This window comes from Perissodus microlepis, chromosome 11 (genome assembly GCF_051167445.1).
Source record: "Perissodus microlepis isolate ML-2025 ecotype Zambia chromosome 11, ASM5116744v1, whole genome shotgun sequence".
In the NCBI taxonomy this organism is placed as follows: Eukaryota; Metazoa; Chordata; class Actinopteri; order Cichliformes; family Cichlidae; genus Perissodus; species Perissodus microlepis.
The window spans coordinates 31,314,082-31,458,260 of NC_140471.1; the positions used below are offsets into that span (position 1 = coordinate 31,314,082).

At 38.6% G+C, this 144,179-nt stretch overlaps 4 protein-coding genes and 1 pseudogene across 5 annotated transcripts; 4 read left to right on the forward strand and 1 right to left on the reverse strand.

Moving 5' to 3' along the window:
• The first annotated feature begins 5,161 nt into the window (after window positions 1-5,161).
• LOC146378218 (fucolectin-1-like) lies at window positions 5,162-13,295 on the forward strand. Its single transcript, XM_084944111.1, has 6 exons — window positions 5,162-5,218; window positions 5,855-5,919; window positions 8,676-8,964; window positions 9,346-9,497; window positions 11,060-11,339; window positions 12,539-13,295. The coding sequence occupies exons 2-6, from the start codon at window positions 5,856-5,858 to the stop codon at window positions 12,687-12,689; spliced, it is 936 nt and encodes a 311-aa protein (XP_084800237.1). The 5' UTR covers window positions 5,162-5,218; window position 5,855; the 3' UTR covers window positions 12,690-13,295.
• Window positions 13,296-14,424: 1,129 nt separating this feature from the next.
• Window positions 14,425-18,938, forward strand: LOC146378219 (uncharacterized). The gene is made up of 6 exons (XM_084944112.1): window positions 14,425-14,735; window positions 15,190-15,254; window positions 16,208-16,493; window positions 16,847-17,001; window positions 17,214-17,493; window positions 17,977-18,938. The coding sequence occupies exons 2-6, from the start codon at window positions 15,191-15,193 to the stop codon at window positions 18,125-18,127; spliced, it is 936 nt and encodes a 311-aa protein (XP_084800238.1). The 5' UTR covers window positions 14,425-14,735; window position 15,190; the 3' UTR covers window positions 18,128-18,938.
• Window positions 18,939-20,000: 1,062 nt separating this feature from the next.
• On the forward strand, window positions 20,001-26,842 carry LOC146378220 (uncharacterized). Its single transcript, XM_084944114.1, has 6 exons — window positions 20,001-20,444; window positions 20,877-20,961; window positions 22,049-22,334; window positions 23,631-23,785; window positions 25,657-25,936; window positions 26,310-26,842. The coding sequence occupies exons 2-6, from the start codon at window positions 20,901-20,903 to the stop codon at window positions 26,458-26,460; spliced, it is 933 nt and encodes a 310-aa protein (XP_084800240.1). The 5' UTR covers window positions 20,001-20,444; window positions 20,877-20,900; the 3' UTR covers window positions 26,461-26,842.
• Window positions 26,843-30,013: 3,171 nt separating this feature from the next.
• On the forward strand, window positions 30,014-34,334 carry LOC146378221 (uncharacterized; annotated as a pseudogene). The gene is made up of 5 exons (XR_014801589.1): window positions 30,014-30,071; window positions 30,551-30,848; window positions 30,946-31,098; window positions 33,242-33,521; window positions 33,751-34,334. The product of XR_014801589.1 is annotated as an uncharacterized LOC146378221 (transcript).
• Window positions 34,335-34,401: 67 nt separating this feature from the next.
• Window positions 34,402-63,999, reverse strand: dpy19l1l (dpy-19-like 1, like (H. sapiens)). The gene is made up of 22 exons (XM_084944108.1): window positions 63,627-63,999; window positions 63,165-63,189; window positions 62,978-63,065; window positions 60,589-60,726; window positions 58,357-58,477; window positions 55,462-55,555; window positions 55,173-55,230; window positions 53,500-53,591; window positions 51,279-51,378; window positions 49,068-49,145; window positions 46,793-46,879; window positions 46,512-46,571; window positions 46,024-46,104; window positions 45,601-45,702; window positions 44,670-44,741; window positions 42,884-42,963; window positions 42,669-42,693; window positions 40,451-40,570; window positions 40,164-40,338; window positions 39,840-39,939; window positions 39,404-39,529; window positions 34,402-37,621 (listed from the first exon to the last, which is right to left on the reverse strand). Exons 1-22 carry the CDS (start codon window positions 63,847-63,849, stop codon window positions 37,450-37,452), a joined length of 2,217 nt encoding a protein of 738 aa, XP_084800234.1. The 5' UTR covers window positions 63,850-63,999; the 3' UTR covers window positions 34,402-37,449.
• Window positions 64,000-144,179: the final 80,180 nt, after the last annotated feature.

Consider the following 144,179-nt stretch of genomic DNA (forward strand, 5'->3'; position numbering starts at 1 on the left):
GCACTCCAGTGATGTTGCAGCTCTGAAATATGGCCAAACTGGTGGCAAGTGGCATCTTGGCAGCTGCACGCTTGACTTTTCTCAGTTCATGGGCAGTTATTTTGCGCCTTGGTTTTTCCACACGCTTCTTGCGACCCTGTTGACTATTTTGAATGAAACGCTTGATTGTTCGATGATCACGCTTCAGAAGCTTTGCAATTTTGAGACTGCTGCATCCCTCTGCAAGATATCTCACTATTTTTGACTTTTCTGAGCCTGTCAAGTCCTTCTTTTGACCCATTTTGCCAAAGGAAAGGAAGTTGCCTAATAATTATGCACACCTGATATAGGGTGTTGATGTCATTAGACCACACCCCTTCTCATTACAGCATTCACACCAGGAGAGTCTGGTCAGGTTTAGGAAACCAGTTATGCCCTAGGACAGCGGTCCCCAACCCCCGGGCCTCGGACCGGTACCGGTCCGTGAGTCGTTTGGTACCGGGCCGCGAGAGTTGAGGCTCAGGTGTGAAATGTATGGTTTTCAGGGTTTTTATCGGTTTTCAGCGTTATTTTGTTATCGTTTTTATCGTTAACTCGGTTTTCCTGGGTCTTTTCATGTGTGTTATGAATAAATCTTCTTTTTTCGGTACCGGTACTAGTTTTATTTTGTTGTATTTATCCGCGACACCTAAAAGGCCGGTCCGTGAAAATATTGTCGGGCATAAACTGGTCCGTGGTGCAAAAAAGGTTGGGGACCGCTGCCCTAGGATGAAGGAGAGGTGTGATGTGATCTCTCATTTGAGAGATCAAAAGGGGGATTGTTGAGAATAGATTCCTTAATATAGATCAGAGTTAAAGAGAATATAGTTTGTGATTGCTTGCAACATTATTATATTGCGGTTAATGAGTGTAAGAATACAAAATAGAAATTGGGCCTGGAATGGCAACAAAGAACTGGGGTGCAAGGCAGGAGGACAATCAACCCCCACCCCTAGGGGAGTTACTGAGAGTGAGGGGCAGACAAAGGGCAAACGGACACTACCTTAAAAGGAGGTGGGGGTCAGGGTGTCAGCACCCTTGGCCACTGTACTAGTGTATTTCCATTGTGGGGGTGTTTACTGTAGGGGGGAGGAGACCAGAGGTTATAACTGTAACTGTTGTGTGGAGTTCTTTAGATCAGCCTTTAGCATAGGACTGCATAGGATGCAGTGTGCTGATCTCCAGATGCATTTGTAAGAATAATGGGTAATAAAAGGATTGTGTAAAACATGGAAACATCTCAGCGTGATCTCTACCAGGACCAAAAGAATTGCAGAGACCGACGTTGTCTCAACAGTGTCCTTGTCATCAAATCAAGGGTGTTGCATAATTGAAATCTTGGGGCATTGACTCTTTGATTACTCGCACCAGAAATCTTTCTGACCAGCAATCCACAATGGCACCAACGGGACACATGATTGCTCTTACAAACAGAATTGAAATGAATGTCATCAGTTCATGAACTGACAAATTCCAGTCCGGCTCTGTTGTGCGGGCTTGATGGACCATACACTCCCTGATGGTCTGCAGCATTCCCAGGTCTAACAGGCAAAGGAAGCTTTGGAGCACACTTGTAATCTTACGCTGTCGGAAGATAAACAAATAAAGAATGGTAAATTTACATGAACCTCACTCTAAATGGGTTTATATAAATATCATATCTACTATGGCAGTGACAAACCTTAGCAGACTCTGTGGGTCCAGCTTGCGCAGTGAAGCACGAACGATTTGCTACTGCACTGGGCATTCCAATGTCCTCCTCTACCCACACAGTGCCGTCTTTTGCCGTCTGGCTCAGACAGGGCTTTCCAGTGCCACAGTGCCACTTCCGTGGAGGCATGTTGGGTTCTTGTTCCGTCTCCTTTTCAGATTCTTCTGAGGAAGTATCAGTGGCCTGCTGGACAAATGAAACCTCTCTTCCATCAGAGTCTGCTTCGTCCATTTCCTGAAGCAAGGCCAAAGCCTGTTGCGTGGAGAGGTTCTTCCTGCGTGGCAGTGATACGGAGGCCATCCTGATGTGCGTTCTCAGAAATGCGAACAAGAATGATTCTCCCGCCTGGGTTGGTCTGCTTTTATGCACAGCACTGTGCTGTAGTCAAGCAATGCCACTCCTACACATACACAGTGACAATGGAACAATGGAAGATCTGTGCTGAGAGTCAAGGAAGGTGTGAATGTGTGTCTTTCATGTTTGCAGGTCAGTCAATGTGTGGGATATTTTGTATAGATACGGCAGGCATTTCTGAAAGTTGTAACACAGAGGTTTGGTCTGGCTTGGATCTGAGCAACTCTGAGTGAGCAAATGCAAATGTGCCAGGCCTCAAGGATAATGGGTGGTTTGCACGACAAAAGCAGAAGGAGAATCGAGCTAACGACCTGTGAAAATCTCAGCAGGGGTGATTAACACCTCAGGACTTGCACCAGAAAATAAAAAAGCCAGCAATTCTAGGGGGTGTTGGGTTGAGGGAAGTTACGCAAATTTGCGCAGGTTTAGTAAATCTGGTGTTAAAGGGCCAGAGACCAATTAAACGCTCCATGCGCACGGCAGAAAACGGCCATTGCCATGTAAATGTGTGGTTAATTCTTCAAAAATATAAAAAAAAATAATAATAATTTTTAGGCCTGTTAATAAAATTAATTAATTTCTGCTCTTTAATACCTAAAAAATTCAACTGGCATGGTGTCCAATTGCGTGCCAAAATTGGACATTTTTGTACAACGTCTGGATATTCATGTATTGACAGTGCTGTAATTTTTCACTGTTTCACTTTAGAAACATAAATCTTTGCACAGATGATGTTTATATGTTGGTAACTGAATTTCTAGAATGAAATGTAAACTGAGGTATATTTTTAAAAGGGTTATATATATTATATATTATAATTAAAAAAAAAATAGGCGAGGATAAAATCTACTTACATTTTCTGTGTTCCAGTCTCAGTAACTTTGGCACTGTATCTGCTTCAATATTTACACCTCTGGTAGAATCTCACAGATGTTAGCTTTATTTTGATACCAAGATTGTAAGGACAGAGTTTGTAATTGCAGAGAAATAATCACTTAAATTTGGGCATTACATTTTCGAGCAGGAAGCTCAGAAACCCCCTTGGGACTTAAGAGGTTAAACTAAAATGACTGATCTTGTTTAGTTGGCGGGGCCATTGGAGTCTAACCACCACACACCTATCTAAAGTCTGTTCATCAATAAATTATGCTCATTCTTACTAATTATATTTCCTTTTTGAACTATTCGCCTGCTGTGTTTGTCAGTATTACAAAGACTTTGCACGCTGTGATGACTAGAATAGCAGGTTTAAAACTGAAAACAACCACTGTATGACCATGATGGTTTCTTTATAGGTTGGACTGTTTTAAATTCTGTTCAGTGGGCACTAACAGGGTCAAAATGAGCCAAGAGAATTCTGACCCTACCATTCGTATCTCACACCAGGATCTGAGACTCATCAGAGCAGACAACGTATTTCCAGTCTTCTATTATCCAACTTTCATGAGTTGGTGCAAACTGCTGTAGTCCATCTGTTTTAAGGTTCAATATGTTCTACATTCAGAGATGCTGTTCTGAATACCTTCAATGTAATGAGTGTATTTTTGAGTTACTGCTGCCTTTTTATCAGCCTAAAGCAGTCTGGCCATTTTCGTGTAATCTCTGGCATCAGCAAACCATTTTAATGCCTTGGATCCAACTTCTGCTCACTGGATATTTTCTTCCAGGACATTAGCAATTTCTGAAATAAGACCTGACCAACTGGCACCAATAATCACACTGCATTAAAATCAGCTGCATTAGTAGATCTGTGAAAGAGTTTCTTAATGATAGTTACTAGTGATGTGCGGATCGATACTGAAATATCAATTCCTCCGATACCAATCATTTATGTTCTAGAATCGATTCTCATATTAAAATATCGATATTTTAGTAATTTAGGGTAAATTTGTAGTTTATCATTAACAGGAACACAGTGGAAAGAAACTATATCATTCGGATTGTCTGTGTTGGAAGGAACTACTTCCTCTTCCGCCTTCCATAGTCATGTGTGAAATATAGTCATAGTCATGTGTATAAATGTGTCGCAGCCCTTGGCGTGCGCACTCACAATGGCTGAGCGTAAATGGAGTCATGTGTGGACATATTTCACCTCCACAAACAGCCGAGGTGTGGTTTGCGATACATGTGGCAAGTAAATCATATCACAGAAAATGACGAGTGTATGTTGAGGCGAACTGAAGAGGAGGAGGAGAGGGACAGGTGCTGCTAGGGCGAGACAGACGTCTCTCACTGAATCTTTTAGTGCTGCAGGCAGGCAACATGTTCAAATAGCACACAACTTCAGTTTTTTTTTTATTTATATATGATGTATTCTCCATTATTAAGTGATAAGAATAAGTAATCTGATGTCCTGTAATCATGATGACGCTACAATAAAAGATACAATAAATAAAATACGTTATTGTACAAAGTATCGGTATCGGATCAGTATCGTCGATACCACCCTGAATTTTACTTGGTATCGGATCGGAAAGGAAATCAGTGGTATCGCACATCACTAATAGTTACACATTTAATTGTCATTAGAGCTAAAAAGTACATGACACAGGACACATTCAGTTGAAGTACAAGAGAAGTACATACTGCACCACCGGAATATAAGCCTAATCGTTCCTGAAAACCTACAAAAATGGTTTTTTTTTAATGAGAAATTGATCTATGATGAATGATTCCATTAATGAGTTGGGTTTTTTTTTTTTACTCATAGAGCTTTTGAAATTATCATTCCACTTATCTTTCAGATACAAGGACATTTCAAAATGGCCCCAACCCTTAAAGGAAAATTACATTTTGTAAACGTCTGATTACATCTTGAGTAATAAGTAGGAGGATATTGCCAAATAACCAGAAAAAACATCAGTGCTGTGGAGAACTGCTTTACTAATTCTTGAAAATGTAATTCACAAGTGAGGAAGTGAAACAAATGTGCATGGGCACAAACAGTAGGAAGTAACTGGATAGTTTTGAGGAGAATATGATTGTGGTTTCTGATGATTGGTTAGTTGTTGTTCAGCAGAGGCGGAGCTGCATATACATATAAAACACACACAGAAACAACATCAGTAGTAGCGCTTCTCTTTCCCTGAATCATCAATTTCCAGGAAGAAGCATCTGCTCAGTCTGGATACTCAAGTAACACATTTCATTTCTTTTCTTGAAACTGATTATCTTTATTATGTTTCTGTATTTTCAGTTTAAATATAGAATTTGTTTTCTTTTTTTGCTTAAAGCTCTTTTTTTGTATCTTTAAACTTAGTAGTAGTTTCAGTGTATAATTTATGATTTTTTTTTTCAATTCAGGCTCACAACAAAACAACTCTAATGTAAAAATATATACATAAACTAATTCATAACTTAAGATTTGAAGAGTAGTAATCCTGTTCAAGGAAAGATCCTATTGAAGCTTGAAAGCCACTTTTTTAATTTATAGAGAATACCAATGTTTTCATGGTGAGATCAGTGCTTGCTGCTTTAAGGGAATGGGTGATGTACAGGCATATAGTTTGTAGTGGTTTTGGTCACATTAACATTTTTCCCAGTGTCTTTAAAGTGTCTACCACACTGCATTTCACTTCTGACCAACAAAACACCAGTGCACATTTGTGTTTTTTTCTTTCACAAAGTTTCTTTTCCTACAATAACTTTGATCCTAACTATTTCACCTTAAAGGTGGGGCTTAAATACTTTGACACAGGAACCAGTAATAAATTAAATTTGCAATAAAATATTGTTTACTAATAAAAATCCCATCTTTCTTAAATTCAACAGAATGATGAAACTGAATGCTTTCCTTCTGCTACTCCTCCTAGGAATAAGCTCGGTTTCCACTTATCGTAAGTGTGTGAGATATCGTAAAAATAAAAACACCCCCTGATTTAGTAAAAAAAAAACATACTAGGCAGAGTCATTTTTGAGCTTGTGTAATGTGTATACAGTAAAAATAAATTTTACTGAAAGGTGGTTGCAACTCAGTTGTGTTATAAAGATCATACTTTTTCATTTGCCATAAAATAAACAGATCACAACATGGAAATACACATTCCCAAAAATGTCTGCCACAGAAATAATGCAAATACAACAAACAAAATTCTTTTGTGTTCTGCTACAAATTCAGTTGCTTATAAGGCATTTTTACAAACTGTGCCGGTGTTGTTAGTGGATTAGTGGGCACATCAGATACCCGCTCTGAGCCTTCAGCCTTGAGGCGACTTTTGTTGTGATTTGGCGCTATATAAATAAAATTTAATTGAATTGAATTCTAGTTTGTAATGGTGATGTACAAGTTGAGAAATGATGTCAGGAGTCTCGGTGGACTATGATATTTGCAGACGACACTGTGATGTGTATTGAGAGTAGGGAACAGATAGAAGACAATCTGGAAAGGTGGAAGGGCGACCACGGCTCAGGGGGTTGGGAAGCTCATCTGTAACCGGAAGGTTGCCGGTTCGATCCCCCTGCTCTCTGTCCTGGTCGTTGTGTCCTTGGGCAAGACACTTTACCCTACCGCCTACTGGTGTTGGCCAGAGGGGCCGATGGTGCGATATGGCAGCCTTGCTTCTGTCAGCCTGCCCAAGGGCAGCTGTGGCTACAACTGTAGCTGCCTCCACCAGTGTGTGAATGTGAGAGTGAATAAATAGTGGAATTGTAAAGCGCTTTGGGTGCCTAGAAAAGCGCTATATAAATGCAATCCATTATTATTATTCCATTATTAAGTATGCACTGGAGAGAAGAAAAATGAAAGTCAGCAGAAACAAGACAAAATACATGTGTGTGAATGAGAGGGAGATGTGTAACAGTGAAGCTGCTAACAGTGGAGTTAGTAAAGGTAGATGACTTTAATTACTTGGCATCAGCCATCCAAAGCAATAGACGGTTCAAAAGAGAGGTGAAAAGGAGAGCGCAGGCAGGGTAGACATGGATGAATGTCAGATGGGATTTCTATCTGAAGGATAAAATCAAAGATCAAATCAAAATGTATTTATATAGCAAATTTTTAAAACAACATTGTCGATCAAAGTGCTTCACAAATTAAATTAAGAGCAAGTAAAATAATTTACCAACAGTGACAGTAACAGTGACAACAGCAACACAAGACAAACACTGAAGCCTGCCAAATGATAATCGACTAACTTAAGTCAAGGCCAAAGTAAATAGAGATTTAAAAGACTGAATAGTATCAGAAGTACGAATGGCAATAGGGAGATTATTCCATAGTCTAGATGCAGCGATAGCAAAGGCACGATCGCCTCTGGTTTTCAGCCTAGACTTGGGTTGCATTAAGAGCATCTGATTAGAGGATCTTAGTGCTTTTTTGGGTTATACAACTGGAGAAGTTCTGTTAAATAGCTAGGTGCCATATTATTTAAAATTTTACAAGTGAGTAAAAGAATTTTAAAATCAATACGGATAGCAGCTAGAGTGAAAGGAAAGGTGAAGCAGGTGAACGTATGCAGAAGAGGGTTAATAAATATGTTAGAGAAAGTCTGAATTGAGCTGCCAGGCCAGAGGAACTGAGGAGAACTACAGAGAGGATTCATGGATCCAGTGATGGAGGACATGCAGAGAATTGCATGAGAGGAGGATGTTAGGAATAAGATGAGATCGAGGCAGATAATCCACTTCAACGTCTACTCTGGTGTTACCTCGTTATCATTTGGCCGACTGTAACTCGTCCAAAACACAGCTCTTAACTGGAACGTATAAGCGAGATCACATATCTCCCATACTTGCATCATTACATTGGCTACCATTTAGTTTTTGAACTATTTTTACGGTTTAAACACTTGTTTTTAAGACGCTGCATGGAGTAGCTCTTACATATCTCTCTGATCTTCGAACCTGGTATACTCCCACAAGATCTTTGAGGTCTGCAGACCAAATGCTACTAGTTGTCCCAAGATCCAGATTAAAACACAGAGGAGACCGGACATTTCCGGTGACTGCTCCTAAATTGTGGAACACTTTGCCTTTCATATCAGGACCTCCCCAACACTGGATACTTTAAAAACCCATCTGAAGACCCATTTTTAGTCTCTGGCTTTAAATCAGTGTGAGTCTGTTACTACTGTTTTTATTGTCTTATATTTCTGTGATTCTATTCCCTTCTAACTTTATCCTATTTTATGTCTTCTGCTTTGACTATTGTACAGTACTTTGGTCAATAGATGTTGTTTTAAAAGTGCTATATAAATAAACTTGGACTTGAACAAAAGGAAATTGCTAGTTAACTAGTGTGCACATAACACTAGATGCCTCTAGATTTTTTAATATAAATTTGGATTTTTGGAGCTGTGAGTTGCAGGGAAAATTGAATGATTGTTTTTCTGCTTTCCTGGACTGAACTTTTCAAAGTCTTATTGCAGAATAAATTACAGTCTCCTAGAAGAAGTGACTTTATGAAGCATAATCAAAGCAACAACTTGCATTCACAACCTCTTTTATTTAGTGGCTTATGGAAAGCTATTTTTTAATGTGCAATACTCGCCATTTCAAAAACTCTCTTTGTTTGGATATTACTGTATTTTATTATGTAGTGATATTTTATTATGCATTGTATATTTTATATTCATTGTACATCTCTGATTTGCAGAAAATGTGGCCCTGCGTGGTAAAGCAACTCAATCAACCCGTTTAACTGATAACCCCGTGTCAGCTGCCCACAACGCGATTGATGGAAATCGTAATTCTGAATTTTCGGTTGGGTCTTGCACACACACTAATGACCAGACGAACCCCTGGTGGAGAGTGGACCTGCTTCAGTCCTACATAATCACGTCTGTCACCATCTTCAACAGAGGAGACTGCTGTCAGCACAGACTCAGTGGGCTGGAGATCCACATAGGCAACTCTTTGAACAATGAAGGTTTAGAAAACCCAAAGTGTGTAAATAGAAAGGAGAAACAAATCATCAGCTATACTATGATTCTTTTTTCTTTAATTTTTGCATTTTTATGTTTGTAAGCATAAAGTATTGTGGTGTTTACTTCTGCCTTTCTAAAGTAATCACTGGTAGCAGGATTGGTTGCTGCAGGGCTGACTTTGTTAGCTGTCCATACTCGGACCATTGGCATGCTATATAATACTACAACAAACAATTTAATTATAGCACCTGCAATGATTTAACTACTGTAAAAATGCATCCCAACTAAATTTATAGAGTACTACAATATCTTGCTGCATTATTATCACGCTGACCATAAAATGTTCTAAAATCTGCTGCTGTGGTAAACTCTGTGTTTCTTTCTCACACTTTCTGTAAGGGTTGGTACAATTTCTGAAGGTCGTACAGGTGAATCCAAATTGACTTTCACCAATCGGGTGGAGGGACGTTATGTAACATTGACTCTGCCTGGTTCAGGTAGGATCCTCACACTCTGCGAAGTCGAAGTCTATGGATACCCTGCTCCAACTGGTGAGAATTTGTGCCACTACATATAATGTAGCCTTATTTGTCTGATTAGAAGAGAACAGAACATACTGGAGAGGTTTTCTGCCCCATCTCAGCAGGAGCAGATAAACAAGGAGCCAAGGTCGTAGCTTAGGCGCCGTGTGAGAGAAAGAATGTGAATGTTTAGGCTTTTATGATTAGGTGGGGGCCACTAGAGGCTATAAGAGTTTGATCAATGCTCCACCATTTTGAGATCTGATGCTGTCTGCGTACGGTGTCCATCTCCCACGCGTGTGATCATTAAAATCATCGTTTGACTCAACCCGGCCGGACCAGTGTTGTTATTTTGGTTTTTCCTCTTGTATCCATCCCCAATATTTGAATCCGTAACACTATGGAAAAGTATTTGCCCCCTTCCTGATTTCTTAGGGTTTTTTGTGTATTGGTCAAACTTAAATGTTTCAGATCAGCAAACAAATTTTAATACTGGACAAAGATTACCAAGAACAGCAATCAAGCATTTTGGGATAACTGGATATGACGAACTTTCGCCTACTCTTCTTTGCTGAATTTTTCAGTCATGTTGGAGGGTTTTCGAGCATGAGGGGCATGTTGAAGGTCATTTTGCAAAGCATCTCAAACTGATTTAAGTTTAGACTAGGCCACTCAAAAACCTTCCATTGTTTTCTATTAAAAAGTGGACTTGTGGTGGTGGTGGTGGTGTGTTTCAAATCATTGTTCTGTAGCATAACCCAATTGTGCTTGAGCTTCATGGCATTAACTGATGTCCAGGCATTCTTCTTCAGGATTTTCTGGAAGAAAGCAGAATTTATGGCTCTATCAATTACAGCAAGTCTTGGGGATCATCAAGACATTTTTTTGGCAAACGTTAGATGAACTTTTGTGTTTTGTTTAGTCAGGTGTGGTTTTCACCTCTGAAGTCTCCCATGGATGCCATTTTTGCCCAGTCTCTTTCTTATTGTTGAACATTGACCTTAGCTGAAGTAAGTGAGGCCTGCAGTTCTGTAGCTGTTTTGTTTAGATCTTTTGTGACCTCCTGGATGAATCTGCGATGAGCTCCTAGAGTAATTTGATGGTTCACTGTTCCAGGTTTTCTCTGTTTGCGGATGATGAACCAGGGTTTGAAGGAGTCTCGTTGCCTTACAAATTATTTTGTAACCCAATTAGGGTTACAACCCTTATTGTAACCCCAGTTTGGTTTGGTTAGCGTTATCACTTTAATAAATTAAATAACTTTTTAAAAATTGCATTTTGTATTGTCTCGGATTATCTTTTGATCTGGAATATTTAAGTAATCTAAGAAATCTGGAAGAGGCCAAATACTTTTTCATGACACTGTGAATAAATGTGGACTGCATGTAGCCTTACCTACAAGCTGTGGTATAAACCACAAAGTTTCAGGCTGATAAGCGGTGCTGCTGCAATAAAGGTTTAATCAAAATATATTAATGCAAACTACAAAATTGGGGAAAAAATCTTTAATTGTTGCACATGTACTGCAGCGCTTCAAGTGACTTAACAAATATGACAAACATCATACTTTTTAAAATTTGTTCTTTTTGCAGATGAGAATCTTGCACTCCAAGGAAAAGCCACACAGTCGTCAAGATATTCATTTGGCATTGCATATAATGCCATAGATGGAAATCGTAACAGCAAATGGGAAGAGGCCTCCTGCACTCTCACAAAAAAATCAATGAGTCCGTGGTGGCGGCTTGATCTGCTCAAAACACATAAAGTGTTTTCTGTTAGTATCGTAAATCAAGATTCTCACCCAGAACGACTCGATGGAGCTGAAATCCGCATTGGAGAATCTCTTGAAAACGATGGCAACAACAATCCCAGGTACTTCACATTTCATCATGGCATGTCTTAACAGCTTATACTCTTCTTCTTTCGACTGCTCCCTTTATTGGTCACAGCAGTCAGTGTTGGGAAGGTTACTTTTAAAATGTATTCCACTACAGATTACAGAATACATGCCCCAAAATGTAATTTGTGACATATTCCATAACTTATCCTGCAAGTTACTCAGTGTGAGTATTGTATTCTGAATATTCTGGATTACTTAATATATTGTCATGCTTTTTACAACTACATGAATATCCTATTGCTCTGTGATTTATTGTTAATACTGAAGGCTGTTCGCCACCAAGCTAACATTGTTAGCTGGCGTTAGCTGACGTTAGACTGAGGTTAGACTGATTATTTGCAGCTAGCAGGTTGTTAATGCTATCCATCAAGTCTAACAGCCTGCAGTCTATGAACTAACTAACCTGTTGAGAGCAGCTTGGTTCCTGGCAAACAGAGTTTGCATCGCCCATCCCTTTCTTCTTTAAAGCTGAAGTAGTGTCAGAATTTCCACATAAGAAATGCATTTCTGATAATTCATAATTAGTGATAATTGGTGATGCAGACAGGACAAACTGAATGAAATGGTGACACCTCCCCATCCTTACTTTTTACTTTTTATCAGGTTATAATTGGCAGCATACTAATATGCTGAGGCAAATGGGTAATCAGGTCGAAAGTCATTACTAGTCATGATTATAATTGTCATGGTGAGTTTATTATTGTATAGATGTTAGCATTTATCCTCACATAATCAACAGTGAGGCTACGGCATAATTCAGGTGTTCAATGAGATTAAAGTGAGAAATTAAATACTGGGGGAAAAAAACTCACACAATTCAGATTTACAAGAAAAACTGATATTTTGTCAGGTTGTATAGTCATGAATTTACTAGAAAAAATTATAAAAACATCATCTAGTTTTCATTTTAACAGCATATAGGCATGGTGATGGCCAACGTTTCAATTAATGAAATTATAATAGTGTATGCAGACACTTTGAGTGTACATTCATTGTGTGTGTGTTTATCTGACATGCCTGAGATTTGACTCAGTGACTTGATGTGAACTTTTAGGGCCCATTATGAATGTTATATTTGAAACTGAGGCTGAGAGTTGAGTTGTTAAATTCCATGGACAAAACAAGTGTTCTGATCAGAATTAACTAGATCATGTTCTGTTTCTTCTGCCAGGTGTGCCGTGATCACAGGTATTGCAGGAGGTGCTGTTGCTGATTTCAAGTGCAATGGGACAGAGGGCCGTTACATTAATATCGTCATTCCTAAGAGAAATGAGTTCCTAAGTCTGTGTGAGGTCGAAGTGTATGGCTCGAGACTAGATTAATGCTAAAGCAGCTAAATTTCTCTCTTAAACAAACAAAACAAATCACAGCTTTAATATAATCATGAAAAACAATTGCATCTAATTAAAAAAGCCATAATTTGAACTGCTTTGTTATTCACGATACAGTATAAGTGTTCAGTGATTGTAACATTTTACCAAAGAGTCCTGCAAACACATCAGCTTTAATAGTACTACTTAGCACATATACACAGATAACACTGTATATTAAAAAATGTTCCCATTACTCTTTAGTTAAAACAGCACTTTGTGACAACAATGAAAAACAAACATCAGCCTGCTTATGATGCATTTATTGTCACATGTCGCAATAATAATATCACAATGTATGTATTTGTTAAGAATGTCTTTACTGACCTTGTGAACTGTGGAAACTTCACTGAACTGTGTCATGTTTTTTTCTGTCAGAGAAAAGGAGAACTGATGAAAGAACGTCTCAGTTCTGACTGAACTGTACTGTAGAATTTACAGTCATCTGAAAAAAAAAGTATAGGAAAGTATAAGTATAAGTCAATTTTTCTTGACAACTAAACATTTGATACCGTTTAAAACAGTGTCTTTTAATAAATTTGGTATGAATAAACAATATCACAAGTGAATTTATTTTGTTAATATAATTTCTTTTCTAATCTGCAAAAAAATATAAATACATTTAATATTCTTCTCTGTAAAAACTAAGTACATATTTAGTCTTAGGAACTAGTACACCTCTGTTTAAGAGAATAACTTTGTTAACTACATCACTGCCGTAGGATAGCTGTCATTTGAATTGTTTCTGTAGTTTTGATTGTTGGTGAAATTACTGAATGCACAACAGATGTAACTCTGTCACTGTCAAATTGATATGATGTGATTATATGATGTTCATAATGTGTATCACCTGGCTGAGATCACACACACACACACACACACACACACACACATATATAAATATAATAGTATCACTAAATCACAAGCTGAATATTTATCTGTTTTCAGACACCAAAATACAGAAGTCACTGAGTATTTGTAATATGTAATTTGTTAATATTGTATATTAACACCCAGGCAAGTAAAAAAGTACCACTGAGCAGTTTTACTTGATTTGTTCATATTTGGTAACACTACACACGTTAAGGCAGCATCAATGATGGATGGGTTTAGGATTTCAGAAAAAGTTCCTTTCTACAGCTTGTATCTTGTTCTTTTGGTCACTATGCAAAGTTGATAGTCCCAGGTGAGGTTAGAATTAAACTAGCCACAAAACACTTTCACCTTCTTGCTCAGCTTTCTCTTCATCATGAGAGACACCACAGCTCCGATCCGTCTGTACATCAAGTAACTTGCTTTGAAACCCAGGAAAGATGAACTCCACACTGTCAAAAAAGAAATATGTGTGTCATTTTAGGGAGCATACAACAAATACTTTTTGTTAGGATGTATAATCTGTCTGTTCAGGAGATAAGAGTTGATTCAAGTAATTACTCATTTTTTTCATTTCATTCAGTTATTTTAATCTGGTTTATAGATTTTTCTTCAGCATGCTAAAAACGGACCTCTTCAAGCTCATTTGAATAAAAAAAAATGTGACATATGAGAAAAGATTATATTAATCAATATTGTTCACTTACAACATTTTTTAATCAATTTAAGGTTAAACAAATAAACAAAAAAGAACTGAAAAGAAAATGTGCTTATCTTCCAAAAACAATTCAAAGTAATCCTACACTTTTGAGCAATAGTGCATGATTAAATCTTGAGTAATAACTCCAAACAGGATATTGCAAAATAACCAGGAAAACATCTGTGTTCTGGCACGCTGGCTGGAAATATAATTCACAAGTATGGAAGTGAAACTGATGTGCATGGGGCACAAACCAGTGGGAAGTAATTGGACAGTGTTGAGAAGGAATATGATATATTTTCTGCTGAGGTAAAGGCAGAAATGCATACAAAAAACAAAAGATAAAAGAAATATCATCAGTAGCAGCTTTTCTGATTCACTGACAGTCCCAGGGGAAACAGTATCTGCTTTGTTCGGATCTTCAGGTAAGACTTTTTATTTCTTGAAAAAAAAAATCTTGATACAAACCTTTCTTGACATAAACCTCCGTGTGCAGCTTTCTCTTTTCTCACAGTCTGAATATACAACGTAGACTGTTACATCACCAATTTACAGCCGTGAACTTTTCTTTTTCTATTTTGAATTTCTGGTTAAACTTTTTTTGTTGTCAATTGCTTTTAGAGGCCAATCTACTTAAAAAAGAATCGAAGCTTAAATCGACAGTTTATTCACGGCAGCATATTTTTTGGCAGCTTTCAACCATCCAATGGTGATTGGAGCATGCAAAGATATTTAGTAGTAGCAGCGCTCACAGAAAAATGCTATTTAGGTTGTTTTATTCAAAGATGTTCACGTGTGTTTTTGCACAAAAGCTTCTCTTAACTGGTGTTGAAAACATAAAATACCTAACAGTTTATTTTCTGTTTCTTTTGAAACCAGAATGATGAAACTGAGTGTTTTCATTTTGCTGCTCCTCCTGAGGACGACTTTGGCTTCTACTTATCGTAAGTGTGATGTTAGAGTCAGTGTGAGATGTGTGTCAGTTATGATTTTGTGTAATGACATCCATCAATCCATTGATCTGTGGCATGCAGTTTGTGGGGTTAAGTTAATTGGTGATTCTAAATTGCCCATAATTGTTGTCCGTCTCTGTTTCTTAGCCATGTGACAGGCTGGCAACCTGTCAATGGTGTACCCCGCCTCTCACCCTATGGTAGCTGGGATAGTCTGCACCCCCCCCGATACCCCCACAAAGCCAAGTCCTCTTCATAAAAAGTGTAAATCCAGCAAGCAAACAAACCAAGAACTTCATGGTGCACAACATAGTAGTCTTAGAACTAAAATGCCCCCCAAAGCCCAGAAATGCTTTTTGTATAAACTGTATGTTATTCTTTCTAAGCCCACCTACTGCCCCTTCCCCAACAATCCTATTATCTTTTTGGTATTTAAAATGCCAAAAAGTGTGGACATTCATTTCTAGTCATCTCAGATACACAGCTTCACCCGCCTGACATTCGGCTGTTCAGCCAACCAACCAGAAGAACGATGCCTTAAAATGAGGGTGGCTGTAAATGAAGAGGAGCTCAGACAGGTTGTTTCAGAGAGTAGATAAATGGAGGGGCTGCGACGAGGCCTGGCCAACATGTTCTCATCATGTATCAGATACTGTTAACTGTCACCATTCTCCAATGTCAACATACAACACCATCAATGAGACTGTGGAGCACATTCTGATTGGAGCGTTGTCTTACTCACTTTATTTACACTTGCTTGTTTCAATGATGCTTTTACTTTGCTGAAACTTAACTACTAAAAAACTATTTTCTGCCAGATTGAGTGCAAGAGCCAATTAGCCTGAGGTAACAATTACAAAAAACTGTGATAGCAGTGGAACGTTTTGTTTTTGTTGTTGTTTTCATTTGATCTTTTTTATACATTGTAACGGTCTAATTCACAGAAAATCTGGCTACGCGTGGTAAAGCAACTCAGTCAACCTGTTACCCGCATGCTAGGGCATCTGCCCTCAATGCAATCGATGGAAACCGTAATTCTGACTTTATGGCGGGGTCGTGCACACACACTAATGAACAGACCAATCCCTGGTGGAAAGTGGACCTGCTTCAGTCCTACGTCATCACTTCCATCACCGTCACTAACAGAGGAGACTGCTGTCATGAAAGGCTCAACGGGCTGGAGATCCACATTGGCAACTTTTTGGTCAATGACGGTTTAGATAACCCAATGTAAATATAAACAAATACGTAATTATCTTGTGATTCTTTTGTTTTTCTTTTACTCTTTCCTCGGCATTTTTCTCATCTTATCTCTGCAATATTTGGTTATTTGGGGTTTTTCTTTTAAAGATATATATATATAAGATATTTTTGTATATGAATATGTATATATATGGAAAATGTCTGTTACAGATAGTTAAAGGCACAAATAATACTATAAAAATACATCCCAACTTGATTTATGGGGTAAAAAAATCCAATATACTTTTGAGTAGACCTGGATTTGTTGCATTACCATGCTGGAAATGAAATGTTCTGACCTCTGCTGCTGTAAACTATTTAACTCTCACATTTTCTATTAGGGTTGGTAGAATTTCTCGAATTCGTTTGGGCAAATCCTTCGATCTGACTTTTACCAATCGTGTGGAGGGACAGTATGTAACTTTGACTGTGCCCGGTTCACGAAGGATCCTCACACTCTGCGAAGTGGAAGTCTATGGATACCCTACTCCAACTGGTGAGAATATGAGCTATTATATCATTTAATGTGGACAGTAATCAATATATCAGCAAGATGTGGTATAAACTCGAAATCTTAGGTTGATAAGAGTTAATATCACTTTTTTTTTCACTTGAAACTGAAAAAAAAAAATCAACTTTTCGCTTTATCATAATTTGCTACACGCAACAAACATCACAGTTACTCTTTTAAATTTGTTCTTTTTGCAGAGGAGAATCTTGCACTCCAAGGAAAAGCCACACAATCCTCACTGTATGCATTTGGCAACGCATTTAATGCCATAGATGGAAATCGTAACAGCAAATGGGAAGATGCCTCCTGCACTCTCACACAGAAATCAATGAGCCCCTGGTGGCGACTTGATCTGCTCAAAACACGTAAAGTGTTTTCTATTAATATAGTAAATCAAGATTCTCTTCCAGAACGACTCAATGGAGCCGAGATCCGCATTGGCGATTCCCTTCACAATAATGGGAACAACAACTCCAGGTAGCCCGTTTTAGCTATGCCCGTGCTGCATTTCAACACATCTTACAGCTACTGCAGTCTTATTGCTGACAAAAGTAATTCATGCACTTATTTTCTTAACCCCTAGATGCATAAGTGGGTCAAAAATGACCTGCATTCATTTCCTAATAAATTTAATGGGAACGTTTGATTCTTATAAACTATGACTGTCAGGAATATACATTTTTTTGGCCACAAACAGTGCCACTCCTTATGAAGATTACTTTGCACAGCAAGCACTAATAGACAGCATTAATTCAGCATTCAGACAGCGATTCACCTCCCTGTGATGTGTCACTGACAAGCAGCTTGTGCCATGTGTACATGGCATACATTGGGGTAGAGATGTGATGTGATTTGTTAGTCTTCAAAGGACATCCGTGGAGTTCAGTGAGCCAGAACACCACGGACAAATAATTTGTCCTGACTGAGATTAACAAATTAAATTTCTGTTTCCTCTGATAGGTGTGCTGTGATCACAAGCATCGCTGGAGATGTTGTTGCTAAGTTCACATGCAATGGAACGGAAGGCCGCTATGTTAATATTGTCATTCCCGACAGAGAAGAGTTCCTGAGTCTGTGTGAGGTCGAAGTGTACGGCTCTAGGCTGGATTAAGAAAACAGAAAAACAAACAAGAAGCTTGCACACTGCAGAAGTTTAATTAGGTATTTATTGCATCTTGCGTAGATCAAAACAGTAGATTAATAAATAGAACATTGATTAGTCACTTATGGATCATAGATTATAAAAATATTTGGAAACTTAGAAGAAAAAATGTATGCTAGATTAGAACTGTTACAGTAAAATAATTACTTTGATTCTATGTAAAACATGTTTGTTGTTTGTGTCTACTGACTGTTGATTCAAGTAAAACAATGTGATATTCTAGTACGTGACATTAGTGTGTAATTACAGTACATTTGATTTTTCGACATCTCAATTCTCACTGCTGTTGCTTTTTGTTGGATGTTTTGTTTGTTTCATCATAAGCATTTCATATGCTGTAACAATCTCTGCTCCAAGAAAAGTCTGAATTTAATCACTGCAAAAATTACATTATTTTAAAATTCTTGTTGTACTAATTTTATCAGCTTTAGTCTTGAGCATGACCCCTTTTTTTTATGCTGAAATTTCAATGCGGATCATCAAGAATGAGATTACCATACTGGGCTCAGGTTAACAACCACCACATCCGGTGCTGTTGGCCAACAGAGTTGCAGTGGAAACTTGGTAGTGTTGACCAAAGACAAAAGACAAAAGTGAGTGAGAAGGAAAGGTAGGAGTGTGGGTGTGACAATAGAGACTTTAAAATACAGGAAGATGGAAAGAGCTGGCTGATATGATGGATAGATGACATAACTGTAGAGGTATGGAGGTATGGAGATGGACAGTGGACTTTTTAAACAACTTTAACACAATCTGGAAACGTGAGAGGACGCCTGAGGAACAGGAAAGAAGTGTGCTGGTGCTGATTGTCAAGAGCACAGCGCTGTACATCACCCTCTTCGCTAGGGATAAGTTTCATGAGCCATGCCATGAAGATATGGGAAAGAGCTGTTGAAGCTCAGTTAAGAAGAGAGGTGATGATCAGCAAGCAGTAGTATAGTTTTCTTCCAAGAAAGAGCACTATAGATGGGCTGTTTGTTTTGAGAGAGCTGATGGAGAAGTGAAGCTCAGAAGAAGTTTTACTGTGTCTTTGTGGACGTAGGGTAAGAATATGATAGGGTGCCAAGAGAGGACCTGTGGTACTGCATGAGGAAGAGGAAGGATAGTGGGGCAATGGATGTTCAACGATGTTCAACCTGCCAGGCAGGAGGAAAAGAGGAAGACGTCAGAGGTGGTTCATAAATTTAGTGAAGTAGAAAACCTGTCACATGTGGCAGGGGAGTGTGGTGGAGAAGAAAATGACTGAAACAATAACATCATACAGTTGCTGCAGATTTGTTGGCTTATGTGTTTCAGTTGGGAAAATAGAGAAGTCACAGTATATGTCATGTTGAAACACCCGGGCAAGTGGAAATGTGCAGCTAGGCATTTTTACTTTTCACTAGAAGTTCGTGGCCTTTCTGGTACTTCTGCATATTTGTGCTTAAGCTGCATTATCAGCTGCTTAACATATTTAACTACTTTTATCTGATTTAAGTTCAGTCTGAACTTTGATCATTGACGGCTCTCTTCTATAATTTCTAATTCCCACTCTAGAACCACATCCACACATTTTCATTAAAAACACTGTTGCTGTTGCCAAAGCCTAGCACATGTACAACACCAAATATACTGGGCCCAATACTGGAATCAATGATGTCAGTACACATGAGAGGGGCAACAAAGTCTACCAGTAACTGGCACATGAAGTCCATAAATCCTGTAGATTTTCCTCATTGAAATTGCAAAACATGCTCTGGATCCTGTCATGGAAAATATGTGTGTTTAGATTTTTTTTGTACAATAACCTCAGGCACAGACCCCTCTATTGAGTGAACATTTTTGAGCATTATTTCATTGTTTCAATAGAAAATGTTTTCATTATGTAGAAAAACAGAAACAGTTATTGGTGCCCTGGAACCTTTATCTGTTTTCTGAAAGCTCGAGGCGATCCCAAACTTTTGAACAACAGTGTGTGACGCAAGTACAAGAACAAGGATGTTGCAAAATAATCAGTAAAAAAAAAAAAAAAATCTGCATTACGGTGCACTGTTTCGCTCACAGTGTTAGAAAGTTAGGTCATGACTGGAAGTGGAACACAGATGCCTGGGAACAAACCACTGGGTCGTGAATAGACAGAGTTGAAGAGGAATATGAGATAAATTTTAATGTTTGGTTTAGTGTGATTCAGCTGAGAGATGAGATGCATTAATAAAAACAAACAGAAATATAATTAATAGCAGCTTTTGTTTCAGGAAAAAGGCAACTGCTTTGTCCGGATCCTCAGGTAACACTTTCCTTTCTTTTATTTATGAAAAGCACAGTTAGAAATGACCATCTGTTACAGACAAAAAGAGGAACTCAATTGTAAGATCACTTTTCAGTATAAATCCCCATCTGTATAGCAACTTATTTTTTTTTCTTTGAAAAGAAAACATTGAATGGCAACCTGATCTAACAAATAAATGGTGTCTGCTAGAGACTTTACTTCTAGTATTTCTTCAGAGTCTACAAATTGTGCATATTGCTTCTCACCATTTAAGGAAGGAACCTGGAAAAATATTGTTTTAAAGCCTTTGACTCTCACTGACCAGATTCCACAGGGAAAAAAGAGAGAGACTTAGCTTATTTCTGAAGAAAGAGTCCTAATGGAATATACTTACAGTAATAACTAATAACTAGGAACTAGAAAGGACTAAATATTGTTTGTTCTCAACAGATATCATCTTTCTTAACCAGAATAATGAAAACAAGTGTTTTCCTTCTGCTGCTCCTCTTAAGAACGAGTTCGACTTCCACTTATCGTAAGTGTGACATGAGAGTAATGTCTTAAATGTTAAAAATGGCGTATCAACATCATACAAAGATGTCCTTTAGCAGCAGTCCTTGCCTCAGTAGCTATGAAAATGCCTGCTGCCACGAGATAATACTCCTGATTTAAAAATCCACAAATGCTTAAGTGGGGGTTATCACATAAGTCAAAGATTTACATAATGCTAATTAACATGAGGCCATAATGACAAACAAAAAATCACCTATGAGATTGGAAAGTTGTGCAGATGATCTACTAATGTGTGAAAAATGCTGGTGCAGACAGTTTATTTCTATAATATAGCAAAGTACAAAGTACAGGTATTTTCTGTATGTTTTTAACCTCCAGAAAAAAAAACAGGCAATGGGAAAGGAATTTATGCATTCTGATACAGGAGTGAAAAATGAAATCAGAAATCCATGGAAACTATGAGAAATCAGACTACATGCAGATTTAATCCACAGAAGGGTTACGCTATTGCAAATGACTCAACTGAAAACTGCAAATCAGCAAACTAGCTGCATGCGTAGAGGAAAACAGAATATTATTTACTGACACATTCAGAGTGGTCTGTTTGTAGGAGTCTTGTAAAAATAATTATACTGACATGCTTTTTCAAAATACATTATAATATCAAATAATGTATCTTTATAATTTGACTGTCTGGACTGCTTAAAGTATTGGTGTTATTTTCTTCCAAAGCAGACACACTCATCTCCAAGACGACTAGTTTTGGACAATTTCACAACTCTGGCAGCAAGTGCCTATAAGTAATTCATATACAGTATATTTTGGTTTTTAGAATTGTGTTCTGCATAAAAGTTTGCGTTTTATGTTGTCCTGCTGTAAAAGCTAGTCTGACCTTTCTGAAAGTCATACTACAAAACAAATCTGTCGTGCATAAGCTAACTCAGAAAGGAAATAATTATAATACTTTATTAATTCCAGTAGAAATTAGGTCACATAAATAAATACCTCATAACTCATGTGCAACAACTTAGATGCTTGGGCAGTTTTGCTGTCTGTTTGAATGTCTTTCCTATTATTTTATCTTATTTCTGTGACTCCCTAATTCACAGAAAATGTGGCCTTGCGTGGTACAGCAGCCCAGTCGATCTCTGAGGACCACGTCCTCTCAGCTGCCCTCAATGCAATTGATGGAAACCGTAACTCTGACTTCAGAGCGGGATCGTGCACACTCACTAGTACACAGAACCATCCCTGGTGGAGAGTGGACCTGCTTCAGTCCTACATCATCACTTCTGTCACAATCACCAACAGAGGAGACTGCTGTCATGAAAGGCTCAACGGGCTAAAGATCCACATAGGCAACTCTTTGGAGAACGAAGGTTTAGGAAACCCAAAGTTAGTACAAATAAAGAAAAAAATACCATTAATTTATACAGAGAGATTTTTTTATCTTTTATTTAGCCTTTTTCTGTTTCTCTTGGTGTTAGCGATGTTGGCTTAGCTCTGTCTTTCAAACTGGATCAGTGATAGCAGTAGAGGTTGTTCCTTTGTTTGTCAGTTTTGAGAAAAGGGTTTATATCTCTGGACATGTGGTTATAGTTAAATCAAATATCGATAGTCTGAAAGCTGACAGTCAACGGTTTTGAAGGCTCAACATCTGTTATTTCATTTGCCATCATTTTTGCTCTATAACTTCCGGCTGCTTGCTACAGATATACCACTACTTAAAAATACATCTGAGCAGTATAAAGTCTGATTTGCTCTAAAGTTTGGCCCACAATTTGTTGGATTGACACAATTTTTGTGTCAGTCAAACCAATTTTGGAATTGATTTAAAACAGCTAATTGATATGTCAATGAAGTTCAGACTTCCAGATTTAATTTAAGGGAATAAGTGTATATGAATTATAACGATTTTTAAACACAGTGCCCTCATTTTCAAAGTCTCATAAGTTAAAGCTTGACAGGCAGTTTTATGGTTAGGCAGGTTAGGCCTGTTCCCCGAGACTCCCTTAGGCTTTTTGTAGTAATTTTAAATATAAGACCGAAAACCATATTATCTGAAAATATACTGGAGGCAATCTGATGGTATAGGCAGTGTATGACTGAGAGTGTTTGAAGATGTTACTGCCATTTGAAGTAGCTGGATGAATCTTGAGACATACAGGGTACAGAACTGCAGAACCTCAGATTCAGCTAAATACTGTAAAACTGACTGGACACTGTCCAAATGGACAGTGAAAAACTGAAGACAGATAGACCCAGAAACAAGCAGCAACTGGAGGCAGCTGCAGTAAAGGCCTAGCAGAACATCTCAAGCAACTAAACAGCACTTGTTGATGTCCATGGGTTGTAGACGTCAAGCAGTTGTTCACTGTAAGGGGTTAAAAACAATCCTTACTTTTAAAATTATGTTAGTTTGTCCAATTAATTTTTAGCCTGTGATAATATATGTATTAAGACAGATGTAATTCCTAAATAACAATGTAATTTTAATCTTAAATCCCTTGAACCAAAGCTGAAAGCTGCATATCATTTGATTTAAAAACCTACAAAATGTCCAACAACTTATGGAACCAACTGTATTACCATACTGACAATCACATGTTCTAATATGTTACCCTGGTAAGCTACACACAAGGACACTAAAGCTATATATCCTATATTTCTCTCTCACACACTTTTTGTTAGGGTTGGTGAAATTTCTGAAGTTGGTGCTGGCATATCCTTCAGTGTGACTTTCACTGATCGAGCAGAGGGGCGCTATGTTATATTGACTCTGCCTGGTTCAAGAAAGATTCTCACACTTTGTGAAGTGGAAGTCTATGGATACCGTTCTCCAACTGGTAAGAATATGAGCTATTACATAAATGTGGACAGTATGCAGCCTTACAGCCAAATTCGTAGGAATCCCAGTGATGCTAGTCTTATTAGTTTAAGAAAGAAAAAATTATCTTAGGTAATATTGTTGGAATAGATAACATACATTTTCACTGCTATGCAGATGACACCCAATTATATTTATCTAGAACCCAGATAACAAAAATGAATTTGTTAAGTTATATCCAATAGACGTACTGCGCTGAATGATCTGTAATATTGTTCTCGGCCGGAAGTTTATAAACATGTTGCCTAACCAGGTGCTTACTGTGGACTGTATTACATTTTTTTCTCCAGTAACACTGAGGTATATTTAAGTCATTTTTGACCAGGATATGTTCATAAATGTGCATATTAAACAAATATGTAAGACTACGTTCTGTCATCTGCACAGTATTGGTAAAATTAGAAACATTTAGTCTCAGAAAGATGTTGAAAACCAGTCCATACTTTTTAGTATTCCAATTACTTATTATCAAATTGTTCTAAAAGATCCCTGAAGAGTCTTCAGTTGATCCAAAACATTAGTACTCAAAAAGGGACTCAAAAGAGAGATGATATTTGTCTATATTAGCTTCTCATCATTGGTTTCCTGTTAAATTCAAGATTGAATTAACAATCTTCTCACGAACGAAGTCTGGAATGATCAGACCCCATCACATCTTAGAGCACTTTCATCTCCAAGTGTGGGCTTATTTCAGTTTTGGAGTATTTGTAAGTTGGGTTACATTCTCTGAGTGGTTTATTTTGGGTTTTCTTGTACTTTTCAGTTTTCCCAGTTTAGTTTTCCACAGCCTGTTTTTCTTTTCTATTTTTGTTATCTGCTTCAGTACCTGTTCTTATCATCTGCCTTAATAAACCGTTATAGTTATAGTTATAAATTGTTATAGTTTTGTCTCTCTGTGGTCTGCGTTTGGGTCCTCACGAAATCACATCTTCCTTGACATTACAAAGGTAAAATAGAAAGAGCCCTGGGGTATCAAACCCAGGTATCAAGCTGGTCTACACTCAGGCTGCTGGGGATTTGGGCTAGGAGATATGAGGAAAATAAAACATCACTATATGCTTAAATAACCTCAAAAACAAATCTTATTTTCAAAAATGTGATCACCTCAAATTACAGAAACAAAAGTCTAGATAGTGACTATAAAATGACTGACCAAGAACAGCCACAGGTATCACAGCTGGTTTATGTTTTCTTGGGTGTGGGGAGACGATGACATGCAGAGTTTAAAACAGCCTTTTTGTAATGGATGACTTTTCAGCTGGTGGAATAAATTCATGGTACTACAGCCTTTTGCGGCAAAAGTTTTTACAGCACGTTTTGCAAATTACTGCATTTTGCTCGACCTCCTTGTGAAATCCAAACGACAGGGAGTCTCATTCCCTCGCTTGTCTGAAACTCCCACTGTTGGCATATTTTTCCCTATTAGGTAGTATGAAAACATACATGCTCAGCGTGTGACTTTGATATTATCTCTAACACAGTTAGTGCTTTGTCCTCTTTATTAATCATAGTCTCTATATGCTGTTCTTTTTTGTGTTTTGGTGCTCACCATACCAAGAAGAGCAAATCACTGCACCTGCACTGCAGTCTAGTTCTGTTGGAGGTCCTGTTAAAAAGAAGTTCTTCCTTTCACCATTACCAAGTGCTATTATAGGGGATCACCTGATCATTGGGAATTGATCTCAAATACTTAACCTTGAAACAGAAAAGAAATAATACATTGAAAAAGTCAATCAAATGGCATGCATTTCTTCAAGACTAACTGTAACCGTTAACAGCAAACACATGCAGATGTTGACAGTTATTTTTATCAGTTTATTCCTTTTGCAGGAGACAATCTTGCACTTGAAGGAAAAGCCACACAGTCATCGTTGTATGGATTTGGATTTGCATACAATGCCATCGATGGAAATCGTAACAGCAAGTGGGAAGAGGGCTCCTGCACTCACACAAACAACAACATCAGCCCCTGGTGGCGACTTAATTTGCGCAAAACCCATAAAGTGTTTTCTGTTAAAATTGTCAACATTGACTCCAACCCCGAACGGCTCAACGGAGCTGAGATTCGCATTGGCGATTCCCTTGACAACAATGGCAACAACAACCCCAGGTAGTTTAAAGACTGTTGACTTTTGAAGTCTGTTAAAATCTGTAAAAACACCTGGCAAGTTGCTCCCAGTACCGATGCCAGTTTCACAGACTTTGTGGAAACAACAGAAAAGCCGTTCAGTCTCACAAATGGCAGAAATTCCTTTTATAATTTTAATTGCCATGATAAGAATGGTGGTGTAGACTTGTTTTACTATTTTAGCTCTACCCAAATGTAGAAACTACCCAAAACAAAACACAAAAACATGCATGTGTAGTCCTCCAACAAACCTGAACTGAAAAGTGTATATAGCTCTCAAAATCCCTGTGTGTTTTTTAATTTAAGACATTTTTTAAAATACAAAACTTGCTAACCTTTTTGTTTCATCTGCCAGGTGTGCAGTGATCACAAACATCGCGGGAGGTGCTGTTGCTAATTTCACATGCAATGGAATGGACGGCCGCTATGTGAACATTGTCATCCCGGCCCGAGAAGAGTTCCTTAGTCTGTGTGAAGTTGAAGTGTATGGATCTAAACTTGATTAGGTTCATAACATTCAACTTTTACACATGATCATATGAACCAAAACTCATCTGTCACTTACTAATCACTCATCATCTATCTATCTATCTATCTATCTATCTATAACTGAATTCCCACACAGTTCATTTTAAGTTTTTCTGTGACTGATGATGAGACTTTAGGATAGAGGACTGAAAATACTTTGTAAGATAAATACAGACAATATAAGAGCACAATCACATAAACATGTATACAACCTGCACATTGTGATAGATGTCTGGAAATGTTTTCACTCCAGCTCCTAATTTTTTTTTCCTACCATAAGCAATTGATGGATTGTCATTGTACCTGCTGAAGAAAGAAAAAGCTGTATGTAATGATTATTGAAATACAATAAAACCATTTAAAACCTTTCTTTTCATTTTATTATTTATTTGTCATTTAGACAATTTTCTGCATTTTAAAAATAATAACTGCTGTTTTTATTTTCTAAGTATTACTAATGTGTGCTGTATTTAAAAGGTGTGGGGAGAAATTTAACATAATTTCATTTAGACGCTTAATACTAGAATGTCAAAGTGCTTCCATGTTTCTATGCTAGCTGACCAGTATGAATTATACAACATTTTAATGTTTTATAAAAAAAAAAAAAAAAAAAAAGGGACTGGTGGTTTTATGCTATATTTGTTTTTATTATTATTATATTTTAGATTTTTTATTTTTAAAGTTATAGTTATTGAGAGCATCGTTACAGTCCATTCATGTGGTGACACTGAACTGTGTAATACTTACCCAAGCACAGAGTGAGGTAACGACATGCAAATATTTTGATAGGCCTTCCTGTTGACTCAACTGTTAAGTACAAAGTTCAGTAATCAACAAAATGCTGACTTTTTGAATTATATGGAAAACCAAAAAAACATAACCTGTAGATAAAGGTGTAACTACAACATCACAATGACAACTGGAAATATTGTTACAGTGTACAACACAACTAATATCTGTCTTTTGATGATGATGTGTTTAAATTGTGGAAGACAAAAGAGATGTAAAAAGATAAAAGACTTAACTCAGTAATTTCCAGTCAAATAGCACTGTGAGACCTGAATGTGCATTAATGCTCTGTAACATGTTTGCAAGACTATCATTTGATATGACTGGAGGGTGCTGATGACTAATGTGACTTAAAACGACCGACTCCCCCTCCAGAGATTTGACTGCGAGTCGACTCCTTGATCTCAATGAAGAAGTTGTTTGTTCGACAGATGACCATTTTCTACAGTCATTGGTTCTGACCAAGAATAAATCATTTTCTGTTACTTCTGCCAGGATGCTTGTTTTCCTTTTTTTTCCCAGCAGGTGATCTAGCAGATTTTTAGTGTCTTTCCTCATGGTCCCTCTTCTTTTTTTGAACTTCTCTTGTCTACATCTTTCCCTTTCCTATCCCTCGGTCATGTCTCTTCCAATTGTAATAACTTAAAAGTAAAAAATAAAGCCGTGCTGCTCTCTGAGAGGAAGCTAGTACCATGCTCTCCTGAGTTTTAAATGCACTTTAGAACAGCACACAACAACATTACATATGAGCGGGCGTAGGGAGGTTTGAGGTCTTCACTCACCCCGGTTCTGTTAGCCGTCAGGGCTGGGGGGCTGGGAGGAGGTGCTGGCCGTCAGACTGGGGTCTGGGATGCGGGGCCTCCCTGCTACTGCAGATAAGGAGGTGGTCCGCTTGCCTCCACCCCAGAGAGAAGGGTTACATCTCCTGGGTCTAGGTGCGGCTTGCCCCTCTGGGGGCGGGGGTACCTGGACCTGGGATATAGAGTATGTTTGGGGAGTGCGACTGTCTGTGCAGTGTCTATTTGTGTCTGTCTACACGTTGGGTGAGTGCCGAGTATTTGGTTGTGCATATGGGGGTGGGAATGCACGTCTGTGTCCGCGTGTGCCTGTTTGTCTGTGTCTATATGTCAGGTTGGGTCTTAGACTCAACCTCTCTGGGTACATCTCAGGCCCTCTAAAGTACGGAGGCCTATCTCCCCTCACCACACTCCCTGCCGGTGGCTGATGCCCTCAGACGTTGGTGTGTTGGTGGTCCTTGTCATCTGGGGCTGGGCGCTCATGCATGTACCGGCTCACTCCTGGTGGCCGATTGGCGGGGCCGGGCGCCTGTGGCCCGGCTGGGCTCCTTCCGGGGGGTGGGATGCCCTCAGGCCTCTGGCCTCTGGGCCTGAAGCTCGGTCCTCTCTGGCACAGCTGGCTGCCGGCGGAGCCCGCGGGCACGCCACTGCAACCCCCTCTGGCCTCTGCTCCGTAGCTGCGGGGTGACCTCTCGTTTGGGGCTCTACTCAGCTCTTCCCAGGAGGGTGGCACGGCCCCCCCCCCTTTGGTGGTCCTCCTCGGGTCCTTGTACTCTGGGGCCTCTGGATATCTGGGACCTGGATCTCCTCCATACCTGCTTCATACCCTGGTGGACGGGGCTATGGCTCCCCACACTCCCTAGCAGATCGTTACATGGAGAAACCTTTGGAATACAAGCATGCTGATCCACACAGGTATGCACACAGGTGTACACACGGGTGTTCACAGACGCGGACTACACCTTTCTTGGCTGCTGCCTCAAAGCACATTGTGCGCTGTCTATCTTGCGTGCTGCACAATATCGTTTATTATTTAGTATCTACTGTTATCTACTGCTAGCTAGTTTATTGTGATGGTGCTGTTTTTATTATGTTGCTCTTTGTTGTTTGCTTTCTCTTCTGTTTTTTTTCTCCATACAGGTGATCCAGGCGTTTTGTTTGTTTGTTTGTTTGTTTTTTCCTTTCTTCCCCCCCTTCTCACCATCTCTTCTCCCCTTTGGTTTTCTTTCTCTCCCTCTCTTTCTTTCATTCTTTCTCCCTGTCCTATCCCCCAGTCACATCTGTCCCGTTTGTAGCAACCGAAAATAAAATAAATACATAATTATAATAAAGGTCAATCAAATGGACCAATATGGCAAGGCCATGATGATCCACTTGGTAAAATAAATCCGCTTGGCATCTTTCTTGGCCTTAAGACAACAATTCTGATGGCTAAAGATCCAAACGGGACACAAAAAAAAAAGTAAAAAATAAATTAGTAATAAAGTTCAATCAAGTGGAGCAGTATGGCAAAACCGTAATGATCCACTCGGGAAAATGAAGTCAAATAGCAATATTAAACACAAAAGTGCATTATATAAACTTTGTCAAAACATTTCAAGGTGTCCAAAGGTGATAAGTGGTGGGGGTAAACTCTGTAATGTGATGTGATTGGATAGTGTCCATGCTGAATATGGTATTTAAAGTACATAGTAATGATAAGCTTTGCCTTGCCTGAGAGTTGACTCTTTGTGGATTACGTGAACAAATTCAGGGTAAGAATTAACATTTTTATTTCAGTCATCTTACATTTTTCAACAATTCACTGTATTAAGGAACTTTTTGACAGATTTGCACTTGACTGTGCATGTATTCAGTTTTTGTACTCCAGTACCTGCACATTTGGAAAAACCTAAATTACCTAACCTAAATCTTCTTTTTTATCTTCTTTGTATCAACCAGAATTATGAGCTTCAGTAGAGCATCTCTTTTGCTCCTCTTTGTGCAGATGTCCTTCACTTACTGTAAGTACGATGTACAAATACCAGCACATTAGGATCAATTATAAAAGATCACTAGATGCAGTAGAATTATTTTTAACTGTAAAACAAATGTGAATGTACATAAAAATGGCATGCTGATCCAATCGTAGTTGAATTAAAAAATAAAAGTGGACATCCTAACTGTATAAAAAAAGATCACCGAAGTTAATGACATGTATTGATTGTGCAAATTTCATGGCGTTCCATCCAATACGTGTTAAGTCAAATCTGTAAAAAAAACCAACAAAATATTAACCTCTTGAAGATGATGCACAAAAGCTAAGCAATAACCAAAATGAACTGATCGAGAAAGTCGTGTGTGTTGTTACTACTTGGAACCCTAAAGGCTCAACTTTCATGTCAAGCTAATGATCGTAGATTGAACACACAGGTTTTTGGATGATATCAATTCCTCCAAAGGAAAAACAAAGCTGATGAAAATATGTTTATATCTTTTACAGAAAATGTGGCTTTACGTGGAAAAGCCACGCAGTCACGTCTAATCGCCCCGGGAGAGTGGGATGGATTTGCAGCAGCGAGTAATGCTATCGATGGAAACTGTGTATCTCGCTTTAATTATGGATCATGCAGTCACACTGCAACAGAGGCAAACCCCTGGTGGAGAGTAGAGTTGCTGGAGTCCTATATAATCACCTCCATGATCATCACCAATCGAGAAGACTGTTGTGAAGAAAGGATCAATGGAGCAGAGATTCATATTGGCAACAAGTTACAAGACAATGGCGCTGCAAACGCACGGTGAGTCACTGATAATTTCCAGTGTATTCAGTATTTATCTGCAACTTTTCTGTATAATAGAAAGACTTGAGACTACAGGCTTCTTCCTCTCTTTTAGGGTTGCTATAATGTCTTCAATTCCTGCAGGGAGCTCACACACCATAACTTCCAGTAATCGTGTGGAGGGACGTTATGTGACTGTGCTTTTACCAGGTTCAAACAGAATTCTTACACTCTGAAGTGGAGGTTTATGGGTACCATGCCCCAACTGGTAAGAAATTAAACAACACCCTTTTCTTTTTCACCATACTTTTTTGTAATTTTGACTTTACCACTAGTCTATCTCAAATAAGATGTGACTGAAGTACAGACTTTCATCTTAAGAGTTTTATCAAAAGTATTACATTAAATGTTTATGAATTACAACCTTTTTATAAAGAGTCCTCCATTTTTTCAGGAGTCATTAGCCTAGTCAGAAATCCAGCATCAGTCTGCACTCCACGAGTTCTCTGTGAAGTGGCATAAACAAATGTGAATAGTTTGAGAAAAAATATGAGACTTAAGTCTTTCACAAATGTAATTTTTCTTCACCACCCAAAAAACATCTGTGTTACACACTCCATGAGTCCCCTAAAGTGCCAGCAGACCATACCACAAACAAGACAGATATTTAAATATCAGTAATTAATTTATACCATTAACGTAATGGTACAGGAACAACATGAAAAGAAGCAAACTGACATCAGGGACTAAAACAATAAACAGAAAGCCCCACTATTGCTAGAAAGAAAAGAAAAACTAAACCATAATTTGAAACAAAAACACAAAGCTCCGCGGTTGGCCGCTAAACAGAAGATAACTTGGACAAATCAAGTTGCATCGAACCACTACCATTGGTGGTTTCCATTAACCTACAAATAACGTTACCAAATACACCAGAATAGATCCAGCCAGGTCCAACAAACCACTTTCACTTAAAGCAGAAAAATGGCACTGATCAATCAACCACGCACAATTATATAATTTATATATGCAGATACAGTGGCTTGCAAAAGTATTCGGCCCCCTTGAACTTTTCCACATTTTGTCACATTACAGCCACAAACATGAATCAATTTTATTGGAATTCTACGTGAAAGACCAATACAAAGTGATGTACACGTGAGAAGTGGAACGAAAATCATACATGATTCCAAACATTTTTTACAAATAAATTACTGAAAAGTGGGGTGTGCGTAATTATTCAGCCCCCTGAGGCAATACTTTGTAGAACCACCTTTTGCTGCGATTACAGCTGCCAGTCTTTTAGGGTATGTCTCTACCAGCTTTGCACATCTACAGACTGAAATTCTTGCCCATTCTTCTTTGCAAAACAGCTCCAGCTCAGTCAGATTAGATGGACAGCGTTTGTGAACAGCAGTTTTCAGATCTTGCCACAGATTCTCGATTGGATTTCGATCTGGACTTTGACTGGGCCATTCTAACACATGGTAGATCTCTGCAGCTCGTCCAGAGTCACCATGGGCCTCTTGGCTGCATTTCTGATCAGCGCTCTCCTTGTTCGGCCTGTGAGTTTAGGTGGACGGCCTTGTCTTGGTAGGTTTACAGTTGTGCCATACTCCTTCCATTTCTGAATGATCGCTTGAACAGTGCTCTGTGGGATGTTCAAGGCTTGGGAAATCTTTTTGTAGCCTAAGCCTGCTTTAAATTTCTCAATAACTTTATCCCTGACCTGTCTGGTGTGTTCTTTGGCCTTCATGGTGTTGTTGCTCCTAATATTCTCTTAGACAACCTCTGAGGCCGTCACAGAGCAGCTGTATTTGTACTGACATTAGATTACACACAGGTGAACTCTATTTAGTCATTAGCACTCATCAGGCAATGTCTATGGGTAACTGATTGCACTCAGACCAAAGGGGGCTGAATAATTACGCACAACCCACTTTTCAGTTATTTATTTGTAAAAAATGTTTGGAATTATGTATGATTTTTGTTCCACTTCTCACGTGTACACCACTTTGTATTGGTCTTTCACGTGGAATTCCAATAAAATTGAGTCATGTTTGTGGCTGTAATGTGACAAAATGTGGGAAAGTTCAAGGGGGCCGAATACTTTTGCAAGCCACTATAGTCACTGCTGAACTGCACTCTGGAAAACTGAGGAAGAGAGCAGCTCTCTTCCAGGAAGATGCCAAAAAGTGTAACCATTAAACTGTTGAGAAAAAAATTAAAAAACAAGTACGGCACAGTTTTTAAAATTTCAGTTGGCGCCACAAACCCCCCCCCCCTCAAAAAAGAAACAAAAGTTGTGAGAGCTTGTTTAAAGGTCTCTGCGTTGATCATCTCATCCATTCAAGTAAACTGTCTTGATGTGTCTGTGATGAGAACATAAATCCCTCAACCATATTTTGCAGGAGAGAACCTTGCACTCCAAGGAAAAGCCACGCAGTCATCAGTGCAGACCTTAGGGCTTGCATATAACGCCATAGATGGAAATCGTAACAGCAACCCAGAAAAAGGATCCTGCACTCAGACAAGCTACGACAACATCCCCTGGTGGCGACTTGACCTGCGCAAAACACACAAAGTGTTTTCTGTTAAGATAGTCAACTCTGATTCTGACCCAGAACGACTCAACATGGCTGAGATTCGCATTGGAGACTCTCTTGACAACAATGGCAACAGCAATCCCAGGTACTTTACAGAATAAAAACTGAAAGCATTATAATTTAGCATAATTTAAAGAATTATCAAATTGGACCTCAGTTGGGATTTTTGTCTTTTACTGTCCTGATGGCAGCAGCAGTACATTAATCAATACACTCTGTGACTCCAACCATTAAGCAAAAACATTAATAGATTAAACTTGCCAGCTTTCTCCTTCATGGTCGGCTCCTTGTGCAGCTCTAAGTGAAATCTGAAGAACCCAGTGTTACTGCCCATCTCTGATCACAAGTATCCCTGCAGGCGGCATTCAAGAGTTCCAGTGCAACGGGATGGATGGCCGCTACGTTAACGTTGTCATCCCAGGAAGAGAGGAATATCTGAGTCTGTGCAAAGTGGAGGTTTATGGTTCTGTCCTGGATTAGGTGGAAAAATTATTTCACTTACAGAATTTTAACAAATCAAAAGAAATCCATCACCCTATGACAACTGGGATAGGCCATCATAGGCAGGGGACACAGCGCCAATTTATCAGAATAGAATCAGAAGGCTAATAAAGAGAGACCTGTATTCCAATCTGAGCATCACACACTGACTTTGTGTAAACAACAGCTAAAGAACAGTTAGCTAAAGGCAGTTACTCACAAGACATTCAGCCTCACCATTACAACCAAACAGGTGTTGTGAGCAGGTCAGTGGACGAGTTTCTCCCAATGCTGTCAGGACATATTTGATGTGACTCTTGAATGTCTACAAAGGTAGTGCAGAGTGCAAAGAAAGCATGACGAATACAGCCAACAAAAAATAAATGGAAAATACACCAGATTCAAATAAATCAATAAACAATCTTTTAAAAATTCAAATAAATGCTTGATTTGTGCTTTTCACATCTACATTTAAGACAAAGCAATGGTGCTCACTCCAAATATTTTATTTTTTTTTAAATACAGAAAATATAGACAAATAGAAAAAACATCAGAAACACAACGAGGCCAGAGAGTGGAATAAAGTGATTTTGTCAAAGTGTCTGGGAAAGTGTGACAATGGCACAGTTGCTTAAAACCGGGCACTTGCAAGCTCGCTTGTACACTATTGAAATCTTCAGACATTAATTCGCCACATTTATTCACATCACAGAAACGACTTTTTCCAACCGTGAAGATAACAGTTTTCAACAAAAAAAATCTTATCCCTGATTCCAAAGTCAGGTAAATTATTCACCCCAAGACACATCTTTAATCTGTCAAGAAAACAAACAAAATCAGCTTTTTTATATAAACTAAAACAATCATTGATACATTTTTATAAATGACTGGAGGAAATATCTTATGAAGAAAAGTGGCAATAGAAAAAACACCTGAGTGGTGACGGTTGAGTTACTCCTGTTGGTGAAGGTGGTTCACTCCTCTCACAGGAATAGTTTTACATTTTTAAAAGAGCCACACTAACCACATGTCTGTATACCAAATATTAAGCTATAGCCAACAAGTTTGTGTCTCACCTTAGCACAAGGACTGGGAGGAAAAACAAGCAAACAAACGAAACTTGAACATGGAGTTGTGATTTTGTAGGAAAACATTTTCATCACACCACCTAAGAGCAGCACAGTGCGACAAACAGCTGTTTCTGCAGGTCGTGCACCACGGCGAGTTGTGGTGCTGCAGGGTGTAAAACACAAGTGTACGAAAGTGTATTGTTCCGGTTTTTACTGTCATTTTAATATTAATTACACATCAGTAAAGAAGCTCAGAGATTCATAGATTATACAGAGGGATACAAGTCTGAAAAGATTAAAAAACTCCTTTACCAGGAGTCATGGCACTTATGAATCTTAACAGGCATAAAACTGACTCCAAGGGTTTATTGAATCTGATTATTATTAAGACAAATAAACCAACCAAATCTCTGAAATAGGGAAAACTGCAGCATTACAGGCAAATCCATGTTTACCCAAATTAAAATATTTCAACTTTGATGAGAAATTTGCTTTGCAATGTAAAAATCCCACGAGAATGGTCTCTGAGGTTCGTTCCTGACACCACAGACAATCAGAAATGCAGGACAAGCTTCACTGTTTGTAGGCGGCTGAAGCTGAACGGTTAAACTCTGCTCTGAGATAAAAAAGAAATAAAAGAAACAGCCGTATTTTGAGGGAATGAGCAAAATCTTAGTTCTTTATTGTAAATTGTGAAAATATTAATGTAACTTGAGCCATCAGCTGTTGATCAAGCCATCGACTTTTAGACGTGAAGATTCAGGTTTATTTAAACAAGTAATTCATGGCCTAGGTGGTTTTTAGAAAGCTGACCTTGAGGTCGAGGTCACTGGGATTCAAACTCGTCTGAGATTTTTAGCAGACAGACCTACAATATGAATCGAGTGTCATGTTCCCAAGATTCACCTCTGAGCTCGACTTTGAGACCAAGGTCACCAAACTTCCTCCCTAAAAGGGATTCAGACTTTTCGTTTCAGATTTTTAGTAAATGCACCTATGCCATCAATTTGAAAATCAATTGGACTTCCATCTGGAGTCATCCTGTTACAAGATTTTCAGAAAACCTGACCTCTGACCTTGAGGACGAGGTCGCCAGCAGTTGTTAGTAGACGCACGTATGGTATCAATTTCAAAATCCTACGTCACCTCGTTTTCCAGTTATCACACTATGACCTGTTATGTTTTTTTCCTATAACTCTCTAAAGGAGCCAGTTAAACTCTTTTCCCCATTTTCCAGTCCTTTCGCCAAAATAAGCCAAGCTGATCCGCTTCTGGCTATAGCTACATATTTATTAAACAGACATGACAGGGGCATTGTTATTCTCAAGTAATGGCATAAATCAAATGAGGCATGTTTTTAATGTGGTCCGACAAAGGAACCGGCGACTGCTACCATTACCATAAAATTTACTGCTACGAATAACTGATTGGCTGTCACATAAAAATGAATTTTTCATATGCTACAGTACCCTGAATATGCAGCTTTGATAATAAAACTTCCTTTGGCAACAAACAATAATTCAAGAAGCACAAAGAACATTTTAAAGGCCATCAGCAGTTTACAAAACAATGTAGTCAGTATTTACAAAAAAAAAAAGACTCAAAGAAATCGATGTTTTCGTTACCTTCTCGGACATAAAAATTATACAATAAACTAACTATTACTGAAGCAACAACAAAAGCTCTGCTCCCAATTAAGCTAAAATGTTTTTTGAGTGAATTCAGTTCACATAGACATCAATGTTATGTACATTTTAAAACACAAGAACATTATTTTCTTCCTAGACTCCCAAAAGTCTCAAAACACTGTTTGCTTGAAAAGAAAATGTTTCAACACTTTTAAAGTTGCATAAAAACGGTGACACCAATAAATTATAAAAATAGTGTACTACTGAAAAATCGTTTCATACATCAACACTGTGCATAACAATAGAAGAAGTCAGCTTTTGCCAGGTTTGCAGAGGGTATTGCTTCACAGTATGTGGACATCACTGATTGGTCTTGCCAGACAAAAGTTTACTTCTGAAGTGAAAGTCAAAATCGGGTCTACACAGTAAGAAAAACACTATACAAATGTAAGTAGAGCATCCCTTAAAATAAGGAATATATGTAACAAGACCAGTGCCAGGAAGCTAAATGGAGAGCTACAACCACCACCGCCTGGCTTTCATATAATGAACATCACTAGTGACAACAACGCAGCAATAGCTAGTCTGGAAAGAGACTGAGTTAAAAATACTGAGAGCTGTGACGCCACCAAGAGGTTTTAGACTCATGGCATACTTGTTTGTTATGTCCAACCTGTTTTTGAGCCACTGTTTGGTGAATCAGAGTAACAAAAGAAATGTGGAACCGGGGTTTTTGGGAAGTAAAAAGCAGCAACGGCAGTGAGTGACCAAAAAATGCACGACAAAGAAGTGACGCAACGAACAGTTTGGTGTTGAGCCAGTGTGTCCAGCGATGTTATCTGAGATCTTTGGTGGCTTTGGGGACTTTGAGAACTTTGTAAATGTCATTGGAAAAGACTGTGGTAAAGTGGGGTCGAGAGTTCCTGGAAATATGGGTGCAGAGGGGGATTTTACCAACATTTTGGGGGTCCTCAATATCCCAGATCTCTGGCATGCTGCACCCAGGTCTGATGGAGAGGAAGAATGAGAAAGAAAAACAAGAATTAAATAAGATAAAAGGCAATGTTAAAGGTTTCAGGGATACCATTTTGCTGACCCACATCCACCCATCTACATTAAAGGGACGTCTGTGGAGCGTGTGAGCAGCTTCAAGTTCCTGGGTGTCCACATCTCTGAGGATTTCATCTGGACGACCAACTGCTCCAAGCTGGACAAGAAAGCTCACCAGCGCCTCTTCTTCCTGAGGACTCGGAGGAAGAACCACCTGTCCTCAGACATCCTGGTGAACTTCTATCGCTGCACCATCGAGAGCATCCTGACCACCTGTATAACAGTCTGGTACGGGAACTGCTCTACTTTGGGCCGGTAGGTGTTGCAGAGGGTTGTGAAAACTGCCCAGCGCATCACCGGAGCACCATAAATGACATCTACAGGAAGCGGTGTCTGAAAGGGCTGGGAAAATCATCAAAGACTCCAGTCACCCAGCACACGGACTCTTCACCCTACTGCCCTCTGGGAGGTGCTACAGCCTCCGGACTAAGACCACCAGGTACCGGAACAGCTTCTTCCCCACAGCTGTCAGACTCCTGAACTCACATTAAACTCACGGGCTGAACACACACACACACCCACAACCACCTACACACACACAATGGACAAAAACAAACAAATGGACAACTGTACCCTCATACACACAATAATAACATGGACTGAACCAACACTCACAACCACTAGCACTTTATATAGCCTCTGTAGAAATTATCCACATATTTCACTTATCTTAACTGCACTACTGTATAATTCTGTATAAACAATCATTCTGTACAATACGACAATTATAGTTCTACAACTGTTTACAACTTGCATAGTTCATATTTCCGTATAGTTTTCATATTTATATCCTGTTCATAGCCTGTACATATAGTTATTGCATATTCATAACATACCTTTCATAACATACCTTCATACCGTGTACATTGTAACATACCTATAACAGACCCATTTCTGTAATATATCTATATTATTGCTAATATATATTTGTAATAGATCTATATCATGGCTAAAGCACTTCTGGATGGATGCAAACTGCATTTCGTTGCCTTGTACTTGTGACATGTGCAATGACAATAAAGTTGAATTCGATTCTATTTTGTCTGTCTTTTTAATCCCTTTTTGAAAATATTCTTCAAATTTTTATTGTGTTGTGTTGTGTTAACAGTGGTCAAAACAGATTTAACAGCAAACTTAATGGTTGCACTGTTTGCCTAAAAGGAGTGAAAGTTGTCCAGCAGGGCAGTGGTCCCCAAACTCTTTTGCGCCACGGACCGGTTTAATGTTAGACAATATTTTCACGGACTGGCCTTTAAGGTATCGCGGATAAATACAACAACATAAAATGATACGACCAACACAAAAACTGTGATATTTTGTAAATATAATAATAAACACGAATTGACTGTTTAATTGTGCAACTTCATTAGCAGCGTCCTCCTGAAATGCGCCAACAACATTGAGAGTAACATCCTGCTCTCTGCCCCCTTAATACTCTCTGGTAGCTATGGCAACGCGTAAATATTTCTTTCAAAATAAGACACACGACTACAACACGGGAAAAGACCGAGTAGACGATAAAAACCCTGAAAACCATAACTTTCAGACCTGAACCTCTACTCTCATGGACTGGTACGAGTCGGTGGCCCGGGGGTTGGGGACTGCTGCAGCAGGGGGTCGACTTAAGCTTGTCTACTGTGCACACGACAGTGAAAGGAGCAGCGGTGCTGTTGCAGTACCTGGTTCGCCTGGTGCACCACGAATCCTCAAGGATGAAAAACTCTACTCCCAGCTTCATGAGGTTCCTCTTAACGGTTTCTCCAGACATGCGGCTGTACATGGAGTAGACCAGCTTGGTTCTCTCTCTGTGAGAATCAACAATGTTATAAAGTGTGATAAAGCAGTGGGATGAGAACAAAAAGGTAATAAAGCGCCTGTATTTTTACAGGAAGGTGTGGGGAAAAATTGACTCAACATTTTTGCTTCCAGAATTAAGTTAATGAGGTGAAAAGTAGCACAATCATCATTTGAAGAATGGTCCTTTTAAATGCCTGTTTGGTGCAGTGTTTGATTCATTTCTTTTATTGTCAAGATGAATGAAATTGTGAAATAAATCTTTTATAGCTAATTTAATGCTAGATTGGAGATTGAAGAAGAGCTGTAGATTCCTCTGACCTCAGCCCAGCATCTTCGTAGTGAGGGTGGTTGACAATAGGCCGACCAGTGGAAAGCTTTACGCTGGCCATGGTGGGCATCGCTCCAGCAAACACAGCATCTGCAATCAAAGCAAAAACCAAATAAAAAGAAAACAAACCAAAAGCAGAGCATCAAACAGGAAAGTTTTCATTCATTAGATTATATACAGTGCTTCATAATTTATAACAATAGAATATACTTTAAAATTTTATGCTGCAATCAAAGCGAGCCGCTTATTAATCTTAATACTTGTTTAATACTATTGTTTGCTCGGTAGCGATGAAATCAGGCAAGGTCACTCACTAGGACGGGTGTTTTCCTGGATCCAGTCCAGCAGCTCCTCCTGGGGCAGGTTGCTGAACTCTCCGATGATCGCCCACTGGGCCTGCAGATTAGTCATTCCCTGTATGGCCATGATGGCCAGTACAGCAAAAACCACAGTGTGCTGCTTAAACTTCTCCCCAATCCAGCCAAAGAGCTGAAGGGACAGAACATACTCATTATATTTAAGTAAAGAGGAGACTTTATAGGTAAAACAATATTGAAAGCAGTTTTTTTGTTCTGCTTTTGTGCATCACTGAGAGACAGACCTGTCTGGAGCAGATCAATGATGCCATGATGCACATGTGTGGCGTCAGGAAGAGCTTCAGGCGCATAATGAGGATGGCCAGGACAGCAAAAGCCACCAGCTGCAGACTGTGGTACACCAGCTACAGAGAAACAGGTTCACACACAGATCGAATCAAAACTGACACACAGAAAATTAAACAAATCCACAATCATCTACCAGAAACTCTTCTGTAGCCGAGTGTTTAACAAAATCTGTTTGACTCATAAAACACAACTTGACTGACATTGCTATATAAATTCATATTTCATAGTATTTTACATTACTGCCTTAATGACTACTTATCACAAAGTGCTTTTCACACTGATTAAAGGGCAGAGTGTATATTTTAACATAGACCTGATATTTTCCTTACTGTCAGGTTCTGCTAAAATATTTCATCAAGTTGTCAAATGATTGAAATTTAAATATATTGTAAGTAATTTAAGAAGCAAAAATTGAGCCATTGTGGCTCAAGAGGGACAGCTGGTTGTCTAGCAACTGTACTTGTGCTGCTGGACAAGATGCTGAACCCCAGACTGCCCAAACTCATTGAATCGCACCACATGAAAGAGTGCAAGTGGCTTTCAGTAAGAAGCACTTTGACTCCTCAGAGTGGAAAAATTCTATATGTAGATACCAGTTCAAAAAGCTCAATGTTTCATCTGTGGATACAAGCCTACAGTGTGTCCACCTTTGAGGTGTAACAAATATATAGATGGTCTGTTTTTAAATGTATTGCTCAGACAAAAAAATAAATAAATGAATCACTGTAATAAAACACAAAGTCCGTTACGTTTAGAGATATCAATCAGTTCACTTAGGAAGCAGAATCTATTGTGAACCCATTTTACATCCTGTGGTGCAAATCAAAGTAAAAACAGGTGCACTGGAGAGACAACAGCAAAGCCACCACAGAAAGAGAACGGCTTTTCAGGTGGTAACTACAGGCCATTACAGGCTCAGTATCTGTTACTATCCTTGTTACAGTTGGGAGCATGAAAGAGAACCTGCAGCCCAATCAGGTTGCAAAGGTAGTGTGCTATGTCTGCCAACATAGTCTCCAGAGTGTGGAGGAGATGGCAGGAGATGGGCCGTTACACGAGGAGAGCTAGACAGGGCTTTGGAAGGGCATCAACCAAACAGTGGGACTGTATCAACTTCTTTGTGCTCTACATTATGACCTACATTAGGTTAGGTGTGTGCATGTTTCTGACCAACGTTTGAAAAACAGACTTTATGAGGGTGGGGTGAGGTCGTGGGGTCTTTTTGTGAGATCTATGTTGATAAACCAGCATTTGCCTGATAAGACCAGAACTGGCAGGTATGCCAATGGCACAAATGACATTGGCATACCTGTCAAGGATGGCAAATGTTATGATGCCTGCAAAATCATCTTTGAACACAAAAATGTAACTATTAAAAAAAGTATTAACAAAACCACTATGTTTTATTTGAATTTAAACTCAGTATTTAGTCTATAATGGTGTGTCTTAATGCTCGCCTTCCTGTTGCTCTCTGTTTTAAATGACAATTAGCCAACTGAGTACTCTGGATTCAACGCCACAGATGGAAAAGTCACAGATGACAGCTGTGCTGTTTACGGACATAAAGTGTAGACGCATTTCAGTAATGTTAGTGTCGCTCATTTGATGTAGGATTGGATTAAGCAATTAAATTTATTTGATCTAAATTTGTGCTGCACATACTGCAAACTAAAAAACAAACAGTGGAAGTTGTCATTAACTACAATCAGAAACAGCACTGCGATCTGCTCCTTAGCTGTGATCTCTTCAGTACATTTTAACCTGTATTTTCCTGCGCAGTGAGAAAGTGTTCCTCTCTGAGCATTTATAGACCATCAGAGCCATTATATAGGCAAGCTTTAGAAACTGAACATCTGAACATTTTACTGCCCAGAGAGAGATATTACAGAAAATGACATGAAGCAGCTGGGAGAAAGCAGACAAAAGGCAGTAGAGTGGGATTTCATAGCAGAAGGGAAAAATGCCTTTGATTTCCTGGTAATGAGAAAAGGGATCAAAATCACTCTGGGGCACAGAAACTGAGCAGACTTCACTGCACGGGAGAATATAATCATATAAAACAGGTTTAGGAAAAGGGAACACGTGGAGGTGTGGTCAAGATAATTGTTATATCTGCATATATTTAACAAAAAAAAAATGAAGTATTTTTCTCACCTCTCCTTTTGCAGCTATTTCAGACCTGCAACATAGAACAGAGAAATATGTGAAGCCAGCTGCCCACTCAAAACAAAAATCAAGCCATTATTTTACTTTTAAAGGTAAGAGACTGCATTATTTTAGAGCATTTTATTTTCCCAGTTAAACACAGTTTCTGTTTGATCAACAGAATGCATCAAGTCCTTGAAATCACCCTAGAGAGGAAGCCTCACCCTGCAGCTTCGTCAGCGTCCTCAGTCTTGGCCAACGTCTTCTCCCCGTGCCTCAGGCACCGGACTATATCCTGGATGGTCTGAAAAAGAGAAATACTTCGAAGGATATTTCTTCTCATGTTTAAATGCTCTGCATATCATGCTTTGTCAAACTGATTCATGTGTTCTTAGCTTAGCGTGGGCAGGGTATAATGAGATTAAATCATATAAATAGGACTTCCTCAAATATTTTTCCTCTGATGTTTCCCTTCTACAAATGTTAGCGTGACCAGAATCGGGGGGAAATCTTTTCATCCTTCCCTTCCTTAAAGGCTTAAATATAAAAATGTATATCAGTTCCTGACAAGTCCAAATAAAACAACTGTAGTTTACTGAAACTGAAACAACAACACCTGAATTTAAAAAAAGCTTCTTTGTCTACACAAGAATGGAAGGAAAACTACGTGAACTAACAAGAGCAGACAGCAGCTTTGTCTTTCAGCTGCTGTGAAGCAGAAGCTCACGGCTCAATAAGTGATTTGATCTTTATGTCTGACTGGCTGCTGTTCTGAAAGGTGAGATCGTAGCTTTCATACTGCAGACACTTTCTGACAGTCATGCTGCATAATTTCTTCTTCACAGAAGAGTTTGAGATTTTAAAAAACAAAAGATTTCTTATACACATGACTGTTTGGGCTTTCTTGCTTTTTCTGCCAACATTTCCTCACCTCAAGACTTTTATAGAACTTGTATAAGTAATGTAGCATTTCACTGATGAATAATTTCTCGTCATTGTGCATTTTAAATTGCTTCTTAGATTTTTTTTTCTGACAGATCAGATCCTAATGCTATGCTACAACTCAGACACCAAACCCAGAGTTATCCTTCGGCACTAGTGTGTGCATGTTAGTCAGAGAAAGCATAAAGGTATGGAAAGCAAAATTACTTGTATAAATGTGTGTATGATGGGTGCCCGAGGCTTGTAGTGAAAAGCACTTTTGACTGCTCAGTTAGAGTAGTACCAGTCTATTTACAATATCCATATAATACTTCTCAGAAATACAGCTGCTTCATAAACAGTTTTTTGCAGCTCATTATAGATTATATGAGATCCTAAAAAAATGATTAACTTGCATTCGCAATGTTTACATGAAATAATCCAAAAGCAACCAATCACGTCTTCAATTTAGATGTTAAAAGTTCAGAAACAGCAGCCAGTGTTACCTACTATCAAGTCATCTTCCCTTTACGCTTTAATTTTATGATGAGCTGCTTAAAAATATAAAGTATCTAAGCTCATCAGCCAGTATGTGTGATCTTCTCTGGAGTTTTTTCAGTAAAAGAACCTTTTCTATAATTTGCACCTCTCATATGAACCATGGTATGGTGACGATGTTCACTTGTACCTTTAGTGTCAGTCTGTCACCATGATATTTATACAGCCATAAACTGCATATTAATGCTGCTTTCATAAGATTTCAGCAAAAATCATCCAGCCTTCCAAACATTCAACAGCTGAATGTGAGAATGTGGACTTATGAAGTCAAATATCAGCTGTTTGAGCAATTTCGATGGTTCAATATGCAGGAATGTACTGTAAACTGTAGCATAGGCGATACAAGAACAAAAGGAGCAGTGACTAAGACAGATCTTGCTAATTTTTATCCATTTTCCCACAGACCGAGAGAAACCTACGACTGTTCTGAGCAAGGCTTCCCAATACACCTCACCTGATACCGTCTGCTGCTTTGAAAACAAATGTTTATCCTTTTCATAGGGATGGTTTTATGCCTACAAGAGGACTTACCCTGCCAGCAATGAGAGCAACCACCAGCACATTGATGGGCAGCAGCAACGTTTTAAGGTAACGCACAGGAGTCTGAGGCAGAGAAGCAGACAATTCAATTCAATTCAATTTTATTTTTATAGAGCCAAATCACAACAACAGTCGCCTCACGACCCTTTATATTGTTAGGTATATCCTACAATAATACTTTCAGAGACAGAGGACAACTAGAGCATTGTAGTATATCTAAGCTGAAATAATTTCAAGGAGGAGGCCGCCAAATGAGAGACTAATGCACATTACTAATGCATTACTACTAAAATACAAAAATGGTTATAAAAATAAATAACAGTTTGGGAAATTCTTAATTGAGCACTGCAATAATTAACTGCAAATGCTTAAAGGCCAAGATATGAATCATGATATGTTGCAATTCTATATATCATAAACAGATTACAATAAAAATGCAAAGTGCTAATTAAAGAAAGTGAATCTTAAAGCATTAAGAAAGTATATGACTGCACTGATTACAGCTGCTTTACTGCATTTTGCTTGAGCCAGCCTGTTCCAAAAGCATGCACTGTTTTCTCTGCAGTGCTGAGAGACCACACACAAAACCAGGCGACTGTCTAGCCCATAACTCAGCCCAAAATGAGCTGCCAGGTTTTGCTGTCAGATTTTGTTTCTTGTCAGTTCTGGTTTCCTCCACACTCAGCCCTGCTGTAAGACAATCCAGCAGCTCTGATACAAAGGAGCAGGCCTTTTACAGCATTTCTGACATCTTCACAGCACTGACATTTTAAAAAGTGAGACCTGGCAAGATTTTCCTCAAAAAACTGCCTGAGACTAGCATTTTATCAGGGAAGGCTTCAGCTCAGAATCACAGTGATCAATCGTCATCCTTTAGTGGCAGGGAGACAAATTTTAGCACTGACAAAGGAACAGAATTTACCTCCAACTCCATGAAGTCAAATTCAGCAGCACATGTATACATCAGAGTGTGAAAGTCCTTGTAGCTCGTGAACTTAGACTTGATTAATCCACTGATGTGAGCCTAGAAAACATACATTTTTGAATAAAACTTTAATCCACCCTGTGAAAAAAATTATTCTTAAATTTTGCATATTTGATTCCGTTCTTAATAATTCAATTTGACATTTTCTGATAGTGAATATCAAACATGGCTCAAGTGCTCCATATGGCTAGTCCATTTACATTTATATTAACTGAGCTACTATATCAGCCCACTTATGAGGTCATTTTTGGTTCATCTACTTAATATCTACACAATGACCTAAAAATGTTCATTTCCATTATTAATGTTGAGTCAAGAAAAAGGGTTTGATTTTACAGACGGGGAGTTAGAGTTACTTACATCATCAGAGGCACCCAAGACTGTGGATAGCAGGAATTTAAGCAGAACTGTTGAGCCGACCCAAGCCAGACCCTGCATGACCTGTACAGAAAAAAAACAAAACAGATCGACATTGGTGGATTGACATGTTCAAATACATACATAAGATTCAGACAGGCGGTGTATGGTGGTGAAGAACAAAGCAGTCAAACCATGAGGCTGACTGGACAACTACATAAACAAAAGCATGCTTACTCTTTGAGATGTTAGCTTCAAATATTTTAGCACAGCAGGGATACCCGACTGTCTGATAACACTCTATTCTGTTAGATCAACATTATGTGATCTCTCTCTCTCTACACACTTTTTTTTGGGATATTCATGCAACCATTTTCTCGTTTTATTTTTTCTTCTCAAAAGTGTGTGAATGTTGTAAGAATGACACAATTACTGTAAAGTGGAAACATGTAGTTGTGCAGTAAAGCATAGATAATAAAACTCTTTAGTACCCAGATGACAATGCCTTGTCTGAAGACTTGAGCAAATCGCTCCCTCATTGCAATGATTACCTAAAAAATAAAACAACAAATCTTAAGTGAAAAGCAAGTGGAATAACTCCACTTCAAAGGAAAAAAAATACAATGCAGTTACTGTTACACATGTGTTACAACTGTGTACTCTTACAAATATGCTGAAATTTAAATCCACCTGCATCACTGATCAGAGTAAACAGGACTGACTTGAATCAATCAATGATTAAACATTCGTAATACAGGAGCCTCCAACTCACCCAGATTGACACTAGTGAAGAGGCGTAGAAGGATGTAAGGAGCATGGAGTTACCAAACATCAGGACAAAGCAGACGCCGAGTGTGATCTGCATAAAGAGGACAAAGAGAAAGCATCATTCCTCACATGAAATAAATGGCCTGTATTTGTATAGCGCTTTTCTAGTCCCTAAGGACCCCAATGCGCTTTACACAACCAGTCATCCACCCATTCACACACACATTCACACACTGGTGAATGTGTGTGTGGTATTCAAACCACTGAGGGCCGTTTAGTGCAGCCCCGTCCTATTTGGTGCAGCATGATGTGCATGACCCGTGTGTGCAATTAAACAATGCTGAACATCCAAGCTTGGCAGGTAGTGCTGAAGTTTAGCCAGTATTTCTATTGCTGCCATAAAAACACTTAGTCCCATGTTTACTGCCAACAGCAAAAAACGTTTCTGTAGCAGGAAGATCGTCAGGGATACAGCGTATTAATAGTCTGCATGCCACTGTTGATGTTGGCGTTTGTATGTTTGTTTGTTTTTTTAAAACCCAACACTTTTATTATGTAAGCATGCATTAATGTATTAAAACATAAGTATACAGCCACAACTAAAATACAATCCTATTCAATGACCTGTTTATAATGTTGACAGTGATGACAAACCAGCGGCTTCAGCAGCTGCTGTAATTATTATGAAAAACTGTTGTAGATACTTATTAGAAAAATTATACCGATTATGAAGCCGCTGCAATGCTTTACAGATTGTAAAAAGGCTTTGGCATTTTATATATAAAAAGGTTTATTTTTTCTGCTTGTGTGGCTTCTGTGATGAGTCTAAACTCAGAGTATTGGAAACGTAAACGGTACTGCCAGATGAACCTCAGTGGTGACAGTCAAAATGTTACCAGTTATTCAGGCACTGAACAGATATTTTTACTGAAACATCATTATTATTATTGTCATATTGATGAATGTTTGCTCTAGAAAATGTCAAAGTGCTTTTCGACTGATCAAAATTGCTTTGATTACTTAGTACCGTACATAGATTCAGGTTCTCATAATGCTAATCAACACTGAAAATTTAGAGCTTTTCCTTTTCTCTCTCTTACAGTACTCAGTCTCTGCCTTTGTGTTAGCTCAATGAAGAATGAGAGAGGTTCATTGCTCACGTGCTGAGCTGACTTCTTGCTTAAGGGCAAGACCCCAGATTGCAAAGCCATCCTGTGTATAGGGTTTTCCGCTCAGTGGCTTTTCGAGGGGGAAAAAAACGTCAATTAAGCATCTGGGAAGATTTTTACTTTGCAAAGTCACTAAAATGGCAACAAAAACGTGTGATGAAGCATGATGGATGCTGTAGGAGAGAAAAATGTCTTACATATTTCCACATAAAAAAGCAGCTTAAAAACCTAGAAACCAAATGATATCCAAATAATCAAATGCTGAAGTGCTGTCATACAGACAGGAAGTATTTCTGGTATTTTTTTAACAGTAGCTCACATATTTTGAGGCTTTGTATGTAATTAGAAACATCCTATTGGCATATGAGTGAACACATGTGTACGCTCTGTAACTAATGACAGTTTTCAGGCTCATTAACACAAGCTGGAGGTCACAGAGGACATCGACTCCTGGTTGTGTCTATTCTTTTCTTGAACACACACACACAGTCATCACTCCCAAACTCTAAATTATGCAGAGCCATATGCCTTCCTCTGACACAAATCTCCAGCATCTTACCACAAAGGCCCTTCTCCTTATCAGTGGCGCACACAGGCCCTGGCTAACAGCTTGGCATGCTGAGAGGATTAAGGGTAAAGAATGTGGAAAAGAGGGACAAACGTCCAAAATACTACACCCACAAAGAAAAATATCTTTACACGTTTCCAAACAAATACAGATATCCTTTTGTCCTTGGTGGTGTGAAATAACTTGCCCACATATCCCTCGTCTTTTAGGCACTCATGTATGCACAGTGGTATCCTTAAAGCTTTTTCAAGGACAAAGTCTCTGCTGACTTTGTCCAACCAGCTCATGTGAATTTCTCCCGGCCGAGGAGCTGAGGGAGATAAGGAGAACTGAGCGAGAGCAGGTTACAGCTCAGAGGACAGGAGCAGTGAAAACTTTCACTTATGCCCAACACCTGATTCAGAGAAAGTCTACCTTGTACATCTTGGTAAATTTCTTTAAACGAATACATTTCAACTTTATGCAAATACACTAGTGTCGAATACGTAAAGTTTTGCCATTAGAAACAAAATAACTGCAAAAGGAAAAGTTATCTACTGTACCATATGAGTGACGAGGATGGACTGCATCTTAGCAGCAGCGAGGTAGCCCAGAATGTACGAAGCAAACAGAGAAGCCACCTGGAAAACAAAGCGTAGTTTACCTTAACAATTCACTCCACAAAGCTCATTAATGCATCACATACAAAAAAGTCCAAAACAACAATAACATTCCCATGATTATCTTTACATTAAAAGTTGCTAATGTCAAAGCTGGATTTGAGCCTTTAGGGGAAATTTACATTCCTTCCTTCCAACAGTAATTTGTAGTATTGTATATTAATCAAGAAAGAACAGGGAAAATGGGGTGCAATAAAAAAACATACAAACTGTAAAATCTGCACTTTACATGTAACAACTCATTTTTTAAAGCTTTTATGGCATTGCATTACATAATGTATCTTGTGAAGCACTCTAACATAATATTTTTGTTGTGCATTTCCAGAACTTAAACCCAAGGCCTGAATACATCACGGTATTTGAAAGATTACAGTTAAAATAAAGTGACTCTCTAAATACACATAGCAGTTGTTATAAATGTAACCCGAATACCACTTGGATCCTTTACTGCATTCCTCTTCCCTTTATTTCCTGTTGTCTTGTCACAGTGTATTTATCACATAAAAACCCTACTTTATATTTAGCATCCATCCATCCAGCTTTCATGCGGTCTGCTCCTATTTGGACATGCTCAAACACCTCACCTAGGAGGCATTTTAGTCATTTACTTGAACCGTCTGAAGTGGCTCTTTTTAACGTGGAAGAGTAGCAACTCTACTCTGAGCTCTAGGTAAATGACACTCTTCAGCTCCAGCTTGTTTCGGCAATCTCATTCTTTCATTCAGTCCCCACAGCTAGAGGCCACAGGATGGTAGGAACGTAGGTCAACTGGAAAATCGACATCTTCGCTTTCCGTCTCGGCTCATTCGTCATCATGACAGACTGGAACAGGATCCACATTTCTGCACACACTGCACCACTCAATCTGGCAATCTCCTGCTTCAGTCTTCCCTCATTTATAAATAAGACCGCAAGATACTAGAACTTTGATTTAGACCAGCCACTCATTCCCCACCTGGAGTGGGCAAGCTACTCTTTTCTAGCTGAGAACGCCTTAGATTAGGAGGTGCTCATTCACATCCCCACTGCAAACCACTCCAGCACAAACTAAAGGGTGCTGCTGAATAAAGAACTACATCATCTGCTCAAAGCAGAGGTAAGACCACCAGCACCCACTGGGAACAAGTCTGAGTTACTGCTGATAATGTAAAACAAAACTAAGTACAGTTATAGTGAGCGCTTTAACAAAAAACAAACAAGCGAACAAAAAGAAACAAAAAAACCCTGATACTTCAAAGGACCCACCCCACAGGACACCATGATGGGACGCTGTCCAGTACCTGTTCTTGTGATGGGAATTCACACTCAAATGTAATCAGTTGGAAGGTTTTCTAAATTGGCCAATACAATTACTGATCATAATCAAATTCTGTTTGACCATTGTAATTGCTCAAGGGGGTTACTGTAGGCCTTGTAGAAAATTAACTGTGTGACTGCAAATTTTAAAACAAAACAACCCCCCCCCCAAAAAAAAAAAAAAAAATAGTAAAACCCAACAACTGACATCAAACTCCCTCTGTACTGATGAGTAAGCAGTGCTTGTGGGTGTATTTGGCCTTGAATTGCATTATGCATGCAGTGGCTGAGGTGAATGGGTTCAATTAGCAGCTTATAAATGTGAAACAAAGAAATAATATCTGTGAAACAACACGTCCCACGTTAAAGTCCCTGCACAAAAGCAGCAGAGCCCTGAGGGGGCAGCAGCAGCAGCAGCGTGTGCTAAACTGTTACTAAGCACATATGCTTGGTGCAGTGACCTGTTTGTTCTGAAGTTATTCGACTCTTCTGTCTGCCAGCCCACACACCTTAATTTACTACTTCTTTATACTAACGTAAATGTGTTAATCAGTTAGAAAAATTTCAATTTAAGAATGTTTTTTGAATTTTATATGATTTGAATCTCCTAAGTTTATCCCTTTTCTTTCAGTCTTTCTGATTTTTTTTATTTCTTTGCTATGTTGCCCAGCGTCTGATTTTTTGCACCTGCGCTGCCAGTCCTCTGTTCTCTCCAAGTCTCTATTTTCTCTTTAATCTCTGTGCTCCCTTTCCATTCCCCCCCACATTCTCTCACAATGTTTATCCTGCTCTGTTTACCTGGGTGAGCAGCACAAACTGGGCAAACTGCCAAGGCAGCATAAAGCACAAATTGGAGATGCCCAGAGCGACCATAGCTGTCCGGCTCGGGTTCCGTGTCCTGGGGAGGGAAGAGACACAGATGGAGGGAAAAGGTGGTGAGAGCAAGGGTGTGGCAGAGATAAGATGAGATGTATTAAAATGCTTGAGAAAACACAGATGTACAAACATTCACTCTCACACTAATGGTAATACAGAAACCTGATTATGGACAAAGTTACGCTAAAAAGAAAATAAAACAGAAGTACTTCTCAATTTACTGTTAACTGTGACACTAAGAGAAGTCACAGTATCAAAACAGTTTTCACACAACTTGAGCTGCCAACCACCAGCTGGGTGTTAAAATGAAAAGAAAAAACAGATGCTTCCCCATCTTTCTTCATATTTTTGAAACCGATCAAGCGCTTATATATAATTAGGCATGCAGAGTATATACCCAACTAATGCACCATATAATATCTGAGCCGTGTAGGTGTAGGTATTATAAACTGATTACATGAACATGTGTTCAGACATCTACTTGGTGATCGTTTTATCTGGATATTATGCTTAGCTGCTTATTGTCATATAATCTGATCAGACAATCACGTGACGGCAGTGATGATTTGGGAAGTCGACGTATTTCAGTGATGTTTGAGTATTGCTGAGACTGCTGATTTTCTGGAATTTGCATAACATCAGTCTTTACAGTTCACCCAGAATAATGAAAAACAAAAACAAAAAAAACCCCATCCAGCAGCAGCTTATCAGGCAGAGATTCATAGCTGATAAGAGGTCAGAGTAGACAGAACGGCTAACTGTGCAGAGCAGAAAAGCGGCTCAGAATTAGCCAACTATCCTTTAGGTAGTTGTGCTTCGATGGCACAAAACCATGCCTGGGTCAACAGAAATCTGAGGCTGCAGCGAGCACAAGATCAATCGAACTGGAAATTTTAAGGCTAAAAATAAAAAACTGCAGCTAGTCTAATGATTCTCCACTCTGCTAAAGCTTGAGACAGTATCCAAAGGTCCAGGCTGCTGGTGGTGTGATAGCATTGGGAATGTTTTCTGGAACACTCTGGACTTTAATTCCAATCACAGTTTGAACGCCACAGAGCCGGAGTATTGTTACAGACCATGTACATCCATTCATAGCTACAACTTATCATCTTCAAACAGAGCAGTGAACTGTGTCAAAAATAGGGCTGTTTGATGTAACAATATATATCGGATGACGATATAAAAACATCTATCGTTTCATTTCACGCTATCGTTTGTTTCGTGGTGTCGCAAAATAAACTGTTTACGGCAATATTTTTTCACCGTTTTGATGGTAACTGTAGTGTTTATATTAATTTCTTGAAGTTCTCTCTTTCTCTTATATTTAATATAACCACACTACAGACGGACAAGCACATGTTTTTATGCGTTGTCGTTAGCAACAACGACGGTAAAACTATCGCGTGTCTGCTTGTTTATTTTCCACATAAATCTTTCACAATGAAGCTCAAGATCCTGTTGAGACTTTTCAAAATAAACCGAATCACGTGAAAGAGTATGCAGAGTGTTTACGGATGAGAAGCAAAAAGAGCCGTCAGGTGCTAAAAAATAAACCTTAGACTCAAACGTTAGAACAAGCTTTTCCCCGCAGCACGCCGTTTCATGCATCGGTTAAAACACTTGACTCCAGGTACACGACGCCCAGCTGGAAACACTTCACGCAAGTCGAGCTGCCCGAGATTCACAGAATTTACAGAAAATGTAAACTTTTTGTGCTTTATATCGTTATCGGGACGATAGATGTCTTATATCGGGATATGAGATTTTGGTCATATCGCACAGCCCTAGTCAAAAAAGTCTCCAAGTATGGATTTCATAAACATGATACTGAGATCAGATTTTGTTGACCTCCCCAGTCACCAACTCTGAAACCAGTAAAGCCCTTTTGGGATGTGGCAGATGGTCATTCAGCAAGCAGATATTTTGTGATTCAATTATGTCAACATGGAGCAGAATCACAAAAGATGTTTCCACCATCATTTGAAGTTCATTAAGCAAAACAAGGTCCCACACCAGTATTAATATGACAGTTATTCATGATGTGCTCGGGTGTGTTTGTAATGCTTTTGCACATTCTGAAACACTTTACCAAATTACAACAATATGAATTTAGCAGAGCAGTGGAGACGCTGAGTGAGTTTACCGTAGGATGTATGTGAGAAGAAGCATCTGCAGGACCAGGAAAGGGTAGGCAAAACTCTCCCTCAGAGGCGGAGTCCACATCACTCGAGTGCTCTGATAAAATACATGTGGACAAGAAAATAATCAAATTTGCTCAAATTCAAATTCACATAGCTCTGATTTTCTTTGAGAGAAAAAAAACAAAACAGAGATACATTTTACTCCTCTGCAGCTTATAAATAAATCTCAGTTAATCCTATATTGACACAGACTGTATAGTAACACACAGCTTGTGTAGAGATTACAGACACTTAATGTAAGACATCTGGTATCGGTCTATTGGCAGGATTTCTTAAATGCAAAAACACTATGCTGTAGCAGGAGAACACATTTATTGATGAATTCTAGGTCACCTCACTAGAATAAAATAAAGCAGGTGAAAGTTTAAGCCAGTGACTGCATTTAGCTGTAGTTAATCAACTTTAGGCTGATGTGTGACTGTTTCTTTGTGACTGTACTTCATGCTTTTCAGTCCTCAAATAAAGTGATTGCCTACAATCAAGTTTAGACAAATGGATTGCATCTAACTTTCTGAATGTCTACTTTTGACTGATATGGCTCTATATACTCGCTATAGCATTAATCATGAATTGCATTGTGGCTCATAGCGCAGTAGGTGTGCAGCTCCATAACATGAGATACCATACCAAAAAAACAAAACAACCCCCCCCCCCCAAATTTCAATGAAGTAAAAATATTACAAATGAAAGACTCACAATTAAACAGAAAAAACTGAAATAAAATTAAAAGAAATAAAAATAACACCATGTAAAATGCTGAATATAGAATAAGGAGCTCTTGTATTCCAACAAATGATTTATTAATTTGATTCCTTACTCCATTTTAGTGTGAAAACAGGAACAGTAGACTAATAAGGTACAAACTGCACAGTTGCAGCTTTTATCTGTGCACGGATCCAGCGAGCAGTCTGCTTAGGTCCAGCTGTTGAGCTTGATTTAGACTTCTGCAGGAAATCTACGTCCTAACTTGCATCGTAACCAGAAACTCCTTTTATCCCTATGCTGCAACCTTCCACACCACTCAAGTTGTTGTGGTATGCGTCCACACGACGTGTAGTTACATTTCTCGAGAGGTGAACGTCAGGTCATGCAGAAGGTTACAGCGTAAAGTTAAAATTAGTTTCAGATAATAGAGCAAGTGACGATTTAGATTTCCTGCAGAAGCATAATTCACAGATTAGTGAGCCTGTCTCTAAAGGCTAATAAACACCCACACCTCTATTTTAATGCAGTCAACACTGACCTCGGAGCGCCTACCCAGCCAGACTGCCATTTTACTACTTCCTCCGAAAAAGAGGAAATTACAGATGCTGCTGTCACAAGCCGCCATAGCACTCGGGGAAAGGACAGAAATGCGTTCGAGTGTGCGCTTGACTGAAATTTGTTCTGGAGGAAACTTGAGAGAAGAAGATAGGCGGAGGGATTCAGCTTTGAGTGCGAGCCAAAAACAACTCTAAGCTCCTTTGAGGGCTGAAACGAGTCCCTATTAACCATCCTTCTCTTTTTCTGAGGGTTTTTTTTTTCATTTTGAGTTTTACAGATTTCAGAAGCTTACACTTCCCAAAGCTCCAACATTTGAATATCCTGATAAAGATATTAAAGGAACTGCACTTACCTCACCGTGATTGAAGAAAAAACACAATGTGGTAATAACGCCACCCAGTCGACTGCCACTAATGAGGAAAAATGAAAATGAGGTGGGATTAAAAGAAGAGCAGAAAGCAGCAGACGGATTCAGAGAAGTTATCTTCTTTCCGATAGTTCAAATCTATAAATCTGACCGAGACAGCAGACAAATGGTCTACACCTGACAGCTTATTGGGATGGACCATTTAAAAATCATCCTCTCCTCACTAGTGTCCATGTGAGCAAGTCAGGAGAGAGTGCTGGGCTGGAGAGGTTACCTGAGGTAGGAGCCGTACAGGAAGAAGATGCTCATCATCATGCCGTTCAGCAGGAACACACAGGCCACATAGAAATACGCTGGGTCACCCATTCCTGGAGTGTGCAACAGAGTCCGGCAGAAATGCAGTTTTTATCCAGGTTAAATGCTACCAATAGAGTTCTCTGACATATAATTCAGCTTTGATAACATGATAACTGATCATTTTTCCCATTTACCAGCTAATTTGCTACATTTCGCAAAGACTTATTAGAAAGTAGTAACTTGAGGATATCGTTTGGACATTGGAAACTGCTGATATAATTTTTTACAAATGTAAATGATCAAGAGCTGTACGTGAATATTCAACTACTGGTATATTTGCACGTCGCATAGGATGTGAAACAAACCCATCATCTCTGTCTGCAGTTACTTTCACTTCAGTTCACCTTACTGTTGCTAATTACCTATTTTGTCATGTAGAATAACACTTCATGCTCCTTTAGTAAGATTTTCCTTGTGTTAAAAAGTGCAACTGAAAAATGTATGAATAATACTGCTAAGCTCTGCCATCCTACTATTCTCTCTCTGAGCAGCAGCACCACCCACATGGAGGCTGAGCAGCATGTGAGAAACATTTGCTTTAACATTTTTTCTATTAGTAATGACTTTGTACATTATCCATCCATCCATCCTCTTCCATGTCACCGGGGGACTGCAGCCTATGCCAATTAAAGCAAATCCATTATGCACTTTTTTTGCTTGTAGGACTGCCTTCTATCCTTCTCCATCGAACAGGTGATAATTATGCTTTAGTTAACATCACTGATGCAAACATAGAAACTTTGTTGCAAGATTTAACAACTTATTACAGTGAAATATTGATGGGAGACATACCTCCTTCTGTGAGTTTGTGCACTGTGTGAAACATTATTGATTTTAAGTTTTTCTGACTGACTAGCACAGCCAATATGTTTGAACTTATGATTTTAACTTCACCTTTGATTTTGTCAGACCACTTTGCAGTCATCTCACACTCCCTAACACCCCTTGAAAATGACTGCAATCACGAAAAGAATGTAAATCTCTGATTACAGGAGTAATCTGAAAACACACCCCCACACACCCCTACGTGTTTAATGATCTGAAAGTCACATTTGCAGGCATCTCAATCAAGCTGTACTGCTTGCATTTTGTGTGCAAACTGGGTCACTGCAGATTGAATAAGTTAGGTCATGCAAAAATAACCCATGAAACAGGTAGGATTTCTGTGCTCTGCTTCTGCAATGAAGACACCACAGACTAATCACTTCCTGCAGACTCTGTGTTGCAAAAATTTTCAGTTCTGCTACTTAAAAAATTATAGTAAAAAAATCCATATGTAATGGTATGTGTGAGATAAATATATGCTACTCAGGTCTTTTATATGTCCTCTCCGTGTCTGCATGGGTTCCTCCCGTAGTAAAAAATCATGAATGTTAGGTTAAATGATAATTCTAACTTGACTGTAGGTATGAATCAGAGTATGAATGGTTGTCTGTCGGTCTCTAATTTAGCCCTGTGATAGACCCGGGACGTGTCCAGAGTTTATGCCACCTCATTCCCAGTGTTGGCTGGAATAGCCTCCAACACCTCCATGACCCCGAACTGGATAAGCAGTTAAGCAAACCGATGGGTGACAAAAATAACAGTTTTTATACAGCATCTGAAATGTCATATCTGAATGACACCAAAGTTGAAGCATAACAACAGGAAGTACATTAAACAACATGTCACGATCAGCCCTATCAAAAAAATAAATAAAATAAAAATGTGGGGTTAAAAAAAACCCAAACAAAAACCATCAAACTGGAATAATACATTATTACTGCACATCCCACTGCAGGTTCCACAAGTCATTCTCTAAATTCTGATGGTGAGATTAAATTTTGAAACTTTAGTGACAGCAAATAGGTTTTGTTCACTTCACTGCTCAGTTAAATGACGTCTCGCTGCTATATTCTTGGCACGATCTCCTCTCAATGATTCCAGCATAATAAGAAGGTACACAGAACAGACCTACACGGCAACAATGACTAAGAGATTGAAGATGCATTGACATCGCTAAGAGCTGCATCGCATCATCTCTGTGATGTGACAGTAAATCACTGGATAAACAGAAAACGGATCTTGCTCCAAAACTGCTTGTTCCGTTCTACTGTGTAATTTTAAACCACACAAAAATAACATACTGACTGACAGTTACAGGAAATGCAATGCAGCTTGCATCAGGTTTATGTAAACACTGTGAAAACAGCCTGTGTACATCAGCCGTGGGGTGCCACATTCACTAATGAGACCGACAGAAACATGGAGACTGCAGCTTCACAAAGGAATGCTGACAGCAGCTTTTGCTTGTTTTCGCTCAGCAGACTTAATTTCCAGGAAATGTTACCGTGAGCCAACTTAAAAAAAAAAAAAAAAAAAAAAAAAGATGTGGAAAAGGTTAAAAACATTTTTCCCCCTCAAGGCTAGAAGAAAAAAATCAATGAGTATATTTCTCTTCTTTCGCATTAAATGTTATTCAGTAAATGTTAGTTTTGCAAAGGATGCCTGGATGCCTTAAGCTTAACTACTACTTCTTCTTTTTTTTTTTTAAACCACAGGCCTAAAAATGATCTCTTAGCCGACTGCCGGACTGTTAAATGAGGTCAAGAATTACTTACCAAACTTCTCAAATCTGCGCTATTTGTACTTCTCTACATCTTAAGTGACAGCTAAACCGTTTATTCAAGCAAAGGGGTTACAATTGTCACCAAGTAGGATGAAATATGGGAATGGATTAGATTTGACCCGTGTGTGTGTGTGTGTGTGTGTAAATGCACACAACTGAGCACGTTTCTAGTTAAGACTTACATGCCATGGCAACAGTGTTTACCTTCACAGCTGTCCACAGGAGTGAGTCCCTCTCCTCTGTTGATGGACCAGCACATTTTTGTGGGAATCCCAAAGTAACCCATTACACCTGTGTACATCCGGTACCAGCTGGCCAGAACCACCTGGGGAGAACAGACAGGATGTAAAAATCCTGTTTAAACATCAAATTGTAAATTACTTTTTTTCTCCCTTTTATTTCTGAGGAGTAGACACTAGCATGATTTGGATTCTGGTCTATGAGTTTGCAAAAAGGGATCATAAATAAATAAAGAGTAATGTGATATATATATATATATATATATATATATATATATATATCAATTACATGGGTGGAAACTACTACGTTAGCGCAGTTAGCTCGTTAACGTGTTGAAGCCGTCCAGCCCCACGCACTGGGCAATCCACGGTAGCTCGTTAATGGAGATTTGCCGTGTTGCGGCGTTAATGTCATTTCAGATTAACGCTGACAGCACTAGTGGGAACACAATGAATATGACTGCACATTTACGCTGACATCATCCTAGTGCAAAGACAAGTGGAAGCAGACAAAAACAACAAGCACGCATGCTACAAACTTTACCCGAGTCATTTAGACAGCCGTTAGCACATGAGTCTCCTTATGGGGACCTGATATGTTTAATATGCTGCTGAGAATATAGCCCAGAAGAAGCGTATAGTATAGCTTTTATTTTGGAAAGAGCCATTTCTCTGTAATAAACTCTCTTTTCCAAAGATGAGTGATTTCTCCATCAGATAGATGTATTTTTTTTATTACTTTGTTTCAGCAACATTAAATTTAAAAACTGTACTTTTGAGTTAAAATATTTATTTGTAATTTTAATAAATGACAAAGCATGAACATTTTTTTTGTATCGAAAAAATATCGAACCGTGACACCAAGGTATCGAACCGAACCGTGAATTTTGTGTATCGTTGCACCCCTTATATATATATATATATATATTTTTTTTTTTTCCCCCCCCGCTTCTCCTTTTCAGGGTCGCGGGGGGCACTGGAGCCTATTCCAGCTGTCCGCAAGAGGCGGGGTACACCCTGGACAGACAACCATTCGCGCTCACATTCACACCTAATGGCAATTTGGATTTTCCAATTAACCTATCCCCACAAGCTGCATGTCTTTGGACGGTGGGAGGAAGCCGGAGTACCCGGAGGGAACCCACACAAACACGGGGAGAACATGCAAACTCCACACAGAAAGACCCCGGCCTGATGTTGGAATTGAACTCAGGACCTTCTTGTTGTGCGGCAACAGTGCTAACCACCGTGCCACCGTGCTGCCTTTAAAGTCATCTAACTGTAATAAAATAAATAAAAAAAACACACACACACAAAAGAATCAATGTTAAGCTGTGAAATCTATAACAATCTAATTCAACTTTCAATTTGGCTTCTCAGAAAATTACAAAAAGACAATGGAGATAAAACGCTGCTGTTTCACAGTCTGTTCTGCAACAATGCTCTACGTTGGCTTTCCAGCACATCTCTTTCCTTTATTTTGTTACATCAGAGTAGCCTGATTACTCACTCACTCATCTTCAGTGAGCATATTTCTTAACCATCATGTAAAGAAAGAATTAAACAAATCTGGTTTCTCCATCCAGCAAGATTCATTGTTAGGAAAGCGCATTAATCTGGAATGTATACCACTTCTAATTGCACTTATTGCTATTTGCTACATGGCAAAGGACTGCAGACCGCAACGAGAAAAAAGTAGAGGGGATGCATGAAAGGAGAAAATGCATGGAGCAAAATTCAACATAAGCAATCATCTAAAAGACTAAAAAAGTTTAATCACCAAACATCTATTTGCTAAATTCATAAACTGTTGTCAAAGGAGCTTGCAAAGAAACTCATAAACTGTTGTTATGTAATTCTCCAATTACTTGCATTACCCGATTTGGCTCATTAAATGCATCCAGATTCTTGTACTGCCAACACTTCAAACAATATAATACTAATGAAGTGTTGTAAAAAGTTTTTTTTTTTTTTATCCCAAAGCTTAAAAACATCTTCACGATAAAATTACCTCACCCTTCAAACCTTTTATTCCTTCTGTAAAAGAGTTTTGTTTGTACTAAGGGATTCACTGTATACATCCCGCGAGAATGAAGATTTGATCTTCTTCTGAAAATATTTCAAAGTTATGAATAATTTTAGTCTGAGAGCAGCAAATAAAATATGTGCACGGTAATTTGCCAAAAATCAATATTACCTCTGGATAGAGGTTGAATCTCTTCAGTGTGTTAATAACCAGCGGATGCTCTGTCAGCCGATCGTTCATGACCATGTGAAGGCCGTCCAGGAAAGAAGGAGCCTCAATAATTGTCTTGTAGTAGGAATAGTACAGACCCTGGTATCAAAAAGAACATTACACACAGAAGATTACAGAAAGAAAAAGGCAGCAGACGGATACTAAATATAACTCCAGCACTACAACTCAGACAGAAGAAACTGGAATGAGTTACACAGGCTCAGCAGATGGCCATGGCTCGCAGCCCATTTGGTAGCACGCAGCAGGGGGAAGGCAAGACAAGTATTCTGTTTTCATCTGACAAAGTTTTCACCTTGAGTGTCACTTAAACATCAGCAGCTTTTACACAGAGTGATGGTGATCTAAAAAGCAGCAGTGCTTATAGACACAAATTTTAATTTTGCTTGTGTGCAGCTCTTCATCGAGTGATCGACTTGGAAAGTGACAGATGAGTAACAACTGTAAAGTCCAACATGGTTAGTATTACTGATTTGATTTTCTCTGAATGGACAGTCATAGTCAAACTAGCTTAACTACAGTCATCAGTCAACAGTAAGTCTTCTTCTAAATATTTATTCTCTCCCCCTTTCACTTCAGCTGACATCTGTGCAATGGTTATTGTTGACCAACTCTGGCTGGTGTGCTCAAGGGTCAAAGTTCACTTTAACCAACTTTTCATTGGAAATCAGTTTGCATGTCAAATAGAAGCACTGTGTTTGGGAAATTATTACAACATCATCATCTTAACTATGCAGGAATGTTTTGTGATGAGCTTGCCTCGCATTTCTTTATTAACCAGGCTGATCTCATTTTGATGGCCTTTTTAAAAAAAAAATGCAAACTGCTGTCATATTTTGTTTTACAGAAGGCTAACGTGACAGTGCTTATATGCTCACTGGGGCAGCAGCAAATATTTATTGCCAATAACAATCTACTCATTAAGTTTTAATGACTTCAGCAATGATGAGGTCTATAAAATGTGATGAAAATGTTAAAAAAAGTGCATGTTGTGAAAGCCAAAGAGTTGTCTCTGCCTGATTCGTGTGACTAACTTCAACACATTTAAATTTTAAGCACAACTACTAACCCCCCCCCCAAAAAAAACACCATTCCCTTACAAATGACGCATGCACTTCTTATGTTGAAAATCCTATTTTAATGCAGTACCATCAAGGCAACATCTAATCTGTCTCAATGTCATTTGGCAGCATGACAAAATAAAATATATCATGACATAGTTAGAAAGAATTAGAGGCATAAAGTCTCTGAGAAAGTTGTTGGCCCACATCCTACCACAACAGGTCAAACGTGAAGGTTTTTTATAATGAAGATGGTGGAGAGCACTTTCTAACACGTGGGTGTAAAATCCACCACATATGTTCAGATGGGCTGGTATCTGTTATTAACGCAAATCTATAATTCACATCCTCTCATAGCTGAACACAAATCATGGAGCCCTCCTGCCTGATGGATGCACTGTCCTCTTGGAAGAGGAGACCACAAAATCATCATTCTGTTTCAGTTACTTCCTTTAGGGTTCACCCTATCCTTATCATCCTCCAACCAACCCTCTACATTCCCTCTTTTGATACATCCATGAATTATCTCTGTGCCATTCTTCCTTTCTTCCTTCCTGGCAGCTCCATATTTAACATCCTTTGTCCAGTATATCCACCATCCCTCCTCAGCACATGTCGAAATCTCAACCAAAACAAAGTTAACAAAGTTAAATATATAAAAATAATCACTCACAATGGCTCTTTATTGATTTTCAGTGACCATGTAATCAAATCAGACAAGTCAGCGAAAAAAAAGAAAAAGAAAAAAGAAAAAGAGAAAGCCACCACAATATCTATCTAAGTATAGCAGAACCACCAAGCCCTCTTAGTGTAGGTCTGATGAGGTCTGTTTTTGTTTGGACATCATTTACGTGTATCTTCAGCTACAAGGACAATAAACTGCTCTGCAACAGGTGTAGTGCATGGCTGAAATATAGCCAAATACATTAACATCATGGGATTGAGTTTGGGGTTATTGAAAGACCCAAGATAGTTTTCCAATCTGCTCAAACAGCCCCCCCACCCCCCCTTTAAATGAGCAAATGCCAGGAACAACTGCTGCTATTTTGATGTAAAGGGAATCCATGCTAAATATTAATTTGATTTAGACCTTGATCATCTTGTTTTGTAGCAAAGGATTTCACACTTTTTACTGTCTTATGCCAAAATAAAGGTGGACGATGGTAAACAATGGCCATGCAAAAACTGTGCCCTTCAAGATTCATGATGACAATATTTATCAAAGATTTGTGCATCCTGCTGTTGCCTTACAAAAAAGAAAAACAAATTACCATTTCTGTTCGAAAAGCCATTTCCTTCTCCAGGTTAGACAGGTGTGAAAAGTGCCTGTCATTCTCAAAGAGCTGTGTGAGATGATACCTAATTGCAGGGGGAGAAATATGTGTGAAGTAAGAGCAAGTAAACGCAACAGTAGTTAGTGAACGATAACTTGGTAAAGCCGATAAAAGCGCAGCTTACCAGTGCAGATATCCAGTCAGAGCAGCTGTGAACAGAAAGAATTAACTTTAACTACTGCAGAAAAAAAAAGCTACTTCATCACTGAGAAAGGAGGCTAGATTTGCAAAGCCACAACCCGCTGGTTAGACTACAGGAGAGATGACTTTGAGTGATACGGGGGTTATAACTATTGTGCATTTAGAGGAGAACGCCAAGCTTGAAGTTTGCCAGAAAACCTGTTAACACGTGTGGAGCTGATGTGGCATATAGGCGGAAGAAATACGGGACACTTTCATTTGATTTTAACGGACAGCAACAGCAGGTAACTACCGCTAGAGAGGTAGCGTTAGGGTGAGCTAACGTTAGCCAAGTGATCGGCAGCGGAGATAACTTAATTTAGCGGAGCTGCTAATGCTGCTAGTGTTAGCACTCGTTAGCTTGTGGTTCTGCAAGAAGCTAACGGGCTAGTGGTTCTGAACTTACCGAGGAGAAGAGTGATTCCCAGCTTGGCGGCTGCAGACGGAGTTAGCCCCAGCTTGTGTCTGATGCCCGAAAGCCCGTTTGAATGCGTGCTGTTGAAAACCTTGCCCTCCCTGCCTGGTCGCCTAACGTTACTTTTGCCAGGTGGCGAAACAAGCGGGCTCCTGTCGCGGTCAGTCTGGGTCGCCGGACTCTTCCCGGTTTGCTTTTTGGTTTTAGCCACCATGATTTCCAAAAAGAGACGAGTTAAACCGAGCGGACAGCCGCTGAAGAACCCAAGGGGTGTGAGCTGCGCAGCCCCAACAGACGCTCGTATCTGGTCCTCGAATCTGCCCCTTTACTACCTGAGTGATGCTTTGACTGGTTCCTGCCAGAAATCTTGTGAAACTGTGCCCCCTGGTGGCTGTTGGGCACCACTGCAATGAGTTTGGGATCGTAACCATGGCAACACCAACCGCAAGCGCATTTTTATTTTTTTAGTGTCAGATGCGAAATAAATAAAATAAAAATAAATAAATAGTAATACATCTAAAATGTGCAACTGCCCGATGCGACAGACAGCAGGGGCTAATCCAGGGGCCTCTCTTGTTGAAAGGTCAATTAAAAAAACAAAAAAACCCTAAAAAGACTGCAAATCTGAAATGACCCCAAATAGACACAAAAAAGACATAACCACCAAATCTCAATGTAAAACAATCACACGCTGTAAAAAGATTACAAAGATGTCAAACATGAAACAGGCATAAACAGAAAAAAAACTAGTTATATCTCTGCAAAGTATCATTTATGATATGTAACATATAAGGAATTCTTATTTTTATTATATTTTTTTGAGTAAGAAAGATAGCTTTTACTTTTTAAAAAATGTATTTATATTGCTTTCCAGAAAGCTCCAGCAGCATATAACTGGCCTCCATCACCTTATCAGGCACTTTCAGACTGTCCAAATTGCTTCCTCTGGTTTAGATCCAGTGCTCTTTAGAAGTATGCCAAGTTTCTTTCAGAAAGGGATGTGTTCTTTGCAAGTGCCACTTTAGCTGCCTTGGCAGCGATGTTTCCACTGCAGACAAATAAAGCTGAAGCAGCAGAAAGAAGATTTCTATTAACGTGAGATACTGAGCTGTAAGCTGACATGATTCACTACCAGAGCAGTAGAGGAGCAGAGCAGCGTCTAAATGAAATCCTGTCAGATATGCAGCCAAAGGTACAGCATCACACACACATAAAAATGATTGATAAATTCAACTCCTCTGATTGATTTTATGATATCGCCAGCTGTTTTCTTCTAACTGAGTGTATGACAGCATTCTGGTATTAGTTAAATAGGACTCCCTGTTTCTTCTGAACAAATGAAGGAGATAGGCTTTGTAGACTGATAACTGGCACTATAATGGTTACAAGCAAAATGAAAACCCGCTGAGTTACAAGACCTGTTATACTGATACTCATTCCGTCAAAAACAGGAGTTGATGAAAAGTTGTGTGAACTTTTGTTGTTTCATTTATCAGTGCTGATGATGACACAACAATAAAAGATACAGACTAGCAACTGGGTTACAAGGGATTAAAGTTCCACTCTTCCACATAGAGATGGGAATTTAAAACTGGTTCTTGTAGAGAGTCGGTTCCCACTTGTCCAGTTCCTTGGAATTGTTGGTCTGCGCCAGTTGATCTTGGACAGATACAGCTGCATTATGCTGCTACCTGCACAGTCGGCATGCTAACACTAAACCAGCCAAGAACCCTGAGTGACGTTAAAGCTGAATGAATGCTGACCCCAGCCCAGTATCCAGACCCTGAACTTCAACAGGTAATAAACTGATGAGTAGTCAGGCTGCAGCCTCTGTTTCTACCTATTTGTGTTTCTTAATTGGAATCACCATGGCGATCAGTTTGCTTGTTTGTGCTGTTGACTTTGTGTTGTACTAATAGTAAGATCATATGTGTCCTCATTAGCATAGCGATTTGTGTTGGTGTATAGGACTATAGCCTATATATTTATATTGTTAAATGGCAATTATGAGATAAAACAGGTCATTTTACAGAGTAACATGAAAGCAATGTAACGAGTCGTATAATGAATTAGTTTTTCATCACACCTGCGAGCATCTCTTAGTCATCTACTGATCTACTGAAACGAACATAAAAACCATGGAACATGAAGGCAGTAACACTACATGAATAAAAATGTATACGATTCAAAGTTACAGCTCGGTTTCCAAGACAAACAGAGAGATAACTAGCTTAGCTATGCAGTGGCTGTGATGCCAGGCTGAAATTTATTTTTAAAAGTTTCCATATCACATGATACTTTTGATTCATCAGTCAATTGAGTTCATTTTCAAATGTTTTTCATGTGTTTGTAAGCAATGATGCACAAGGAGTTAACAAATGGACAATGTAGGTTCAAACCTGGACTCCTCCAGACTAATGAAAACTGCATGAAAAAAAAATATGGCAAGATACACAAATAAACACAGCATTCAAAAGAAGTTGAAACTATTGCAGGAAATGAACTAAAAACTGTACATAAAACCTTAAAAATATGCAAAATACATTCGCAAACTGTATCAATATGAGGGTTGGTCCCAATCAATTTATTTACATTCATTTATTTTATCTTAGAAAAAAATCAATACTGGTAATGAATGTGAGCTTTCAATGTAATCATGAACTCATGAACATGATTGAGTCAGAAACTGAAAAACAACAAAGTTCAAGCAACTGAGTATGTCTGTTTTGAGTTAAACCCGTGCATGGGTAATGAAAAAAGTCATCACTAACTCATAGTTTAAAATATAAAAAAATAAGAAGAATTAGCATATAAAGGAAACTGGACAGAAAGTATTATTGACCACAAAAAGGTCATGTCAGAAAATTGCTAGCACCATCAGGAATAACCAGCAGATGTCACTAAATGACAACAATACATGTGTACCATTAACCCACATTTCATCTTCACATCGTTATCATCATCATCACAATCATCATTTTCATCAGAGCATTAATAAAAAAAAAAGAAAGAAAAGAAAGAAAGATAAAAGTAAGGCAGGTAATTACTCCAAGAAGAAAAACAGACACTTTGATGCTGATGTGTTTGAGTTGAGATGTATTTCACTGATGAAGGCAGAGACAATAACATCAGCAAAGATGATTTCATCTCATCTGTTTTTCTTCGGGAAGGACTGACAAGGAGAAAGAAGGAGAAATGGGAGTGACATCATTACATTTCTCTCAATCGATTCCCACTCAGGGTGGGTTATGGTGTGGTGGGCTTGTATGTGGGTGCAGGGAGATATAATCATAAGAGATGATGAACACATAAGGCAGTGTGTTTGTTTCCAGTGTCTGGGCACAGCTCTTTGAGATGTGATGAGTTTCAGAGGCATACTACATTTTTTAATAATGGGAAAACAGGAAGTTTAAACCCATGTAAGTCCTCAAGTTGTGTATCCTTCATCACCAAGGAGTGAGATGGATTTCAAATTATTCTGCAGCAATTTTAGAAAGGCAGGATCTGTTTAGTAGGTTATTCAAGTGCAAACTAACGATTACAGATAGGCTGAGGTGGCTGTCATATTGGCAGGTGCGCAGGCAGGATTACCAGTTGGTTGAAATGCAGAGAGGGAGGCAGGCAGAAAACAGGATCGAACACGAGTCACACAACTGGAGCGTAAGAACAACAGAGCAGAACTAGAATAAAATGACACTATGAGAATGAAAAAGCCAAGATTTCAGGTATAAATACTTTGAGGCTGGTGTTGGAACTGGAATTCGGTGAGATGGGTGCAAGTTACAGGTATATTACATGTGAGCTTGAGTAAATGGACTCATTTCACCACTTTAAATCCTCCCATATGGGACTGTTTGTTCACTTTCCTTACAACAGTTGGTTCTCACAAACTGTAATTCTCCCGACTGGTTTAATGTCGCAACTTTGTTCAAACAGGCTTTCTCACTGCCTACACACATTTGACATGGTGCTTATTGTTACACCACCCTCTGCAGTTATTTTTGGAGTGCCATCCGTATGTGCCTTCCCTGTTTTGCTTGTCCAAAGCCTTGCCTGAAAACCACCGGCACATGTGGACATCGCATTGGAATGAAAATTCTTCCCTGCTTGCCACATCTCTCATCATCAACCCCAATTTCCAACCCACCAGAAGCCCTCTGCTCCTACTCGCTACCATAGCTGTATTTTCTTAAACTCCCTTCTGATTAGAGGCGGACAGGCCAAGACAAAATACAATAACTGGTGCTGAGCGGTAGCCAGGGCTGTCAGAAATGCAGAGGTTTTGCTGTACGGGACGATGGTGAAGGAGAAACTATCGAAAACTGTTAGCTCAGCTTGTGATTACACTGAGGGAATTTGTTTTTACACCATATCCAGCATGACAGAGGCACCGAAGGGGTGAGAGTGTGAGTGGGTATACTGTCAGGACTTTTTGGCTGAGTAAGTGTTGTGGCGTGAGGTTTGACCTCCTGCTAATTAAAGACAGCTAACCTACACAAAAAACAGTTTTTTACTAAGACAGTTAGTAATTAAATGTAGTAATTTCTAATTACATTTTGCAGGCTATGGGCTAATTTAGGGTTTCCAGTTGAATTTAGCTAAAGAAAGTTAGATTCATTTGTAGATTCCTGGGCATTCACTATACCGGTGACCCAATATTTACAGTTTTTTTACAAGACTGAAAACATAAGAGAATGTGTAGAACAAAGAGAAGCCACCCCACCCACCCACCCACCCAAACATTTACATGACTACTATGTCCACTTCTTGTCCACTGTGTCTCATCCTAAAATTCTTTCTCTTGCAGTCAAATCATTTCAACATGTGCAAACAGTCCTTGTAATTTTTAATGAGGTTTTGCAGACATGTGACCTGTAACCACATGGCAGTAGCTTGTTGGCTATTTTTGGCTATGTGCCTTTTGAAACATGCCACTGTAAGGACAAACTTTTACTTTGAATGTGAATCTTCTCCATCACCAGCTTGTGTCATACTTTCTCTCTCAAGTTATAGTATTAGTAGTTATCAAGTGTCTAAGTGTGACAAAACTACAGGCAATTGTAGCAATCTGCTAGCTACCAAAGCAATCACCTAGCAGGTTTTTGATGGCGCATCTCTTTTTGCAACCAATTTCGTTCATTGATACCTGGTAACCCTTTAACTGGCATTGTAGTGGTATCATATCCAATGTCATGGCCAAATTCTGTGTGAAAATGATGTAAAATAAGAAACGTCACTAATAAAACGATTTCACAAAACTGTAGCAACCACGAGCTCCTATTAATCCTGACAAAGACCATCTTGCTAGCTTTTGAATTTAAACAAACAATATGTTACAATTTTTAAAAGTTTTCTTTTAAATTTGGTGATACAAACCAAAGAAAAAACAATAAGGCCTACCTCAAGAATTTTATCCATTTTCCACACTGAAAATAGAGGCAGTGGAGCCCCTTTACTGCCCAAAGTAAGTCACTGAGATAAATTAACCTTTATATATAAAACATGTATAAAACATTTAATTAAAACTGACGCTCTTTTCCCATTTATTTTGACAAAGACTTTAAAAAACTGCCTGAGGCTTTAGAAAAAATGACTAATGAATGAAAAGACATTGAATGGTTTCAACTTCCTAGCTGTTTTGCTGGTATATGGATGACAATAGCAGTGATCTGTGCTGTACTTTGAGTTGAAACCTGTTCAGGGGACATGTGGGTCATTTAGATGACTCAATGAAAACACCGTCTGCTGATAAAAAGTCAGAAATGAGCATCATCTTTAACAACAACAGCTGGACAGAGTGTTTTTATCTCACTTTAAGCCTGAAAGCTTGTGTGATTAGAGTACTAAATACACAAGTAACTTGAATGGATGAATCAAATCACATTTCTTTAAAAAAAATTCTTTTACTCTTTTACTTGCAAAAAAAGCGAAAGTGATCAAAGAAGACAGATTATATTACTGCATATAATTGTTGAGAGTGATAGAAAATAAGATGACAACAAAGGAGAGAGAGGAAAGACTAAAGCAAGGCTAATGACAAGACTATTTTGTGTTAACAATGTTGACTGTATAGATTTACTTACTTACATCTGCTCTATTTATGAAAACTAATTTGAGTTTCAGGTCCTGACAATGGGGACATTTTCTAGTCTTGCTGGTAGCATCGCTTTAGGCTTGGCAATGGCAGTGTGTTGGTCTCTCTGCCTGTCTGAGAGGCAGACGACCTGCTTGATTGAACAGGTGTTATACTTGTCTTCATAAGTGTAATTTAAGCAAATCACATGTGTGCATGAACCGGGGAGGGACTGAAGAGAAGGGCGGAATTAATTTACGGGCCAAATGGCCCCCTGTGCTGTCGTGACATGTTTATAACAGAGCAGAAACACATGGTGTCAATGATCACTCGCTGTGTGAGTATCAGTTATCTGGACATTAAGGCCCATTAGTATTCTCTGGAAACCAATTCAATTAGTGCTCTCAAAGGGCCACAGGGCCACAACACCACATCAGTCAGACAGGGTGTGTGTGTGTGTGTGTGTGTGTGTGTGTGTGTGTGTGTGATAATTTAAATTAAACAAAAACAAAACTTAACAGTGAGAATATTCTGCTAAATTCTTACTTTAATATCCATTGACTGGTTTGGATAAATATATAAGAAGTATAAGAAGTGTCTCCAAATGAAGTATAATATAACATTTGGAGACACTGTTTGTATTCACACTTACTATGGAGTAATCCTAAGAGAAGAATTCACAATAGGAGTATTTTCTTGAAAACCAGTTCTAATTAATGAGATAAATAAGGATAGCTGGCAGTAAATCTGATGGTATTCAGTCAAAAATGCCTTTTATTATCATTTATTTTAATAGCTAATTTGTTGGATTACAGACTGGAATCATAGTATAACATTTTGTATTCGGGATCATTTGAGTTACCACTTCACAATTATAACCCTGCTTGCTGACACTTGACAGGTTTGAATCGGTTCCTCTCACTAATGCTAAAACCCAGCCCAGCAGGGCAAAGATGCTGAAGGACACCATGTTCATAAAAGTGCTAGTCAAAAACATCAAGGTAAGCGCGCTAGCTGTTAATACTGTATTTTGTTTAAAAGTCAAGTCAGTTAACAAAAAATTTGAATTTATGGGCTATGGGCCTCTTGTCATTCATCGTTTATTACAACAAGTATTATGACACTTTATTACTCACAATTTCTTGAAGCAAGTTTGTAGGAACAGGTCTATTTGTGCTGGGTATTTACATTTACTGTTAATGTTTAAATTACAAAAACAATTTCTAATTTCAAGTAACCACAGGAAAGGCATTTGGACTGAAGCACACTACAAATTTGAGAAAGGTAAAATATGAATGAAGAAGGCACCTGTCTAATTCTGTAGCTGATGGCAACCATGTGATAATATCTTAATTTTATTCTCATGTTCTAATGTTTTCCCTTTAACCCCAGCAGGTGCAGATATAGAACTTTTTCTCTACCCCTCAGGTTGTTGTCATGGCAACACCTGTTTTAGCAGGACACAACGATGGCCTTGGCCTCATCTTAATCCTAGTAACACAGCTGCCTGGATTACCAGGGCACCTTGACCTCGAGCGTTTGAATCCCTCGCTTCCCAGGACAAAGCTGTCAGCCAGTTCACCTGCTGCTCCCTGATGGAGAGATAAACTGATGGTGAGATGTCAGACTTAACATCAGGGCTGGTGCTTCTATTCTCCTTCTATGCTGTCTTGACTGAAAAACTGAATAAAGTGTATGGAGGCTTTAGTTACATTTATATATTCATATTATATGTCTTTTCTGTTAAATATTTGCAAATTTACATTTTCCATAATGAAGATAAGGAGGAGACGGGGATTTTACATCAAGTTGAGCTGTAAAATTATGAAGTATTAATGTGAATTACTCCATTTAAAAAACTCTGAGCAGGTTGGAGGCAGAATGTAAATACCACATCTCCCCCATTAGTGTTGTTGAGACTTGAAACTGAAAATTAAGTCACCAAAGCAAGATAGCAGCAAAGACTGGAACAGTTTGCATCCATTTCATGCCTTATGGACATACTTTATACACAGATGGTTGTTGATATGACGCTGAGTTGTGAAGCCTCAAACTGAAAGTATTCATGGTTACCAGCTCCATGTTTTAAAACAAGGGGCTCAGCTGACCAAAAAATATAGCATGTGACTTCTGGCTCACAGAAAAGGAACTTGTCAGTCATATTCTGAGCCAACCCTTTCTAATTATAAATCCATAATTTAAAAAGTAAATAGTATGTAATGAACAAGACCTGACACTTTAAGCTGAGAACTCTTAGTATTTACTGAGATTGAAAATCAAGGGAGCAGACAGTTTTTTTCTCCCCATTAACTTCTATGTAACCAGACATTTTTAAGGCCAGCAGCGTGGCCCCCTCCTGGCCAATAGAGAGAATACAGGTCTAAGATGCTTCAAGTCTGAATTCACTTTTCAGACTGAGAAATTACCACCATCTTTTCTGCACAGTCTGTATTTTCAGAGGATTTTGAGAAGATTGTTTTCTTGTTTGCTTCTTTGTTTCTTACTTAACATAAGACCTATGACTTATCCAAGCATCAAAAAATGACACCTAACTCTAGGGACGAACCAGTGTTGTGTCTACACACAAGAGACAACTTAAAAAAGAACCAATTTTTCAGTCGTATATTCTGGCACTTATTCAGCAAAGGCCTGGCAACAGACCTGAGAGATGCTTCTAGCCCTTCCACTTAGCTACTGTGGAAGTGCGGCTGACAAGAAGCCATTCTTAAGGAAGGGAAATTCCTTGAAAAGGCAGAGGTATACCAAATTGTTCTGCATCAGCCACAATAATTGGACTGAAAATCAGTGGCAACAAGTCTTAAGAAGTGATGAATCCAAATTGTCCTCGATATGTAATGAAGAAGTGCAATGGTGAGTGTGTATGTGACACCTACAAATGTATGGTCACAATTGTAATCTGGTTTAAGAACTAATTGATGTAAAATGCCTTATTTTATTTTATTGGTGTTATGGAGATGTATACAACATTTTAGTAGTCTGAGTTAACTGTAACGTACATATAAGGACATTAAACCATTTTTCGTCTTAGTTTGAAGAATGCGAATGTTGTAAGAAAGTCTATTTTCACAGACTGAGAGAAAACGGAACTTTCCCACCAGTAGTAATGGGAGCTGCTATTCCACCTGTAGTGCAATTAGATGGCAGGCCTTAGTGCATGTGCTTCATTATGTAGCTCTGGGGCACACCTCTTTTATCCTAAAGTTACTGGAAATTTTACAATTGAGTAACATGATTTTGACATAACCTTACTAACTATGTTTCTATATGCAAATAGTCTAGTCTATACCGATTTCTGGGCAGAATATATTTGTGTATTGTTTGCATATTTGATGTATTGGTGAACATGTTAAGGCATAAAGAGAGTTTACAATGTCAGTAATAAGCAGGTTAATAGCAGCATTGATGCTACTGCACAAAAATATTTTTGAAGCAGGACAGCAGTTAGTCACAGATTTATTGTAAATAAGGAGACTTATTTTGTAGACTTATACATGAAAAAAAGCTAAGTGGGTTTAAAATGAGAACTGGATAAGATGTGATGCTTTTTATCACAAGAGAAACAAAACTTTTGGGGGAAAGAGGAATGTATGTGTAAATGAACAGTAAAGAATGATGTGAAATTCTGATGAGGAAGAGACTCCGTTGAAGGCCTGTAACATCTACAGCTATCTGTAAAACAAACGGGAGGCTTTTCATGGTTCGTGTCTGCATTTCAGCCAGTTGTGTTGGAGATTTTGTCAAAACTGAAACAGGAATTATAAATACAGAAAAATACTATCAGATTTTGACCCACCATGTGATAATACTTCCATTTCCACAACTCAAAAAAGCATCAGATTGATAACAGTTTCATTTGTCAGCATGTCACAACACAACTCTATGTCATGGACTGGCCTCCCCAGAACCTGGAACTTTATAGAACAATACTGAAGCCGTGTAGGGGCCATCTTAACAGAAAATGAAGAAAAATACAGCTAACATCCAGAGAAAAGCCTTGAAATCTGAGTTCAGGTTGTGATGAAGATTAAATATACGGACTTTCAAGCAGGTTAGAATCGTACAAACTCTGCTTCCGTCTTATCTTATCTGGTTTCATATGTTTCAGGTTTTGCATGTTGCTGCACCTCTTAGCAAAATATACTGTGCAAAGGTCTTTTTGAATTTACTGTATGCTTTGCATTTTTCCTGCTAACTATTTACACATTCAATACAATGAATATAGGAATGTGAACAATACTTGTGTGGTGTTCATACAAACATACCAAAGCAGACATAAATCAGCAAATAAATTTCAGAAATTATGTTAAAATCTCTACAGATTAACAAATCAAATTTCCAAATCTGGAAACAGCAATCAATACAAAGCAAAGTTAAAGAGGCTGAGAGAGAGAGAGAGAGAGAGACCAAGCAAGAGACCAAGCAAGAGGCCAAGCAGCGGGCTGAGAGAGAGGACGTGATTGGCTTAAGTCAGTGCAGAAAGATTGTTTCCTTTGGCCCTGTGCTGTGATTTCCTGCTCTGTGATCATCTCTTCCATATGATTAGGCCAATGTGCAGAGCATGCAGTCATATGACGGGCTTTGCTGCACGCTGGCTGTGCAGACAAATGAAGCAAAGCAGCGACACAGTCAGCAGGCCAACACACAGAGGATTATCGGTAGCAATGAGGAATACACATGGGTGAATTGCTTTAGCTACCAAGTTGGAACTGTTAATATTGGCTCAGAAATATGCGTTAGCACCTTGTTTGATGGTCAGAGTTATGAATAGCGCCTCTACATGATATTTTGAAAGTTTGATCAGTCGTGTATGAAACCAGGTCCTTTAAATTTGTATTTTAAATAGTCTGTACATGGATGCCTAAAACCAATCCTCACAAACATGGATGTTGAAATTCACATACACAAATATATGCACACACATACACACACATATGAAAGTAGACCTAAGGAGCCCTGAGTAGGGTCGATGTAATATAATTAGCCCAAATCAGTGACCTCTTTTCAGACCCTACACAATGCCAGAGGGGCCCTGCTCTCCCTCCACGTCAGCCTCCCAACACACAGACACAAATTCATCTTGCCACAATCAACACAAGCCTCCAGAGTCACCCAGCTGGGACCTTCGGGATAATGGACCAGTTAGCCGTGAGGGACAGTGTGCCAAACACAGAAGGGGGAAAAAAGAAAGCCACACCAAAATGTAACACTGAGAAAACATCATGTCCAGAGATCCAGAAGAAATAAAGTCTATTTATATTACTGTAAAACTAGCCACATATCACAGCCACAAACACTTTCTAATAAAGCAGCAATATCATATATATGTATGTATATGTAAACATATATGTAGTATAAGGTATATTGTACGTAGTATATTTTATTGGCTACATTTTTTAATGTAAAATCTTTAAATGGAGCAACAAAATCATGTGCAATATTGTTCTGTTATGTTTACATTTCAAAACAATAATAATAAAAACTGAAGAAACAATAAAAATAGGATATAAAAATAAAATCAAACTCTGCCTAATAAGAGAAGCAGTAGCACAATGTGTTTTGCAGCAGCTGGACAAGTCTGTACTGTAAGATACATGACTTGGTTTTCAGAGTATTCATGTGATTACAGAAGATAAAACACAAATGCAACAGAGGGTGAAAAAAATGAAACATCCAAATTCCTGAAGCTCTTTCACCAGATGTGGTTAGTGTCTATGTTTATTTCTCTTTCTCTGTCCTCCCTCCTTGTTCAGTCCTCTCTCCTTCCCATTACCGCAGCGATTTTTGACTAAGCCTCTTACTGCTACACATGTACCTGATCAAGTATTGAGGAAGCAATCTGGAAAGCCAATTGCTTTAATTGAGGTGAAGAGTTGCTGACCATTAGGAAAAAGGGGGAAGTAGACCCAGCACACAATGTGCAAACGCATGTGTGTGAGTCCACTGCTGCGACTTACTGTACACACTCGTAAAATTTCTTCTGTCACTTGTCAACACTCTGACGGTTTAATCTTTCCTGCCTGTGTGAGTATTAAAAGATTATGAGTGTTCTGCATGGCTTCATGCACACTGCATAAGGGCTGGTTCTCCATGGGCCCCTTAGTGAGATCTCAGAGGGGGTGAGATGGAGGCCGATGGGGACAGAGGCACAGAGAAGATGCAGAGGTGATGGTTTCTTAGTTTTATGATGTGAACAAGACACTAAAAGCCAAAGCAATGATTTTTTTCTATTAGCTTGTTAGCAGGGATTTACTAGTGAGACCTTAAGGGAATATTATTTTAATAATCACTGGCCTGTATTGACCTTTTGTTAAGCTGCAATCAACCTTTCAGTTTACTTGCTACTAACTTTTGAAGTAACTGGTTCTTCATCAGTTCTTTGATGGTCTGACGAAGGACCAATAATCTGTATTAAAAATCAGTGTTGAAAAAATATTTATATTGTACAGGAATGGAAGTTGTGTATAGTTAGGTCTACATACAAAAATCACTTGGTTTGGTTCAGGGGGGAATTACCACACACACTAATGTAGGAAATGCCACTTCTACCATGTTAAAGTCCAATGTTTTGCTGAACCATCCACCACAGTCTCCTCCTACTGTAGACCTGATGGCAGTAATAAAATTGTAACTACAAAGGCTGCAAAAGGGCCTCTTAATATAAATACCTGAACTACACATTGTCCTTCCCAATAGCAACCCAAGACAAAAAAGAGCAAATCTTGGTAACTCATGATTGTTTATGTAATAACTTCACAGATAAATATTATCTGTGTCTTTGAACCAACTTTACTTAAAAAAGCCACCCAAATTGCTAAATCACCTCACTGCGGCAATAAGAAACTGGTCAGATATTTTGAAAAGTAAGTAAGCCAAAGCAAACTTGGCGCATATTTTCAGTTAGTGTGAGATCTGCAGGTCATAAATAAAAAGATCTTTACTGGGTTGTATAGACAAACACTCCCACAGTGCCTCCCTACCAATCTGCAGTCTATATTCTTGTACAGCAAGTTAGATCAGGTAAATATAGTGCATGTGTCTTACAGGCAGAGCCAATGTAACTGTAAGTTTTCATTAACACAAGGTCCAGGTAGAGAGACGAGGTGTAATAGGCTCTTTCAGCACCTCAGCTGGCTGGCGTGCTGCGGTGATCTTTCAGCGGCGGGGCTCCCTGCTAACACCTCTCTGCTCACTGCGGTTCTTCAATTAGCAGTTTATTATTGCGGGGGCCCTCGATTTCAGCCTCCCAGGCGCTGATAGCTACATGCCAATACTGCTACTGACAGTGTGTGGCTTATAGGTGTGAGAGAAACTGGGTGCCAAAGTGCAGAGTGACACCTATCAACGCTGATCTTTGGAGTTTTTAAAAAATCTATGATGTGAGGTGATCAAAATGTGCTGTTCTACAATGCAAAAGCATAGATGGGTTGTAACAAACTCGGTATGGTTGCCGAAAATGACTGCCTGATCAATAAGTCATATTGAACATGACTTTTAAAGAATATTAAAATATTTAAATTTTTCTTTTTGTTTACATTTTTTTTAACTTTGTATTTAATTTTACGCAAGAGTAAGACGACCAATAGTAGTCTAATATGTCTTATGAAGGGTACTTTAAGAAGCTTAGCTTAGCATATATATAATAAAAAATAAAAATCAGGTGAACCACATTACCTAGTACTTTCTCCAGTTAATATATAGAACTCATCAAACATCTAGTCTTGAAAAGTTGAAAATTAAAATTGTTCCAATTATGGAAACATAACATTGCTGATGCCTGGCTGCCCTTGTTGGACTTTTTAGTAGGGAGAGTCTAACATTTTACTAAATATTAGCTCTAAAACAATAAATTTAAGTAAACATTCTCAATAGAGAATGACTAACGAGTAAGAAAAATGTGCCCAAGATCAAACTCGTTGTTGGATGTTGTGAGGCTGTCTGTTAGCAAACATTTGGTACCCAAATTAGTTTTCATTTAAGTTTGACTGTCTTAAAAAAGTGCATTTGCATTCTGAGTTTTTCATTGTCATTTCAACTGTGCTTGTTGGGAAACATTCTGTGTGTGTAAGAGTCCATTAAACCGAACTCGGACACACTAAACAAACAAACAAAAAATATTTATGACTTCTACATTGGTTTTTAGGTTGTACTTTAGACATCACAGACTTCAGGTTTGCTAAGATGATGCTCTTGGCTTTAGCTGCAAACAAAAACATGTCTTTGGACTCATGGCATTTGACACAATCCATCAAAATTTATGACATGAAATCCTTCCTTGAGATGAATTAGATGCAGTATTGGGGTAACAGGTTGCAAGGTAAGTTGTTATGGTACTCACATTTTTGTTGTAAGGCGTAAACAAAGACATTAGTTTACAATTTAATTGGTTATTTATGTATTTTTAAAAATAAGCAATCATTTTTTCTGTTAAAATGTTAACCTTATCTCACTGTTCCTTTTGTTGCCACCAAACAAAACAAAATGAAAAATCATTAGCACATCCATTCCAGTGATTAGCTACAGCCATTGTTGTTTGGCTGTATTTGGATTGTTTGGAATTCGTGAAAGGATATTGCAAGGTCAAGGACAGCTGCAAACTTAGCAGCTGTTGGTGGCTCACTAAGGAGGAAAAATGAAGTCAGTGATATAGCTCTGAAAAAAGAGCTTTGTGTTCAGCTGATGTCACTCTGAAGGAAATTAACAAGCTTGCTGCTGGTTAGGTGAAGGATGCTATCAAAATCAACCGATTCTGAAATGAGCTCAAGTCAGTTCATTCAGAGGTAAATGTAAAAAGACTCTCCGGAGAATATAACCAACATTTGCAAAGGGATGTTAATGTCAAAGTACGAAATTTCCTTTCACAGTAGGTATCAGTGTACATAAAGTAATGGATTACTTTTTCATGGCAGCAATGAAAAAACTTTTACACGTTAACAAGTTAGTTCTACCCCACAAAGTGACTTGTCCTGGTGAAACATTGGAGGAAGACACCCTTCAATGAGCTGAAACATTAACTTGTTTTTCATCCGGCTTAAAACAGATTATTATGGATTTCAAAATCTTATTTGGTTTTCATATGTAACTATTTTCGGTGATATCAAATTTAATAGCAGGAAATTAATTAGGCATATAATTCTTTTCTTTCTTTCTCTTTCACCACATTTTTCCACAAGTAACCTGTATTTGACAGCAGCATAATAAAACTGAAAATTCTGTTTTTGGTATGCCACCCCAATATTTTTAGTGGGCCCTATGTGGCCACAACTATGAAAAAATTCTGGAGCCACCCCGGTCTGCACAGAGGACAAACTTACTGTTACAGTTTGTCCTCTGTGTATGATCCCAACTATCTTTTTAATAGATTTTTTATAGACTTCATGATACATTTATAAAAATATGCTAATTGTAACCTGTTGCCAGGTATTGTTTTTCCATAGGTTGGCTGTTCTGGACAAATATCTATGAATTTTCACAAATGCTCCAATGACTGTATTCACACAATTCATACAAGTGGAAAGATTAGACATTTATTTACAGCATCATTATCTGTACATGGAAAAATTTACCATGTGTCATTATAATCACCGAGTCATCACCTGTATGAAGACAAAGACAAATATATTCTTTAACTCTTTGAAGCATTTGTTTTTCTCCAAAACATACGATTAAGTTTAGGGTACGAGTTACCTTCTATCATTAATGATGACTCAGACATCAGGATAACCTTTAAGAAATAAGAAAAGTAATGGCTTTAGTCTGATCTCTAAATAGTTTTCACGGTCACAGTTGGATAGACATCCAGCTGAAGTCCTGTTCACTGCAGGCGTCTCGCATCTCTCTGCTGCTCTGAGTGTTTTGCTGGGTGGGAGTGGGTTAACACACACTACTGGCAAATTGTGAGCTTCTCTCTCTTGTTTTCTGCATGCTCAGAGACTATGCGTGCACAAACGCACACACAGAGCTGCAGCTCCCTCACTCTCTTCTCCTGCCAATGCGCTGCTGGTTAAATATTGTTAGCATTCCATTTGCCATTTACATTTTCTCTGCTTGACATAATTGAGGAATGGATGCTCTTATGAAAATTAAACTCGCAGTCCTCCTGGGTTACTGTAACCCTGTTAAAATGTAATGAGATTCTTTATGCGTCGTCTTGTGATTTTTTTATTAAATAGAATATCAGTATGACTAATTCCCTGGGCCCAAATGTGGACTGGGACACCGCATTATTGATAGGCCAGTGCATAAGTGGTCTCTCTTGGCCTGCCTCTAATGGCCTAATAATGCATTATACCAGTATCAGTGGGCCTGCGGCTTGCAGTGCTTATTGTCATTATTGAAAACACCTGGGCGGACCATTCATCAAGGTTAAATCACCAGGGCCCATCCGTTCATTAGGCTGTCAGTAAACATCTTTATTTAGTTTCAGCTGCCGATACTGACAGAAAAAGAGGCTCAAGGAGCCCTGACGAGCAGCTGCGGCCCCACAGCATCCAGGAAGACACAAGAACATGAAGCCAGTTGTGTCAAGGCTTCCAGCCCGCGGTTTGTCCACAAGCACCGGACCGAAGCTCCCCTGTCAATTGTTGGGATGATAGAGTGGAACGGATCAGGGTGGCCGTTCCTGGAATAGAGGCAATTTTACGATAGCTGTGCATTCACTGTGCATATTTATCTTCTCTGATGATTGTTTTGAGTGTAAGCAGAGGGAGAGGCTGAGAAACTGTCGGCCAATCTCAGAGAATTTGGAGGCTTTTTTTCCCCTCGTGACAGATAGATGAAGGGCCTAATGAAGAAAGATTGGCCTGTTGGAGGAGCCAGTGGAGAAATGATTAACCTCATTGACTCCCAGCTGTAGTTAAAGAGCAACTTGACAAATCATCACTGCACTGGCTGTATTAATATACTAATATGGATATTAAATAGCATCAATTCAAAACGCAGACACCTGACAAAGGACATTAAAATACTCTAAGCCTGAAAAGTTTGTTTCATGTATACTCTTTTAAATTTTTATAATTGATTGATCAGTATTACTTTATTTTACTTATTTAAAAAAAAAATATATATATACATATATATAAAAATATGTTTTCCCTCTGGATTCTAATCACATCCATTTAAAGTTTGTGCACTGAAAAAATTAAATTGTTTTAAATCTTTTGAGATCAACTTCTTCTACCTTTGGTAACATTAACAATCATACAACCATGAAGGAAAAAACAAATAACAAAACCCAAACTTTTGGCCTCCCACTGAGCAATAAAACATCATTAGGCTGTAATGAGACATTTGTTTAGCCCTGGTTCCAACATGTATAAATAATTTATCGTCTTTTCATTATTAATCTCTTTACAGCCACCGCACCCTTGTAGCAGAATTGGACAATTTAATGAATAAATTAGGACGGTTTGAGAGAATTAGTGACGTCTACTGCTGTGAGCTGTAACACAAATGGGACCTAAAATGGTTGACCATGACATTAACCATTAATTCAGAGAAAATTGCAGCAAATTAAGCAGATGGGATAAGGTTTAAGGCCTTAATTTTAATAAATAATTTAGGAAAAAACAGAGCATATAGACTCTGCTTTATTGGTTTGGATTCTAATCTGGAAAATGGGCTAAAAATCAAACCCTGCCATCACTGGCTTTTAGTTGCTTTGAAACAAATGATGTGGGGGGGCTTTTGAAGATTACAAAAGCACGGTGGTAAAGAATTTGCTGACTTCTGGCCCAGTGAAACAAATGATGTGTTGCTTCATCAGTTTATCACTGACACTGACTGTCTGGAAAATGCACATATTTACCAGAATCATCAGCGGGGCTCTTAATAAATGTCATTTCTTTTCCTTTTCTTTAAATAATCACTCTTCTCTTTAGCAGATGACAGTAAACTGTCCTGCCCTACAAGAAACTCAGGCTTTTAAGATATTTACCGAACATATTACTGCTATACAATAAATATCTGTCAGGAAAATTTTTAAATATTTTCAATATGTATTGCCATTCTGCCAAGATTGAATCTGTTCCGTAATTAGCTGTGCAGTTTCCCACTTCAGGGCTTTTAGTTTCCTGTCTCACTGAAAGCTGAGTCTAAAAAATGTAATATGTAAATATGTGATTGCCACCACAAGCTCAGTCTAAATAAAAATACACATATTTCTTAGCCCAGTTTATGCAATTCTCTGCACAAAGCATCCACCTATGTAGTTTCCAGCTCTTATTTATCATGCATGGACACAGTAACAGATGTACAGAGTTTGACCCTGTAGTGTGTAGTTTAAACAGAGTATTGTCGCAGCATTTTCGTAGACTTCATGAAAATGTATATTCTTCCTGAAGATTCCCTCTTTTTCTGAAAATATACCCTTTAATTAAAGAAATCAGCTCATCATTTTTATATATACACATATATATTTTAGAATATTCATAACCCATTTTGACACGGGTGGTGCAATTTTGCTGTGTAAGTTTGCATTGCATTAAAAGTACAAATTATATTTTAATAAATTGTGAAGCTTTGGAAATTTCCTGCTAGGTGTCCAGAACTAAAGCATGATTTTGCATCTGGAATTTGCACATGTTGTGACACGTGCATCAGTCTGATTTGAATGAAGTCGTCATTTAGCTGTAATGTTTTGTGTAATCTCTACTTGATGCAAACTCAGGGGTGACGTGGCTTACACACTGCGCAGAGGTCAAGAAGTGAGTGTGTATGCAGATGGTGTAGCCGTCGGCCCCGGCTGCAGACGGTGAGGCTCTACACACACATACAGAGACATACACACTGCTCCAGCACACTTGGAAGAAACTGCTTGTATGAAATGGTCAGTTGCTGGTGTTGATAAATTGATGGGGCAGGCAGCTCAGGACACACAGCTGGAATTCACGGGACACCAAACCTAACACAGATCCATATATCTCTCAGAGGCGGAGGCGCGTTAAAGAGCTCCACGTATCTGTCACTGAGCTCACCGGGCCCTGAGACCTCAGACCAAACACAAACAAACTGCAACAGCTGGATCCTGCGCACTTTGATGCAACAATGTTGTGTACATAAGAGACTCTCACACACTGCTCAGACTCATAACCTGGATTCAAGTTATCGTGCATAACAACTGCTTATTTGAAGGAGATCACACAGCTGGCTATGGGAGAATGATTTTTATTGTGGCTATTGAATTTAACAAGCTCAGTAACATTCAGGAGGAGAACTGGCTGTCAGTTATTGTCAGTGAGAGTTTATTTTTTACTTAAACCTGCAGTAATTTATTTTTAACCCCTGAAAGTGTTTCTTTTAATTTGGAAATACATCTAACATAACTTGGGTTTGTAACAATGGTCAACTGTTACTTACTGTTGTTGGTTTACATTTGTTTTGTTCAGAAGGATTTTGGCTTGATAACAGTGCAATGGAAAATGAATAAATGCCATAAATTTGGCAACATCAGGTTCAACAAAAAGAGCTAATCTGAAACGTCCTTTGAAGTTGATACATACAGAATGTGTGAGCATCATATTTAAAGCCATGTTTCTTGAATATTCACATTCTGCTTAGCCTGAATGTGTTTTTAACCTAAGGACAATGGCGGTCTCTTTAGTAATTAAATGCTCTATTATACTCACCGGTGAACTGCTATGTGTGTTAGTGGTGAGCGTGTTGCACGTGTATGTAGCATTTATTTTATTTGATTATGTTTATTTGTTTTTAAAATTGACCTCATGAGAGCGGTGAAAGAATTGGGTCCATTGCAATAACGTACATGTGATTAAATGTTACTAAAAATACCAATTACAGCAGAAACAAAGGGGAGAAAACCAGATACAAAAAGTCTGAATTCCCAAACTTTCTTACATATTACATACATATGATATTATATTTGGTCATTCATAAGTGATCAGACAGTGTAGCACACAAAGAAAACAAGAGGCAATAAAAAAGTAAGCTAATGGTCATGTGTTAGAAAACTAGTGAGGAAACACTAGAACAAAGCTGCACAAAAGAACACTAGGAATGCCAGACAACAGCTTAACTGCTGCAAGCACTGAGAAGACGGAGAAGCTGAACACAAATGATGCTAATCAGGGCGAGGCAGGTAATCACAAAAGATGGGAAATGAACCAAAGACTGGAAGCAAAACAGAAATAAATTTCACAATGAAGCTGGACTTCACAGGAACTGAAGCTCAAAACCCGGACACAGAGCTCACCATTAAGTATTTATTTTTGATTTTTTTTGGGATGATACAGGATTTGTTCTGTCAGAGAACACCTGAAAAAAATAAATATTTGAATTGTTAAAGTCTGTGTCTTATAAGCTCATGAAACCAATTTATAAAATCTATTTCATTACTGAATTTCTATACATTTAATCTGGTAATGAAAATGGATGTTTGAGGAGATTGGAATGAATTTGATATACATTTTTTAACAAACAGCAAACAAATTAAAAAAACAAAAAACAAGCAGTTGTGCACTCCTTCCTCGTTGTTCTCTGAGCGGTGCTGGAAGGTGCTGCGTGTGATTCCCTAATGGACCTCTGAGGGGCGATAACAGCTTGAAAAGCGCTCAGCCCTTCAAGAAAAACAACTGCAGAGGGGGAAAAATGTAAGCTTTCAAAAAACTGAAAAAAAGTCAGAGATGGAAAAGTATTTTCACCTTCATCTGATTTTAAAAACATAATTTTGTCATAGTCTTTTACTTTTACTATTTTTATTTTTTTTTTAAATATTTATCCACATTAAAGCAACAGATGCTGTTTAGAAATATATATAGGACAAAGTGACCATAAGTCAATTTGTAAGACCTACAAGAAAGAAATATATATAAAAAAGAAAAGAAATAAAGCTGCACTTTCTTTAGTATTCAGGTTCCACTGAGCCTTTTATCTCTTTTTTCCTGAAATTATAAGAATTGTATATCTCTATCGTGTCTTTACAACAGCAAAATTAATAAATGCTTTCTGCCTTTTCTCCTCTTTCAGAACAGTGCCAACATATTTTTCCAAGGATCTGCAGGCAGACAGGAACAATTAAAAGCTGTTAAGTGACCTTGTTTGGCAGCGGCAGCGGCAGCGACAGCACACAGCTCTCCTGGCAGAGCAGAGTGAGGGGAGAGTGAAGCCTTATCAACAGCGTTCGTCATCCCAGTCGGCCCTCGAGAACTTCTGAATGAGTAAAATGATTTGATTACGTTGAGGCTAATGACGAAGGGCATACTTAAATCCATCTCCACGGTTTTCTTTGCTTCTGTCCCTGATTCAGTGCCCTGTCAGCAGCTTGTTAGACAGGTTTTTCACTACACTACAGCTGCTCGCTGGCCTCTTCTGACAAATACTGGGAAAGAACTGGGAAAGAGGGAGTGAATGAGAGGCATGAAGGTAACATAAGAAAGGGGAAAAGAGGATTACAAATGATACAGAAGCTAAACGAATGTTTAACCCGTGTTTGATCCACTGAAATTGGCACTCAAGCAAATACTTCACTGACACCACGGCTCTGATCTGGACTTTTAAGTCACTGAAAAACTGAATTCATAAAAATAAGAAAAATAGAACAATTTGATTCTCATCTGCGTGAGAAATATAATTTTTAAACAAAAACATTCCCCCCCAAAATGTACAAATATTAAAAAAGGTCAAAGACAAAGAAAATCCCCAGAGACAATATAATTTACAATGTACACACAACAAAAATAAAAGGTAAAAAAAAAAAATCAACAATGATTTATAACATTAATTTGGGGAGAGTGTCTGGTTTTAAGCTTAAGCAGTGCCATAGTTTGTACTAAATTTGTACTAAATTTAATAACACAGACTTTGATTGTCAGGCTATCAGAAGGGACAAGTAATACCACACACACACACACACACACACACACACACACACACACACACAGAAACACACACACACCTACTGCCAGTTTAGAATTAAACAAGTCTTTTGGTCTGTGGAAGGAGGAAATATCATTAAAATGGTGGTAAAACACAACACTTGTGTCTTCATCTAAGCTACAGCAGCAATGGTAAAAATTTGAGAGGTGCATGATCGGCAGAAACAGCGTCAAGCAACAGCAGATGTGACCTTAGCAGGTATAATGGGGCCCCATTGTTTACGTAAAGGCTGCAATAACTGCTCAGAAACAGACCAAGGCTTTGCTCCAACCCAGATCTCAATCCAATCTAGACTTTGCTGAATGTCCCTTAAAAAGTCAAATCCACAGCCACCCCACACTGCAGCCCACACAACCCACTGGTGCCAGACATCACTGGCAAAAGGTCCCGCATGTCTCCACGCCCCAGCAGGTCAGCAACGTTCAGTAACTCAAGATCGACCTAGACAATATTTGGGAAGGTGTCTTTAATTTTGTGAATAATTGAAAAAAAGTAGTGTTGTTAACATGTCTCCATAACACAAAGTCATTTTGGAAATACCCTTAATCATTAAAAGATGCTAAAGATTAAAAGACGTCATCTATCTTTCAGCATGTCCATACACAAACTATGATGCTACTGTCAGCAGCTGGCTAAGCTAGCTTAACACAAAGACTGAAAACAAGAAGGGACAGCTCACCAGTATCGAGCCCAAGGTAAGAAAATCCACCTAGCAGCACCTCAAACACTCAACGATTAATATTTTATAGCTTTTTTATTAAGCGATACAAAAACAACGTATAACAAAATGTATCAAAATGACCATTCCCTGGTTAATGAACTCTTAGTTCCCCAGAATCACTGACTTATTATTGAAAAACTGGTCCCAATTTGAATATCAATAAGATCAGTCAATAATGATTTGGTATGTGCTACTAAACCCACGCATGTATGTGTTTAACACAGACAAATACATGAAAGAGACGTTAACATATGGATGTTAATTAGCGTCCCTGGTGAACGTTATCAATTGAGACCATATGGAGGCATGGGATCCTTTCTGCTGTAATTGACAAAAGTTTAATAACAGGACCAAAACTCTACAATCAGCAGTGTGTAGAGCTGCACATTGATTGACATGTCGAAGCAGTTGAACAAAGCTGGTGACTGCCAGACAGTGACCCTTGCTTCCTGCCCGTCAGCACAACAAAGATACGCATTTACAGACAGCTGCCGCTCATGACACAACGTTAGGCTGACCTGAAACAAATTACTGTAGAGAAAAGGAAATCACTTTAGGGACAAGAGTGGACATGAGGAAAATTATAGCCTGCTGTTCTGATATTAGCTGTTCTATTGTTGCAGGTAAAGCTGGGCCTGCTGGGAGCTTTTGTATTTACTACTTAGGCCAATGTTTGGTACAATTTGTGTGTGTTTTGTTGCGTGTCTGTTTCCCCAGAGTCATTAGAGCCAATCATTATCCGGTTACTGTCCTGTCTACTATTGTTTATGTAACTGGACCAGACAGATCTATTGAGCTCTTATTAAATATCAGGTATTGGTCAGTCAGTAAATTGATAAGATGACAAAGAAAAAGGAAAACCTGCAAAGGCTAAAAAAAAACAACTTTTTTCTAAGACAAAAGTCAGTATAACCCCAAAATAACTAATATTTTTGCATTTATTCTATTTTTGTTCAGTTTTCATTTTTGTTAACACAATAATCTGCCATGAAATCCATTATTATGGCACCTGTAGAAGTCTGAGTAGCATTATATTTATGTAGGCTTTGGTTATATGGATATAAGGAGTGTATTTGACGGCTATTGTCTGATGACAGTTTTGTTTGTTTTTGTTTTTTCCAGATTTCACACACAACACATATTGATGCATATCGGCTCATTTTCATTTCTAGGAAATCATTTCCAACACAACTTAGTTACACACAAGGTGTCTTTTGGCACAGCAGCCAAGAAAATGGTGTTCAAGGGGTAAAGGTACCTATAAATAATGGTTAACTTTAAAAATAAACAAACCTTGACAATGAAAGATAAAACCATTAAAGGTGACTAAAACTAGTGCAGTGGTTAGCACTGTTGGCTCACAGGAAGAGAGTCCTGGGCACAAATCCACCAGCTGACAGGGGCCCTCCAGTCTGGGGTTTGCATGTTCTCCGTGCCCCAAATTCCTCGCACAGTCCAAAGGCATGGAGTCTAATGGGCACCCAAGACCAACGCTTCTCTACCTTGGTCTTGGGTGTGAATGAGCATCTGTTTCTTTCTGGTGACCTGCCCAGGGTGCAGCCTGCTCCGTCCCTCATGCCAGCTGGAATAGGCTAAAGCCTCCGTTAAACCCTGAATTCAGTACAATGAAACGGATGGATAAATGGCATCTCAATATGGCGAATATAAATTTAAAAAAGCATCAAAATTGGACAAAAGTAATAAAACAGACAGGCGATTGTTTAAAATGGTCTCATTGGTCTATCCAACTAGCGAGACAGACTTCTTATAAGGTGGGGTCACCAACCACCGTGTATGTGCATGGCTCTCCTGAGATTTTTCCTCATTTTTTTGATAAAAACACAAAATATGAAATTATACAGACTACCAAAATAAGATTAAACAACACAAACATAACTGAGAGTTTTTTTCACATTTAGAATTATTGATGTGACGAGCTGCATTTTTATCTCAGATCAGGACCTTTTTCTGAAATTTTCCAAGTAGTTTGTAGTGCTTAAAACTGCAAAACACAAAGGTTGAATAGAATAAAATGAAAGAAAAAAACAGATCCTGGCTCACAAAACTGCCCATTAAACCGCCGCACCTTGCTAGTGTGTTTCATTAGCTAACTATTCAAAGGCTATTTTTCATGCAGACACGAGGAAAACTGTAGTTTTGCGGACGTGAAAATGTCAGTTCTCAAAAATCCGAATCAATCAACCTCCGTATCTCCCTGCTAATGTGCCTGCTTCCCTGCATCACAACTTGTTAGTCTCTCAGTGCTATCGTCACTTCCTCGACTGCCACCGCCCCATGACCTGCCATGGTGAAAAAGACAAAGAGGGAGTGCATGGACTGAGATGGAGAAGAGGAGGAAGAGGATGAGGGAAAAAAAGAAACGTTTCACCGCTTTCAGAGAGACTCCACTGGTGAGGACCCTCCTCTCCTAATCACATTACCCGAGAAAACTTTTACTTATGGCTAATGGAATTCGCTTAAAATTGAACCGCTGGGCTGAAAGTAGATTTGCATTGATCCAGATATGTATAGAGCCAAAGTCAGTCTATCTATTCTTTGAAGGAATTAAAGGCCGCTAAGCCTATAGAGCCAGACTGTATAATCCTATGTTAAAAGATCAATACTGGCTGGAACCCACATGAGCTTTTTTCATCGTGTGTGTTTTTGTGTGTCTGCCTGAATATACATCCATGTGTTTTTTATCCACAGTGCATATTTTAACTGTAAATCATTCAGCTTGTGGTCTGTTTGCTCCTTTGCTTTGTGCGGTTCATCATGAACGAAGGCTTTTTTTGGACAGATTAAAGGGGCGTTGTGATGGGGTTTGCAGTCGGACTGTTAACACCATACAAATAAACCTGACTGCCCACCGTTTATTTAGTCTGACGCCCTCATCTAGTATGCCCCCTGCCACGTTTAACCAGCAGAAAGAGCAAACTGTCTCGGCGGCTGGGGTACAGAAAAGCCCTGGCTGGACTCTAAATATACTGTTGCATCATCCACCCCTGCTGCTTATTTCTGAGCAAACAAGACCCTGATCTGGAGCCTTCTGTGCTCAAGTCTTAGACGCCACGGTAGCTAAAATTTACACTTGGGTATACAACACATTTGTAAAATCACTATTTGGTGTGTCTTTTGGTAAAGAAGACAAGCAAAACAAATGCCTAAAGATCCTTTTTTTTCACTTACGTTGAAAAATGTAGGTATTGTAACAACCCTTATTATGGCATAGCATAAGAGCATGGTTGCCAGTTTATTGATCTTTATATTATCATCATAAAATCAATGTTCTTGACACACAGGTAACCTTTAAAGGCTAACAAAAGGCTAGCTAGTGCACTGCTAAAATGTTGTGGAAGTGTATGTCAACACAAATGTACAGTAATTATTTTTTCACTGTGCAATCAAAGAAGGCTCATCCCAAATGGAAAGTCGCCCGACAGGTTCAGGAGGAAAGCATTCCTGTTGTATCTGTGAAAAACATCACTTTAAATGCCAGGATTAACATTTAGAGCAGATATGTTTAAAGGAAACATTTCTGACCACTGAGTGCATTGCTTCTTTGTTCATTGCATTCCAACAATTTCCAAACATGTCAGTCAGACTAACCTTAATATAGTGAATTCGGGCAACAGAATGACAAAGTATGTTAGACAAACAACTTTGTGACATAGTGATATGATGATGTTTCCATTTTCCTTCCAAGGAGTCAGACATTCTTGTTATTCTCAATAGCTCTGCAAGCTTTCAAAAATGAAGATCTTTCAAAGTTTTTATTTTTTTATTTTTTGGACATTGGCTACTTTTCACAAATTTTCAGTCCAGTCTTTGTACGTGACCATTTTTAGAGGATTTTTTTTGTTAAGTCACTTAACTTGACCTATGAATCGTCAAGCATAAAGAGTGCCTCTGGTTCTGGGTCTACACATAACAGAATACCTAGCAAAGAACCAATTTTAAATTGCAACTTTCAGCACTTTGTAAGTAACAGCTTGTCACAAAAACATGTAATTTGTTTCCATTCTTTTTAGCTGAATCTACCAAAAAGGTCAAAGATAACACAATTTAACAGGCATAAAATAGAATTTCTTTGCCATCAAGGCATGGTGATCACAAAGAGGTATTAGCTAAAAATCTGAGGAACCTGAACAAATGGAGAGAAAGTTTCAGGCATTAAAAAACAAAAAACAAACAAAAAACCCCACCTAAAATAGATCAACAGATTTGGAAAGGCTTATATGATTTACTCATGAAAGTGGCCACTTTCTCATTACTTTCATATATTGTTTTAGGAAGTATCCAAAACATACAAGTTTCATTTATATATTTTTTCAAGGGATCTTATATCTGTTTTCACTCTTGTATGCTTTTCATACAAGTTTCACACAAGGCAGATACAAACTTTATAAGATTTATATATATATCTTTTCCATATGGGGTAATTCAGCTCATTTGTTTGCCAAAGCCTCATCTGAAATGGTCTCAATGGAAGGGTAGCCAAGTAGCCAGGAACGAAGACGTACAATAGTAAGTGTGCAGCTATCTGTAAAACATTGCTGAGGCGTATTCATGGTGTGGAGCTGCATTTAAGCCAGTGGTGTTTGGGATCTTGTCAAAATTAAAGGAATTATCAGTACAGAAAAGTACTATCAGATTTTGATCCACCATGCAAACCAGAAAGTGTCTAATTGCTAATGGTAGGCATAGGTTGGTCTCCCCAGAGCCTGGACTCGACATTACTGAAGCAGAAAGTAGTAGTGTGAGATCTGTATTTTCTATCTCTATTCCCCACACATTGGAAATTTTGTAGTCCTCTGCATTTAACCCATTCACTCAGTGAAGCAGTGGGCAATTACCAATCTGATCCGATCATGGGGTAAACACTACTGAGCTATCCCTGCCCATTTTGACAGAGTAGAGGAAGATCTCCTTTCCAAGATCCAAAGATCTTTGAATTTTCTTTAAGCCTGGAGAACTACTCCTTAAGATTACTTAAATCACAAGAAAACTGATAACTGTACATTTTTCCATTTTCTTAGGAAATATAAGGGGTCACTCAAGACCTTTGTGCTGCAATGTAATTTATTTAAAATAAAGGCGAGGAGCATGTTTCCATGTTCAGATTGGCTTTTATCTCTGAAAAAGTCACAGTAATATTGTGTAAATTATTCACACTATTATCATTATTGTAAAATTTCAGTTTTACGGTTTTCTACCTCTGCGTGTGCTTAACATGACATCAAACAGGGAGATTAGCTAAGTGGTCAAACCTAATGAAATCACGAGGTTTTAACTGGGTGACATTGATTAACTGGGGAAAATAATTCCTCCTGGCAGTCCATCAATCTCATCCATATTCACTCCCCCCCTCCAACATCTCGACAGTTTCCCCGTGCAAACCCCGAGAATGTGCTAAATGACCTCAAACACTGACAGCATCGCTGCACACACAGTTGATAGTGACCTCATTGATGAGCCAGCTGCTGCCAATACTGTAGCACACACTCGCACACAGATGCTCATCAGTCAGAGGGTCACTGTGACCCCCATCATCATCACGCTGGCAGGAATGGGCAACAGCAGCAGCGCGGCAATGGCATTGGCCATCCATGGTGAATCTGATGACTAAGAAATCCAAATATGGGATTAGCCCTCCTGACTATCCTGCTCCTAAGTGCCACTCCACACAAATGGGGCCCTAAGAAGATAATAACTGTACAATTGCTTTTATAGGGAGGGAGTTATTCAATTACAAGCCCCTGGAGTGAAATGTTGCTATAACTGTACCTTGGCCGGACATGGTTTGGAGAGCAGCTATTTTAATAATTTGTAATAAGAAGTTTCTAAAAGAATGAATGAAAAAAAAATTATTTTCATTTATTTTTTAACAAAGGTACTTCATGTTAATAACTACAGTTAAAGTTGTGCATACAGATTCAAAGTTTTAAACTGTGCTCCTTCTTTAATAGAAACAGTGCAAATGTTCAAGGTTGTGTTACTTAACAGTTAGTTAACTATTTGAATGGAAATGAAAGTGGCACATTTAGAGGCACACAGTGTAGACTACACTATGATATTTGTGTGTTCTGCGCTGCTGGATGTGGTTATTTTTGGCTACTTGAGGTATGAACAGATCACCTAGATATGGGCATTTCCTGTTTATTAGTTCTGTTTTGTTTTTTGGGGGGGGCACAGGGTAGACCAAAAACAAAGCAGAGGAGATGCACAGCTAATCAGAATGTACTACATTCAGTTTAGAAAACCTGTCTTAATACAGATATATTACATGAAAAGTTGAACTGTGCAAGAGGGTGAAATTAATATTGCATTGAAGCCATTATACTAACGGGTTCTTTTCACCTGTACAGTGATCCCACGTTTATCGCGGGAGTTACGTTCTAAGAATAACCCGCGATAGGTGAAATCCGCGAAGTACCCAACTTAATTTTTTACAATTATTTTAGATGTTTTAAGGTTGTAAAACCCCTCACTACACACTTTATACACTCTCAAAGTTCAAACCTTCGTAGAAAAATAAGTCCAGTATTATAGAATGAAACCAAAGATCAAACCCTGTTTTCAGGTCCAGAACATGGAAATAGAGCAGCTGCCAGAGAGTCAATGGTATGGAAGTAGGGGAAGCAAGAAGAATGAGTTGAGTATCATTTGACTTATCTTCTGACTGTTTTGTTTCGCTTAATGCGCCTTATAATCCGGTGTGCCCTATGGTCCGAAAAATACAATAACTTCTACCTTCCTTTAGCATGTCCAGAAGTCCAACTTTTTGTGCGATGGTTAGCATTTTCCTCTGCCTTTTTGGTGCTACTGCAGGTGGATTGGTCGGTGCAAAGTGTTTCGTCTACATAGTTGTGTTTGTTGGGGAGAAAACTTACAAACATACAGTACAGCACTTCAGAGTCCCACTGCTAGTGGTCGAAGATTTATGTAAATTTGACAAGCTGAACCATTCTGTACTGTGCAGAAGATACGGAACGGAAGAGATTGCTAAAAAAAAAAGCATCCATAATTGCACAAAAAAACCAAAACAGCGAAGCCACGAAAGGTGAACCGCGTTATAGCGAGGGACCACTGTATTCATTTTAATTTATTGATCGCTACGTCACTGAAATATTGCGTAAATTATTTTAAGTTCAGCTGTTGCCTAAGTTTACCTCTTCCTAGTAACTTGAGAAATCCAAACAAAAGCAGCAAGCAGCTGTAACTGTTACAAGTAATTGCTTCCCTTGTCCTTGGAAGTATTCAAGTTAACTAATCTGCAAATGAGTGATTCAGAATACAAAGAGAACACATTTCACAACCAGGTGTGTGCAGATCTATTGCCAAACCTGATAAGCAAATTCAAAATGCTCATAAAGGCTATATAATCAAGCTGTAATAAAGAGTTGAAGGCATAGTCAAGCCGCATACTTAAATATATATATATGGTGATGTTTTGAGTTCAGAGACTCAGCTTAGTAAAAGTGAGGGCTTGAAAAACACCACTGGATACATCAGCCTGTGTCAGAGTCTAATTGTCAAAGTTTTAATTCGGTTTAAACAGGTTGGTGAAAAATGTTCACCTCCAATACAGTTATGCATTCCCACGTTTTAAATATGTTTATTTCTGCTTGATGCAGCTGATTGGCTTTTAGACCCAGCCTCAAGTGGCCATTCAAGGAACTGCAGTTTTTCCTATCTTAGTGTTAGCTTTATTTTTAACCCTGGTGGTTTCCACTCTAGTTAATCACATTTGGTTTCAATTTGCATAACAAAATTCTTGTTAATGTCACCAGATTTAATTTTTCCTTCCACATTCAGATGCATATGCAGGTAATAGACAATAGACAGAGCTGTAATACCGTCTCCCTTTCCACCAATGAGAATTAAGTGCTGCTGCATGGCTGACCACCCAGATAAAGAATGAGCATGTTTGACCATTCTTCGTTGGCTCTTTGGCAGCATCCCCTCAGAGCTGTTGAAAGTCCAGAGCAAAGCTGGCCCTCTCCCCAACCTGCTACCTTCAGATTAATCCTGTTTGCCTCCGTTTACCAGGATTGAAGTGGATAGGTCGATCTGGATGCCCCGGCTACCTCCCCCTCTTAAAAACATTTGCTGCACCACATCTACGTGCCCTGCTCCAGGACAACTTCTATTACTTACAAATTACGGTCTCAGTAACCCAGTTACCCACAGGGGCTTCAGTTCTTCTATAAATTGACATGGTTTCTAGGGGACGACGGCTCATCCAAGGGCAATCCACAACTGGGCATGTCGTCTTCATAAAGGAAGATGTTGAGAGCCGAGACACAAAATTGTAATCCAGGATTTCTCAAATGTGGTTCTTTTTCACCATCTTTCAAAGTAAGACACATGGTTGGTTGATGGCGAATCAGATCCACAAAGTATCCCACATCTAAAAAGTCAAGCCTTACAAGGTACAGTGACTACAGATAACAAGGCTAATCTGATCAAAATATTTCATGTGCTTCTTTTCACATAAGTATCACATAATAATTGTCTTTCACTCTGTCCTCCCTAGAGCGTTTCAGAAGCCATTAAAACTATTGATTAGTCATCCAAAGACACCTCTTGACTGTTTAGAGTGAAAGGAGGAATCGTGCCAGAGGATAATCGCTCATAAACTGCTTGGGTATCAGTGATTAAGTGTTGATGTGAGGGATTTAAGGGAAAATCCTATCAAACTATGACTGAAAGGAAATTCCAGGACTTTGGTATTTTCTTTTAACTGCATGTGTAAAGAAACCTCCATGAAGAGTTGTGACCTGTTTCTTTAATCAAAGTTTGGAAGAATTGCAAATAAATAGCAAAGGTGCCACCTGTCATCAAACTAAGGCCTTCAGTTATTAAGAGACAGACTTTCTTTCAAAAGTGTCCAAGTTCCACATTTTCTTTTTTCTTTTTCCTACACAATGATATCCAAGCTGTTTTCACCAGACTGTGCGACCACACACTGGATCAGCCTGGGTGCTGATCCTATGACACAATACCTGGATGTTGCACTGTTTACTTGATAAACAAGGCTGTGAATCAGTGGTGAGGAAAGAGACAGCTTAGTGACCTGGCCAGTCTCCTCTTCCTATAGCTGCTATTTTTATACCCACCTCTCGAGTTGCTTCAGTGTCATTATTAAAAATGAAGGTTGACCTAAAAGTTCCGAGCTGCATTTTCGGCGACAGTCCTTTGACTTGCCGTATTTAATTTTATGGTTTCCCATTTACCAACGTAACACCCACCAAAAAAAAGAAGAAAAAACACAAACAAAACAGCAGAAAATCCACCAAATGTTACCAAATATTAGGTCTGAACAGACTCACAATGTTTGACTTGTAAACATCAATTATACTATTCAGTATTCAACTGATAGGTTTGTTAGTCTTGATTGGTTGACTTGCTTAAATATGATATGAAGTAGACAGCCAGAATCATACACATTCCTTTTCTTGGGAATCTCTAACGCGCAGTCTGTCACAAATAAGCAAAATTTTATGCCTCTATAGGAAGAAGTTGCTCAGAAACCTGGTAATAGGTAAGCTGTTGTCCTTGCACATAGACAAAGTCTCAACCATTTCCTGACTGCTTTCAAACTATTTTCAACCTCATCTGCGGCAGCAAGTACAAAGAGTTTTCCACTTCTCTTGCATATTTTTTATTTCAGTGTGACACTCAGTCTTTGTCCAGGTTGCTCCAGGTATAGAATATACTTATAGCATGTATAGGAGAAGCTGCTAAATTTCCCATTTCCATACATGCATGATTACAATCTTCACAAGAAACTTTAAAATGTTTAGTTTCAGAAATCTTATAGTGGACCTTTTGCACATTTAATTCCAGTTAAGTATCAAGAGACCACAGCGAATATTTGTTTTACACCTCAACTGTAATCTTAACACCATCTGAATCGGCTTAAGATGTATTTTTCATCTAAACCCTGAACATTGTCACACTTTTGAGGTTGTGCTCTTCTTGTTAGCATTCATTTGCAGAGCCAGGACAGTGCAGCAGAGACTTTGAGCTACTGTGTGATATATGAGTCTTTCATAAGCGCAGAGGTGTGAAGATCTCAAGACATGCAGATCTGTGAGGTTGCCCGAGTGGTGCGCTGGCCTCCTGCGAGAGGGGATTAGGTTAAACTAACTCTCGGTCATTTACAGTTTATCACAGACGGGGCTGTGTCTGCCAACTACTTTAGAGCACTTTCAACAGACAAGTTAAGTCTGGGAAATTTCACACAGACTCAGGCTTTACTGGTGCCTTTCTTATCAACACAAACAGTCACACAGATGTATGTGGGCAGACGCAATTATTAAGTATCAAGACAAATTATTCAGGACTCAACAGTGACTCAAAAACTACTGATCTCAGCATGTTTGTACATCTTTGTGCTACTTATGTAGCTTAAAGAGCACGTTTAGTAAACTGCTTTCTGTGTAGACATGTTCTAACTTGTAACATGTGAGCAAAACTTCCTCACTTTCAAGGCCATATCTCGACATGCACCTGCCCATTAAAGAGCGCATGCATGGAGTTCACGTTTGCATGTTTGTAGAGTTCAAAAGATTCTTGCTAATTACAACTTTACAAAAAAAATCTTCATATGACAGAATAACAGCATGAATTGATCTTTTATCACTTGCTGGAATAAGTGATATATTTAGACATACTTCTATTTAAATGGGTGTAAATTGCTTGATTGTTAATGGTTTGTTTAAACACACTTTCGTAGTGTAATTGTTTTAACTGACTGCATAACAGTGGTAAAGTTACAGTATTTAATTCGTCATTTCCAAAAACAGATGAAAAAATCCCGAACACAGAAGGTGGTGTGTTGTGGAGCAGAGAGGGACAACACAGCGACATATTTTCAAAGTGAGCTGCAGAGTTGGATTTGTTTTATTGGCAGATGTATCCCCAAGTTGTAAGTTGTAAGGCTACACAATTTATTTATTTTTTTTCAAATTTTAAAATATACAGTTTTGATATTGTTTCAGTCAGAATATTTGTTGTTATAACCTTTGAGCTTAAGACATGAAAGATTCTACACACACACACACACACACACACACACACACACACACACATGCATTGATACACTCTTACAGTTTATGTCCTATTTTTTGTGCTGATTATTCATTGCAACTGATTGGAAAGGGTTGTTCCTAAATTATAGGAACAAAAATCAAACAAGAAATACCTGCCTGAGTTGGTATTTCAGAACTAGATTATGTGATAAAGATGGAATAAAATCTGATTTTTGTTGCATTTTCATGTTCTTGCATCTGACTTTATTCTCCCTGATGGACAAAACTAAATAAATAAAAGTTACTTACACAATTTCAGTTCAAATCTAAAATTTGTTAGATTTGCATGCGCACTCACACCCAGAACACACACCGTTTAATTAATTACACACTCACCTTGTGTCTCCTCCAGTTTACCTTCCCACCAGCAAGCTTGGAGGGCAACAAGCACATTAAGTGGCTACGGGCTAATTAGCTAATAACCTGCTAATCAAATCGGCGGCAGCCGCCCCTTTAAAGGCTCAGGGTCAGTCCATTAGCATCAGTGACTGTCGTCAAAGCTCTGATGCATCCAATATTCAACCAAAGAGCTCAACATTTCTCATCCAGCATTGCACCTTTATCCATTCACAAGTCCTGATGATAACAGCCCTGTGGACTAAAATAAAAAGTCCCTTTGAATGTTTACAGTAAACGACCCAACGCACACACACACAGTGACACACACGCTGCATTTAAGAGCAGAGAGCTCTCCTCGCCTTCCCAATTAGGCCTCTAATTTGGCTAATGGAGCATTAATGGAGAAAGAGGCTGCTGAAGACCCGAGCTCAGCACAATGTCCTCCAAACCAACGTACACACACACACACACACACACACACACACAGCCCAGTACAACACACAAAGATTAGATTTCAGCAACAATAGTATCAGAATGGCGCTCTCTGGAGAATACACACATACATGATTTTAAGAAAGACACTAGAACGTTTTAGTTGTCCTGCAACAATCATGAAATTGTGCACATGATTTACTTACTGCAGGATCTGCTGGGCAAAAATTATTCACTAGTATGTAATAAATAATAAGATAAATAAATTATAATATCAATTTTAGGAATTTTTATAAAAAAATAAATGACAAAAAAAGCAACATGAAATATCTGCTAGCAAGGAATCTTTAGAGTGCAGTGCACAAATTATGTACTTAGCATTACCAGCATTTTAATTCTGAGATAATAATATGAAATATATTTATAACAGTGCCATTAAATGTTAATAACATAACATCAAACAGTTTTCAGGTTATAGAATCAGAATTCCTCAAATTCAACTTCTGAACTTTGTTCTTGGGAGTAGCATTCCCTTTACTATGCTTTACTATTTCCCTTTCATTTAATAGGAGCAATGTAATAGTTCCAATATAGAAGAGTAAACTCATGTGATGAAAAACCAATAAAATACACACAGTACAATGCACATATAGCACATCAATTTACCTTAGTAATGTTCCAAATTTGTTCTCTTTCCTGTTCAAGTTAACCTTTCATCATCATCAGTTACCGCTATGGTCAACCACTAAGTTCAGTGACACATTATTAAGTAAGGCAAGTGATACAAATTTAAACTTAATTACATAACAAACCACCAAAGTAATTTTGCAATTCTATAAGTCACTGGTCTTTTAATTCAATACTATTTTTTTCTGTAAAGTCCTGAATTACTCAGGAACAGCTCGCTTATACACATTTGTTTTATTTATTTTCCATATTTTAAAGTGCTACCTGCATGACAGGAACACCTTCTAGTGAAATGTTGACACCCACTAAGACAGAGTTTGTGAGGGTACTTACAAGAATCAGTGTCCTGCAGAATTCAACAGATTAAAATTGTAACATCTTAAGACTATAGAAAAGACAACTTAGAGTATTTATACCACGATGAATGCATTTAGCCATTAATGTTGCTGATTTGTTAAAAAAAGAGAAAAGAGTCATTTTAAGTTTTAGAAATTGTAATTTAAAAAAAATTGTTACTTTTAAAAACGTATTATAATGCAGCTGAAAGCTGGAGAGCTGCAAATATCCTTTAGAGTATTTAGACACATCATATTATTATATAAAAGTATTTATCATCATCATTGGTTTACATATTCTTTGGTGCTTTTTTGTCTTTTTAGTTATTGACTTATCACACTTTGAAAAATATATACATATAAACTGTCAAATGAGTCTGAATTTCCCATTTAAAGTAATGCTACTTAAAGTGAATTAAAAAAAACAATATAAGTACACACATCCTCTTGTACTCATTAAATGATGCGGACAGCATGGGAACTGCTGCAGCACTGCTGAGAGGAGGATCAACATGGCGCCATCAGAGCACTCCTTATCACAACCACATACACACATATACTGGTGGTCATCTACTGTACAATATATATACATAATCCCATATAATATGTGAACATATATAATCTGACTGTCGAGGCTTTGCTTTATCTTTTGTATCTCGTGTGAAACAATTGCAACTCTAGTTTTGTCGAATTTCTCACTCAAATTTATTCCATCTTCAAAGCTGACAATATGAGGTCATTGCCCAAAACACGCTTGTTGAATATTGACCAAGTGCTGTGATGAAGCCCTCCCTTGTTGCTGGGTTGCGTTGGAGTTTCCGAGGTATGACGGCGCTGGCGACAGCCATATCTGACACGCTGACCCTTTTCAAGTCTGCCGCTAGCACTTCATTCTCTCTTTTTTTGCTGCTCACACACACACACACACACACACACACACACACACACACACACACACACACACACATACACACACACACATCCTCCCAGCATCTGTAGATAGTGTCACTGCTCTGGTCTCCAGGCCCACGATAAGGGGAGGGGAGCGTGGAGTGCTCAGTCTGCCAGTGGAAACCCAGGGAGAGTGTGTGCAGTCATCCTAATCTTTAACCCGGCTCCATAAACACTGCTGTGGCCTCACAGAGCCAGATCCTGAGCAGCCCAGCAACTCTTTGGCTCCAAGACTGATGTAACATCACGTCACACTACTACCACTACTGCTGGTCACCAACAAGCCCAGAATAGCCCTATCTGATGATGTCATCAAATGCTGTTTTTGGTGACCGAAGGAAAAAGGGTACGGAGCTGGCTCTAGAACGTGACTCTCTGGGGATTAAAGACCACTAAAATAGACACAGAACTGCAGGCACATGATGATACAAATGTCATGGTCCAGTTTACCACGGTTCCAGATCACTGGATCAATCAGGTCAGACTCATGACTCACACTCATCTGACTGGACGCTGATCCAGCCAACACTACTCCCCCCAAGGCATTTCCCACCTGCTTGCCAAGTAATCCACCAAACCCAGTTCATTCACATCTCGCCTCGCCTTTGTTTCCCAGTGTCCCGACTAACCCCTCTCTCACTCTGTTTCAGAGCCTTAATGCTCGAGATCTCAGTGCCACATTTCCCTTGTGTCAGTGCTGACACCTGTATTGCTCAATAAAAGTTCAAGCTAAATCTTATTACTGATGAATCTTACTGAATCTGCTTTTGGGTTCACATGTACATACTGTCCTCTGGGCCACCTTGACAACAAATGAGAATGTTTTGCAGGAGTTTAGGCTTCTGTAGCATCTTGTGTGAAATTGCAAACCAAGGATAACATTGTTTTACGCATGCATGTTGGTTTTCCAACTCTGGGCTACTGTAGGAACATAGTGAGTCTCTTAGATACTGCTAAAATCTGTACAAACAGATATCTGCATATGAATATGCAGACTCTGTTGAGTTTTGGCAGTGGAACCTTTCTGGTTTGGGCTGGTTCTGGTGACCAGTCACAAGTAGTCTTTGGTTCCTTATAGGAATACAGTTCACATGGAGAAGAAGAAAGGGATTGAAATGATAAAATATTCATCTGAAAGTGACTTAGCTATTCATTAACAGCAGACAGAGAAGACCCGGCTATCAGATGTATAAATTACAACCCCAGGCGAAACAGCCAAAAACTGGCTTTTTCCCCTGGTGGCCAAGTTAGCAGACTAGCTGATGGATTCCCTGTTTCCTCTTCTGTGACTGATTATAATGTCATTCTGCATATCTGAGTAAATACTTACACAGAGGCAGACTAAATAAAGGCTTTCAGAGGTACTGTCAAAGCCATTAAAAAACACTCACTCTGTGTGGTAAAACTTAAATAAAAAGTAAAAACTTGAAGTTGACAGAAACTACAATCATCAAATTCAAATGTATGAATTTGTATAGTTTCCTTTCAGTACTTTTGATGATTTTCAGCTTTGGGCTGTTGATTTGATGGTGCCACTCTGAGATTTTATTATTACAATTACATTTAAGTGAGTACAGAGAACTGTCCAAACCAACTGTCGGGGGGAAAAAATCACAATTCAAGGGTTTCTGAAAATTATCCACAAGAAGCAAAACATTATTTGTCCATTTGTTTTATTGTAAATTAACAAAATTAAACATAATTTGAGGCCATTTTTTGCAAAATTATGGAATGTTTTTTTTATCAGAAGGTCATTCTTGAACTTTTGCCATGTTACTGCAATAAACTTGTTGTTGCATAAACCACATTCCTTACTTTGGTTAAATGATCACAACTAAGCAACAAATCACAATTTGCTGATTTCATCACTAGCTGAAAAAGTTACCCACTCATAGTATTGTAGCGTCCTATATTTTTGTTTTCAACTTTTTACCCACTATAGATCTTAAAATCAAATTGAGCTGTTATATGGTATAACATCTCTAGCGTTTACTCTGGAGGCTGGGTGGTCTGGACCTCGAAGAACAGGAAGCTGATCTTCTCCTCATTCACCCATAAAACACGACACAAGCAAAACAACAGCTTAACACAAACAGCGCCCCACTTCCCATGGCATGACTGAGCGAAAGTGTGAGAGGGCGTGTGCGTCTTGGCCTGATGGTTTATTACTGCTGCCAGTTGTTGTGTTTGCTGTACAATGTTTTGTTAAGGAAGAAAAAGTGTTGCGCTGATGTTGGTTCCCACTCGAGTGCTTTTGTCCTGAAACTTCTCATTCATCTTTGCTGAAAAGTCAAAGCAGTTTAAAATCCACATGACTGAGTCAACACTGCCTCAAACAGGAAGAACTGATGATCTACTTCCTGTCAAATGAGTCAATGACAGAATAAAGCCTACCCAAACACGCCAGGTAGAGTAAAAGTTGTAACTTTAATAAATTTCTAATTTTGAACATGCATGCACTGGTGTAAACCTAAAATATGGAAGTGTAAAGTGTAGAAGTAAATTTATATGCCATTTGATACACAAAGAGGTGCCTACAAGAATAGAGCTAGTTATGTACCCATTTGGTGGTGACATGTTTTGATATTTACATGTTTACACATCTGAATGTTAACACATCCATGTTCAAAGCAGTAATAAGTATGTGTTGAATCTGTCTAGTTGTTTTCCCTGCATTGATCCGAGTATAGGGTTTCCTGGCTTCTGAGTGGCCAGTGAAGTATTCATGAGGGCTGTGCACTGGACATGTTTGGTTGTTGTTGCTGTGTGCTGAGAGTAAAGAGGCTGCTAAGAAAGTTATCCGTTCTCATCTTGCTGTTTCTAATCATTCAGAGAGATTCCAAACCACATAGCGAACCCTCACGTTACACAAGTTTAAGGTTTTACACCAATTTAGAAAACATTGCTGTTTACATAGTATGGCTTAATCACACTTATTTTATGTATACTCTCCAATTTGGTCAAAACTATCATTTCTAATGTATTAGATGAATTTCATATAAGATGAATTCCAGTGATGGATGTGTTTCATGTAAGGTTGCGTTTCATGCAAGCAGTGAAATGTCACAATATCATTTGTAAAACATCATGTAAACACAAAGTAAACTTCAGAAATCCAAGGTAATCTAGAAGTCAAAGTAATAAAAGATCAGGCAATGGAGAAAAATTAAAGGATTGTCAAAGACAAACTATACATCATATCTGCAGGGAAGAGGCAAAAATTAATGGTTGCAAAACAGGCAGTGATCAGTAAAAAACATGCATGCTTGACTGGAAAGGACAAAATAAACTGGCAAATGGAAAGAGCTACACAAGAGGGATGCATACAGAAGAGAGTAACTGGCTAATTAACATAACCTAACAAAGTTTGTTAGTTACCTAACAAACCTAAATAACTCAATATTTAGTAAAACTCACACCCAGTCTGTTCAAATCAATAACATCTAGTGATCACAAAGAATCTGTACAACTGGAGTGCCACAAGGCCTGATCTTAGGACCTCTACAAAAAATGTAAATCTCACACTGAGTGTTGATAACACACTGACAATATATTTTATGAGAAAAACAGTTTTTGTCAATGATCATTAATAGAGGAAGTTCAATATTTAGACATTATTTTCTTCATCCTTCACTTAGCTTTAAATAGCAAATCAAAAAGATGTGTAACATGCTCAAATATAATTTAGTTACTTTTTTACAAATTTGTAATGCATGAGAGAAACATTGAGGGTGTGCTTAAAACAAAGATATTTCATCACATTAACTAATTCTGTAACCAATCAAATCTCTTGATAATCAAGCTTTAAATATCTATAGTTTAGATCTGAAACTGTGGAAATTTCTTTAAAGTAAAATATAAAATTTTCAGTGTTGAGAATTTAATTCTTTATTCCGATGTGCAACGTGATTTTAAAATTATGTATAGTATTGCACCCCAACAAAAGACAGACAACCAAAACTTGGAGATCAGGGGCTCGAATGTGTTCTAAATTTCCTACAAGAAGCATTGTTTCTCTGTCTCTCTGAATCTTCTCTTTTATTTAACACCATTAACCTTTTAAATTCATAGTGTCTCAAGTAATTTCCAGTTCAAGAAATCAGATCTGTCAGCATTAACCATTTAATAGCTGTAGTGTTTCTATGTAGTAATTTTTCTGATATATAATTTGATGTATTTATTATTTCTGTGTTATTGTTATTCATATATGGGGGTGTGGCATCAGAATGTGTGTTATTTTATTTGAAGAAATTTTAGCTGAGGTATTTATGTTATTAGATGGGATTTCTCTGTTCAGTTTGTATTACTATCATTTGTTTCTTGATGTTGTGATTTTATGTATTTATTATTATTGTTTGACCTTCCCCCCAGACTGCAAGTGAAAATTAGTTAGCTGTTAAATCTGGTACAATATATTTTTCATATTGGGAGTTGAATATTTTTTTACACAGAGTCCCTGACAATAAATAAATACAAACACAGATGCTATAGCTGCTACATTTCAAAGCATATTGAGACTCTCATCACAGAACTCTCCTCTACTTACAATTTTAAAACCAAACAAGCAGCTGTCCGCTAGATAATTAGCATTAGCATCATCAATCCTCCTCCCATTGGCGGAATATCCATTGATGATACCTCTCAGTTGCAGATTGTAGGCAAGAAAGCTGAGGGAGAAAGATGGTTAAGTTTGAATTTTACACTCAAAATAGCAAATCATGTTAGAAGGCACAGGTGTTATCAATTTGCTGGTGTGTGTTAGTGTCCATTGAAACTGGAAAAAAAGCCACATCTCTTGTTCATGGCTGTACAGTTAGAAAAAATGTAACAAGTATGAGAGGATTGTAAGGAGAAACATTTCTGAAAGAATAGCAGTCCATCCATCTTAGGTTTCAAAGTGACAAACCAAAAGACTTTTAGAGCAATCTCCTTTGGACAGACAGAAGAAGTGTAGATGAAATAACGAACAGCACAGCAGCAATAACATCTCATACCAACTGTGAAATACGGTGGTAATGATTTGGGTTTGTTTGGTTTTTTGCAGCCACAGGACCTGGACACCTTGCAGTCACAGAGTTGAAGATAAGCTCCTATATATACCAAAATATTCTCTTTTTGTCTAGCCTAAGTAGTCATGCAACAGGACAGTGATTCTAAGCACATCAGTAAATCTACAATATAATGGGTGAAAAACACTGTTCCAGGAGAACAGTCAATGCCCAGATCTCATGCCAGTGGCAGTACCTTAAGAGAACTTGTATAAATGAATGTCTGCAAACCTCAATAAACTGAAGTAACATTGTAAAGAAGAGTGAACCAAAATCCCTCCACAATAATACGAGACACTGATAGTGTCATAGAGAAAACAGTTACTCTGATTTCTTGCTGCTAAAGGTGGTTCTGCATACAGGCCTGTGAAATACAAGCATATTTTTTATTTATGTTGAACATTTCTATCATTTCTACTACGCTGCTCCTCAGGTTCATGTTATTTTGTCCATTATCTCTGTTAGCATACCCTCCAGTATTTTGTATGCATATTTGTGATACCACTGTGTTCCTTTGAGCTCTGCGTAACATCACCTCGGCTGGGGGCCTGTTTTCTCATGTGCTGTGTAATGACTCAGATGGTCAGAAACTCACCTAAATAACACATATAAATGCATAAACTTAATTTCATGGTAGAAAATAAAAATAATAACATTGTGTTTGTGGTTTTTCTAAGACCTCAGAGGAATGTCTGTGTGTGGTAGGGGTGTATCAAGAAACGCAAGGAATGCTAACAGACGGTTAGTCTTTATTTGGTCTGGCCCTGGGTGTTATCTAGTTCTGCCAACATTGTGCTTGGTTGTAACCAAACACAGTCAAGTTTAAGTTTCACTTCAAATGGGAGCAGACTAAGAAAGGCAGATCTTGTTTTCTTTTGAATGAGAAATCAAGTGTATACAATAATAAGTTCAAAAGAATGTAGTTTGAGATAGCAGGAGAAAGGGATACAAACATACCGTCTACATGATATCACAACAATGAACAGACAGCAGTTTGAAGCATTTTTCTCGAAACCTGTATTTAAAGCTGCAATGTTATAGAAGAGAAGGATCACTGTAGATAGAAAATTATGCGTCTGTTATTATGTTCTATTAAAGGGTTTATTACAATTGCATGAGGTTAGTCTTGAACAGGCAAGCACAGGAAGTGCCACTGGACATGTGAAAGAGTGGATGTTTCAAAGAACAGCAAGTAAGCTGAGTTAGCACACGAAAGCTCGAAAACAAAACACGTGGGCACAGAATTAGTTTGCAGACGTTTGCAGACGACACGGCCATCATGGGGTGTATCTGGGATGACCAGGAAGAGGAGTACAGGAGCCTGGTGAGGAACTTTGTCACATGGAGTCACACAAACCACCTGCAACTCAACACTTCAAAGACCAAGGAACTGGTTGTGGATTTCGGGAGGTCCAGACCAGGTCCACTGCCAGTTCAGATAGAGGGAGAGGAGGTGGAGGTGGTCAACACATACAAGTACCTCGGGCTGTGGGTGGACAACAAACTGGACTGGTCATGCAACACGCAGAACCTGTATAAAAAAGGCCAAAGCCGACTGTACTTCCTCAGGAGGCTGAGGTCTTTCAACATCTGCAGGAAGCTCCTGAGGATGTTTTACCAGTCAGTGGTCGCAGGAGTCCTTTTCTATGGCGTGGTGTGCTGGGGGAGCAGCACAGCAAAGAGGGACTCATCCAGACTGGAGAAACTAATCAGGAAGGCTAGCTCTGTGGTCGGCATGAAGCTGGACACTCTGGTGACAGTGGCAGAGAAGAGGACCTTAAAGAAACTGATGGACATTATGAACAATGCCGGGCATCCTCTGCACACGGTCGTAAACAATCAGAGGAGCCTATTCAGCGACAGGCTGCTTCTCCCCAAGTCAAAAACCAACAGACTTAAAAACTCCTTTGTCCCACACGCCATCAGACTGTTTAACTCCTCACTGGAGGGGAGAGGGAGGAGAAACAGGGGGACAAGGGAGGGCGGGAACAACTGAGTTGTAGGTGCTTTTCTACACTGTGCAATATTTGCAATATTTGCAATATTTGTTTTTTGTTTTGTCTTTTTTCTTATATTTGACTGTGCAATAACCACTGTGCAATATACTCACTCAAATGAGCAATCCTATTTATCCATATTGTATATTCTGTATCTATATATGTGTATATGTGTATATATGGTGTATTTATGCTTATATCCTTACTCTCATTCCCCTTAATGTATCTGTAACATGCAACTTCTTTCGGTGCTTTGCTACTGGAAACTGAATTTCCCGGAGGAACCCACCCGAGGGATTAATAAAGTTTCATCTAATCTCTAATCTCTCTAATCTAATTAAGTTGCTGCTGCACTGCTGTGAAGTGGTGGAGTGGTCCACTGCGGTTTATACACAGCAGCTGTCTCAGACATGGTGAAGGATTACTATATACCTAAAATGCAGGAAAGAGGAGGAATGCCAGATGAGTGACAGTCAAGGATCCACAGGTGCAGTCTTTTTGGAAGTTCTTTTAACCTTGACACATAAAATAAGCACGCTGTATTTCTTGACTATTCAAAAAAACAAAATAGAAAGAGGAAGCTTTAACAAAGACTTGTTTGTATTCATAAGTAATTTCAGTTCTTTAAGATGATCATGTGTGTTAAAACTTTCTGTCCTTAAACTTTCTAATCTTGTCCATCCAGGTCACTCCCAATGAAAATCTCCACATTTTTATCTCTGCCACTTCAAAGTCAGCCTTGTGTCTATTTGTTAGTGCCACCATACATCATACTGTAAGAGGCCTCACTGCCATCTTGTCACCTCTGACACTTCTCTCCACCCTGCCTGCACTCTCTTCTTCTTTTCTTGTGCACTGTCTGTTGTTTAGGTTGATTTGTGTTCATACACTTAAAAGTTGCTCAAATGAGAGCTTTAAGAATAGATAAAATATATAAAAAATATATAAAATATATATATAAAATATTGCAGTAGACTTTAATATACAGGTATGATATTTAGTAGCCAAGCTACTAAATTTAACAGATATTGCTATAAGTTCGTGGCTCTGCAGCATTTCAAAATATCCCATTTCTGCCTCTTCCTCAGCTTGCCCACTCACATTGTTGGTAAAAGGAATTAAAATGGAAGGAGTGGAATCAAACTGAGAAATAAGAGGAAGTGGGGGTCAGGGTGGGGGTTCTATTGCTTACATTTGAAAGCCTTAAAGAAAATAATCACTAACTAAATTAAACTGGAAAAGAAACAAAAAAACAAGGAAACTTGAATATTTGAGTGCTGACTATTACTCCCAAAAGAAACATTCCACTGAGTCACAGGTGTCTAACTCATTTGACTTCATGAGGTTACATGCAGCCCAATTTGATTCTTAAGGGGGTCTGACCAATAGAAATCACTTTATAATAACCTATAAAAAATTCCATTCCTTCAAATATGAAGTTTTTATAGAAAAATAAAACATGCAATGAATGAATCATCTATGTTATGAAAAATAAATGCAATTTCAGCCTGTCTCAATTTGTCTGTTTTCTGTCAGTCTGCTGTCATTCAAAAAAAAAAAAAATCCTTGTGAAAGAAATGTGTTGGCAGGCTCTTCAGCTTATACAACTACCTTAAAAACAAATAAATAAATAAATAAAATAACTTTGTGATTTTTACTATTTGCCAATCCATCCAGGAGGCTGGACTGGACTCTTTGGCCAACGACTGTAGTGTTGAAAAGGCAGATGAATTAAATCCTCTCTGAAGACCTGCTACAATGGGCTTGAATACGTGGCTACATGCTTAACAATGCTGATGTTCACTGACATCACTGACAAGCCATGACTTAACCAACTATTTTACCTTTGATCACTCAGGTTATACCTTCGTGTTCGCACCTCTTCTGTGAGCACGTCGGTGTGGTGTTAACAGACAGTTTTAAAGAAAACACTCTGAGCGAGAGCTGCTGGCATCCTCTGATCCTCACACTTCAAAGACCATAAACATGTCTCTTGTATTGCAGCACAAATTGCCATACGTATCATTTTGGTATTCATCTCTATGGATTTAAACAGTGTCTGTGTTGTTGAGGGTGTAACTGCAGCCACGGCCCCGGGGAATCCACTGGCTGAGAGTCTCAAAGCCACACAAGAGGAGCTAAGCTCTGCTAAAGAGAGGCTGTCATCCTCTCCAGGCTGCACCTGTGGAGACTGGCCTGCTTCTCCAAAGTCCTGGTCAGGAAAGAGAAGGGAGCTTTGGGAGGATTTGGGTGAGAATGGGAGCCCACTTTGCACCTTGACACTGTAAATGCCTTGAATGGATCAAAGATCTTCAGGATCAGGCCCTGCGGGGAAGAGATGAAGATGACACTGGAGCCACAGAGCTTGTACAGCTGTACAGACAGGAACAGGATGATTTAACTCAAACTAACTTATTATTCCATCAGATTGTCACACATATTTTTACAAGACGCACGACTAATTGTCATCAGTGGATTCTGAGGGGGACTATTTGTGAGTGCATAAATACAAAATGAATAAATTAATCCACCTAATTTTCACCACTGTATAAAAGACCACTGAACAGTGTTTTTCTTTTTTTGCCTGCTATTCTTTTTTCTCTGTTAAGTCCATGGGAATAATTCCCTGCTAAACAACTCTACATTGTGTCAGGGGTCTGCGGTGGCAGACCTTGTATTTCTGTCAGCGGACCCAAACGCAAACACTTGAGGCAGGAACAGTTTAACAAAAGGCGAGCCGTTTATTAGGAAGGGTGAAGGTAACAACAAAGGCAGGTGGATACTAAAGCAAAACTTAACTAGGACTAAACAAAGAGGAACTAAATGGTAAACTCACAGGACAAAGAACATCAAATGAATATGATAAGAACCTGAACGCGGGATTACCAGGAGACATGGAAGCTCAGAAATATGACGTAACACAGCAGACAAACCAACAACAAATGACAGAAAACTCACATACTAAATACACAGAGAGGAGACGAGGGGAGTGGAAACACCTGGGAAACACAGCTGAAACACATGAACATGATGCAAACAGGGGAAGCAAAACTAGACACACCGAACATGAAACATAAGACTATCAAAATAAAACAGGAACCATAGTGACGTAGACTGACACATGAGCTTGACACAGGAGGAAAGGCAGATGAGAAAGGGAGCGAGGGAACACAACAGAGAGGGGACGAGAAAGCTCGAGAGAGAGACATGACGAGCTGGGGAAACATGGAATAAACATGGCCGACAGGGGAGGCATGGAATGACATACAGGAAGGGGACACAAGACATCTCGACAAGACAACGGGAAACAGAAATATAACTAAACAATAAAGAGAACTCAATACTAAAAAAAAAAATAACCCAAATATTACAACACACAAAAAAACATAAACTCAAAATCTGGGTCAAATGACCCAGAAGCATTACACATTGTTATATGTCTTTAAAATAAAATGTCAGAGTGACTCTAAGCAGTTATAATAAACCTTTTCAGAGATTTGTAGCATAAATTGTTGGTGCGCCATAAGCTGCAGCAGGACAGGAGATTATTTTTTTGGAAATTTTAACTATGCTATACTATATATATTGCCCATAGTCTTCCAGGTACTCTCGATATTGTAGTTAAAAATGTTGAAACAAAGTTACAAGCAAGCAAATTTTAAATAATAAAAGCTCGAGCTAATTTGTTATTCTTGGAGGACAGATGTAGTGTCAGCACTGAATAACTATGCATCTGCAGAAAGCAGCACCAAGTTGATCTGATGCCTAAATAATGAAGCCTGACACAAAGTATGGCTATGGACTAAGGCTATGGTGGCAACACTGAGGAGGAAGAACTCCCTTTTAATGGGAAGAGCCATCTGCCATGACTGGTTTCTTTTAATGTTATCAGTCCTTTGAATCGGTGTCATTATTGGTAATTAGCCCAGGAGATATGGGTCAGAAGACACCAACTACCTAGTCAGAAGGTTTGTTATCATCAATTCACATAAAACTGGAACAGATGAAGACACCAGATCCAGTCCAAGGATTGACAGCCTGTGCCTATAAAAATATAACTCAAACTATGATTCAAGATCACCTGATCAACCTGATCTATACCTACAAGCTTTTTCAAAATTAAAAGGAAAGCTTTAAGACCCATTTTAAAGGCACAGAGGGTGTGTGTCTCCTGAACCCAAACTGGAAGCTCATTCCCCAGAAGAGGCTCTGAATCACAAAGAAGTCTGTGGTGCTACTACTGAGATATGTTATTATAACATCTTTTTTTTATGTTTGCTTCTAAAAAAGAAAAGAGACAAAGTATTTATGAATCACCACTCCTGCTTGCCTGTCAAAATGTATCTAGAAGATGTCCTCACTAGGAATTTGGTAAACATCGTCATCTGAGGTAAATCTCCACAGGGTGTTTTAATCCTAAATAAGAAATGAGAGGTGAAAATTGATCTTAAACAGTTTTATATTTTTGTCTCACTAAAACATGCCTACTTTTATTTAACAAATCAGGATGAACACAGGTCTGAAACCAAACAGTAAGAAATATATTGGCAGTTTATTGTTAGTTTTATTATGGCTTTTCTCACATGGATGAGTTAGACATGCATGGCTTTAAATTTACTTGATTTTCCCATCTTAATCTCTCCACAGGAGAGCATTTCACAGTCTGGTACTGAAGACATGTTTACACACACTTAAGCCTCACTGTATTTATTACCAGCATGATTCCCAGGTACTTATTCAGTCAGCCCAGAATTTAAAAACACTCCAGCGCACACTCTGACAAATAGGCTCACACACACTTATGAATCTCATGAAAACCACATTTTGTACACACACACTTTTTTCTCTAAACATGCAGCTAAGTATGCTGCTCCAAAGTACTTAGCGCATTAGAGAAACAAAACAGATCGACCTCTCAGCACACACTTTAATCCTCAGGCATCCAGCTCTGGGATGGTGTGAGAGTGTCTGAGGCTGAGCTCTGTATCCCAGCCGGTCTGCGCTGACAAACAGCGCTCTCTGCAGAGAAACAGGTCACCAGTTCATGTGACCTGTATTTGGATCGCCATGCTGTTAATCAAGCCATCCATCTTTGATATGCTGTCATCAGGCAAGTTAAGCCAGAAAGTGTAAGGAAACATGGTGATGAAGGTTGGAGTATAAAATTATCTCTAAACATACAAAATTAGTAATGAAAAAGTGTTTGTTTTTTTGTTTTTAACTAATGATAGCTCTGTATTAAAACTCTCTGCTTAAGTGCTCACAGCAGATCTTTCAGTATCTTGTGTTTGGTGTATGCATCTCATGTTTTAGCCACTGAACATACAACCCTCAAACCCTCAGCCCGACTTGATTTGACAATTGTTTTTAGGGTTTTCCATTATGTGGTAGTACCTGGTACTAGGTACTTTTTCAGTACCTGCTCAGTCAGGGTTCCAAGTGAGCTGAACCGATCCAAAAATGTGACGCTGTGACGCCATGCCACCAACTGGCCAGTCAATGACATCACTTGATGAGTCATGGAAGCGACTGGTATTCAGCTTGAGTTAAATGACTAGTAAAGAACTTTTTTGCTTTATAGTGGATATAAATATATAGTTGTGTTTAGATGTGTAAAAACATTTAGTTAAGGTCAGGATTTCAAACCTAAGAACACTGTGCCAACTGTCAAGCATGGTGGTGGTAGCGTCATGCTCTGGGGTCTCTTTTTTACTGGCAGCGGTACTTACCTCAAATCACTAGCTATCAGAGTTGGGTTGTTCCAGTGACAGCCATCAATGGCAATGACCCCAAACACATATAGACTGATTCTGGAATGGAAAAGTGGGCTAACATTGCGTTTCTGAAATTGCCCTCTCATTAACCTTGCTGAAAATTTGTGGAATATGCTTAAAAGCTGGATCTATGCTATAAAACCAACCTGTATGAATAAACTCCACCAAGCCAAAGTGCAACTTGCTAAGAAACATTAGACCAAATATCAGTGGACCTCTATGTATAATTTTGAGGGATGTGTTAAAGGGAGAAAATCCCAAATAAACTTTGTGCACCCAATTTCTTGTTTTTTAAAGCCATTCAATTTGTTCAAAGAAATCATTCATTACCACACGATTCATGCCTATGATGAATAAATAAGCATCAGCGTTAACTTGGTTGATTCAAATGTTGGTTGCTTAACCCACAGATCACCAGCTAGATGGCTGAAACTGATTAAAATGTTGGTGGCATCATCAAATTCCTTTAAGCTGCATACACACTGGAAGCGATTCATGGCAAAGAGGCGACAAGAGACCATAGAAAGTGAGCTATATTTGACAACTTCATGTGACTATGGGCAAAAAAAGTGCTGGTAACGTGTAGTGGGCAGGACATGCGAGGACCCCTTCTCAACTTCCAGGTGAGTGACTGAAGACACTACCCAATGAAACCGGAGAATACTGGTGACATATTATCTTCTTTGAGCTCTTTTCCTTAAGCATTATTTTCACCTTTGATCAATTTTGAATATGCTTCAAACATGCTAGATTAGTTTAAAATCTTTAATGCTTTCATCATTACAGCTTTACGCAGGGTGGGTTAAATCATAAAGTATGGATGTAAAACTAGAGGAAAAATAGCAGCCTTTATGTCAAACATGCAGCTGAACCAGGATCCACTCAGTTACACCACATAAAGATGTTTGCTGCAAGAAGTGGATGTGGACAGTTTGAGGAATGGAAGCGTTTATAATCTGTGCAGGAACAAATGGAGGGCTGAACGAGCACGAGCAAAGTACGTGATCGATCATGGAGCGGGAGGAGAGGATCGGAGGCGGGGGGAACGTGTGAGTGAGAGGCTGGGATGGAGATGGAGAGGCGGCCAGGGAGTGGAGGAGTCAGGGGGCTGTGTAGAGTGGGTGGGTGCAGATAAAGTCGAGCTCTGGAGGATTAACTTGTCTTGAGTATGTTTCAGAGCCGGCGTGGTTGAGGGACAGGCACTCTGCTCTTGGAGGGCTCTGGATGTTCTCAGCAACTTCCAGACGCCCCGTCTGCTTTCTCCCATTCACATACACAAAGACACACAATCAGAAGCATAAAAATAACATCATGAACACCAAAACATCAAGATACAGACGTTCAATGTATTTCAGACCGAGTTTTAAGCCTGTTTATCTGCATGGCCCTATTTTTCTTCATTCCTCTTGGTAAATGGAAAACATGTGAATGACTAAAATAATCTATTTTATATTTACTGACATTTTTGCTGTGATCAAGACTTGGAAGAAAAACCTTCCCCTTCATCATTACCACCACTAACGTACCCTTGAATGAGACATTAGTTGACTGGTGACCCACATATTAGATTGTGGTCATCTTTTAGCACCCTCCAGCATGTCATGTGAATGAAAAACACATCTCAGTTTAAATGTCTTTAAAGTTTTAAAACTATTCCCCTGCAACTTATAACACCTCTAATACTCTTGCATGATTTTCCCGCCTCATAACAACCATTCAATCTCTCAGTAGCTTTAAAGCAGTCAGCAATAGTATTGCCGTTATCAATTCAATTTCAGTTCAATTTTATTTATATAGCGCCAAATCATAACAACAGTCACCTTAATGTTAAATAATTTTTAAAGAGTCACACAAAAGTGTATGTTGTCCAACAGCTCATAACTCATCATGTGCGCTCTAGTGTGCAGATGATCTTCTGGTAACATGAAGGTAATTTTAGTACCTGCCTTCCCATCACCTTACAGGTAAGTGGGTCAGAAATGTCAGAAGTAATTTATGAGTAATGATGGACAGTTTCCCTGTTTGCAGATATTTGTGGACGTTTAACAGATCTGATCCGTGCAGCCTTTAATCAACCTAACATGAGTTAGCAGGTCTGTTTCACACCGTGACACTCTTGGCTCTGGCTGCTTCACAGGTGTCAGCTGAGGAAGGTGACAGGCGACCGTGTGAAAGTGCTGATAGGAGCGTGCTTTTCCAGAATGTTCCCACCCGGAGCATCTCCAGAGCCACTGATGCTGACAGCACGATGGGTACCGAGTCGGCCATGCGTTCACATTGCTCCCGATGACAGTTAATTGATATAACATTGACTTTTCTGAGTTTTGCATCAATAAAAAAAAAAGCATGGTGGTGTCTAGGTGGTGAATAAAGCGATGGTGGGTAAAGTCTCACTCAGTTATGCCGAAAAAGAGCAATAAGTAAGGCCTTGCATATTTGTAGACTAAATGGAATGCAGTTAAATACATTTTTTTCACTTAAAAATAAACAGAAATTAGTTTAAGGTCTAATAAATTTCAAAGGGTGTTGGTAAATATAAATAATCCATGTATTTATGGCAAAATGCATGTATGATTCAGTAATACAGACCATTTTATCTGCTGAGTGGACATGATTGGAAGAAAGATTCTGATTGTCTGCTAGAGGAAAAACTTTAATACAATATTGTAAAAATAGTGAATAGTGGATTAATAGTGGAACTTTTGTGTGTGAGGTAAATGTGATAACTAAACTATGGAAGCCACAATATGGCTGAGATGGGACTAATGACTAGTAGTAAGATTTATTTATTTATTTATTGTATCTTGATTGCTCCTGCCCACTAAAATTTCCCAATTTGTCAAAAGTGACATGTTCAAATGTTAACAACAATGTTTAAAACAAAAAATTGCAACTACATTTATCAGAAAGTAAAAGTATAAAGTATCTACTTTAAGGTGTGAATATGTTTCATTTTATGTGCACACAATATGGGAACTCATCCTCAAGAGGAAGTCAGATTCAGACAACATGAAACATACAGTGAATTGACAAGCGTGTGTAAAAATACACAGATTCACACATACAAAGACACCTGCAGTCTGGATTATGTCTCTATGTAGAGTGTGTCTGTTTTCTGTGGAAGGACCTGCACTGTGTATGTGTGTGTCCAAACAACACAATTTGTGTGTTGTTTAGATGGTCATTACGGTCACAGTAACAGCGACACACACACGTAGTGCTGAGAGGACGGGTGTGTGAGAAGCCTCAGGCTGTGACAGGCAGCTAATTGAACCATTACCCTGTTTAGATAATCTCTCTGCTTTATAATCTGACTGATGGACAATATTCATATGAAAAAAAATATTAGTTAGCATTTATAACTGTGAAAGAGACGGCTTGTATTTATGTTGTGGGGACGCAAATCTTTTTATAGTCACATTGTGGGAAGTTGATATGATAACGAGCAAAGACAATCACCAAAAGCAAATCCAGCTGCTGATTGAGGAGCTGTGCTGTGCTGAGGGTAACACATTACAAAGCACAGACTCCTCAGTTTACTTTTTTGTCCTAACAACTAACATAAAATATTACTGTTACCGTTCAACAATTCTTTCTTTTGTTACTTTTACAGAAACACAGTGTCTCATTGGGGAAACTTAATCATGTTATGAGTTTTCTATTTTTCATCATTTTTCAGAACAATTTGTTTTCTTATCAGACAGTAAAGCAAAAAAGTGAATGCCGAAAGGTGAGTAATTTATTTCCGTATGACTAAAGCTTACAAATGTATTCTTCTCATATTCTATTCTTTATATTTTTCTATACAGTCTGAATTAACCTGTTAAACTAGTAATCTCTGATGTTCCCCTGCATTATAATGCTCTTCCACTGAGGAAGCAAATAAAATTTCTTGAAAAAGACCTCTTCCGTCAGCCTTTTTCTGCAGTGGCTGTTCGCTCTATTGTGTCTGTGATTTGTCATCTCTTTTGCTTCAGGACACTTGGCCAGGGAACAGCGGCCTTTGTGCCGTTCTGGTGTTGAGCCCTGGTGAAAAGGCAACAGAGACGAGGCAATGAGCTAAGTGATATTTAGCTCTTTGCCTGTCTGAAACTGACACACAAACACACACACACACACAAAGACACACAACTACATCTACAATAGATCTACACAGACACAAAGTGCACACGCAAAAACCCCAAAACACTCACAAAGTCATGTTAGTACACTCAGCAGCTGTCATGGCTGGCTCCAAACCTTCATGAGCACACACACAGACTCACACACACATACTCGGTCAGTCTCGAGTTGACGTTGACAGGCCGCTCTTTTGTCCATCATTCACCCGCAGACGAGAGTACAAACAAGAGAGAGAGAGAGGGAGAGATAAAAGCCCTCCCCCCTGCCCGCCGTAATCCAATTACAGGCCTGCAAATTTGATTGGCGCCCTGGGAGTGTGCCTTCAGCTGTCCGTCATTAGCGACTAGAGAACAGGGGGGCTTGCTGAGGGTGCTATAAGGGAGGTGTGTGTGTTGGTGTGTGTGTGAGAGAGACAGAGCAGGACTTACATTTTATCTCTGTTGGCTCAAAAGCGTCTCCTCTGTCTTCATGTGCCAACGTCCGATGTATACTTCCCATTAGTGGCCATTAGAAAAAATAAAGCGCATTGAAAAATGCCTTTATTAAACATTTGTCAGATTATCAAATGTTCTGTAGATTCCTTTGCCAGGCCACCCATTCGCAGCAGGAGTAAAATATGTGTGTGTGTGTATATATATATATATATATATATATATATATATATACACATATATAAAACAAGGCAATAAATGCAGAAAAAAAACACAGGGCATTTTCTGTGGTTTGTCTGATAAATCTCAAAAGTCCTGGCAATCTGGTCAGCTCAGCGTCGCAAATACTGAAAAGAAAAAACAGCGGAAATGTAAGAGATCTGGAAACCGATTGGCTAAGTGAAATGGCCTCAGTAGAAGCTTTGAAAGACTCACTTTATAACTGCATTTGTTTTTTTTTATTCACAGAATAATCATAATCAGAGTAAGAAAAAAGTTTCCACATGTGACCACATGAAAACTCGTCCTCTAGTTCACTCATTCACAAGTTTACCTCATTCACAGTAAAAAGGTAAAGCACAAGAAATGAGAAAAACAAAATCTAAAAACTGAAAAAGGTTACATACGTGTAGTGATAATTTGATTTTCATTATTGATTCAAGATTTGTTTCTAGTTTTGTGCATCAAATTGAAAAATGCCATAAAGGCAAGGCTGAATACCCAGAGCCCAAAGGGTCCCAAAAGCCAATTGAATTAATCACACATTTGTCAGAAATTTGCATTACTTAAGTCAATTTAAGATTAGCCATCAGTCTGTCCATTGGCCTCACTCATGCACAGAGACCCTCACAAATCAGGCAGTTTTAGCTTATGTTGACGTAATTTGTTGTTTATGTCCCCTAACATACAGCTGTTTTTTTTTTTCTAACAAAGATAAAGTACAAAAATAATTTTCAAACACTGTGACCATACCCAACAAAGTTTATTTGGGGAAAAGGGTGTGTTTGTATGGGATAATGTGGGACAAACTAATAATGCTGCAATGATGTAAACAATTTTTGATACACCTAACTATACAAAATACAGACTTTGAAGGTTATGACAGTTAAAGGTTTGGCATCAATCAATTACAAATAAGTATTTCTTTTGAATGCAGTCTTCTTACTTTTCCTACAATAAGTAAATAAGTTAATCTTAAATAATGAATAAAGTTGACTTTGCAGGCGTTAAGGCATCATGATTGAAACAGAGCACCGATACCAAAGCAGCTACACGCCCTTGTTTCATTATTAGAGGGTCTGCATATACTTTTCTGTACTCTGTAGGGGTTGGGAATATCTGTTTGGTGCATGTCATAATTATCCCCATAAGAGTGTAAACAACAACATCAAATCAAGGTTTTAGTCTTTATTTGGAAAGTAAATTAAATCTAATTATTTCAGCTCTGGGCTGCAGGTTGGTTTCTCAGTGCCTGTGTAATAATAAAACTGCCATGTCAATAAGGATCCAGCAATGTAATACCTTCTTCTTCTTTCCAGCTTCGTTTAGCTATACAGAAAGAAGGATTGATATTTGGTGACTTAAAGGTTTACTCTTTAAACTTCCAAACTACGGAGTATACATTTCTTGCTGAGGTAAAGATGCTGTCCCAGTTTGTTTAAAATCCTGTCTGAAGAACTATGCCTAATGACCTTAATCATAAACCTTTCATTTTACCTGATATGAATGATGAAAATAAGACCATGAATTTTGTTTCAGGTTCAGCCTCAGATAGGCCTTGCTCTTTGCTTGAACACCTCCATGTGAGCAGTGTATGTTTGCTTTCTCTGTGGATGCCAGTGAGACGCCAGACATATCAGTGCGGTGCCTTGTATCTGCTAAAGGAAGATCAGTGAGGAAGTCACAGACATGCCCCAGGTCTTATCTTTTATTGGCTGGCTCCTCTGAGGCTTATCTTTTATTGGCTGGCTCCTCCGTCAAGCTTATCTTTATTGGCTGGCTCCTCCTGAGGACAGCCTGTAAGCTGTGCAGGGCTGAGGTGGAGCTTGAGGGGTGCACTGCCTGCATGACTAGGACTGACACAGATAGCTCTATCACCAGTGTGGGAAAAACACGCAACCTTGTTTCCACCTTCAGGACAAAGGGACAGTCACTACTGCTTCTCCTCACTTCCTTTCCTTCCTAGCTCATCATCTGTCATTGTTTTGACCTCACACCAATTTTATGTTTCCCAGTTTTTCACAAAACAGTAACAGCAGTCTGACATTTTTTTTCTTAAGGCTAAGTCATCCCAGACTCTGATAAAATGAATACACTTAAACAGAAATGCAGAAATACAATCTGTCTAAAGTTTTTGGTAATTTTTGAATTTTGAAACATTTCAAATTAGTTTTTGTTTTTTTAAATCAATAGTGATTTTTATCAAACTGTCTTTACAGTCTGTGTTTATCATTGCATCTCACCACCTTCTACTGTACAAGTCAAGGCAAGAAACACATTTAGCATTTTGCTAATAATTCATTACTTAGTAAGTCACGGTTAAATAAACTTTCACTTTTTGGAAATAGAAAAATAACAGGCCAGAAAGTAAATTTGTAAAATAAATAAATAAATAAATAAATATTATAACTTTCTAACAAATCAATTACTTTACAAACAGTTACACAAACACAAATGTTAGAAAGAATAAATAATAAAATATGTGTTCTGACCATAACTCAAGTTATTGGCTAATGCTAGCTAGCTTGGTTATAAAGGTGGCTGTGCACTGTGCACATGCTAAACACATGCATGCATATCTGCTAGTAAGTAAAAGCCTGATTTCTTTCACCTTCAATAAAATGGTCAGTGCTATCCCAGGTGTCACAACAAAGTTTAACATCCAGGCATCCATGAAAAACAGGATTTACAAAGTTCGTATGCAGTTAAATTTTAGCAGGAAGTTAGCTCGTTAGTTTCCATCTAAAGCTGATACACCATTCTGACTGACAAATTTCTAAATTACTAAAATGCACAACTTTGCTATCACTTCGGACATAAATGAAGACAGAAATTTAAACAGCAGCAGTGTTTGTAGAGTTTCTGAATTTGGCTTAGTTGGCGTATAATGGTGTGTTACCTGGTGGGTAACTACAGAACTATGGTTAGGTACACATAATCACATTAGCATTGTGAAGCTGGAGGATGAACATTAGCTTTTTTCCCTCAATAAAAGTTAATGCGAGAGTCTCCAATGGGAAGAGACAAATACAATCATATGGGAGAAAAAGATGCTGAAGATGGACCAAACTTCATTCAGGATGAACACTTCAACACTTGAGGATGGATGAATGTACATTAAATGTTATAAACTGAGCATATGCTTTTTACAGTGAACCTAATAATAGAGGTTATATGAGAGACAATACCATCATAATACTGCTGACATTTTGCTTCTAAAAATGCAAAAAGGTATTAGCAATATGTTAAGTGGGTACAGACCATATATCTCTGGTTTAAGTATACTTTAAAGAATTATTTAGAAATTAAATGGAAAAATGTCCCTGTAAAAGACAATGTTTGCTGTGTTGTCTATTTTCTGATTGTTTATTTTTTTATTTTTACATTTTCTCTCGATATCTCTGGTTTCCTTGAACAAACACAGGCTGACAGTCTGATGTGCTGCTTTCAGTCAGCAGCCTCCTTGTTGCTCATCACCTGTGGGATCACTCTGTCCTCTGTTAATGTGTGTGCGTGTGGCTGTCTGTGTGAAATGACAAAATAAGATGCTATTCTCAACACTTGTTTCCTGGAGTCTGGCCTATCAGCGAGATAAACAGCAGATATCCTTCAGCAGGTCTGTTACAGGAACTGCTGTTCACAGGCGTTACGCTTTTATCATCCACAGGAAAGCTGATAACTGAACCCAGCAGACCCCAACTAAGTGTTAACAATAATTAGCATTCTAAGAAGACTGAGACACCTGCTGCTATTGTACACTGTGGAAAACATGATAGTTTCTAAATATGCAAACTTTTTTATTCGCCCCTTACAGTTTGTATTGTTTTCAATACATTTTAAAAGGAATAACCTTCTGTCACTCATTATAGTCTGCAGATTTAGTGACAATTAAAACTATACAAACTGGATGTAGCCAGATGTCTAGTAGACATCTACTAAGGAGCTCTACTAAATTTTAAATGAAACTTTAAAAAAAAAGAACATATTTTAGCCCAGTATAATAAATAAAGTCGGAAAATGTCACCTGGAATGCCCGAGTCTTTTTTAGAAAGTCAAGAGTGCTTGAATCCTGAAACAGCTAGCAGCAGGAACAGGAAGCAAAGAGCAGCAACAGGAAGTGACTAGCGGCAGTGTGATGACAAGAGACCATAAAATGACAGAGGTGTCCATACAACAAGCGAAAAAAAACACTGGCAAGGTGAAACAGATGAGTGACAAGGAAAACATCTCTAAACTTTGAGGTGAGAGCTCCGAGTGACTAACAAAATATACCACTGATTGCCATTTGAGGAAATGATAATTACGTTACCTCGGTAACCCGAGCCTGACCAGCCATCAGCTACAACGTGATGATTAGATGGGGTTTAGCTGAACAGATGTCCCATAATTTTAATGACTGAAAGATTTTATTGTTATAGAAAACTGTATATTTAAAAAAAAAAACAGCCTAAAAGATTGATTAGTTATCAAAGCAACAAAAAATGTTCTCTCAATTGATGTTCAATTGTTCAGATAAATTCACATTCAGGGACAGTGGTCAGTTTTGATCTTAATAAGAAATTCTGGCCCCCTGAAGAGGTTTCTCTGCGTCTTTTATCCTCTCTGGCTGTCCTGTCAGCTCTCAGTGAGGGGGCTACCCCCTGTGCTCAGGAACCCAGGACCTCTTTATCAGCCCCACAACCAACCAAAGTCCCCTACAAACACCCATGTCTCCAAAAGTCCAGATAAGTGAGCGTGTTTGCATTATTGTGTCCTGCTGTCGCCTCTGTCTGTCTCCATGTCTGGAATGACATCACTCGACCAAAAAAAAGGGGAAGTGTGTCTGGAGGTGGTGACTTGTCTCAAGGTTGCCGTGACAACAGCATCATCCATCCCGAGGGAGGGAGAAGTGGAGGCTTATCACTCTGAGAAGCTTTTAAAACAGAAAAAAAGAGTTGTGGCTTTAGGAAGCAGAGCCTGATGGGTAAATAAGTTAACCAGGATCCATGTCCACCATTTAAGACCAGTTCCCGTATTCTCTCATTATTAACCGAATACTGTGTGAGGGTGCGCTTTTGTGTATCTGTGAGGTCCAGTCAAATTTCTTTCAACTTTCAAAAAGGACAATGAACAGTAAATGTGTGCACATTTTAGAAGCAGACAGTAGAAGGAAATGTCATCTAGTGCAGAGTATTTACTTTGCTTTATTTAAGGGGCAGAGCTGCATCATCACATGTGTTTCATTTTGTGATGATAGAAAATAACCACGATTCTTCATTATGTGATGTGAAATAAAGGGGTGCTTTGGGGCACAGCATGACAATCATGTCATAAGTTGTCATTCCAGCTGTTATATAACGCCATTTTACCAGATGTCACCTGTTACTAACCCCTATCCCTACCCTCTTGATAGCGCCCCTTGATGCCACTACCAAGCAAGCAAGAGACCCTCTTGGAGACCTATAACATCCATTTTAGCAGACTAAAGAGTTGGTGGTCTCATAAGTTTCCGATTTGTGATGCAGGTGATCCCTGTACATATTGTGTTGGGAGTTTTCTGTTGTTGTGTCATTTTTTTTTTAAACCAATGATCAGTTTGTCCTTCCACAAATGCTTAATAGATGTGGGCACTGGAAAATACTGTGATTACCTGTAACAACTCACCACATTCATAAAGTACGAGTTAAAAGTCACATTACCTTCTCACTATCACCAGAACCCTGAGTGTTCTGTAACACCACCACCAAAGGATGCATGCCCAAATGTGACACAGGTGGTGTCTTCGAAAAACAGTATTTGACAACAACAACAAAACTCAAAGGCGAGGCAAATCAAGCCCAGTTTGTACACACAGTCCCAAAGAGAGGTCTAATAAAGCAGTTGAGTAAGGCCGTACTCACACACAGGCCAACATGTGTCCATGTGATGGACCGAGTTGAAAAAGCAGGAGTCACAGGAATTATTAGAAAAATAGGGTTTCCGTTTATTTAACCCCAAAAAATCATATTTACAAAAGTATTAAATGTTGAGCTCATAAAAGAGGTCAAAGAAACAAAACTGAACTCAGGCAAAGGCTGCAAACTTAACAAACCAAGCAACTGCCCAAACAAACATAACTGACCTAAACATGAAATGACACACACATATATAATGGCTGATCAGACCACTGTGACACACAAGGTGCAACTAAACAAAAGCACAATTGTAAATAACAAACAATGCAGTATAGTCTGGTTTGTTAATAAACTAAACACCAAAGAAGAAAATAAAAAAAACACTAAACCCTAAATTCAAATATTTAATTAAGTACAAATACTTTGTTTTTAATTAAAGAAAACACACATTCTCCCCTTCAGCAGGAAATGGTGGTACGGTCCAATTATCCCTCTTTGTATTTAATGGCTCTAAACCCTGGCCGCCATCTTTTATCTGGCAACTCCCAGGGTTGATGGCAGGTAAGAAGCAAATAAAGAAACAAGGATAAATCAAAAATCAAACAAAGTAATAAACTGGTATGCATACATAAGTAAACTAAATGTGCGCGCTTACAAATAGAACAAATGTACCCAAACAATCAATAATCTTATTGGAAACTAGTGTGTTATTGTGTTCAAACAAAGGAATGAAAATACAAGAGTTACCGCCTTTAGAGTGTGGCCATGGGTTTGGCCATCACAGCCCGGGTTCAGCAATCTCACTTCTCATTGAGTTTGAATGGACTGACATCATGCACTGCCAAATTGAATTGTGGATCTGTTGCTTCACTTTGCTTTTAATAGAATGTTAAGAGGAGTTTTCAAGCTGCAGCGTAGCTCCCAACCAATCAAATTACATGACTAGTGGCATGACTGATCGCTGCTATAATCACAGCAGGCTCTACCACAATGAAGTGTACATGAGTTCTGCTTAATGCATTGAGCGAAGGGTGCAGCCAGTCTAAAAGAAAACGTGTAGTACGACTGTCATTCTTTCTGGAATATTTTGGCTAAATGAATGCAAAATATGTGTGAGCGCCTCTTACAGCTTTGTTTCATTGATTAAATAGTATACTGGTGCAGATACTAACACGCTACTGCCATAAAATTATGTTGTTTGCTTATATTTTAGATTCATGGAGCACACTGAGGTCACAGTATTCAACTCATGACATCTAACATCACTTCAACTTACACATGATGGAGATTCTCTGTTCAGTCACGTTATTGTGAGGGGTTTTCTGTGAGATTTTGTGGCATTTTTTTCTATTTCTGTAGGTTTTTATTCTACTTCCATTGTGTTTCGTGCGCTTTTGCCACATTTTTCTATTTTGCTGGTGTTTTCTTAAGTTACAGTGCATTTAACCTCTCCGGGCCACCACACTTTTCTTTCCAAAACACGTTCCTCTGCTTTCACACTCCTAAAATAATTTTCTTCTCACTCTGTGCATCTTATCCAGATTTTTTTGTAAAATCAGGAATGACACTGTGCCATGACAATCTGCAGATCTGTCGCCTCATTGGCTAAAAACAGGAAGTTATCCATGCATTGAGTTTCCATACAAAACACAGCATTACACTTAAGCTTTAGATAGTTGTCATACAGCAGACAAACAAATGAGACAAAAACAAAAGAACAGTCAGAATAAATCAGAAATATAACTCTCTTATGTGAACACACACACACACACACACACACACACACACACACACACACACACACGCACATGCAGTCTGTTAAACACACATACACCCTGTCCAGACGTCCCTCCTTATCTCTCAGCTCCTTGGCTGCATCTTAACACACTAACCATGTACAAATATGGAAAGAGCATAGCACTGTCAACACCATCCCAGTCATCCCAGTATGGGCCAGAGCCCTGCTAGTCCCACTCAGCATGCACACATACACACACACACAATCATAGGTTCAGAGACACACAGATGGTGACAGAAACACTGTAATGCTCAATAACTAGCCAGAGATAACACACACTCAGTTTCACTTCCGCAAAAATAAACCCACATGGGCTGACTCACAAACACAACTTTCTCTTTCTTACAAGATGTTCAGACACTTTCACTCTCAGTCTTAAACAAACAGTGATTGAGACCTGCCCAGTCCACCCCTCCTCCCTGGGAAAGGGTGAGAGGACAGCAGGCCATCACTATTAGCGCTACATACCACTCAGAGCGCGCTCAGATAAGACAAGCAGAGGAGCCGAGTCCTTCAGAAGACCACAACCAGATCTACACTGAGCTACCCACAAGGCTGTTGAATACTAAAAAAAATATAAATGCATAGCCTATTACTAGGTTATTAGTAGTAGTAGTAGTAGTAGTAGTATTATTATAGTATTTTTGCACCAAAAACATTCTGTCCGTCTAACTTTACTGTTTAGACTTTTGATATCCAATTACCAAAAGAAAGAGGCATGTAATCTTTACAAAAATGGTGCTATTATCATTATATCATGACTATTTTTTGTTTAGGTTTTTAATTTCACTTGAAAATGACACAAAAAAAGAACATTATAAACACACACAAAATGAAATCAAAGGTTTTACAATGGAATGTCTAAATAGTAAATCAAAGTTTGAATCAATCTAACCAAGGAGATTAGAAACAAGTTGGGGTTGGGGGAAGTATGGTGGCCAGAGTAGAGCTGATAAAGGGAGGACAAGGTATTGCATTCTCTTATTTGCTAATTTAAGACGTTCTCTAATTGTGGCTCTGTGATGGGTTCTATGGCTGCTCTTAGGATTGGTGAGATAGTTTATCTATGAACTGACAGGATACTCTACCTGCTAACAGTTAGCTAAGCTGTTAGCTGTCCTTGTGCTTGTTTGGTGCTCGCACACAGAGAGGAGTTTTATGGGGTTTTCTTTCAAGTAGAACCACTTGTGGGAAAGGAAGCAGCTACAAGAGGCTTCTTCATCTATCATAGTTTATTAAACACATTTTCTCTGACTCCATGGTGACAGTGATAATACTCTCTAATCTAATCTAAAATACAATTTGATCCAAGGATCTATCACTAAGATCGTATGTATGTATGATATGTAAAGTGTTTGCTTAATCTGATTTTTTTTTCCTCACTAGAAAGATGCAACTTTCACCACATTAACGAGTGGTTAAAGTGGTGAAAGTGCAGTTGGCCTTCAGTGTGTAACTGACTCTTCTTTGTGATCTAGCAGTTTGCAGCTCTGAGGTTATATCAGAGTTTGGGGTGGGGGGTCAGCAGGTCACTGTGGGAGGCCAGAGCGTTCAGGGACAGACTGTCTGTGGGCTAATCCTCAAGCACACACACTCACCCATAGACCTGACCTCTCTACCAGCAACACCTTCACAGACTGGACCTGGAAATTGGGAGTGTGTTTACATTTGCTTTGTGACGTTTGCATAAATCTGTCCTGACTGCACGTTTGTCACATTTGAGCACGAAAGAGTCCATATTACTGTGCATGTGCACTACAAAGTCCAGCATCAATCATCATGCTAGTTGCCAGATTGCAGTCTGCTGCTGCTGCTGCTGGCGAACAGCGACAGACTGGGAGGCAGGGTGAGGGTCAAAGGTCACAGAGAAACAGAAGTCCCTGGCCACATCTATCTATCATCACTCCATCCTTCTGCACCTCCTTCTTCTGAGCAGTGCAGAGGAATGGTCAGCAAAGTCATGACAGAGTTATCAACACTTCATCAGAAAAAAACTGACGTCTGTTGATTTGTTTACATCTTCCGTTTACGCCACATCATTAACAAACTCAATACACTATTTGTAAGTAGTCACCAACCTTCGAGCCTCACTGACAAAATGGATTTCTACCACAAAAAGTTTTCTCTTTATCGTTTTACTGTTTTTACAGTTTCTAGACCACAGTCGAGCTCTGTGACAGAAAAGGTGAGCAGAAAAGCATCCTCACTGCTATTTCACTGCTAAAATTGGCCTAATTTTTGTGACTGAGACTATAAGCTACATGCATGATGGATTTATGACATCCCTCATTGGTGTCGGGACTCTCGTTTTAAAGTCTTAAAGCAGTTATTAAGGCCATTGCCGTTGTTGGCTGGAGCCATAAGTGCCCATTTTTGGAGAAGATGATGGTAACAGACTAATTAATAACTAGAAATAAAACCAGAGGCCAAACCTATTTGTGACAATCTACAGTTTACTACAATTACCCACACAGAAAGCCATGCTGTGTGCTGCATAAGTGCATTAAAAATGTACTAACACCACAAACACAGCCAAAGGCTCCAGTTCAGTCCATGAGGCGAAGCCCAACAGAGCGCTAACATGGTCAGAGCATCCCTGTCACGACAGTACATACATACAGTTTAAACAGTTTAAACTGGAGTGCTTTAAAATAGAGTTACAAAATATAACCAGCTGAACAGCTGTCAGAAGCTCTGAGTGTATGACTAACTTACCTTACTGATCCAACTTAAAGTGAGCATTTGGACACATTTTCAGCCATGGCGGTTGCTGCTTGGCTAAGGCAAAACTACAAACTATAAATATGTCATCTGGTGCTTTTATACCAAAATAACTTGGATTTAATATTTTCCCTAAAGAATACTTTCCAAACGCTGAAGCAAATTTGTGTGATTTTCTCCATCACTTGTAAAATTAGCATAACTGATTATTGTTGGCTAGCTCTGTGGCAGGTTGGCAACTTCCCCTGGGTGTACCACACCTCAGCTGGCTGAGAATGGACAGGAGGCAATTTTTTTTGTTTGGCCTTTACACAAAACAGATTTGGTGAATATTGTAGTGATGCTTTAAAATGGGATGTGTGGTGAGTCTCAGACACAAACTATGTGCAAATATTGGGAAACTGTAGCGCTTACACTCAAGCCCAAAGTCACATATGGAAATAAATCAATGATTAATGAATATAAAGTGGTGGCACCTGAATGACACTGGTGTTGAGTTGCATTTCTGACAGTCTGGTCTTCAGTTTGAGTGTGAATGGGCTTGTGATGCCTAATAATTTGCTTAAAAAATAGGCATCAAAGCTATCGGAAGAGCAATGAGACAGAAATTTTCAAAAGTCTATCCTCTTTCATAACTGCTGCCAAAAGATTTGGTGTAAAGTGCCTCGAGCTTGATTTATTTTTAGTGCTGTACATAATGTCCATTTTTTCTTTGTCTTTAAAACAATATTGAATTTTGTCTGTCTTTTTTTGTTACGTTCAGTGTTGAACTGACGCTGTAAGGTTTTACCATTAAAGTCATTCAAGTTAAAGGCAGGAGTAATTCAATTCAGGAGGCAAATTAATTCATTTCTTTACATCTCTGAAAGTGAAGCTGGAGACATCAGTCATGCATGCTTTAAAACATGATAAAACATTATTTTTATGTAGCGATTGATTTTCATTCCTCATCGTTAAATGCATCAGCTGACAAAACGGACATAATTTTTATTTGTGTCGAGACTTGTGGGCTGCAGGGACATGTGATAGTGTGTATTTGTTATCAGCCACAGATACAAGTTGTGTGTGTATGTGTGTATTGTTGGGGGACCATTAAGACGGGACAGTGTGTATGTTCAGTCTTCTCTCGATTTTAGCAGCAATGAGCATCACTCAGTTCTTAACAGTTAGTGTTTCTCCAGAGGCCTGCAGACAAAGTGTGTGTACATACAGTGCAGTGTGTACACAGTGTGCACACAGATTTCCCTTAAGACTTTCTTGAATTCTTCTTTCTTTATTTTGTAAGCTTTCAAATATTACATTAAAGGTTATTTGCACATGTGTGCACTGTAACATATTTTTATATATTAAATGTCAACTTCATAAAACACCACAATTGTGGCTGAATCAGTGTTTTTTTGAACAGTAGAAATCAGAGTAATCACAAAGCTTTTCTGACTGTCAGCAAAGGTATTTGTGTTGTTTTATTTGTAGGAAAAAAAAGCCAAAGCTTGTCCAAAGCATGAAGGTCTGTATATATGATTGTTGATTTGTAATCCTGACTGATTATTGTAAAACTGAGACATTGTCTCTTAGGAGCAGTATGTAAGCCGTAGACAGGGTTAACATTATAGAGTTAGACATTTGAAAATGAAACAAAATGTATTTTTAAGTCTAGTTTCACACTGTTCATCAATGCATTTAAGTATGTTTGTCTGTCCTTGGGTTACAAAAAATCAAATAAGTCATATTTTATTTTTTTTATTAATAAGGTTACAGTGAATAAAATCTTTCTGTATAAAGTAATACATTTAAATACATCCTCCTCAGTACAGTGAAGGAGTGAGAGCTTTCTTTAACCCAACCAGGAAGCCAGCATCACCTTAGTTCCTTTGATAATAAATCTGAAAGGAGTTTTCAATAAGGTTTTAAATTATCACAGAAAAAAAAGTCCTGTGTAACATAAATATATTTATGATTCTTACATGTTTCTGTCAGTAAGTAAATCCCCTCAAACTATAACCTGTGATTCTAAGTATAATTTAAACTGAACTAAAATGGTAACCTTGGGCAATAAACAAACCACACTGCGGTCCGTGAATAAATCTGAATTTATGGTACTGGAAATGTGTCTGTCTGCACATTTCCATTCAGACCGTGAGAGTAAAAGGGTTTTCACCCACCCACCAGTGTGCTCCAATGCAGACCTCCAAAATCCCAATTGCGTATTGCTGATAGTGGACAAGGTATACGTATGTTGAAATTTGATTGGTTGAGAGGTGAAATGAGGAGTTCACCAGTATTGGGAGAACCACAAAAAAAAGATAAAAAAAAATACAGGAAAAGCACTGACAGTGGCTGGAGTGGACACTAACACTCGTTGTCATTTCAGCTCTTGGTAATATATATATATATATATATATATATATATATATATACACTAACAACACCACTCTTTGCAGGTACATCATCCTGGACTACACCTGCTGAGCCATAAATTCCACTTTTGTAAATCACAGAGTTAGGCTGCAATTATACTTTCCACATGTCTGCTAGACACCGCTTGGGTCCATATAAGTACATTTCACAAAATGGTAAGAATGAGTGTCTGTGTGGATGTCTGAGTGCCTGTGTGTTATTTTGAGGCTATGTGGATTTGTCTGTGGAGAATTAACATTATAATGCGTCAACTTTGCATGCACCCTAGGTGCATTTCAACCAGGTTTGCAACCACCAAAATAAATAAATAAATTTTTAAAAAGAAACATTTGATCTTTTAGGAGTCATTCCTGAGAACATTAGTCTTTCTTATAACAGTTTAAACAAAAACTGAACATTATTAACTGAACTGAACATTAAAATTTAGCTTGACGTACCTAATAAACTGGAAACTGAATATACAGTAGAAACTAAAAGATTCAAGTGTTCTCTCCAGAGGTTACAGCAGTTCTTTGCAGCTGTTTGGTGTTTGGTATGACACCTCTTCAGGAGTGCTAATGCTGGAGAGGCATTTAACAGCCAAGCAGTCCGATGATCCCGCTGCTCCTCCTCGCTGCCAGGAAACAGTAATGGATGGCTGGACGGTGAGGGGGGCGGTGAGGAGCACGAGTGAGGGAAGATGTTGTTAGGAGGAGTGTTTCTCATCCAGATCCCATGGCGGCTCTCCTGCTGCGCTGGATGAAAGCTCCCCGACCAGCAGTCGTCGCGGTAACTAATTTGCTGAGATTTTCTGCTTGACTGGAGGCACGAGGAAGAACCCCCTCCCCACCAAACCCCACCTCATCCTATCTAACAGTCAAGTTCCCCTCACCTCCTCCTCCTGCCCACTCTCTGAATCTCTGCTCTTTGTCTCTATGCATCCTCTTCAGCTTTTCGGAGATCTAAATCTCAATTCTGATCATTGATAATTGCAAATGAAATTAAGAATCACATGAAAGTATGAATAAAATCACAAAACTTCTTTGTTGTCAGAACAGCGTCATGTCAGAGTCATTTAGATATTCTTAGAAGTTGACCTGTCATGCTTATTTTTAGCTTAGTTTTCATGTTTGGACTCTATAGCAATAGCATTGCATAGTTCGAAATTCTAAATAATTGGATTTATCATATACTGGGTCTTTGTACAACAACTCATCCACTGCTTTAGCTGAACAGAATGTTTGGAAAGCAACTGGGTGGCCTGTTGTGTTCACAATCAGAGCTATGCGAATGAGACAACCTTTTTAGGTTTATCCCCTCTCATCGACATCATACAGAGCCAAGAAAATAAAATAAAAACTGAAACGAAGCCTTTAGAGCAGTCTAAAGTCTGAGCTTTTGGCCCACGAGCATTGTTGACTTCATTCTTTGAAGTTTTGGTCATGTTTTATATGAAGATGCAACATTGTAACAGTATGTATGTGACAGCAGATACAGTAAGTAAAAGTATAACAAATCTCCTTTAACTTAAAAGAAGAAAATCAGCTTTCAATTTTCAAAACTTGTTGGTAGAAGTCAGTACAAAATGTGTTTTCCAATAAAACTCACGAAAATCTCAAAGTAAATGTTGAAATCAGTCTCTTGGAATGCTAACTGAATTATGATTTGGTTTGCTAACTGATTTTAAGATGCATCCATCCCTTTTCTGTACCATTTATCCACTTTGCGATCACAGTGGTGCTGGAGCCTGTCCTAGTTGTAACTGGGCAAAGGACAGGTTGCCAGTCCTTTGTAGGGCCACTCAATGTATGGTACTGTCAAATCTTGCCATCCACATACAAAGAAAAAAACATACCAGTAACTTAAACAGAAAATGCGTGAAGAAGAAACATTATACTTATATTTTAGTTACAATTTTACACAGAATTTTTGCACATTGGGTAAAAAGTTACATTTATTTACTTTTTTTTGCAAGCATCTATTTTAAAATGCAATATAGTAATATGCTGCTGTCATTAATGGCACTGATGCAGGCATGCTCTGTTAACAGAAACTTAAGTAATGCGATTACTATTGTTTGTGTTATTCACTGATCACTCATCAGATCCTGATGAGGGTATGGGCTCAGTCACTCAATTTGGGGCATAGTGAATAAAACATAAAGTTCATTTTCAAAATTTTGGTGATTCCGCGCATTGATTCTCACAGTCAGCGGAGCCTCTTGCTGACTGTGTTGTCATGCTTTGCCATGTTCATCATCTTAGTTTAACCTACAGTATGGGTATTTGCTCATTAGTAATTACTGTATATTCTGTGTATTTATTATCTCACTCTTATTGCCTGTTTATGCCCTGTCCTTATCTTCAACATCATGCTGCTCTGTTGTATCTTAATTGCCTCTTGGGGATAAATAAAGTCTTTGTGATTCTGAATTAGCTCTAAACACACACCACAGCTACATCTTAAAGAGATGCACATAATTAATCGTAAAGTATTGGTTAACAATTACCTGGTGGCGAAAGGTGTAAAGCCAAAGGATCATCATAGTGAGCTTAATTTGAGGATCTGAGGATGGTAATCCATCCATGTTGTAGTTGTTGAGCTTTTTCATACTCAAGCCAAAGTGGAGTCAACAGACCTGCTGCTAGCATGGCTCAAGATTAACATGCAGCCACTCATAAAACCTCTTTCACCCTCTTCTCTCCCTATTATGTCTCAGCCCCTTCATCTTAATAATATTCACTAATTACCGTCGTGGCACCCTTTAAGGTTCAAACAGGTCATTGGCAAGAGGCCATAATCCTCTTTCTGAACTCTGACCCGCGACTGCCATTTTAATGGGGTCAAATACTGGAAGCGGATCACATCACAACCTGACCAGCGTCGCAAACTTTGACATATCGGCTGCTGGAGGTGAGAGAATGAAGGCTTTTTGTGTCTTTCACACTTTGAATTCAACAGTTATGTACCAGGAGAGAATAAACATGAGGATTAAATGCAGAAGGATCAATAATATTGATTGAGACACAGAAGAAGATGTGATCGCTCTATGAAAACCCTGTAAGGGGCACCTGCGTGTGTGTGTGTGTTATTAACAAATCTAAGGGAACTGTGTGAAAACAGCAAGAAATGATCAATGTTGTGCTTGTAAGTGCACAAGTCTGTACGTGTCTTTGTGCATGTGCCCATGTGTGACACTATGTGTGTGTGCATTTTGGAGTTACTAAGCACAGATAATTCCAAGCATTAACAGCACTTGGACAACAATAGACCTTTTCTTGGGGCTGTTTGGCTCACCTCCAGTTTCCTCAGTGTTATTATATCAGTAAGGCTAATCCCACATCTAGCAGTGTTCAGGCTAAGAGACTGCAAGATTATGGTTTATAGACTGTTTTTCTGCCTGACATGTAATCCATGTAAGCTTGTGTAACCAAAAGCTTGTACAAGTTTACGATTATGAATGTCATTCTTATAAAAAATACAATAAATGAAAAAAAAAATTGGCTGAAGTATTTTGAACTTTAATAATATCTCTAATATCTTTTGGTCTTTATTTCTAGGGAACATTTAGCTAATGTTTTTCTGGTTATTTGAAATACACTACATGGACATAACGAACAGCGCCAGCTACAAATTATACCCACAGTAGTTGTTGAGCCATGGAAATCTATGTCTTGAAGCTCCACTGCAGTTTTTCTGCTGATGTTAATGCCAGAGGAGGTTTGGAGCTCTGCTGTTATTGAGTCAGAGACTTGGCAACTTTTATGCATTTTGCATTTCAGCACTCAGTGACCCCGCTCTGTAACTTTATGTGGTCTGCCACTTTGTGGTTGAGTTGCTGTGGTTCCTAAATGCTTCCACTTTGCATTAATACTTCTTCAAGAGAGCCCCAGGTCTAAGTTCTGGAAGCTGGAATGGCTTCTGTCAAAAGAGGATGGGTAAACTAAGAATTGTTACCAGTGTACCACAATTTCTGGCCCGAATTGGGAGACAGCAGAGGGTGGACAGGCTGGTGAGTTTCTTGGTGAGCTTTCACAGGAATGCACCAACACAGGATTGCAGGTGAGTATTCTGCAGAGTGAGTTCTTCAGTCGGTAAGGAGGGCTACACGACATTCGATAGTGTCGGTAAGGAGTCATGCACTTTCCAGTATATGTCTACATTTTATTTGTGTGACAATTTACAAGACACCTGTTTGTTACATTTGTCATTAAGAGTATTGCATTGAATTAAAAGATTTCATTGTTGCAGAAACCAAAGAGAGTCACTGCAAACTAAAGCAATTTTGACTCTAAGATCACACTATGTTTTAAACAAACTTATGTGTGAATTGAGGAAAAAATCTTCAAAGCAACCTCAGAGTGGTGGAAGAGCTTCAATATAGGGGAGGAGAACAGGGGTGATGGGTAAGGGAGGGTACTCGGGGTTGTTGAGGTTATTGGATAAAGGTTAAAGTCAAACTAACAGGGGCTCTTTGCACATGTGGTGCCTTTGCTGGTTGTTAGCACCTCAGATCCCATTGCTCTCCAAGTCTGCTGGCCCCAACTGCCCCAATACACAGCTACACACAAATAACCACACACATACAATTGTTAACTGATACAGATTGAATATTAAACTTCTGTTATCTGACTTTTAGTGAGCTTTATGACATAGTCTGTTGTTCTGCTGGAATCAGCCATCAGAAGATGGGTATAGTGTGATCATAAAGGGATGGACATGATCAGAAACAAAACTCAGGCAGGCTGTGACAATGGTCAGTTGGAACTAAAGGGAACAAATTGTGAAGAAAATATCCCCCCTTGCAATTACACTACTACCACCAACCCAAACTGTTGATGCAGAGCAGAACAGATCATGCTTTCATGTTGTTTGCACCAAATACACTACGATCCAGATGTTGCAGCAGAAACGGAGACTAATCAGTCCAGGAAACATTTTGTAATCTTCTGTTTTCCAGGATTTATTGGCCGATGTAAATTGTAGTTTCAGCCTCCTGTTATTAACTCATAGGAGTGGCTCCTGGTGTGGTCTTCTGTTGCTGAAGCGAACCTGCTTGCAGGTTCTGCATGTTGTGTGTTCATAGATGCTATTCTGCATGCATTGGTTGTAATGTTTATTTGCTCGAAGAAGTTTAGCCAATCTCCTCTGACTTCTGAAATCAACATTTTCACCCAGAGAAACTGGAGCCCAGTGGATTTTTTTTTTTTTGCCAATATCTGTAAACCCTAAAGATAGTTGTGTGGGAAAATCCAAGTAGATCAACAGTTTCTGAAATACTTAGACCAACAGATTTGGCACAAAAACCATACCAAGTCCCAAATCACCTAAATCACCTTTCCCCCCACATGCTTGAGCATGCCTACATGTTTAATTGCATTGAGTTGCTACCATGTGATTGGATGATTAGATATTTGTGTTGAATAACTGAACAAATATATTATTCATATTGCGTACAAATGTTGTATTTCTAATATATTCACAGACAACGTCTCGTATTCTTTTCCAATAAAAAGCAAGGCTCATATTAGAATATTTAGTGATAGTACCAAAAACATTTCTTCAAACTGTATGACCCTAAAATACTTTTTTTATGTTCTGCCATTTTCAGTTTTCTGAAAATTTGCATCAGAAGCTGACCTTATACTGTCCTTGACTTTTCAAAACATGACTTTTGTCATCTTGTTGCACCCTCTTTTTCAACACACATATGACACATAACAGTATATCTGCAGAACAGTAGATGAAGACAGGTGTTAAGTGTGTATTGTATTTTGTTGATTTTAGTGAGTTTTAGCTGAAATGTGCACTGCACTTACTTGGAAACCTCAAATACAGTAATAAGTATTAATTTGTAATAATTTGACCTAAAATTATTTTTATATATTTATGAAATGTTCAAATCATCTGCAGTTTTAAAATAAACAAAAAAATGTAAACACAACACCAGCTTATCAGAACTCTTGGAAATGAAACCCAGAAAATACATGAAAAGTAAGTTTCCTTTTTTTTTTTTTACAACTTGTAAAATAACCTTAACTTTTAGTTTGACTTGTTATGTTTGGTGTGAAGGTTCCAGTGAGCACATCTTCTTTTCTCTCTTTGTCAAAGTGAAAATCTGTGGAGCTGAAGTGTGGAGTTCTGAAGTTGAGGTCAAACTAATACAAGGACATGGAGGTGAAGTCTACAGTCTAACATGTGGGGATAAATCCCCCTCACTCTGGCCATATTTAGAGATGTGATCTTGGCACATCTCAGAAAAAGTCTCCCTGGAGGTTTGAGAGGGTCGATCCGGTCTGGAGGACCACAACACAATTACAGTTCTGTTTCTTACAGAGATGTATAAAAGGGCTGAGGTGCACAGTGGGTGTATGTCTAAAATCCCACTGTTAGCTTTTAGCACCACACCCCTGTTGCTAAAATCTCCTTGATGTCCCTGCTATGTTGCAAAAAGGGTTTGGGTGTTGCAATAAGCGTGTTATTAACCTCTTGCTTCTGGCGTTTGTCACACCCTCTTTCTGACAAACACTGCAGAATCCTGTAGATGTGCATCAATCTGCCTTTTTCGTAACCACCAAGCTCCTCAATTATTCAGGAGTAGTGTGCAGTCAAACATTCCCATCTAAAGATCTAACACTTGTTTGACCAGCAGAATGTCCAATAGTCATGTAGAGACATATGGAGGAAATGGCTCCAAAAAGCACATAGAGGATGGACCCAAATTCTTTTCAGGCTTAAAGACAGTCTGTATTTCATTTCATTTGAGCAAATATAAGCTAATGTTAATGGCACATGTTTTTTTTAATCTTCTATTGATATTTTGCTGTATAGGTCCGTTTTTTAAAAGACATGTACTGATGTACTAATACACAGTCCATAGTGTCACATGACAGAAAACCATAAATATTCACCAAAGTACTGAAATGTTCACTGACACAGTGTTACTAGTTACATGTCCTCTAACCAATGCCCGGACACAAAGGTCAAAAAGTAAATTAAAGCCATAGATGTACACACAATTATTACAATTTCTTTCCCCTTCAGATGTGGTCCCAACTCTGCCAACAGGAGCTGAGCAGTTGCCCCACAGAGATCCTGAAATATGTACAGAAGTGGCCGTGATACATCTTCAACTGCTGGATTAAACCATGAAATCCGCCTTGCTGCTGCCTTCTCATGAGAATGGAATGAACCCAGAAATTTAGTTACTTACTGTTCTTGTTTAAAAACATCGGGACCAGTTCATCATTGCTTGATGTCAATTTTGGTCTTGATGTCGCAAAGCCTTGGGTCTGTGTGTACAAATTGAATGACAAGTTTGTATCCAAAAACTTGGGAATTTCGGGTTGTTTTTTTTCGCATTGTGTTCAGTGTGTAATGGCTTTCAGAAAGATAGAGTTCATGTATCACTAGCAATACAGCATAATACTTGTTTTTTAGTGCTTAAAAACAGCACTGCAGCACATTGATGGAACCTGTTCAATGCTCTGCATGTGCCTTATTTAGTGAGTCAAAAATACAACAGTGATGATGTTTTTATTTTCTTTTTAGTGACTTTCAACTTTTACTTTCAGTCAATAGATATATTTAGGCACTAAAATTACTTAATAAAGAGAAGAGGGACCATCTGGCTTGTTGATGCCCTCACTTCAAAAGCCTGGTTCTCTGGTGGTATTAAGGCACATCAGTGCCTAAGGAACTGGCAGCATTTCTTGGAAAGGCACCATAAAGGTTTTACAGCTACATACACTCCCTTCCAGGTCACATCTTGCTCTGGGAAGATCTTGTGAAACAGCACACTTCATCTAATTCAACAGCATAGATTCGCAATAGAAGAATCTGGGTACTGAACCAGTCTACCTGCAGTCCAGATCTTTCACCAAATGAAAAGAATTTGGAACATTATAAAAAGCCAAGCTACTGTTTCATTGAGAGGGGATGAAGGGGGGATGCTGCACAGTCATAATGTGGTCAATAGTAATACGTCCCCATCAAATTTAAAGTTTTTTAATTGTTTCTTAAAAAGAAAATTTTGTCACTGTAGACATCTGATATGTGTTCTGTTTTAATAACATTCAGATTAATGAAAAATAAATTATTGCATTCTGCTTTTATTTACATCTTAAAAGGCATCCCAACTGTTTTTTGCAAATAGGGTTGCATAATATATCATATATGTCTTTTTTTTTTTTTTTAAATCAAGAACTGTAATTAAAAATACAGCTTGCCTGACTCAATCAATTGTGATCAGGCAGTGTAGAAAGGAACAAACAAAAAATAAAGAAAGGAAGATTTAGTTCTTCAATAGTTTTTGCAGGTGACTTTGTGGCCCTGTGATGATTCGTCATCCTCATCCCTCTCCTACACCCACCCCCTTCTCTTTTCGTTTGACCTATCCTTCACCAAGGCCCAGTGTAATCCCTTTGAGTTTGGGCAAAACAGAGTTTACAGGGGAAGGAGGGGTGAAGGTTGGACTGAGGTTAAGAGAAAGCCTGCTTGTTTATTAAAGAGTCAAAGATGTGAGCTTCCTGCTACAGCAGTGTTCTTCAGGGAATTAATGTATTAATGTACTTCATGTATTAACACTCTCCAGTACAATGAATGTGAAACTGTGGTCTGTAAAAAGTAGTAAATGTGATGAAAGTGCCACCCACCCTCCTAGAATTATCTTTATTTTTATTTATCTTATAGTTATTTCAGTTTCTTTTATGATCCAAGAGTTTTGTTAGAAGTAGGAAAATTTCATGATGTCATGCAAATGCATATAAATAGCACACTTCTGCACATGCTTCACATGCTTTTCATCAATGCTTGAAAATGGTTTTGAAAAAGCATTTTCAGCATTTTGCAAGTATATAGTAGCAAATACAGTGTTCATCGTTCAATTGTTGCTAGTCAACACTGCATAGCATGAAGAGTGTGCTCTGTTTGGACATAAAAACATGATCATATTGACATCACTTCATTTTTCAACTCACAGTTCAGTCTGTATTTATCAATTAACTAAGCCGACAAACAAGCTTTGGTTGGGTGTCTTTAGAAGACTTTACTCTCTCATCTGTCAAGCCAGCATTCTTCTGATTGGTTACAGCAGGTAGGTGGGGCTTCTTCGCTCTCAATGACTTCATTTAGAGCTAAGAGTAGAAAAAAATTTCACAAACCATGCCCCCTCACTACCACCCACCCCCGTCAAAAGAAAAAAAAAATGTAATATGCATTTGAAAACTTTAGTGATGCATTCAATATCATCACTTTGTTATTTGTTAACACTTTTTTTCTCATTTTCATGGAACTATACAAAATTTCATTGGATAAAAAACAAACAAAAAATGCAGTTATTTAGACTGTTACAAAGACCAGCTAATGCTGAAACCTAACTCTGCTTTTAAATCTTTGTTAAAATGTATACAAATGTAAATAAATGTATGCAAAATAAATAAACCTAATGGGTGGGATATGTAGCCTTGGTATATTCTTGACTCATTTCTATCCTTAGCTCTTTTGGGAGGGGCAGGGGGAGAGAGAAGTTAGTGGAGACGTCGGTCCTGCATTTGAACTTAACCTGGCTGTGGCCCGGGACTGACGTAGCAATTAGCACCAGGGATCAGCATCAAAAGGAACGGCACAGTGTGAAGCTGGTCTAATTAGTCATATGAACGGAGGCAACAGACCGACCACTGCATGCCTCAGGTTGTAGGGGTGTGGGAGTGTGTATGTGTGTGTGGAGGTCTGACTAAGTGTAGTCAACAGCAGGTGAATGAGAGTCCATGTTGGTGAAGACATGCTTCAGATCAAAGCTTTCTTATGTGTGCTAAGTGACCTGATCTGATCTGTTACTGAAATAAAGCAAAACATCCCCACTGCTTCTCTGCAAACTCTCACTACTCCAATAGGATTATTATTTTCAAGCTTTGGCCTTGTTGCTTATCTCATGAGCAAGATGAATTCTTATCAGAGATTATTTGAAATGAACCATGCAACAAATTAAAAGAAGCAGAATAAGGTTTTAATGGTTGGGACTGGCCCTGAACAGAGTTTCATAATTGAGTAAGTAAGTTGTAAACAGTTCAGGTGAATAGTTGAATAGTCCTTGCACATTTGTTACATTAATTTACTTATCTTGAAAACGGTTTTATTGCCAGGATTAAGAAAGTATCATTTAAGTAATAATCCTTAAGATTTTTAATAAAGATTATAACAGGTTATTAAAATGTACATTTTATAAACATGAAGCAAGCTGACTGTTAACAGTAAGCGAAAAGGAGGAGGAGGTTAGTGAGAAAGAGAGTAAATTAATTTGTTGAAAGGAGACAGATTTTTTTTGTTTTTGTTTTTTTTGTTCTTTGAAATCACTAGTATAAAATTTGTTTATAAAGAGGTAAACAGTGCTGAACTGAAAATTTATTTGGTCTAACAGTTAACCATGGTAGCCCGTAGTCAGCAGTAACAGTAATAGCAAAAGGGTGCGGCACTAAAAAATGTTTTAATCAAAAAAGATTGCTTTAATTGTTATAAAACTGCTGCTTCACCTGTAGTTTGCATGAAAGAGTTGTCCAACTTATGCAACTTGTCTGTAAATAATCCCAAACTACTTGGCAAGCGGTACTGAAACTGGGAAAAGCACCACGTAAACCGGAAAAAGAAAAATGTTCATCTTGTAAGTAAAAAGTATTTTGAAATGTGCTGGTTGCTGTTTTTGAAAGTTACATTTCTTGATTTCAGGTTTATTTCGCATTTCTGTATGTTTCACAACTCTGTGGGAAAATGGCAAGTGTGTGCAGACAGGTCGACATCTTCCGTGCAACCACGGCAGTCTTCTAACGATCAGAGCAATCACAGCAAAGCTTTTTAGTGCACCACACTCTTTGCAACCAATTTCACCTGAGGACAGCTAACAAACTTCAGCAACCACTTTTCAACCAGCTACCAGAGGTTGCCAGGGGGTCACCGATTGGTCTCTACGCCTAACTGAGCCCTAGAACTCTTTCCTTTATTAACATTATCTTGGTCAAATATTAGTAGGAGAATCAGCACCTCCAAATCTGAAGCCATGGTCCTCAGCCAGAAAAGGGTGGAGTGCCCACTACGGGTCAGGGATGAGTTCCTGCCCCAAGTGGAGGAGTTTAAGTATCTCAGGGTCTTGTTTACAAGTGACGGGAGAAGAGAGCAGGAGATTGACAGATGGATTGTACCGGTCCGTCGTGGTGAAGAGAGAGCTGAGTGTAAAAGCAAAGCACTCAATTTACCGGTCGATCTACTTCCCTACACTCACCTATGGTCACGAGCTGTGGATAGTGAGAAGAACAAGATAAAGGCGGAAATGAGCTTCCTCCGAAGGGTGGCTGGCCTCTTCCTTAGAGATAGGGTGAGAAGTTTAGCCATTCAGGAGGTGCTCTGAGTAGAGCCGCTGCTCCTCCACATTGAAAGGAGCCAGTTGAGGTGGTTTGGACATCTGACAAGAATGCCTCCTGGGTGGGGTGTTTGGGACATGTCCCACTGTGAGGAGGCCCCAGGACAGACCCAAGACACTCTGGAGGGATTATATCTCTCGGGTAGTCTGGGAATGCCTTGGTGTTCCCCTGGACAAGCTAGAGGCGGTGGCTGGAGAGAGGAAGGTCTGGGCTTCTCTGCTGAGGCTGCTGCCCCCGCGGCATGGCCCTGGATAAGAGGAAGAAGATGGATGGATGGATGGATGGATGGATGGATGGATGGAAATATTAGTAGGTGGGTGGCTATACTTGACTTCTAGTGGCATAGTGGTTTAATACCTAAACAAACAGGAAACTGGGAGACTACATGTGACCATCACTGACTTTTACTTTTCAAAAAACATTTCTAACTAAATTCTACAATATGTTTTTGTAATAGACAATAGCTATACTAGCTGTTCAATAATACAGATCTACCACAATTACTGTGGTTAAATATTATTACAAAACTACTGCAATATCTATAGAAAGTGTAATAAATATAGCAGATGTATCTTAATTTTTAAATACCACTTTCATTGTCAATACATGTTTATCATTGCATCTGTCAACCACAGCATCTTAATGATGAAATCACTTTACGAAAAGTGTCAGTGTGGAGTTTCTCCTGAAGTACCAAAGGGTTTTCAAAACACTGATGACCATTAATAGTTCTAATGCTACAGTGAATAATGAGAATTTGACAAATCCGAATGCATGGGTGCAAAAATGTTCACAAACCACATGTTTTCCACACATTCTTGGTCAATTTTAGTCAAAAACAGTAAAGAGAACATTAACAAAGAAGGAGGGATGCTCTTTATGGCTCTGATGGATGATCGTGCAGGCATTCACAACTCTTCTGATCATGCCCACTCAGCAGAATCACTGGTATACAATGTACAACACAACAATGTAATATATGTATGTAGTATTTGTATTGTATTATGTACCATCTTTGTTTGAGAGCATCTTTGGAATTTGATGCACAAAGATAATAAAATATATGTAAAGTAGATCGTTTAGAAAAAGCTGCACACTAAGGTATACACACTGTTGTTAAAGTACAGCCATTAACGGTGGCTATGACTGGTTGTACATAAATCAGGTTTCTCAGCCCCCCCGGTGCCCCTTTGGGCCCTGTAGGTGAACAAAGACATGTAATATGCAGAAGTAGCTGTGATAATTGGGATTTACATTGGCAAAACAAACCTATGCACATATATTAAATATATTCCTGTAGGCAAATAGTCGCCCCTGCTGCCTGCCCTGTAATCTGGTAAAAAATCGTCAGGGAGGTGAAAGGGTTGGGTCACAACAACAGCCATTTCATTACTGTGGCTCAAATGTCCCAGGATTCAATTCAATCACAGGGCGATTATTTTTACTCAGTTTCCACTCTGCGGGGAATTGGCTGTCGTTTGTTGCTGACCTTTTCACACGGCGGCCATTTATCCCGAGGAATAATTGTTTAGATGGTTTCATTGTCATATCCCTGAGTGCTTGGGGCTCTCGTTGTGGTGAGATGTCACCTATCCTGTTATCTCCTGCCACTGATACGTTGCAGGAAAGCACTGCAAACACTTGTATTGGGTCAAGGATTTTTTTCTTTCTTATTTTTAAAGAAACCTGTGAAATTACAGTTTTAGTCTTTCCTTGAAAACTTTTGTTGAGGTACTTTCAACAGTTTATGACTAAAAGTCACTGAAAAGAGGTGTGTTTTTACACTCAAACATGCAATAAGTATAAAAGTTCCTCATTCCTTTATTGACTCCATGTTACTGTTGTTAATTTGCTCCATGTTTATTTTTATCAGACTGCGAGGAGTCAGTTTAGGAAACCGTCAACTAGATTGAAGACTCATGGTGCAAACCACCAATTTTGTTAAGAATGCAGATACATATGAAGAATTTCATAAACTAAGACAGGATATGAATCAAATCTAGAGCAACACAGGAAGTTGATCCAGATCTCAAAATGTTTTAAAAATAAATGTGTCTATAAACTTTGAAAACAAACAAACCAAAAATATAAACAAAAAGTATTTGTGTTATTTAAGCACAACCCTTTTTCAGTACAGTGGCAACAACTCGAGTTGTCTTAAATGATCACATTAACTCCTTAAGTGTGTTTACCGAAAGACTAAATAT

Excerpts from the sequence above, each read along its gene's own strand:
- LOC146378218 (XM_084944111.1), top strand. The coding sequence starts at position 5,856 with ATGATGAAACTGAATGCTTTCCTTCTGCTACTCCTCCTAGGAATAAGC. Across the intron at positions 8,965-9,345 it reads GAAGGTTTAGAAAACCCAAA|GGTTGGTACAATTTCTGAAG; the intron begins GTGTGTAAATAG and ends ACTTTCTGTAAG. Across the intron at positions 9,498-11,059 it reads TGGATACCCTGCTCCAACTG|ATGAGAATCTTGCACTCCAA; the intron begins GTGAGAATTTGT and ends TTCTTTTTGCAG.
- LOC146378219 (XM_084944112.1), top strand. The coding sequence starts at position 15,191 with ATGATGAAACTGAGTGTTTTCATTTTGCTGCTCCTCCTGAGGACGACT. Across the intron at positions 16,494-16,846 it reads GACGGTTTAGATAACCCAAT|GGTTGGTAGAATTTCTCGAA; the intron begins GTAAATATAAAC and ends ATTTTCTATTAG. Across the intron at positions 17,494-17,976 it reads AATGGGAACAACAACTCCAG|GTGTGCTGTGATCACAAGCA; the intron begins GTAGCCCGTTTT and ends TTCCTCTGATAG.
- LOC146378220 (XM_084944114.1), top strand. The coding sequence starts at position 20,901 with ATGAAAACAAGTGTTTTCCTTCTGCTGCTCCTCTTAAGAACGAGTTCG. Across the intron at positions 23,786-25,656 it reads TGGATACCGTTCTCCAACTG|GAGACAATCTTGCACTTGAA; the intron begins GTAAGAATATGA and ends TTCCTTTTGCAG. Across the intron at positions 25,937-26,309 it reads AATGGCAACAACAACCCCAG|GTGTGCAGTGATCACAAACA; the intron begins GTAGTTTAAAGA and ends TTCATCTGCCAG.
- dpy19l1l (XM_084944108.1), bottom strand. The coding sequence starts at position 63,849 with ATGGTGGCTAAAACCAAAAAGCAAACCGGGAAGAGTCCGGCGACCCAG. Across the intron at positions 53,592-55,172 it reads TTTTCTTCAATCACGGTGAG|AGCACTCGAGTGATGTGGAC; the intron begins GTAAGTGCAGTT and ends GTATTTTATCAG. Across the intron at positions 45,703-46,023 it reads TCTTGGGTGCCTCTGATGAT|GCTCACATCAGTGGATTAAT; the intron begins GTAAGTAACTCT and ends TATGTTTTCTAG.